Below are 144179 nucleotides of genomic sequence, written 5' to 3'. Positions count from 1 at the left end.
ATTGATATAGTAAGACCAAATTAATAAATAGGATAATATTTCAACACAGCTAACAAATAGAATATCTAATAATTAAAAACAAACTTTTTTAAAAATTTACCAAACACCAATAACATATTTCAAAATACCAGACATCAATTAATATCCAATAATTAAAACTAAAAAATCTGTGGATTAGTCAGGGGTGGAGGGTATGCATGGACTTTCTCCTCTCTCTCATATATATACACACAGTTTAAAACAGAGGTCCCCAAACTCAGTCCTCAAGGGCCGCAACCCGGTCAGCCTTTTAGGATTGCCTCAATGAATATGCATGAAATCTGCATGCACTGCCTCCACTGTATTCAATAGACCTCATGCCTATCTGTTGTGCAAATCCTGAAACCTTGACTGGATTGCGGCCCTTGAGGATCAAGTTTGGGGCCCTCTGCTTTAAAACCCACATTGATTCTCACATTCGTGCTCACTCAGGCCAGCAGGAATGCTCACACACACACGTGCACGCTGACTCACACGCATGCATACAGGGAGGACTTTCTCCAGATGGGGAGGCTGAGGGTTAGGTTGTTCTCCAAGTGGGGTTGGAAGTGTTTTAGGATGAGCTTGTCTATGCGTTGCAGGGGAGAGAGAGGGAGATGGGGGGACATCAGTTGCTCAAGGGTGGGGGTGTTTTGCTTGAGAAGGGGCTGCGGGGTATTTTTCTGGAATAACTGGGGTGCTGCAGTGCTCACCCTTAGCAAAAGGAAGGGCAAAGTAAACGCTGCTGGCAGGCAGGGATGGAGAGGATCCAGGGCTGTTGGAAGGGCAGAAAAACCATTCATCGTGAACTGTTCCAGGCCCAGGGTGGTGGGGGTACCAAGGTGTTTCGTCAGGGAGCACAAATAGGGGGAAAGAGGAGAGGCTGAATGGGGAGAGAGGAAATGGCTGTTGACAGATGAGAAAGGGGCTGTGGAGAGAGGATAGGACGGGATTGAGAGCAAGAGGCAGTGGGGAAGAGGAGGATGGGGAGATAGGAGGAGCTGGGGTAGAGGGAGAGGAGTCTCTCCCCTTTTTCCCTCTGACAACAGCTCCTTCCCCCTGCTCCCAGCCCTCTCATCTTCCCACTCTAGCAAAATCCTCCTCTTTTCCTTTCAGCTCCTATCCTCACCTTATGCCCGCCCCCATGCCCTATCCCCCTTTCTCTCCACATGTGTGCTTTCTTTTCTTCCCTCCTCTCTCTTCAGCATCTTTCCTTCTTCTTTCCCTGCTCCCACCCCCTGCTCCCCTTGCTTCCAGTCCTCCCCATTCTCCATCTGCCTCCGCGACCTTCCACAGGGACCTACCTATGGATGGCAGCAGAACGGCAGTGCAGGGGGGGGGGGGGGGGCTGGTAGTGGCAGACCGGCAGCAGCAATAAAGGTGGCCAGCTCCTGATTCCCACCATCGTGGCACGGCAGCACCGCCACAGCAGCAGCGGCGAGAGGACGATGATGTGCCTGGCTGCCTGGCAGCGGTGGAAGCACACGGAAGAAGGAAATTGCCAGTGGGCGGCAGCAGCAGCAGCAACGTTAGAGAAAGAGGTCGCTGGCTGCAAAAAAGGGCTCACGGGTTCTGCCGCTGCTTTTTTGAACTCGCTCACAGTGGAAGCTGCATCTTTAACGCATAACGTCCGTGACAAGCAAGTTGCAGGAAAGGGGGAGGATTAGAGTGCTTAGCTCTCTTCTAATCAGGCACAAATTGTTTTTTCTCTCTGTTGTTTCCTGCCTGCCACAGGCACACCACCCTTGACCAGATTTTTACAGTGTCCGGTTACACTTGTAACCAGCCACTGTACAATCAATGGAAAAACCAGACTGTCCGGTTCAAAACCGGGTAGTTGGTCACTCTAGTCTGAACATGCAGACCCAGCTGATTGCAATGTGTGACACATTCAAGCATTAGTAGCTGTAACACAAACTCCCTCTGCTACCAACAACCTTCTTAAGTAAAACAAAACCTTGCAAAGAATGCACGCTGAACTTCTAAAGCAAACCTGCTACAGCCTAACACACCAGCTGCCCGACTTAAACAGAAACAACATTACCCATGAAAAGGTCTTCCCTAACCTGGGCAGTCCCAAAAACAGGGTTCCCCAATCCTTGAGCCCAGGTGGCGCACACAGGGTCTCACCAGGCCTCCTACCAAGAAAATGCAAAATCCCTGAAAATATACCCAGAGGGATAGCCCAACCAGCTAGTGAGTAGACTGGATGGAAACCCTCCCAACCCTGGCCAGCATCCACGGGCTGGGTTAGCCTGCTTTTCCTGACTGGGCCTGAAAAAAAAACCAAAGGTTAAGTTCCTGAACTGCCTCCTAACTTTACAAAACCCGTAAAGGACTGCCCACAGACTACCTTTAAGGAGTTGCTAAACACTTTCCAGCGGGACGGCCATTCCAGACCCCTCAATGGGAGGGGACGCATCTGAATGGACTCCTCCCCCTTACAGACCTGACCTGCTCTAACTTGAACATGACTTACCCAGGGTTTACTGGTAACCAAAAACAGCTACCGGTTATATCTGTTTTTCAGTAGCTCAGCTCCTCCATTTTTTTTAATTTAAGAAGGCAGCAATGCAGTGTAGCATACACCGAGGCAGAGGCAAGCAAGTTTGTCAGCCTCTGTGTATGTAATTATAGGGTCTGAAAATTTAAAAACAAAACAAAACAAAACTGATTTACATTGTAACCTGGGCTCTAAGGAAACTTTGCTGGGATGTGGCATGTTTTTTCTCCCAGTTCTCACTGGGTATGTTGCTGCATGTGCAGGCAGCTATGAGAGCAATAAAATTGCAGGAGAATTAACATGTGAGTCATCAAGCCGGAAGTGACCTGGAGGAGGTACTTCCTGGTTTTACAGAGGTCAGAAGAACTTTTTAAAGTTCATAAAAATGGATCTGAGCAATAAAAAAATTAAGATAAAGGAGATTCTAGGTGGGGAAAACCTGCCTGAGCTCCCACTTTGGATTATTAGCCTCAATTGAATTTTGCCAAAATCGATTTTGGGGGAATCCCAGAGCTCTTTTTAAAGTTAGAATGGTGACAGCATAAGCATTAGGGCCAATTTGGAGAGGTTTCTCTTGGCAGTCAAAGGTGGTCTGGGGTCTCAGAATGTGTCAGAAATATCCCAGAGTGACAAAGGTGGGCCTGAAGATCCATATTGGCCAGGTCAGAGATCCCTGACTAAATACATCCTGTGCTCTTGCAGGGGTTTTGTGAAGTGCCTCAGGCTAAGCTCTAGAGATGAGCAGAAATGGAGAAAGAGGACTCTACATATTTTATCTGAATGAAAATCTGAGTGAGAATATCTAAATATATTATTGTGTTATAGGAAGTAGGTTTTAAGGAAAAGAGGAAATCTGAAACACTGGAAAAGGCTATGAATCATTTAAAAATCTTTTCCAAATTATTTGGAAGAGAAAAATGTGGATTCCCAAACAAATTTTCTCAGTGAAAGAGAAAAAAAAAAATCAAACTCTATTTTGTCACTGGAATCCTGAGGAAAGTGTCTGTTTATGCAAATGAGCTGGTGACACCATTTTATGAGCCAGTGTTGGAGGGGAAAGTGTGTGAAGGGGCTAGAGGACTGATACATATGTTTCTCACTGACAAAGAAATTCAGATTCCATCTCAGCCTCAAACTATGTCTCAAAATTCCCAAATTTTCTTTTCTTCAACTTCATACAAAGAGTCAAAAGTATATTAAAACTGGTCCTAAATGCCTCTTAGAACTATTCTTTTTTTTGCTGAGGTCAGCACAGGAGCACTGATCTTCCTGGGTGTCAGTTTGACTAAGTGAGAGAGCAGAAGGCCCCTGGCCAGGTCTTGTCAGAGGCTGCTCTGAAATGCCAGAAATACACAACAGTGGAGCACAGAGAGGAAGGCACACATCTCCAGTATGGTTGTCTGAAGTATATGTGACTGCGTTAGTGTGATATTTGTTTAAAAATAAGGTAAATTCCAGGTAAGGTTCAGGGCAGGCAGTTTGTTAATATTAAATGAACCTGGCTGTAGCGTGGTGAATTTTCATCAGCCATTGATAGCATTATAAGAGTTGACTGGAAATTTGGCAAATGTATTGTGGATAAAGTGAGTGATTTTCCAATCACTATACATACATATGGCTGTATATACCATTGTTATGGCTTGCTTTAAAGAAATATATAATAATAAGTGATCTTGGCTTTCTCTAACAAGGAGAGGGCTACAGCTCTCATAATATAGGAGAATACACATATCTTCTAAAAAGTGTGTTCTCTCCAATTGAACTGATCTAGGAGAACCAGAGTCTGTCACAGGAGAAAGTCTAGTTTTACTGTAGTGGTATGTTGCAGTGAGAAACAGACTGGATATATGAAACTGTAAGCTTGCTTATAGCAAAACTTATAACAGAACCCACTGAGAAAGTTAAAAGAAAAGAAAGGGGTGACAAACAGCAGAGCTGCTTCTAAAGTGAGAGGAACCATGTTGTTGTTTATCTTAGGTGGAAACCGTCTGCCACTGCACCTGGGTGAGAATATAGGCAGAGTACACTGAAGTACAGATAATAGTGCTTTAATATTTATAACATCCCCAGTCTGAAAATACTTGTTGGCATCTTCTCAGATTACCCTCCCATAGAGGGTAAAAGAAAGATTGAAATTTCACTTGGTTAATTTACTGTTTGGGCCATGTGGTCACTGCTGGCCTCTGATGCATCAGAAGCTGAGTCAGTTCGACACTTTTTTGTTCTTCTCTAGGGCTGAGATGAGCTGCTGGTTGAGTCTCAGGATTGGCTACTATGCTTGGTAAATTAGCCTCCTTATACGACAGGCCTAAGCATTTGCAGCACTGCAGCTGTATAGGTTGTGGTGGTTGTACCGAGCAGCACCTCATGCACTCTAGTGCTCCCATAGCCTGGACCCTTCTCAAGATGATTTTTATCCTCCCCCTGGGTTAAAGAAAATGACCACCTCTTCACGAGGTACAGCCTTCCCACTGGCATTGCTGCCGCTGCAATGGTTCCTCTTTTGGGTGATCCCATGCTGCTTTCCGCTCACTACTGGTCTCTGGAGCTTTCCTCTGATCCCGAAGTTGAAGGGTGGCTGCTGTCAGTCTCAGATCGAACTAGCCATCGATGTTCTTTTTTGCAGCACTGCGTAAACAGAATTTGCGAACAATGTTAGTGTGGCAAATGCTTTGTTAGGACTGATGAAGCAAGAGGGTAGGCTATCTAAAAAAGCCGTTTGAGCAACAAAATGGATTAGAAGCCAAAGAAATGTCCAATTTTGAGCTTTATTTGTATGGAGACATTAATTTTGCACATATGCCCGACTCAGGCCGAGTTTCGCCCCTCTCAGGGGCTGCCTCAGGGGCTGTGTATGATCAATCAAAATGTATATGAATGAAAAGCTCTTTAAATCTTTTAAGTTGGTGGTCTTTTTTTTTTTTTGTATTCGGTCAGCCTATACAGGCAACGCAACTATTCAAAAAAAATAAATAAATTTAACAAATAAAAGCAGAACACTGTCTTCGAAAATATAAAGGCTGGATATTGTCTCCGCTCAATTCGTCAAGGACATTGACAAAATTGCGTCAATTGATGATGTCACAGAGCGGTGTACGCTCCACCTCCTCCTGTTCTTTTGGAATGCTGTAGCTCTGCACGAGCAATTTCGGCGGGAACAGCATAAGTGGGAACAATGGCCATTTTTTAAATTTTCACAGCTTTTTCCTCAAAAAAGATGTGAAAGGGTTTCGCTAAGCACCGAAATCTTTCTCATCTCCCTCACAGACCACCTCATCATGGGACTGGACAAAGGACACTCCTTCTTGCTAGTACTCCTCGACATATCGGCAGCTTTCAACACAGTGAACCACTCCATCCTCCTAAATCGTCTAACCGACATTGGGATAACTGGAACTGCCTTTAGATGGTTCGACTCCTTTCTCAGTAGTAGAGGATATAGAGTCAAAATCAACAACAAAGAGTCCACACGCATCAATTCTTCACTAGGAGTACCCAGGGCTCCTCCCTGTCTCTTACCCTCTTCAATATCTACCTCCTTCCCCTCTGCCAGCTGCTAACAAGCTTAAAACTAAAACACTACCTCTACGCTGATGACGTGCAAATCCTGATCCCTATAACGGAATCCCTTACAAAAACACATGGACACTTGCCTCCAAGCCATCAACCTCCTCCTCACCAGCCTAAACCTGGTACTTAACTCTGTCAAAACGGAACTCCTCCTCATATCTCCTGAACACAGCGATACCCCTCAGCCGACCCACCCTAACACTTTAATCACACAAACAAGAGACCTTGGAGTTATAATTGATAATCATCTGAACTTAAAGAAGTTCATCAACCACACAACCAAGGACTGCTTCTTCAAACTACAGGTGCTAAAAAGACTCAAACCACTTCTACACTTCCATGACTTCAGATCTGTCCTCCAGGCCATCATATTCTCCAAGTTAGACTATTGCAATTCCATTCTACTAGGTCTCCCCGCCTCCTGCACCCAACCCCTCCAGATGCTCCAAAACGCAGCCGCTAGAATCCTAACACTAACAGAAGAGATCACATTACGCCCATCCTCAGAGAGCTGCATTGGCTACCAATAAGCTTTAGAATCCTTCACAAATCCCTTACCATCATTCACAAAACCATTCACCATCAGGTCCCCATCGACCTGCAACTTCCACTCAGACTCCACACCACTTCAAGATCCATCAGGGAAGCTTATAAAGGATCCCTGCATGCCCCCTCTACCAAATTCACCCATCTGTCAATCACTAGAGAACGAGCCTTCTCGACAGCGGGACCAGCCATCTGGAATGCTATCCCCCCCCCCCCCCCCCCCCCCCATCTCAGATAGGAACCCTGCTTGTTGACATTCAGAAAAAAACTTAAGACCTGGCTGTTTCAACAAGCCTTCCCCTAACCCAGGCCTGCACCTGCTATGCCACAGACCATTCACTAAGGCCTGCTGCCCAGTGCACGCCATCTTAGACATTATAATTGATTTGTTATAGTTTCTGAGTTACCTTCTTCTTCTGGCTTCTTCATTTTCCCAGTTACACTACCCTTGTTTTATTGTTACTTTTTGCCTCTTTTCTGCCTCTTCTTTTATGTTAAGGTTAATGTTATTAATGTTATTACCCCCGGTTCCCTGTAAACCGATATGATATGATCTGTATCATGAATGTCGGTATAAAAAAGTTCTAAATAAATACATAAATTAAATAAACTCTCGGCACGTAACAACAATTGCAAAATCGCTCTGTCTAATTCGACATTCGGCACAGCCCGCACTTATCCAAGCCCAAAGTTCTCGGATGCCATTTTATGAAACCCAATCCTGGTGTGTTTTTTTTCTGCATTGGTGGGGCCATAAAATACTTTGAAAACTCTTTGGGGCTGGAATCTCTCCTGGCTAGCGGTAGCTTGGCTCTTTTTCTTCCCCAAGGCTAGGCTCCTTTGTTGGTGGGAGGGGAGGTAGAAGTTTATTTGCAAGGCCTTTGTCCTTGGGATAGGGGCACTGTTCCTCAATGTGTGTGCGATATGTGCCAATAACCACACCAGAGTCACTTAGTTAGTGTCCAAAATTATACTTCTTTACTGTTGCAAAGAGTCAGATGAAAAAATAGCACAATTTAAAATGAATCCTCAGCACCACAGGGTTTCTTTGTCTGTTAGTCTCTTTTCTCTATCTGTGCAGGATTCCTTTACACATTGACAAGGGTATCCTCAGTGTTCTTAAGTATTTTACTCACAGTTAGCTGGGTTTCAGTACTCTCTTGGTTCAGACGAATCCCTGAAGGGAGGGATCCAAGTTGGAAGAGCTGCTTGGGTTGTTCCTTCTGATGGGCAGGAAGAGGGGCAGCAAACACTTCCTCCCAAATCACCTTACAAAAAAAAATCTTCTTTCCCAAACTGATATTAACACCAGAAGGTCATGGTATCAGGTCATCACCTCCTCTGTTCTCTCTGAGGGTGTAGAGGAGCAGGTCTTCCCTAACCCGGACAGCCCCAGACACAGGGTTCCCCGTGCCCTAAGCCCAGGTGCTGTACAGGGTTTCACCAAGTTTTCTACAAATTAAAGTCTCTTCAAAACCCCAAAATAGTCCCAGGATGCAGGCCTTCCCCATCAGGGGGATTAAAGGATAGGCAAATCCCTGACCCAACTCCCAGACTCCCAGCAGGGTTTGTTGGATCCTTTGGAGCAGGCCCAAAAATCCATAATAAGAAAAAAAAAACTCCAACCCAACCACTAACTTCAAAATCAACTCACACTGCCCCCCCACAGCTCTTTGTGGAGCGCTGCTATAAAACTTCTCAAGGGACTGGCCATTCCAGCACCCTCAAAGGGAGGGGCTGCATTTGAATGGTTCTCCTCTCTTTCACTAACTTGTACCGCACTAACACTATAGGGAACACCCAGGGCTTATTGGTGACAGAACTTGAGTGCCCGTTACACATTATTTAAAGCTTTGTGCAGTAAAGTCAGTATTTTAAATGTAGTCCTCCATTGTACTGAAAGCCAATGAAGGGACTGCAGAATCGGGGTAATATCATCATTTCGCATTGTACCAGTAAGTATAAGTGCCGCAGAATTCTTGATCATTTGCAATGTTTTATCAGTAACACTAAAGAACTGCAGAGTGGGGAAAAAAAATAATCCATTAAAAACAAAATCCCTCTCTAGTGAATTGTTGAATTCACCAAAATAATCAGAAAAAAATGACCATCATATATTAGATGCATAATTTCAAAATTTCTCTCTCCCAAAATTTCACAATCCCTGTATCATACGATTGTGTAAAGCATCTATGAATGTAATCAATGGTCACATGAGTATTTTCTTTGTATAAATATTTTCAACTTTGCAGATACAAATCTCCAAACTGCACTTTTCTTAGTATAAATAATCCAAAGAACAGGTAAGGCACCTGGCACTGTCTCAGTGTTTTGTGGTCTACCGCTCTGCTTCAGGGGTTTAGAACAGTTGCTCAGCTTGGAGTTTCTGTACAAAAAGGAAACCTCAGTTTCCATATTTAAAGCAAAAAGGGCATGAAATTGTCCACCAATCTCACAACAGAATAGAAAAAATAAATAAATAAATCAGTTATTTTTCTTGTTATACATAATCCACTGGAAAATAATTAGTAACATATTGAACTTGAAAACAACATCAAAGAAACACTCCATGTAGACCACTGTAAACATTACTACACATCAAAAAAGATATAAAGTCTAGGCCACAAAACAAATTAGTATAAAAAGATTGCATGAAAGTTTATGGTATCAATGTAAGCCAATCAATACTTTCACTGAGACCAGTCAGAGATATACTGTTCAAAGTGTAGATCCAAAATGGTTCCATTATTCAAACTTGCCTTTATGAACCCACCTCTAAACAATGAATGGACTTGATCAATTACTGTCCATTTTAATTGATCATGAGTATGCTGATGTGCAAAATTATGTTGAATGATCAGGTCCTGAAATGTATAGGTGCTAATGCAACTTGGATATTCAATCAAACATGTCTAGATCATATATTTAATGTGCCCAATATAAATAAGTGTTGCGTCCGTCGGTGCTAGACGGCTTTGCCCCATTTGCCTCACCTTGTTCACGGCTCCTTCCACATCCCTAGGGAAGATGGCTGCCGCCACGTCTACAAGCCGACCTCTCCGGTGTCCCCAGAATGGCTATGGTGCTGCCTCTCGCCATGCTCCTCCCAAGGGCCTATTAGGGTGCGCGCATGCTACCCACGTCTTTATTCCAGCAATGGCACGACCCTCATGGGCGTTCCCCTCTACTGACATCTCGCCATCTGGGTATATAGCCTTTACTTTGTTGCTAGCTCACTGAGTTAGCAAAGACTGGATCAGACTCGGATTCGTCCTGTCTAAGCTACTCTGCTGCTTCCATGCTGCCACTGGAAGCTCTCTCTCTGCCCTTCGGGGTAACTGCTAACTTGGGTACCCGCTTCTCGGGCGCCCTCTGCTTTATTTCAGGTGCCTTACAGGGATCAGGTACTCACTCCTCGAGGACCTGCTCTCCCTGCCTTGGTGCCTGTACCATCTTCTTCAACCTGGTGGAATTGCATACCTACAGCAACCATCTAGTGAGTAATCTAATTCTCAGTCTATCTCATCCACAGTACTGCCTTGCTGGGAAACCTACACCAGAATTCTCCTATACCAACGGGGTGAGAAGAGTCCCCTCTGCTGAGGGTCCTGAGACTGCTACATCCAGACTACCTCACTACTGCCACCTCTGGTGGTACCCTTCAAGCTTATAAATAAAGAACTAACTCTGTGTTTGTGTGTCTGCGTTTAGCCCAGTAATGTGGCGCCTCACGGGGCTCCTCCCCATGGGTGTGGTAATCTGATACAGTACCCGAAAATCCACTCAAACACCGCTTAATTATAACAATAAGAGGGCAATCGGGGGAGTGAGAGAGAGGAAGGAGAGGGCTGTTTGCCCCTCCCTGAGGATTACCGTGCTTCAGAGACTCTCTGCTTACAATTTTGCTGATGAGAATCAGCTGAGTCGCAGTTGGTGACATCAGAGGGACATGGTTACAGCCAGTTTCATCTGCTGTAACGCAGTGCATCGACACCGCCGGCATGACACCTAAGCTGTGCGCTCCAAAGGAGCGCGCCGCTTGGTCCGGCTTAGTCCGGGTGAGTTTGGGCGTTTGGGTGGAGTATTACGCCTTGGTCTTTCTCATGGGTGGGGAGAAAAAGAAAGGCAAAAATCTTGACATCGTCCCCAGTGCTAGAACATCACACCAGCCCTATGGCCATCATGTTGTAAGGCAGATGGTAGCGCCAAATGAGGACGTGGTGGGAGGTACATCATTAGCCTCACTTAGTCCTGGCGAAGGACCTTCATCTCCTGCAGCCAAACAGGAGCTCATCAACTGAATTGGCAAAGGAACTGGTAGGAATAGCCCCTTTGGAAGTAAGCTTGGTAAAACAAGCAGAAACTCAAGGGGCTGGGAAAGTTATTCTTTCTGTGAACAATATGTTTGAATTACCACCGGTAACAATTGGTAGTAACATGCCTCCAGATAACGTTACCTTAACTGATCTATGGCAAATGATCTCGAAGCTTGATAATAATATTTCCTTAACGAATAAATCTTTGTCAGCTGTGATAAAAGTAAATAGTGATTGATTAAGGATCAAGTGTTAAAAATAACTAATTGTGAAAAGGAGATACTGCCTTAAATATTAAAGTTCAATTGCTGCAAAATTCTGAGAATGTGTTCATGCGTGATAATATGATTATGCATAAAGAATTAGAACGTATGGAAAATTTACTACGATCTAAGAATTTGAGAATAATTAATTTTCCATTGACACTTCTGTTATCTCCAATTGAGATGTTTAAAAAATGTTTGAGAGATATTCTGTTATATAAAGAAGAAGAATTTCCTAGGGTATCTAAACTATATTACTTTACAAATAAAATGTGAAGAATGAAGAAGCGCAAAATGTAAATATTGAGGCTACTCCAAGTTTAGGGATTACAACCTTCTTGGAGGAATCTATAGATATATTAGATAATAAGGCAACTCTGTGTCTTTTCTAGCTGAGCAGGACAAGGATAATATATTCAGGAAGTTTTTTAGAATCAAAGATCTATCCTTTTGCGGACACAAAATCCAAATTTTTCCAGATGTTGCCCGGGCCACCCAGGCAAGGAGAAAATACTTTTTGTCATTAAAAAATCGAGTAGTGGCCTTGGGAGCAACTTTTTTTCTTAAGTTTCTTTGCGTTTGCTAGATAAATTATCAAGGGAAGAAATTTGGTTTTGTAGATCCGGCTCAATTGGAAACTTTTTTGTTGAATAAGGCTCAAGCCGAGAATATAGAGATAGAAGATCATTAAATAAGGGTTTAACTCCTACTCTCTCATTATATGACTATCTAATAAAACCCATAAGGTTAATGGGTATATAGTAGTTAGTGTTTTTAATTATATAAATTTTTCTTTATTCCCCCAGTTATGTAATATGTAAACAATATTGTTTATCCTGATTCAGAATTGTATTGATTGGTTGCCATTGTGATACATATTTCTTAACCTTTCATGATGTTTTCATTGAAGAAAATAATAAAGTATAAATTATAAAAAAAAATATAAGAGGGCAATCATAGTGGAGTATATAGACCATATGCTGTGAGGTGCAATTAGTATAGTGTCCCTGAACAATCTTATAGCCTATATTAAGATGAATGCACTGAAGACTAGATATTGTCCTTTGTCATAAATCACATTTCCATACACATAATGACCTCTGGAATTGGATACCCCTGATCTATGTGCTATAGGCAGAGTTGCCTGAATAACATGTTCTCTAATAACCTTCCCCCCTCATAAATGATATCTGGGGAGGTTCCACATAAATAGAATGCACTGCCAACACCTTCCTATGGTTTATAACGAAAACTGCCACCTTATGTGCCGTATTAGTATATTTCACAACACATACATGTCCTCAGTGTTTAATGACGACTCCAGTAACTGAGTGTGATATGTGTATGCGTATCAAGCTCTATTACAAGCAATCTTCACTGCTCTTGCAAGATAAGCTTGCACAAAAATTCTTCTTTTAGGGTCTTTAGACTGCTGTTTAATGTCAATCAAACTGAAACATATTTGTCTCAATCTGAAAAGTTAACTTACTGGTAGGCCACATTTGAATGCCCTCGGATGAAATTTTGAGAGTGCAAAGGCCAATTTTAAAATGAGCTTGTGTGTGCCTACACACCTATGTCACAAAAAAACCCCAGTAGTGTACTTTTTTTTAATTTTAACAGGTAATTTGTAGGACCTTCATGACCTCAGCTTGCCAATCACACCAAGCTGTATCGACCTCTGGTCCAACTTTATTTTAATTTCATTATTGTGCTCACTCGGAGTCAAACCTCATTTTTTTATATATATTTATTTCAAATTTTACTTAAAAAGTCACGAAAAGTCCACGGGGCAGGGAGACCTTTGTAAAGCAGTATATTTGCCCCTAGTCAGGTGCCAAAAATAACCGGTACTTAGCTTTAATGTCATAGGTGTGTTGGTTAGATATTTCCTCAGATTTCCAAGGTTTGTTGGGCTTTGTTTTGGATTTTTTGACTTGTGTGTGCCTATACATGTGCATATTGGCACAAGAGTGGAAATATGCTGGAATTCTAAATCATGCACACAGTTGCACGAGTATGATTTAAAATACACCTACTGTGCGAAAATATGCTCCTAGTTTTAGGAGGCTACTCAAGCAGACCTACTTTACATATCTTCCATAGGATTTTGCTGGCTTTAAAGCACACATGTAAACAGATTTTAAAACTTGCTCATGTGAGGGACATTCCTAGTTTTTCCAATTAGTCCACCAGTTTGTCCAGTCAATATCAAGTTCTTCCAGACCCCTCTGGTTCTTCATCCTGCGTGCCACTCAGTTGACCTGGACCCTTCACCCTATCCTGTAAACCCTAAAATGCAAGATCTACAGACTTGCTCCTCGTTTTATTATTTATTTATACATTTTTATATACCACAGAATAGGGCAGTAATCTGACCGTCTGAGCAGTTTACATATACAACATACATAATAAAATGACATTACAATCAAAATTAAAATACATGAGGTTAAAAATAAAATATGCTGGTAGAAAGATGATGTCTCTAAAGAAACTGAAAGAATAAATCTATTAGCTAATCTTATAGGCTGATGTAAAAAGATACGTTTTTAGCAGTTTTTTGAATTCTTTTGTGTTTGATGTTAAACAGCTTTTTTTTCACTCAACGCACAATAAAGCTCTGGAATTTGTTGCCAGAGGATGTGGTTAGTGCAGTTAGTGTAGCTGGGTTCAAAAAAGGTTTGGATAAGTTCTTGGAGGAAAAGTCCATTAATGGCTATTAATCAAGTTTACTTAGGGGCGGATTTTAAAACGAGCGCGAATAGCCTACTTTTGTTTGCGCTGGATTTTAGTAGATACGCGCGGAGCCGCGCGTATCCGCTAAAATCCTGGATCGGCGCGCGCAAGGCTATCGATTTCGTATAGCCGGCGCGCGCCGAGCCGCGCAGCCTACCCCCGTTCCCTCCAAGGCCGCTCCGAAATCGGAGCGGCCTCGGAGGGAACTTTCCTTTGCCCTCCCCTCACCTTCCCCTCCCTTCCCCTACCTAACCCACCCGCCCGGCCCTGTCTAAACCCCCCCCTTACCTTTGTCGGGGGATTTACGCCTCCCAGAGGGAGGCGTAAATCCCCGCGCGTCAGCGGGCCTCCTGCGCGCCGGGACGCGACCTGGGGGCGGGTCCGGAGGGCGCGGCCACGCCCCGGGCCCGCCCCCGGAACGCTCCCAACATGCCCCGAAAACGCCGCGCGGTTCGGGCCCGCCCCCGACACGCCCCCCCGACACGCCCCCTCCGAAAACCCCGGGACTTACGCGAGTCCCGGGGCTCTGCGCGCGCCGGTAGGCCTATGTAAAATAGGCTTACCGGCGCGCAGGGCCCTGCTCGCGTAAATCCGCCCGGTTTTGGGCGGATTTACGCGAGCAGGGCTCTGAAAATCCGCCCCTTAGGGAATAGCCACTATTAATTGCATCAGTAGCATGGGATGCAAAGCCATATAAATGTAGGGTTGTAAAGTAGATTATGAATTATTGTGAGAATTTTGTATGTGACTCGGTAAGATATTGGTAACCGGTGAAGATGTTGTAGCGTTGCAGTTATATGATCCCTACGAGATATTGGGGCAGATTTTAAATGGCCTGCGCACGTAAATGTGGCCGGATTTACGCGCGCAGGGTCCTCGTGCACCGGCGTGCCTATTTTGCATAGGCCGCCGGCGCGCGCAGAGCCCCGGGACGTGCGTAAGTCCTGGGGCTTCATAAAAGGGGCGGGGAGGGGGGTGTGTCGGGGGCGTTCCCAAAATGATGCGGCGTTTTGGGGGCGTGCCGCAGCGTTTCGGGGGCGGGCCCAGGGGCGTGGTCGAGATTTACGTCTGCTTTTATTTATTTATTTATTTATTTATTTATTTACGATTTTTATATACCGATGTTCATTTCAAAAAGAGATATCACATCGGTTTACAATAAGGTACAATAGGTAATTCACTATCCCCTAAAAGGGCTTACAATCTAAAATTTTTGTACCTGAGGCTAAGAGATTACAAAAATAAAATCATCAAAATCAAAGTTCTTAACAATTAAGCAAAAGGTATAATAAGGAGCATATTAAACAAATAACACAAATTTAGCAGGCGTAAATCTGCCAACAAAGGTAAGGGGGGGTTTAGATAGGGCCGGGGGGGTGGGTTAGGTAGGGGAAGGGAGGGGAAGGTGGGGGGAGGGCGAAGGAAATTTCCCTCCGAGGCCGCTCCGAAATCGGAGCGGCCTCGGAGGGAACAGGCAGTGCACGCTGGGCTCGGCGCGCGCAGGTTGCACAGAAGGGCCGATCGCCTTTGCCCTTAACTTGTCACAGGGAGCGACCGTCTCTCCCTGTGACAAAGTAAGGGCAAAGGCGATCGGCGCCATTTTGAAACCTCCAGCACCGGCACCGGCACGATTGAAGGGATGGCTCCAGGACCCCCCGCTAGACCACCAGGTACATGTAAAAGGTTTTTGGGGGGTCGGGAGGGTGGGAGAAGCAAAGGGGTAATTTGAAAAGGGTCGGGTGGGGGTTTTTTTTCGGGCCATCGGCGCCTTTTTATCAGTGGTAGCCAAAATGGCGCCGATGGCTCGAGAGCGGGAGATCGCACTGGGGAAACCCCCCTCCCCCCCCACTGGACCACCAGGTAATTTAACATTTTTTTTGGGGGGGGGGTTCGGTGGGGTTTTGTTTATCTGCTCAGGCCTCACTAAAAAATTAACAATGTGAATTGGAATCGGAACGATTCCAATTCACAATCTCTAATGATCCGATTTTTCCCTCCCACCATCCGAACCTGATCCTTAAGACGATCGGGCACACGATTCACATCTCTAATGCACACCTTCGAATATTGAATGTAGTGTCAGGTTTCCTGGGAGCTGCCATGATTCCTACATCCTTACCCATTCGTCGCTTAGAACCCATTTCCCACAAGGAAGATAAAATGATGGCTGGCTCCTTGGTAACATTTGCTTTGGGCTGGGGTTTTAGATAGACAAGTGGGATGGAGGCATGTGGGGCTCAGGGGTAGTACATTGGCCCATTGTGAAAAAAGAAGTATGTTGTTGTATACAGTTTATTTAATGAAAGTATTTCTGGACCACTGAGTATATGCCATATGGATTCATTTCTGTTTGTTAATGCAATATTTATTTCCCCTTTTATAGGTGATGGCAGCTATGGCTGTAAGCCATGGTTGCTAACTCTGCTCCTGTCCCTGTGCACAGCGGCTGAAAGGCATTATATCGAGACACATACCAGCACAATTGGTGTGCTGAAACACTGATTCAGATGTTTGGATCGGTCTGGTGGTGTCCTGCAGTACAGTGTGGAAAAGGTCACAAGCACTGTTATGGCCTACTGCATGCTTCATAACTTTGCTTTGCGCTTTGGGATAGAAGCGGAGGTTGCAGAACATTTGCTGCCATATCCACCTGTAGAATCAGCAGCTGAAGTAGACAACACCATGAGGGGCTTCGAGGCTTTCCAAAGAATCATCATTGATTATTTCTCAAGTATGTTGTTAGCTATAGTTCCAAAATCCCCTTTCCACTTTTGAATATATTGATCCTGTAATATATGTGAAAAAATTGATCTAGTAAATTAATTGATCAGACAGTTTTAGTGGTTAATTATTTAAATATCTTTAATGGAGTCAATCCTGTCTTTTCTATACCGTCACTAAGTTATATACCATCGAACGGTTTACATGTAGAAACATAAATTAATGTAGGTGAATGCGTACTATAGTACATTCTAACAGGTGCCACAAAAGGTTCAGTTACAATATATTGTTAAAGACAATCAATTATTTAGTGAAGTAGGTCATGACCAAGTGTACCTATAAGGTACTGTTCACGGGTAAAATTAATATTCATAGTGTTTACAATTACGTTTATTGTGATATAGAATTCATAGACTGTTATAATGCACATTCTTAGAATAGTGTTGTGTCCGTCGGTTTCCAACGCCCTCTCTTCACCCTCCTTACTTCTTTGGCACCTTCCTCTTCGCCCACAGGAAGATTGGCTGCTGCAGCGTCCTTCTGCCGAAGTCCTCCAGCATCCCCGGACCAGCTAAACGTTGCAACCCATGTTTCCTGGAGGTCTAGGGGCGCGCGCGCGCGCAGCCCCGATTGAAGTACCGGCAATGGCGCGAACCTCTGGGGCGTCCCCCTGAGATGACGTCACCCGCGACGGATATATAATGCAGAGCTTTCCAAACTGTGTGTCGGGACACGTTAGTGTGTCGCCTAGGGATGTGAATCGTTTTAGGACGATTAAAATTATCGTCCGATAATTTTAATATCGTCTTAAACCGTTATGGAACACAATACAATAGAGATTCTAACGATTTATCGTTATAAATCGTTAGAATCGTGAGCCGGCACACTAAAACCCCCTAAAACCCACCCCCGACCCTTTAAATTAAATCCCCCACCCTCCCGAACCCCCCCCAAATGACTTAAATAACCTGCGGGTCCAGCGGCGGTCCGGAACGGCAGCGGTCCGGAACGGGCTCCTGCTCCTGAATCTTGTTGTCTTCAGCCGGCGCCATTTTCCAAAATGGTGCTGAAAAATGGCGGCGGCCATAGACGAACACGATTGGACGGCAGGAGGTCCTTCCGGACCCCCGCTGGACTTTTGGCAAGTCTCGTGGGGGTCAGGAGGCCCCCCACAAGCTGGCCAAAAGTTCCTGGAGGTCCAGCGGGGGTCAGGGAGTGATTTCCCGCCGCGAATCGTTTTTGTACGGAAAATGGCGCCGGCAGGAGATCGACTGCAGGAGGTTGTTCAGCGAGGCGCCGGAACCCTCACTGAACGACCTCCTGCAGTCGATCTCCTGCCGGCGCCATTTTCCGTACGAAAACGATTCGCGGCGGGAAATCGCTCCCTGACCCCCGCTGGACCTCCAGGAACTTTTGGCCAGCTTGTGGGGGGCCTCCTGACCCCCACGAGACTTGCCAAAAGTCCAGCGGGGGTCCGGAAGGACCTCCTGCCGTCCAATCGTGTTCGTCTATGGCCGCCGCCATTTTTCGGCGCCATTTTGGAAAATGGCGCCGGCTGAAGACAACAAGATTCAGGAGCAGGAGCCCATTCCGGACCGCTGCCGTTCCGGACCGCCGCTGGACCCGCAGGTTATTTAAGTCATTTGGGGGGGTTCGGGAGGGTGGGGGATTTAATTTAAAGGGTCGGGGGTGGGTTTTAGGGGGTTTTAATGTGCCGGTTTTGCGATTTTTCGATTTTTCACGATTTTTCACGATTTTTCACGATATTTTACCCCCCCAAACGGCAACAATACGATTCCCTCCCCCTCCCAGCCGAAATCGATCGTTAAGACGATCGAGGACACGATTCACATCCCTAGTGTCGCCTGCAGTGTGCAGGTGTGTCGCGCAAGCCTGGTCAACTCTGATGCGAGTTTGGGCTTTTTTTTTTTTCTAGAGATTCACTTTTTTTTTCAGTTTATGGGTTGCTTATTATTGGGTGATTTTTGCTGTCAATCGCGTTTTTTGGGGGGGGGCTTGGTGGGTGGAACGAGCCCAGCCATCCTTGCATTGACTGCTGCTGCCGATGAGGCCTGGCCATGAAGAGTACTGACTGCAAGCAGCAGTGTCTGATGATCATGGAAGGGAGTGAAGCACTTAACTGGCAACAATCAAAAAGACGAGGTACATGAGTGTGGGGGCCAGACATGTGCTGGGGGGAGAGTGATGAGTGAGTGGTGGGCAAACGTGCTGGGGGGACAGACATGTGCTTGAGGGGGAGAGATATGAGTGTGTGGGGTACAGACATGTGCTGGGGGGAGGAGAGAGATGAGTGTGTGGGGGACAGACAATTTGTTTTATTATTGTTTCTCATAAATTATAACAATAACATGAATCTTGGAATATATATTTTTAATATAAATTTAAGGTTTTAATGAGATAGGTTGTGTCGTGAAACATTTTATTTATGTATATATTTAAGGAAACATACATAAATTGTCGAAATATGTTTCGTTCATTTAACCTTTAACCTCTGGTTTACTAGTAGACTGAATTACTGTGTCCCGAAATTATGTTTGTCTAAAAAGTGTGTCACCAACATGAAAAGTTTGGAAAGCTCTGATATAAGGTCTTAGAATTTGCTAATAGATCGAGTTAGCATGGAACGGACTCGCTAGGGGTTACTCCACCTAAACTACTCTGCCTCCTCGGACTTACCAGGGGTACCCGCTCCTCGGGGGCCTCGCTCTCTCCTTTGTTTTTCAGGTGACAGTCTGAAACCGGTACTCGCTCCTCGAGGGCCCTCGTTCCCAGACTTGCTCCATATTCTCTTCTGCCTTGAAGTTATCACTGCCAACTACATCAGTGAGTTACCATCGCTCGCTCAGACCTTTCCCTGGAATCAAGTACTCGCTCCTCGAGGGCCTATACATTCCAGCTTCTGGGCTTCTATGAGACATTGTGTGAGTGTTACCATCAGGTTCGTTACATGAACTCTGCATACCCTGCCTACTCACTATATTTCAGTTTCTCTATAGCTCAGCCTCCAGGGATCGCTATTCCAGTATCTGGGGGACTACAGCCCAGCTGGGCATTCTGGCTCACTACTGCCACCTCTGGTGGTTCAGTATACTGTCTAATAAAAGAACTAGTGTGTGTCTGTCTCCTAACGCTGAGCCTGACCGGTGGTCCCTCTCAGGATCTTCCCCCGGGGGCGTGGTCATCTGCACTAGTCCAAGGATCCACCCACAACTCTCCTAAATAACAACAGAATAGTGCTGTGTGCTGGTGTTCTTCTGCCTATTCCTGTATATTTCTCCATTCTCTTTATAAAATACTTGTTTAAAAAGCCATGTTTTTAGACTTTTCTTAAAGGTTTTGAGATCTCTTTGTAATCTGATCTCTAGAGGCATTGTGTTCCAGAGTGTGGGGCCTGCTAAAGATAAGGCCCTTTCTCTCACTTGGGTTAGTCTTGCTGTCTTTACTGAAGGAATGGTTAAGAGTGCTTTATTTGCTGATCGAAGGTTTCTGTGTAGGACGTGTACTCGTAATGCTGTGTTTAGCCAGTCCGCTTTTTCATCATGTATTAGTTTATGTATAGTACATAATACTTTGTATTTTATTCTGTGTTCTATGGGTAGCCAATGTAATTCGGCTAGAGTTTCAGTTATATGGTCCCTCCTTCTTTTTCCAGTTTGTACTCTAGCTGCTGTGTTTTGTAGTATTTGAAGTGGTCTTAAGGTTGTATTTGGGAGTCCTAGTAAAAGTGCATTGCAGTAGTCAGTGCTGGAAAAGACTAGTGTCTGAAGTACTATTCTGAAATGATCTGGTGTTAGTAGTGGTTTTAGCCTTCTCAGGATCATGAGTTTTGCATAGCCTTCTTTTACTTTAGCGATATGTGCTGTTTTAGATTGATTTCTCTCCCTTTCCTTCTCTCCTCCCAGTTCTTTTACCTTGTTATTTGTAACTGCTTCCTTCTACACAAATAGGTTATTGAATTGTTCACTGTACACCCCTGTTATATGTAAACCGGCATGATGTGTTTGCAACATGAATGCCGGTATATAAAAATTTTAAATAAATAAATAAATAAATAAATTTCTGGGTCCATTATTATTCCAAGGTTCCATGCTTTTTCAGCTAGTTCTATTTTCTGGTTGTTTTTGAGTATTATTGGAGTTTGAATGATTTCAATATTTTTCCGTTCTAAGTGTAGAAATTCTGTTTTTTCAATGTTAATCACAAGTTCCATTTGGTTTAGTAGTTGCTTTATTATGTCTAGGAACATGTTAGCTGGGTTTAACATTTTCTCTAATGTGTCCTCGATTGGTAGGATTAGTTGAATATCGTCTGCATAAATGTAATGTATGATTCCTAGTCCTGCTAGCAGATGGCATAAAGGCAGCATGTATATGTTAAAGAGGGTTGCGGACAGGGCTGATCCCTGTCATACTCCTGTTTTGAGATTGACTTTTTCTGATAATACATTGTTGATTTGAACTTGAAAGAACCTATTATTTAGATATGAACTGAACCAGTTTATTGTTTTGCTGATTTTTTCTAGTCTTTTTAGTAGTATTTTATGGTTTACTGTGAGGTCTTCTGAGCATGATCTAGGATGTCCGTCTAGCATTATTAGAATGTAATGTTTACCAATATCAAAACCTCTGTTAGTGAGAGAAGTCGTGTTTCCGTGCTGTAGTGCTTTCAAAATCCATGTTGAGATGGATACAGTATGTTATTATTATCTAGGTGTTCAGCTAGCTGTTTCCGTACTGTTTTTTTTTTATTAGTTTAGCTAGTAAGGGAAGATTTGCGACTGGGCGGTAATTGTTCAGGATCCGTGTTTTTTTTCTTTATGATTTTCTTTATCACTGTTTTTTTTCTTTATGATTGGTTTTATAATTGCCCCTTTCAGTATATCTGGCATAGTTCTTTCTTCTAGGGATAGGTTTATGATCTTAGCTAATGTAGGGGAGACTGTGTTAGCTGTTTTCTTAAGTTCAAATGTTGGTATTGAGTCGATTTTGTGTGGAGCTGGGTTTAGGTTTTTTAGCATGTATTCCACTTCTATTTCGGATATCTCAATAATTGATGGCCATTGTTTAACATCTCTTTTTTGCATTTTAATTTCTTGATTGGTAGTGTATCTGTGATCCCTTATGTCCTTAACATCCTTGCAAGTGTGAGCATCCTTGCACAAGCTAACAGCAACTCCCATCACTGGCATGCGTCCCTCCCTTCGCCCTGTGGCCAACTCCCATCGCTGGCCAGCAAAAATCTAAACCTTTTTGTGTTTTATTTCAGGAGCTGTAATTGAAGGCTGATGGATGGACCAGGAACCCAACATTTCGTTGATGTGTTTTTGTCCATTTTATTTCTAATTGTACAAATAAATTCACCTGAATTTCTATAATGGACTATGCTCTTAGGATTAATGTACATGTGATTTGTAGGTCCATTCCCTTACCCTGTCATAAGCCCCCAGCATTGCCATCCTTCTCCTTGCGGCCTCTCACCATGCATGAGAACCAGTAGTTTGATGGAACACTTGATGAAACATATCACCCAGGCCATAGTACTAAATAACAAAATTAAATTTAAAATAATCAACTTTATTACCCAAAAAACAACTTGAGATATAAACAATGCAATGTTAATTAAAATTGATTGTAGTATGTGAAACTTGTTTTGATAGCTAGATAACTGATTTATGTTTCTTGATGGCCTAAAGTGGTATTTATGTCTGCTCAGTGTTATCCAGTTGTATTTTGAATGGTATACCAAGGAAACTTAATAATTAAAGTAATAAAAAAAATAAATAAAAAAGGTGCGCAAGTCAGGTGCATTTGCAGGATGTCCAAGATTTGGGCGTGTGTGGACAAAGGTCCATAGTGGATGCTCAAGCCCTGGGCACCGGCAAGACGCGGGGCTTGGGCGTCCATCTCGCAGTTATGTCCAGGCTTTAGGTATCCTTGTGATGTATGCTCAAATCCTGGGCATGATGCGGAAAATGGACGTTCAATGGGTGAGGTCTTCTGTGCATGATCTAGGATGTCCGTCTTCCGAGGCCACACCCAGACGTCCATTTCGTGTGGGGCCTGCGGAAAAATGCCACGGGGCAAACTTTCTGAGGCAGATGTTAGGTTGTTCACAGAGCTCATTGTAGCAGATAAGCACCACCTACATTTTCGCCTTGGGCGCTGGCGGGACCAGGAATGGGCCCATCAGGCCTGGTTGGTGCTCAGGGTGACAATGCTCAGGCCTCCTTCCCAGGGGAGGTAATTTGGGCGGGTGCTGTAATATTATTAGAGCCATTCCCTTTCAGTTTTTTTAATGATGTTTTATGCATGAACCCTCACATAAGCTACTGTGAGAGAGGCCTGCAGATTTTTAGATGTTAGTCTGGGTTTTTTTTGTGATTTATGGATGACTAGCCGTTAAGCCCATTAAAACGGGCGAGATTCCATCGGTCAGACCGGCACGGTTAGACCTGCTCTGTTCTCCACAACTTCCCTTTTCCTTCCATCCCCTCTCATCTTTCCTTTCCTTCCCCTCATCTACAACCCCTTCCCTCTCCCAGCCCTCCTCCACTCTTTTTTCTCTGCTCCAGAACTTCTTACCCTTCTCACTTGTTCAGTCATATCCTCTTCCCTTTTCCTTCTCCCCTCTCCCTCAGCCCTCCTCCACTCCCTCTTTTTCTCTACTCCACTTTACCCTTCCCACTTACTCACATCCTCTTCCTACCATCCCTTTTCATCTTCCCTTTCCTTCCCCTCCCACCTCCTCAACCCCTTCCCTATCCCTCAGCTCTCCTCCACTCCCTTTTTCTGTACTCCACAACTTTACCCTCCCCACTTACTCACATCCTCTTCCTTCCCCTCCCACCTCCTCCACACCCCCTTCCCTCTCCCTTAGCCCTCCTCCACTCCCTTTTTCTGTACTCCACAACTTTACCCTCCCCACTTACTCACATCCTCTTCTTTCCCCTCCCACCTCCTCCACAACCCCGTCCCTCTCCCTCAGCCCTCCTCCACTCCCTCTTCTTCTCTTATCCGGGACGTGCGTCTCAACACCGGGGGTCTCTCACGCGCGCCTCTACACCGGGCTCGTTGCTGGCCCGCCCGACGCTCGGTGATGAGGCACGCGCGCGAGACTCCCGGAGACCTCCCATTTCTGTCTGTGCTGCCGCTGCTTCTCCCCGCATGAGAAAGAGAGAACCCTGGAGACCTTCTGTACTGCCGCCGTCGCCGCTGCTCCTCCCCGCCACTTCCCAGCACCATGTTGCTGCCCTCTGACCGACGTGCTCTTGCGCATGCGCAGTAGAGCTGCTCTCTACTGCGCATTTGTGGCACGTCGGTCAAGCCTCATTTATCTAGTAGATTTTCTGGTTAGCTCTTGGGATGATCTTGACAGGATGACCACTTGTTTTGTTACATTCACATTTTTCAAATTGTGGATTGTCTCACAGTACGATGGATGGGACCTGAAGTACCTATAAATAGTTTTGTAGTCATGACCAGGCAGATGAGCATCAATGACTATTTTTGGCAGCTCAATTAAATAAGGGTATCAATTTTAAAAGTGTTAAATATATTACTTTGTATTTAGAAAGTTTTCTGTGTTCTATATACAATACAGTAAAACATTACTTGATGGAGCATGTCTAGTAAAAGACATCCATTGAAAAGAAAAAATAGGAAATATTCAAAACGTTGTTTTACAATAGTGCTATTGGATTTCCTGGGCATAAAAACATACGAAATCCCATACTGAGACAATCCAGCACTCTTTGTACAATAGTAGAGAATTCAAGTACCAATGCTTCTTTTCTAATTGTACCTGCCAGGTGGAGGCATTGAAATAGAGAGGCTCAGAAGCTCAGGTGTGAGGAGCGCGAGTGGTTCTAGCCCTCTGCACGCGGCCCACCAGATGGTGAGTATATTTGGATTCAAAGTGAATACAGTGTTCAACCAAAAAAAAAGCTTAGGCCAGTCGACTAATTAATACCAATGCATATGTGTTGAACACTACTTCATTCCCAAATATCATGTCTCATTTGTGTACATTAAAAAGTTTTACTGGATGCATAGATTTCTCTGAAAAATCAACACATGTGCAACAAGTTATACAGGGATGCCAGTAAGGTAGGGCAAAACTGCGCTTGTTGATCACGTTGCATGTGATGACGCCTTTTACTTAATTTATTTTTTAATGTAAAGTGCAGTGAACACCAATGTTAACTGTCCATGCAAGTAATGGTTAGCTAGACAATGAGTTTATCTCTATCTGTAGTGCATAATTGATAAATCTTGACCATTAAATCCCCAATGACCTGCCTTTACTACCACTGCCTCTCCGTATTATGTTTGTTACACTTTGATAGTTATCATTTCAAATACCAGCAGCACATCTGAGGATGAAGAGGAGGGTGGACGGCTGGCAGGTCCACCGCCATCACCACCAGCACCTCCCATGCCACAGCCTCTATCACCACTGCAGGAAGCATCACCACCTCAGGAGGCAGAAGGTGTTCCTCTTTCTCCCATTCCCGTGTCTGTGGAGGTCATCGTCATTGAAGACAACGATGGGCTCTCTGGAGAACCAGCATCCATCATTCAACGGTTCCAGGAAGCACATGCAGCACCTGAGGAAGGGCCATAGGAGAAAGGCATATCTTCTCCCATCATGGCATGCTCAGATGCTATGCTGGCTCTGCAGGTCCATTTCAGCCAGAGTCTGGACTCCATGACAGGGCTCAAGGAACAGATGGTGGCCAACTTGGCGGACCTGAGGCATGGCCAGGAGCAAGTGATTGAGCTGCTCCAAGTAATCGCTGGAGCTAAATCGCTCATGGCTATGGCCCAGGCCCCACCAAGCTGGCCATCTTCACCCCATTGATGACGCTCCTCCTTGTCTCCCAGGGACCCCAACCTGGCCCCCCCACCCCGCTTCTGTTAATGAAAAAATTGTACATAGTTATTTCATTTAAAAAAATTATATTTATTGTCAGTCAATAATGAGTGTATTTGGGTGAGTGAAAGCCTACTACAATTGAAGGTGATGATGTTTCTGATCCCAGTGGGGGGTGGAGATGTCGAAGGAAAGAAGAGGATGATACCAGAGGAGAGACATGATTATGATGTTGGATGAAGAGGTAAGGGAAATGGTAATGATGCCACGTGGCGTTGGGGACTGCGAAGATGAGCGAAAGTGTTGATGGGGAAGTTGGTATTATACCACAATGTAGTGGGCCCTGTTGCAGGTGTGCTACGAAATTTAAATGTAGGCGAAGCAGTGCTGTACAGTATTTATTTTTGCTCTTGGCCAAGGCGATCCCCCAGGCCCCATTTACCTGGTCCAATGTGTATGCACCAGTGAGGCTTTGATCCAGGCCTTGGGCGTGGAACTCCACCACGACCTTGCCCTTGTACAGAGCAAGGCCGATGTCTGGCCTTTGTCCAAACCATAGCCCATAAAGAAGAGACATAACGCATAGCTCACACAAAACTAAAATCTTTTATTAAGCCAACATAAGAAAATGTATTCTCTGAGAGACCGCACCACACTGGCAACATCCTTTACGGTGCTGATTTGTTTGTCCAGCAGATGGGACATTGTTGCCACTGCCTCGGTGTTTTCAGTACGAATGTTAAATCGAGTACCTTGTGCACAGACTCCTACCCATGATGCTTAACTCTTGACATCGTGCCGGAGCAGAAGTCACTGCCCATCCCCTACATGGATAAGACTGCCTCTCCCAGGGCATCCAGAACCATTGTTGTCTCATCTCCCGGAGTTTCAGGAATAATCTGCAACAAATCAAGTGTGATCGGTACCTCGGGTTGGGTCTCCTCGACAAGCAGGCTTGGTTGGCAGGGAGACACTTCCGTTGAAGTAGGAAAGGTGAAGTCCGATGATGGGGGAAACTGTGTTTCTCCTTCAAATGCCATCAGCTACATTGTTGACTCCTTGATCTGTGGAGACAGATAGATTAAAACAAGCTGAAGTTCTTTTATATAATTCTCAACGGTTAAATACACAAGCGCCCACAAGAAAAACATCATACGAAAATATGGAAGCACATTCAAAAGTCATACCTTCACTCGGTCCAGTGTCGCACCTGTATGGTGCACCCACAGCATCCATGACTTCCGGGCGAAGAGTGCTCAGGACTAGCTCTCTATGGGGGTCAAATCAATATCGCATGGTGGCTCACCACCAGCCCTGTGTGCCGATGTCTCAATTTTGGCTGCCTTTTCTTTCATATCCCTTCGTGTGTCGCACCAGTGGTGCCAGATTTGTTTGACATCTCTGATTTTTACTGACAAGGAGCTCACGTGCACAGCTGTCCTCTCCCAATCCTTTACTTGGTAGACGAGAAAGCCTTCGATCAGAAGAGCACTGTATAATTTTCACACACGATTCAACAAAGTAGTTCCTTCTCGGCATCCGAGAAGCGTGCATCATGTGATCGCTTTTTGAGCACTTGGCAACCACTGGGTCCTGCCTGCTCGTTCTGACCTCCAGCAGCCCTCTCCTTCTGCACAAAGGGTCGCTTTTAAGCCATGGCAATCTAATTCTCTGTCTGTCGGAACTGTGAACAAAGAAAACCATTACATACATCAGAATGTTGTCAATCCCAAATTATTGCAATTAAAGGTAACATGTATGAATATCTACTGTCCACAAAGTGATATCCAGGCAGTTAATGGAAAAGCAACAAGAGTAGGGCACATGGGAGAGCATTACGAGATAGCACAAGAATAATGTCCAGGCGAGGAGCAGGATCGTATAGGCCCATTACGAACACCTGATTTGTGCTCCTTACATGGATGTGCAGATCTCGAGTGCCGGGGTACAGGCCTATCCCTGCATGGACATCCAGGACTCGGGCGTCCGAGAACAAGCCGGGTACTCTAATGGGCCTGTACCCAGCACCCCGAGTCCTGGATGTCCATGCGAGGAGCAGGACCTGGGCGCTTGTAACGCGCCCTGTACCCGGGTGCTCAAGTCTTGGAGGTTCCTGCGTGGACATCCAGGACTCGGGGCGCCCGGGTACAGGAGCCCGGGTCCCGCTCCTCACCTGGATGTCCAAGAATTGTGCGTCTATGCTGTTCGCCTAAGAAAAAAACATTACCTCTTGAAATTGAAGCTCAGTCGATCTGCCAGCAATAGTGAATCGAATATGAATCCCACGCACCAGTTCACAGTAGAGATCCAATCGAAGAAGTGTCCAACTCCTTGCAGAGAATTATATATAATCCCCAAGCAGGATTTTGGCGCGAAGCATTTCACATCGTGACATCACGTTGGGGGAAAAAATGAAAAATTTTGAAATAATAATAAAAATTTTCAGCTAACATCTCTCTCATATTGCATAAACCACATGCCCTTTTGACAGATATGCCCCTTTGACTGACTTTCAGCGCATGAGCGATGCTATACGGACTTTCTATGCTGTAAAATGGGTAGGGCTAAGTGCACTCTTTTTTTGACCATCACGTGTGTTTTGGGCACCCTTTTCATTTGTGTTTCATTTAAATACAGCATTGAGCGACCAGGAGAGGAGTCTGTGTGCGCGTTGAAACTGCGGGAGCCAAGTTTGGACGCACTGTTTTAGCGCATCCATATTGCAAAGGCCTTTATGTGGGTTCCTTGCCCCATCTCTAAACCCACAACCTTCTCTCTATGGAGGTACCCTGCCCAATGTCCCTTTCCCTCACTTCCTCCTCTGCATATCCAAACCCCTCTCCAACACCTGCCCAGTTCTTGGATTGTGGGTTTAAAGATGGGGCAAGGAACCCACATAAAGGCCTTTGCAATATGGATGCGCTAAAACAGTGCGTCCAAACTTGGCTCCCGCAGTTTCAACGCGCACACAGACTCCTCTCCTGGTCGCTCAATGCTGTATTTAAATGAAACACAAATGAAAAGGGTGCTCAAAACACACGTGATGGTCAAAAAAAGAGTGCACTTAGCCCTACCCATTTTACAGCATAGAAAGTCCGAATAGCATAGCTCATGCGCCGAAAGTCAGTCAAAGGGGCATATCTGTCAAAAGGGCATGTGGTTTATGCAATATGAGAGAGATGTTAGCTGAAAATTTTTATTATTATTTCAAAATTTTTCATTTTTCCCCCAACGTGATGTCACGATGTGAAATGCTTCGCGCCAAAATCCTGCTTGGGGATTATATATAATTCTCTGCAAGGAGTTGGACAGTTCTTCGATTGGATCTCTACTGTGAACTGGTGCGTGGGATTCATATTCGATTCACTATTGCTGGCAGATCGACTGAGCTTCAATTTCAAGAGGTAATGTTTTTTTTCTTAGGCGAACAGCATAGACGCACAATTCTTGGACATCCAGGTGAGGAGCGGGATACGGGTTCCTGTACCATTCCCAGCAGTAGAGCCCTAATCCCCTCTTCCTGGCCATCTGAGGGTACAGGTTCCCCCTCTCTCCAGCACCAGCACCAGATCCCACTCTTCCAGTCTTCTCTCTACCCAGCACTAAGTCTCTCTCTGACACACAGGCCCACACTCTTCTGCTGTTGCTTCCATCCTCCATCCCCAGCAGCTGCATCACATGAAGTTCTTGTGCTGGCTGTCAGTCCTTACCCTTTAGCAGCCACCTTCCCCCCCCCCCCCCCCCCCTGCTCCAGGTAGCTCCACTCTTTCTTTGTCCAGAGTGGGCCCCTTGCTCCTTTCCTCAGTCAGGTGCGCTGCATGCACATGGACACTGCTGCTTGCAAGTTATCTTTTGCAGATATAAACTTGCTCTCTATTACAGTCACCACCAGCAAAGGGGCATCCCTTGACTCTCCCTTCCTAAAACTAACTTGCTTTCACTAGCATTAGATGGTAGCCTGTTACTCTAACCACTAGGCTATTCCTAATGGTTAGAGTAGCAGGGTTCAAATCCCATTGCTGCTCCTTATGATCTTGGGCAAGCCACTTCACTTTGCCTCAGGTACAAACTTAAGATTCAAACCCTCTGGGATAGGTAAATACCTACAGTACTTGAATGCAATCTGCACTGATGTGCCAAAAAGCATAAATAAATTCACTCCACTGTCCCCTGAGCTTTCCCACATAGCCCTGCTGCCTCTTGGCCCTTCCTACACACTGCTGCAGTCTGCCTGCCCTGATGTCAGAAAGGCAGGGGCACCGGACGCAAGGTCAGTGACAGAGAAAACGAGGACTGTCCGGCCAAAAATCGGACACCTAGACACTCTCCTCGCTTCCGTCACTGAGGCTACTGATCGCCCTGTAGGCTAGTCCGCCCCTGAGTGGGTATGATCGCTGTCTTTCTCTCTCTCTCCGCTTGTCTCTGCCTCATTTCCTTGCTCTCACAGGAAGTTCTCCGGATTGTGCTGCCTGCCTCCGGCGGCGCGGCAGCCTGCAGGGGGAGGGCGTGCTCTGTGTTGCTTTCTTTCGTCAGCCCGAGCGTTCTCTCTCTCTTTTCTCTTACTGAGAATGTGTGGGAAGGGGGGAGGGACGGTGGCCGCTCCCCGATCACGAAGTGGGGATCCGCCGCTCGCTACCACTGCTCGAGAGGAGCCGCTCAGTTCCTGCCTCAGTTCGGGAATGCATTTCTAGTTTTCTTGATAGGCAGGACGATGGATTGGCAGATTACTCGCGATCTCTTGGACCTTGCCCTCCCTTGCCCGTGAGTTCAATGAAAACCGCTCTAAAGCTGATCTCTGGTTCCCTGTTTGGAAATGTTGTGCATCCCCTCCCCCTGCAGGTCTGTGCTGTGCTAGCCAGCAAATCCTCTAGCCTAAGGAGAGGAATTCAGCTACGCCGGGATTCTTTCGGGCTTTGTCTTTCTGTGTGATTTTCTTCTCTCTGTACAAAGGTAGGTTTTTGCTGAAACAGGTCTGATATTGCTGCGTGGAAGCAAGATGATCTCTGGCCAGTCTTCCATTCCATTTCAGCACAAACAGAACTTGGTTTATTCTACTTGTTCATCACCTGTTCTCTGCTTTTTTAGTCTAAAAACGGCGTTATTAGATATAAAAATGGCATTAGATTTGCTAATCTGCATTTTAAGATTTAATGTTCCTGTGGTTCCTGACTAAAACTACCTTTTTATCCTAAACTAGCAGACACCAGTAGCTTACAGTGAGCTTTTTTTTTCCAGCACATCTCCCACACAAAGTTCACTTATGCCTTGTAAAAAATATTTAAATAATCTATCTATTTACACTCCAGTTATGTGTCATCATTTTTCCTTAAACATTCACAGAACTGAGGTATAAACAGAGGTTTGAGGATTGTGAACTATCCAGATTTAATATAATCTTTGTTACAATACAGTTCTTGTAGCAGGGAACTCTGAAAATATATTTTAAGATTAATTTTTTTTGTGTGTTAATGATGAATTAAAAAATGAGTAGACTAATCTTCTTCAAAGTTAACTTTTGCCTGCTACCTCTCTCCCCCCTCCCCCCCCCATCCCATATCCATAATAATGAAAGAAACTGAGAAAGGAAGGTTATAGAGATGCACTTTTAACAGCTCCTTTTCGCATTATTTATTTTTTTTATTTTTATTTTTAATTTTTATAGACCGAAGTTCTTGTAGAAACTACAAATCACTCTTCAGTTGTGCATAAATACATAATGAATTATGGATTGAAGTGAGTGAGCTGGGTATCTCTGTAAGCAAGATGAGTGATGAGGATAAGTCCAAATCCTGCTACACTTACAGAGGGTGCAGCACATGCAAGCTACGCTGCCCAGTATCTTCCTGACAGGCTTTATCAAATCTGATTCTGAAGGATTCAACTCTTCTGTGTAAGAAGATGACTCACTTTTCATGCCCATTTGCCCCTTCCATCTTTGGCTTGTCTGTTGACACTATCAACTGGGAGCCCATTGTTATGGGAATCTAGGCAGTGACTCTTGGAAACTGAGCTGATTTCACCAACCTGTTTAACATAAGACATGATGATAAACTAACTTCAGGCACTGTCAATGTGAGTTGAATCTGGACTGTTTTTCCTAATGATAAAAAGTTCTGTATCCCTCTGCTAATCCACTGAACCAGCCCTTGTACCTACAAAAGAAGAAAAACAAATCAGTTTAAACTGGTATTTTAAGCCTATAGCAGGACGGTGACAATATAAAATCTTGAAAGAATCGGCATTTGTGATTGAATAGTTCAGGCTGTTTTTCACAGTATATTATCATGTTGATTCTTACTTTTTAAAGCTTTAACATCGGTTTGAGGGTTCTCAGCCTTATGTTGGGTTTGACTTGTCCTGGCATTAAAGAGCAAGAGGTGAAAAGAATGACAAGCCCTGTTCAAGCTTCTTTACTTGCAAGACTGCACAATTTCCTTGAATACAGGTGCTGCTGCACTCGCTTAATTGTACATGATTATGTGATATTTTGTGAGTTGAATATTTAAAGAAAGTAAGAATAATATCAATATGGAATTTTGAAATTAGTATTAAGGGTGTTCAGAACTTACTAATTAATGATTTAGAAACCAAAAGTAAAAGGTTTCTGGAACTATCATGTTCTTCTTATCAGATTTAAATCTTTCTTTTTCCATGCACAAGTTAGTTGTGCACATATTGATGGCACAAAGGGATAGCATCTAGTCATTTTTGGTGTGCAACTCGGACATTTTTCATTCAGTATGTTAGCCCTATATTTTAAACTCTGATCCTGTTAGCATTTTAGGAGCTGAAGTTCTTTGTGTTCAGTTTTCCAAAACAAGCACAATTTTTGCATGTTTAAAAATGGAAACTGCAGCAGCAAGCCTGACAAGCTATTAATAATAATTTAAAATCTCTGGCACTTTTGCTGTTCATAAGGAACACAACAGATGCCATTATGGGAAAAGGAGATGATGGCTAAGAGTCTGAAGCATTGTTCTAGGAATTATTCAGTAAACTTGAGTAAGATATGGCATAAAAGAAGATGAAGATTTCACTTGAAATTCTTAGTCCTGGATAGAAATTAAATCATGTCCCAAACTACATTAAGTATCACATTCTGGCGGTCGTTTGTCTACCCAATTATAACTCTGTGTTGAATGCTTAAGACTCTAGCTTTTTATCAGGTCGATACAGTAAAGTGTGCTCCGTCGGAGCACACTGTCAGCCTGCTCTGGATGCGTGTTTTCCCTTACCCCTTATTCAGTAAGGGGAGGAAAACACGCGGCCCACCCGCGGCACCTAATAGCGCCCTCAACATGCAAATGCATGTTGATGGCCCTATTAGGTATGCGCTCGGGATACAGTAAGTAAAATGTGCAGCCAAGCCGCACATTTTACTCTAAGAAATTAGCGCCGACCCAAAGGTTGGCGCTAATTTCTTCCGGCGCCAGGAAAGTGCACAGAAAAGCAGTAAAAACTGCTTTTCTGTGCACCCTCTGACTCAATATCATGGTGATATTAAGTCGGAGGTCCCCAAAAGTAAAAAAAAGTAAATAAATAAATAAATAAATTTGAATTCGGCCCGCGGCTGTCGGGCCGAAAACCGGACGCTCAATTTTGCCGGCGTCCGGTTTCCGAGCCCGTGGCTGTCAGCGGGCTCGAGAACCGACGCCGGCAAAATTGAGCGTCGGCTGTCAAACCCGCTGACAGCTGCCGCTCCTGACAAAAAGGAGGCGCTAGGGACGCGCCAGTGTCCCTAGCGCCTCCTTTTCCCTGTTTTTCCCGCGTCACCTCATTTAAATACTGAATCGCCCGCACCGGCGAGGGGCCGGTGCGCGCGCCGGGAGAGCGGGCGTTCGTCCACTCTCCCGCGGTCTTACAGTATCGACCTATATGTGAGTAGACAGGAAATGGCGCAGATGAATACACCATGCCCTTGATACAGCGTGGCTTCCAGGTACTAAAGTCTGCTAGCCTGTGAGGGCTTGTAACACTGGAAATTTATATGCCACATAATAGAGCTCTAAATGGCTTACAAAGCAAAATGTTAACAATTGACACACTCTCATTTATTAATGTAATGCTACATGAGCTCTGCAATTACAATAGAAAGGTCTTGATGTACTCTCTATCTGCTCTGTCCGTTTGTTGGAATTAAGAGAGAGGAGGACCTTTCCAGTTGCTGGTCCCCTTTTCTGGAACTTTCTGCCAGTGGAATTGTGACTTGTAGAATGCACACAGACTCTGCAAAAGCTTTCTTTGCTCTATTGGAAACCAGTGAAGCTCCTTCAGAACCGGAGAAATGTGCTTCCTCCTGCTTAACCTTGATTTTAAATGGGCAGCCAAATTCTGTAGGATTCGGAAGGGCATGCAAAGCATTTTTTTTGGAAGCCCAAGTAAAAGCACATTACAATAATCAAGAGTTGGAAATACTGAAGCCTGCACAACCCACCTACTTTCATAGGCATCCTACAATGGTTTTAAAGGCGTCAACAAGTGTAATTTGTAATAACCAGATCTTACATTAGCCTTAAAGTGAACAGAAATCCTTTAATTCGAATCCAAAATTATGCTAAAGCTTTTTGCACGTAACCCAGTTGGGGGTAACCTGGTTTTCTCAAAGCAGATGACAAAGGAACACTTAATTGATCATCCCTCTGCAAAATCATAATTTCAGTTCTCTTTAGGCTTAGGGCCAGCCTATTATTTATTAGCCATTGCTTCTTTGCAGTCAGGCAAATTGAAATGAAACCAAATGTCTCAGTCCATGTAGATTTCACTGGTAGAAAAAACTGGATATCAGCAGAGAGCCTATATCCCACACAGAGCCCGGCTAAGAGCTTACAAAGTGGGGCCATATGGATGTTAAACATTGTAGAGGATAATGCCAAGCTCTGCAGGACACCAGTCTCCAGAGGCTACCAAGACGAATGGCTGGTAAACAGTGTTACTTGATGTGATCTCTTAGATTAAAAAAAAGCCGAGAACCAGTCCAAGTCAGTGCCACCAATACTACATTCCCTTAAGCAATTTAATTAAATATCATGACTAGTAGTATCAAAAGCTGCTGTAATATCTAGAAATACCAAGACAAAACTTTAACCATGGACAAAGGCATATGGCAGCACATCTAATCCACGACAGTAGAAGCAGCTCAGTGTTTAGAGACTTTCTTAACCCAAATTGGAATTCATCTAAAACCTGGTGTTCCTGAATGAAATTAATAAGTTGTCGGAAAACAATGGACTCAGTCATTTTTGAAAAAAAAAAATAGTGATGAAATAAGCCTAAAATTCATCATCTCATTGGAATCCAGCTCTGTTGTTACGCTTGGACTCCGGACAGGAGTCGTGCACACCACCCAGCAGGGTGGCTCCAGGTGGAGAGAGACAGGAAGCTCGAACAGAGTCAGGTACCAGGCTGGGTCAGGGCAGGCAGCAAGAATCAGAGTCTGGGTTCAGGCTGGGTCAGGGCAGGCGGCAAGTGGCAGTGTCAAGTACAGGCTGGGTCAGGGCAGGCGGCAGTCAGCAGTGTCTGGGTCCAGGCTGGGTCAGGGCACAGTAAGCAGGGCAGGGCAGGTCAGAAGGCCCGTAGGCCACACACACACACACACGGAGGGCCCGTAGGCCACACACCAATAGCGGGGCAAGGCAGGTCAGAAGGCCCGTAGGCCACACACACACACACGGAAGGCCCGTAGGCCACACACCAATAGCGGGGCAAGGCAGGTCAGAAGGCCCGTAGGCCACACACACACACACGGAAGGCCCGTAGGCCACACACCAATAGCGGGGCAAGGCAGGTCAGAAGGCCCGTAGGCCACACACACACACACGGAAGGCCCGTAGGCCACACACCAATAGCGGGGCAAGGCAGGTCAGAAGGCCCGTAGGCCACACACACACACACGGAAGGCCCGTAGGCCACACACCAATAGCGGGGCAAAGCAGGTCAGAAGGCCCGTAGGCCACACACACACACACGGAAGGCCCGTAGGCCAGGTATGGAGATCAAGGAAGAAGGCCAAAAGGCCGCACAAGGCAAGGCAAGGAAAGGAAAGGCCCGAAGGCCACGCAAGGCAAGACAAGGCAAGGATAGGCCCGAAGGCCACGCAAGGCAAGGCAAGGATAGGCCCGAAGGCCGCGCAAGGCAAGGCAAGGATAGGCCCGAAGGCCACGCAAGGCAAGGCAAGGCAAGGATAGGCCCGAAGGCCGCGCAAGGCAAGGCAAGGATAGGCCCGAAGGCCACGCAAGGCAGGCTAGAGCAGGGAGCCCAGGTGAGCTCGATGCCGAAGCACCGAGGCAACTGTCAGGCAGGGTTAAGAGGGCACACCCAGAGCATAGAGTGGACATAGGAGATGGACTGGGCCTGTCAGGAAAGTCAGCACTAGAGGGACCCCTGGTGGTGAGGCGGTAGCACAGCAGCCACAGCCGTAACAGTACCCCCCCCTCAAGGCCTCCCCCTCCTCCTGGATCCCATCTGTGCAGGAGGTAGTCAAGAATAACGGGAGACCACTCCGGGGGTGATGCGGCAGGTTCAACTCCTTTCCGAGGCAAAAAGGCAGTCCATAACCCCTCCTGGGACAAGGCGGCAGGGTGAGACCCCTCCTGGGGTAGCAGAGGCGGTGCAGATTTCCATAACCCCTCCTGGGGTGACAAGGGGAACACAAACCCCACCTGGGGCAGAGAAATAGTCCGTAACCCTTCTTGAGGCGATAGTAGGACCGGTCCGGACCCTTCCAAGGTCGGCATTAAGACCGGTACAGGCCCCTCCAGGGGCGGCAGCTGGGCCAGTACAGCAGGCTCGGATCCTACTCGGGCAATTGTAGCAGGCTCGGACCCCTCTCGGGGCGTTGTAGCAGGCTCGGACCCCTCTCGGGGCGATGAAGCAGGCTCGGACCCCTCTCGGGGCATTGTAGCAGGCTCGGACCCCTCTCGGGGCGTTGTAGCAGGCTCGGACCCCTCTCGGGGCGATGAAGCAGGCTCGAACCTCTCTCGGGGCGATGAAGCAGGCTCGGACCCCTCTCGGGGCATTGTAGCAGGCTCGGACCCCTCTCGGGGCATTGTAGCAGGCTCGGACCCCTCTCGGGGCGTTGTAGCAGGCTCGGACCCCTCTCGGGGCGATGAAGCAGGCTCGGACCCCTCTCGGGGCATTGTAGCAGGTTCGGACCCCTCTCGGGGCGTTGTAGCAGGCTCGGACCCCTCTCGGGGCGATGAAGCAGGCTCGGACCCCTCTCGGGGCATTGTAGCAGGCTCGGACCCCTCTCGGGGCGTTGTAGCAGGCTCGGACCCCTCTCGGGGCGATGAAGCAGGCTTGGACCCCTCTCGGGGCGTTGTAGCAGGCTCGGACCCCTCTCGGGGCGATGAAGCAGGCTCGGACCCCTCTCGAGGCATTGTAGCAGGCTCGGACCCCTCTCGGGGCGTTGTAGCAGGCTCGGACCCCTCTCGGGGCGATGAAGCAGGCTCGGACCCCTCTCGGGGCGTCAGCAGGACCGGTATGGACCCCTCCAGGGGTGGCAGCAGGACCGGTATGGACCCCTCCCGGGGTGGCAGCAGGGCCAGTTCAGCAGACTCCGATGGCTGACTCAGGAAGTCTGTCAGTAGGACTGGTTCGGACCCCTCTGAAGACGGCAGCAGGGCCGGTTCGGCAGGCTCAGATGGCAGAGGTAGAAAGTCTGTCAGCAGGGCTGGTGCGGACCCCTCCGAGGACGGCAGCAGGGCCGGTTCAGCAGACTCAGGCTCTTCTCGGGGTAGTGCAGCAGGTTCAGATGGCAGAGTAGCATGGTTAAAGGTGGTGTGCATGGAAGACACAGATTGTACTGCCGTGGGCTTGATACCTCGAGCCAAAGTCTGATGCTCCTGATTTTGTTTCTGGAGGAGCAGTTTAGAGAAGGCACAGGCAGTTCTAGGACGTCTAGGGAAGGTGCTCGTTAGTGTCCACTTGGCAGCTGTGGGAAGCTGAGCCCTGCTAGAGTTAATCAGCGCTCTCCGTTGTAGAGAAACCTGTTTCCCGAGGCTCTAGCACTGGTCTCACAGAAGCCTTCTTGGCCAGGTAAGTCCTGGGTTTTTCTACCCACAAACTGCCAGCAAAAATGTCTGTTTTAGTCGAGCCAGAAACAGAAAACTGGTTAGGAGAGCTGATAGCTTTTTCTAATTGCACAGCTGGTCCTAGAGCAGAACAACAGGGGCAGGGTTTGCCTGGAGGTAACAAACACGGGAGACAGGAGCATTTCCACCACCCTGGTTTAGGAGCCAGACAGTTCAAACACTCCTGATAGACAGAGACATTTTTCTTGTTGCAGTTATTGCATGACCAGTGTTCCTGACCAACAAGTTCACAGGCAAGACAGTTCTGATAGCTTGGATAATTCAAAGTCTGACAGGAATGGCAGGTATAAAACTTTAAAGAAGGAGGCATCTTGAATAGTGAAAAGATGACTCACCGGCAGGACACAGACCTATCTCTTCCCCTGGAAAATGTGATGGCTTCGGCATACTGTTACGCTTGGACTCCGGACAGGAGTCGTGCACACCACCCAGCAGGGTGGCTCCAGGTGGAGAGAGACAGGAAGCTCGAACAGAGTCAGGTACCAGGCTGGGTCAGGGCAGGCAGCAAGAATCAGAGTCTGGGTTCAGGCTGGGTCAGGGCAGGCGGCAAGTGGCAGTGTCAAGTACAGGCTGGGTCAGGGCAGGCGGCAGTCAGCAGTGTCTGGGTCCAGGCTGGGTCAGGGCACAGTAAGCAGGGCAGGGCAGGTCAGAAGGCCCGTAGGCCACACACACACACACACGGAGGGCCCGTAGGCCACACACCAATAGCGGGGCAAGGCAGGTCAGAAGGCCCGTAGGCCACACACACACACACGGAAGGCCCGTAGGCCACACACCAATAGCGGGGCAAGGCAGGTCAGAAGGCCCGTAGGCCACACACACACACACGGAAGGCCCGTAGGCCACACACCAATAGCGGGGCAAGGCAGGTCAGAAGGCCCGTAGGCCACACACACACACACGGAAGGCCCGTAGGCCACACACCAATAGCGGGGCAAGGCAGGTCAGAAGGCCCGTAGGCCACACACACACACACGGAAGGCCCGTAGGCCAGGTATGGAGATCAAGGAAGAAGGCCAAAAGGCCGCACAAGGCAAGGCAAGGAAAGGAAAGGCCCGAAGGCCACGCAAGGCAAGACAAGGCAAGGATAGGCCCGAAGGCCACGCAAGGCAAGGCAAGGCAAGGATAGGCCCGAAGGCCGCGCAAGGCAAGGCAAGGATAGGCCCGAAGGCCACGCAAGGCAAGGCAAGGCAAGGATAGGCCCGAAGGCCGCGCAAGGCAAGGCAAGGATAGGCCCGAAGGCCACGCAAGGCAGGCTAGAGCAGGGAGCCCAGGTGAGCTCGATGCCGAAGCACCGAGGCAACTGTCAGGCAGGGTTAAGAGGGCACACCCAGAGCATAGAGTGGACATAGGAGATGGACTGGGCCTGTCAGGAAAGTCAGCACTAGAGGGACCCCTGGTGGTGAGGCGGTAGCACAGCAGCCACAGCCGTAACATTTGTTGTCTTTAACAGAGGGCGAATGGTTGCACGCTCCATAGAAGTGGGCAAGTAACCTTCCGTAAATGCAAGATTCACAATTGTTTTGTTTGTGATAATAGGTACAGTCATATCCTTCACACTCTTCAGTATACTACTGTGGCATGGATTCAGTGAATAATTAGAAGGATTCATAGATATGATGATATTTGTGACCTCTATCTTAGACACTGGTTGAAAAAATTGGTTGGACAGAGTCAGATGTGCTTTGGAACAAGACAGAGCTGGATGGAAAAGAGGCACAAATCTCTGAAACCTTAGTCATGAAATGCTTTGTAAATAGCTCACAGCATATCAAATGTGGCATATCACAATGAATATGGACACCCATGTTGGTGGGGGTGGGGTGAACAGAACGAAAAAACTCATGTGGATTGTGATTCGCAAGCTGCAGCCGTTTTGAAAAATAGCCTTTTTTTTAGCATCATAGTAATATAATAATGAAAGCACAAAAGGGACCATCTAATCTGCCCAGCAAACTTCTTATGGTAGTATCTGCCATGCTGTGCAGGTTACCCTCATGTTTCTCTTAAGGGTAGCAACTGCCGCTCTGTGTAGTTATTCCCATGTCTTATGATAATCCATAAAAAAATTATTGCTAGCAACATTTTTACTGGATGATGAGCTGCCTTGAAAATTCAGTCAGTGTTGACGTGTTTTGTTTATGGACTTGGCCTTAAAAGCAGTCCCGTGCTTTTTCATTTATATCTGTGAATCAGTACTTCAGATTAAAAGTCAGGACCCTTATTGGTGGTCATATGAATCCAGATCCTCTTCCACCCCCTCCCCCCATCACAGTCAGAGCAGAGAGTAATGATGTAGTTGCTTAAAAGTATCAAGGCTTTATTGGTTAAGGGTAGTAATCCCTTGCCTTATGTTATAGGTAGTAATAGCTGCTCCGTGCAGGTTACCCTCATGCTTATCAGTTCCCCAGTCTGGGCCCTCGTTGGTTCTTCTTTTCTTCCTGCCGTTCAAGGGGAGAGCAATGTAGCAGTTGCATCAAGGTTTATTGGTTAAGGATAGTAACCGCTGCACCAGCACCCTTTTCTTCATGTCCATCCTCTAGCCTTTAGGGATCCACAGTGTTTATCCCATGCTGCTTTGAATTCTTTGACTGTTTTCAGCTTCACCACATCGTCCAGAAGGGCATTCCAGGCATCCACCACCCTCTCCTTTAAGAAATATTTTCTGGTGTTAGTTCTGAGTCGTCCCCCATGAAGTTTCATTTCATGATCCCTAGTTCTACTGATTTCTTTACGATGGAAAAGGTTTGAAGTTTGTGTATCATTAAAACCTTTCAGGTATCTAAAGGTCTGTATCATATCTCCCCTGCATCTCCTCTCTTCCAAGGTGTACATAGATCCTTCAGCCTCTCCTCTTAAGTCATCTGATATTGACTCCAAATCATTTTGTTGCCCTTCTCTGGACCGTCTCCATCCTGTCTTTCTTTTTTGACATACAGGGTCTAGTACTGAACACAGTACTCCAGATGAGACCTCCCCAAAAACCTGTACCAAGGGCATTATCGCCTCCTATTCCTTACTGGTTATTCTCTCTCTATGCGGCCTATCATCCTTCTGGCTTTAGCAGTTTGCTTTGTCACATTGCTTTGCCCCCTTCAGATTGCCAGACGCTATCACTCCAAGATCCCTCTCTTGGTCCTTGCACATCAGTCTTCCCGCCCCTCCCCCCCCATCACATACAGCTCTCTTGGATTACTGCACCCCAGATGCATGACTCTGCACTTCTTGGCATTGAATCCAGCTGTCAACCTCTCTTCAAGCTTTCTTAAATCAATTTTCATTTTCCGTACTCCTTCAGGTGTGTCCACTCTGTTGCAGATCTTAGTATCATCCACAAATAGACAAACTTTATTTTCTATCCCTTTATACAATGTCGCTTACAAAGATATTGAATAGAGCCGGTCCCAATACCGATCCTTGTGGCACTCCACTTAACACCATTTTCTCTTCAGATTAGGTTCCTTTTACCATAATCTGCTGTCTCCTGTCTTCGATCAGTTTGGAATCCATTCCACCACCTTGGTGCCGATTCCCAAGCTTCTCATTTTATTCACAAGCCTCTTATACGGGACCATATCAAAAGCTTTGCTGAAATCTAAGTAAATCACATCGAGCGCTCTTCCTCAATCCAATTCCCTAGTCACCCAATCAAAAATATCAATCAGGTTTGTCTCACAGGACTTTCCACTGGTGAATCCATGCTGCCTTGGATCCAGAAACTTAACTGATTGTAGATAATTCACTATCCTTTCCTTCAGCAGAGTCTCCATTCATTTTCTCACCTCTAAGGTGAGGCTAACCAGCCTGTAGTTTCCAGCCTCCTCTCTATCACTCTTGCGAAGTGGGACACAACCGCTCTTGTCCAGTCTTACAGCACCACTCTTGTTTCTAGTGATCTATTGAATAGGTCTTTCAGTGGACCCATTAGGACACCTCTGAGCTCCCATAGTATCCTGGCATGTACTTCATCCAGCCCCATGGCCTTGGCCACTTTGTTTTCCTAGGTCTTCCCATACATTCTATTCTGTGAAAGGAGTTGTATCTACTCCATTTCCATTTTCAGTCCTATCAACCAGCAATGCTGCTCCTTGTCTTTTTTAGTGAACACAGAACTGAAGTGTTTGTTTAATATTTCTGCCATTTCTTTGTCTGTCTCTACACCTCGCTCGTTGTCACCTTTCGATTTCACTATACCACTTTGGGCCTTCTTCCTTTTTCTGATATATCTGAAAAATGTTTTGTCACGTCGCTTGACTTCTTTGGCAATCCTTTCTTCTGCTTCACCTTTTGCTTTCCTGATTTTTCTTTTTCTCCCTCAGTTTTACCAGGTATTCTTCCCAGTGTTTCTCTTTTGGGATCTTTTACACTTCCTGAACACTGTTCTTTTTGCCTTTTATTTTTTCAGCCACTGTGTGTTTAGCCCCAATACCAATACACAGGAGAACCAAAAATAGCCAATACTGGCATCAGCAGCATGGGATCTTATTAGTTTTTAGGTACTTGCCTGGTTCTTGTAGCCTGGTTTGGACTCTGCTGGAAACAGGATGCTGGGCTTGATGGACCCTTGGTCTGACCCAGTATGGCAATTTCTTATGTTCTTATGTATTGGTGGAAGGAAAGAGAACAGTTACACAGAGTGCAGTGTCTAACTGCTCTCCAAACTCCATCAGAGAGCTAACTATTACATCTCCTAGTACTGAGACACCTACATTGGCTACCAGTCACTGCGAGAATAGCATACAAAACTCTTACGCTAATCCACAAAGCCGTACACAACCAAAATATGCAATGGTTCACAGAACACCTGAGCTTTCACAACACAAGTAGACCCACAAGACAACAACATAGAGCAACACTACTCACTCCATCACCTAAACAATTTAAACTATGCTCCACCAAAGCTTGGGCCCTATCATTAGCGGGGCCTACACTATGGAACACCCCACCATCCTCCCTTCGGCAAGAATCTTGTTCCAAAAAATGTAAACAAAACTTGAAAACCCACCTCTTCAAGCAGGCATACACCTAACACCTCACTCTGACTCGTATGACTTTCTGATTTTATTCTTGTAAATACTTATACTGTTATTAGTATCCTTCGTACCATTTTATTGTTATTATGCACTTTATTTTAATTTTATGTAATTTTATGCATATTGTTCTCTGTTTCACTGTAAAGCTCTTTTAGCTGCATTTTGTTTATTGTGAACCGATGAGATGTTCCCAACGTTCATCGGTATATAAAAGCTTCTAAATAAATAAATTATACAGTATTCTTGCTATAGGCCCCATACCCCTCTGTTCCCCCCCATTATGCGTTACCCAGACCTCTTATAATTTGTCATTTACCATGCACAGAAAGGGCACTGATTCCTACTCCTAAGCCAGTATAGCGTTCCCTTCTGACCACAAATGTCCCAGCTCTGGTTCTGCATTTCACCTCTGCGCCCAGGCAAAATGCTTCATGCTCTCTGTTAACCGTAGTCAGGTTGGCACACACTGGTTTTTCTTTTGTACATGTTCCTTCTCTGCTGTTTGTCAGTGTCTCTGTAAAGATGCAGCTCTCCCTTTAGCTGGGGCTTTGGACCCATGCGCATCTTGCCTGACCTTTGGTGCTTGTTGCCAGGCAGATTTATACATTTCTTTCTTGACCCTTGGTCACAACTGGAGGATGACCTAGGGTCATCAGCATGAGGGGAAGCAGCAAAGTCAGCAGGGAGGATGGTGTTATCAGTTAGACTGCGGAGTTAGCAATCTGTTGTAGGAGCTGCTAGGAATTAGCAATCTGTTAGGGTTTGCTCCTCCCAAGGGGAGGAGTTAGCAATCCTGTTGAGCTTTGCTCCCCCAGAGGGGAGGAGCTAGCAATCTGTTAGCGACTCTGCTAGGGTTAGCAATCTGTTAGCAAACTGTTATGAGGAGAGTCAGCAACCATATAAGATCTGTTCTTCCAGAGAGGAGGAGTTAGTATCTGTTATGGATCTCCGCACAGAGTGGCAACCTGATATACGAGAGTTCCCTTGAAGGGAGATGTTGGCCATCTGTATGGTTCCTGCTAAGAATTAGCAATTGGTTATAATACAGTTCCTGAGGAAGGAGATGTTAGCAACAGTTGAGGTAGCAGTTTGTTGTACTCAGCTCTTGAAGTGCGAGAGATGAGCACTCTAATGTAGAATGGTGAATCCTTGGGCTGATGGCAGATGACAACGCCCTCAGGAGGATATCATGAGAGGGACCACTGACTAGGCTGGAGTATGGAGAAAGACACAGATAGTTCTTTATTAGACAGGTAGTAGAACTACCAGAGGTTGCAGTAGTGAGTTGATGTGCCCGGCATGGCTGAAGTCCTTCAAATCATGGAACTGCTATCTCCGGGTTTGCTGAGCTGTAGAGAGAGACTCATAGTGAGTAGACAGGTGTGCTGGATACATAACCAGAAGTAGATGATACACTCACATAGATTAATAAGAAGGCTCAGTAGCTGGAGAGAGTTAGGCCCTCAAGGAGCGAGTACCTGGTTCCAGGGACAGCTCTGAGAGAGCGATGGTAACTCACAGTTATCTATCTCTGTAATGGTTTCTAGGCAATAGGAAATAGTTAGTATATTCAGGAACAGGAGCCTCTAGGTGAGAACTGGTTCCTATATGCAAACTGAAATAACTCACAATATCTGTATATGAAATAGCTTCTGAAATAAAAGAGAGTCTTTGGAGGGTTTTAGGAACATGGGCCCTCGAGGAGCGAGTACCGGTTCCTATCTGCAATCTGTAATAATAACTCACGATCTCCGTACCTGCGACAGCATCTTAGACAGAAGAGAATCTTCAGACTTCTAGGAACATGGGCTCTCGAGGAGCGAGTACCGGTTTCTATATGCAACTGGAATAGAAACTCACAATGTTCACGTCTGCGATCACTTCCAGGCAATAGGGAGTCTTCTGAGCGTTCAGGGACATAGGCCCTCGAGGAGCAAGTACCGGATCCCGTCTTAGCAATCTGAAAACAAGAGGAGAGAGCGGGGCCCGCGAGGAGCGGGTAGCCCTGGTAAGTTCGAAGAGGCAGAGCAGTGGAGAATGAAGTGAGTCGAGATGATCCCTGCAATCAATCCCTTGCTATCTCAATTCGTAAGCGTAAGCAAAGACCTTTTATGTTGGAAGCGGATGACATCACTACGGGGGGACGCCTCTGAGGTTTGCGCCCTTGCTGATACAAACTTCGGAGCACGCACGCGCACCCTACGGCATCAGGAACATGGCGGATCCGCAGCATCAGGCCAGCCCGGGGACTTGGGAAGAAACAGCGAGGAGAAGCCGCGGCAGCAACTGTCCATCAGACCCGTAGGGAGTCGCCTCAGAGGTAGAGAGGGTGGAGCGAGGGCAAGAGCAGGCATGAACGCAACAGATGGGCAAGGAGACAGCAGAGACCAGTGACAACGATGCAGAGCAGCACGGAATAGCGGTTAACAATAACAGAGAAGAAAGGGCACAAAAAGGCAGAAAGAAAAGAAGTCAATACTATCCATCTCTCCTAGACCTAAATCCCAAATCTATTGCCACATCAGCATACTGGAGGCCAGAGGTCTGACAAATCCATGTCGGAGGGGCAGGCAACAAAGGATTAATAAACCCAGAGAACACAAAGACAATAAAATGAATTGCAAAATATAGCAGGTAACTTATCAAATGTATATAAAAGTAATAGTAAAAATAAATGCTAAATAATGAGCAAAGACATATCCAGGAAAAACTGGTAATGATGGAATGCAATATAAATGAGTAATAATTAAAAAAAAAAAGGAAAATCTAAATAAGGGAATAAGCAAGTAACATAAAAAATGGCAAAATAATATATAAGCTAAACATGTTAAATTATCAGATACAGTACAAGTTAACTAATACATGGTGCAGTACTTAAAACTAAATAAACTAAATGGAAGGGCGGTAGCAATAATAATAGAGATGTGAAGAGGTATATAATAAACTAGCAATGTGAAACCATAAAGCAGCTAAAAGCAAAAACAAGGCAAGAACTCAGATAGTATGAGAATGGGTGACATGCCCATCTGGCAATGGGGGAATTAGTGGATGATGAGAATAAGCCTGGCCAGATAGCATGAAACTAGTCTCTGCCACAGGGGAGGATGGAGGTGGCGATGGGATGTCTTCAAGGAGTAATGGAGGAAAAGGCTCTACAACTGGGAGGAAACACTGAGCAGCAGTAAAATGTTTATTATGGTAAAAAAATAATTACCAATCACAATATGTGTGTCTGGGAAGGAAAAATGCATAAGATCTCTCCTTGCCTATGTAACATGCTGTCCCAGGACACCCAACTCATCAGGGGTGTATATATATAAGAACATAAGAAATTGCCATGCTGGGTCAGACCAAGGGTCCATCAGGCCCAGCATCCTGTTTCCAACAAAGCCCATTTCCAACAAATGCCACTTGTCATTATGTGTTCACCGTGAAGCTTGCTGCACTTACTGCCTACGTAACGAAAGTGCCACGTGTAGTTATTTGAGTGCCTCTCCACTCTGTAATGAAGAATTGGCTTTGGTCCTTTTTTCTAAGCAGCTCCCACTGTGCACAGCTTGCTACTCATATTTTAGGTATCTGGAACAATTAAATTCAGGTGTGGCATATACTCCCCCCACCCACTGGTGGTGCAATGCAAAAACAAGAACAAAACCCCTATGTAAAAAATCTATTGTGGATCTCTCTAAAAAGAAAAGTTACTATCTGAATATTGGATAGACATCCAGAGAGAATGCGCTGTTGACCATGAACACAGAGATGCGTGGACCAATAAAACTGCATTAATTTACTCTGTATCATTAATGTGAAAATCTAAATAATGGCACCTGCAAGTAGATACGTAACTAGATAGTAACTAGGTATATCATAACAATATTTCATTATGACAATCATTTATTACATGTCAGATAAAAGTATATTGCCTCATAAAACAAAGGAAAACAGTATCTAAATAAGGCCAGCCCCATAGAACAAGAAAAACATGAAGACAGAACATCAGGCATAAAGTGTGCTCACGTCAGTCCATAAAATGAAGGGTGCAAGATGTCTTCTGTGGCAAAGGATGGGATGATTTCTGAGATCAATAACAAATGATGTATACAGTTTCACAGTATGCCGCTTCACTGACATCGAAGCATAGCCTCATAACTCTTATTAAATTAGATGTGTCAATGTGTCCTTATTGTAAGGAATAGTATTTTGTTCTAAGGTTACATCGTTATGGCTTTACTTTTATTTTATTCATTGTACATTGTTTTTGTTTTATTGTTTTATTGTATCACCCACCTGAGTTCTTTGTAAACCGGCATGATGTGCTGCACGAATGTCGGTAAATAAAAGTTAATAAATAAATAAATAAATGTGTGTGTTACAGATTAAGGCCTTAATCTAAAAGTAAAACAGTTCAAATTAACTAATAAGAAAATTCCATAATGTCAATAACTCCCTGCATCTAATAATCTCTATGTACACTGTTACTAATTTGAATAATATTCCCACTTTACTATAAGGTAACATACAATATTCAAAACCACAAACAACCCAGGTGCACAGACATTGCATAGAGGCATATATTTCACTGAACTGACTACATAAATTCATTCATTGCAGTCTTCTCATCAAACTCTGTTATTTTCATTTGTAATGACGCACAAACTACACATAAAGACAGACGACAATTAACAAAAATTTGAGCTCAAAAAGTAGACCAAAAAAGATTATTTGGATCTATTCAAAATGAAATAGATTTGTTGCCTTTGTAACAGCTCATTTTTTAAATTTGGCCCACTGTTGTTCCACCTGGCCCATTTTTCTCCCAGTCTTCTAGTTCTTCCTCCGGGTACATCCCCATTTTGTCAAAGTCTGTATTTTTTAAATTCAGTTATTGGGTCTTTGTGTGATGGCATGTGCTGCAATATAGATCTTATTGGTTCTTATACTGTTGAAATGCTTCTGTGGTTTGTTCCTGCCACCAGCGCCTTTCCAACTGGTCTAACAGCATAGAGTAATAAGTTGTGAAGAATACCAACAAGCCCTTTTACTGGACTTAACCAAGCAGGTCTTACTAGGGGCAATTTTACCCATAGCTCGTACCAGGGTATCATCGCAATTTTCCACTGCTGCTGTAGTTGGAGACATCAAAATCAGCAAAGGGAACTGTGCCAGCCTGGGCTTGGAAGCCCCTTCCTCCTGTCCCAGGTCTGGTGACAGGGCTGCCCCTATTTTACTTCAACAGTGAAAGCGGAGAGGGCAAAGTCTTAGACTCATCTTGCCAGGGCTTGATTGCTGGAGCTCCTACAACATTGGTGAAATAATTTTCATTCTTTCCTCTTTTCCTGTAGTTTCTTTATGTATGATATGCTCTCACAGCACTGCACTAACTTGTCTTGTTAGCTCAGTTTGATTCTTTACTTTGAGTTTCAATCAAAAGGTTTTATTAAAGGATTCATCATTGACCTGAAGAGTGGATTTGCTGTTTCATTATCTTCACTCAGTTGAAGAATACAAAAGTAAAATCCAAGTCTGGAAAATGTTTTAGTTAAGGCCAAGCTAATACTGAGTGTATGAATGCAGTTGAAATGTCTTATAAGAACATAAGAATTGCCATACTGGATCAGACTGAGGGTCCGTCATCAGCCATCACTTGTCCAAGCTGAACAGTCTTAATCTCTTTAGCCTTTCTTCATAAGGGAGCCGTTTCATACCCTTTATCATTTTGGTCACAATTATATGTACCTTTTCTAGTACAACTATATCTTTTTTGAGATGTGGTGACTAGAACTGCACACAGTCTTCCAGATGCGGTCTCACCATGGAGCGATACAAAGGTATTATGACATTCTCCGTTCTAATTTCCATTCCTTTTCTAATAATTCCTAATATTTTGTTTGCTTTTTGACCACCACCATACACTGAGCTATGGATTTCAAATTATGATGCCTAGATCTTTTTCCTGGACAGTAACTCCTAATATGGAACCTAACATCATGTAGCTACAGTGTGGATTACTTTTCCCTTTGTGCATCCCTTTGCACTTGTCCACATTAAATTTCTTCTACCATTTGAATGCCTATTCTGTCAGTTTTTTGTGAGGTTCTCCTAAAATTTTTCACAATCTACTTCTAACAACTCATAATAATTTTGTTTTCTTAGCATCCAGTCAGATGAATCCAGAACAAGTGGGTTTATGCACTCCTACCAGCAGTTAAAGATGGAGCAAGCTGATGTCACAGTATATATATCCCTGCAGTGACCTCAGCCTGCTAGTATTCTCCGTCTCCAGCAGATGGTGGATATGCATCTCCTCACTGGAGATTGCTTCTCTTTTAAGTAGGAGAATTAAGGAAAGAAAATTACCACCCCACTCTCTTGCGGTGAGACCAATTGGTCTCTCTTGCAGTTGAGAATTCCTGAGGAGATTTCCATGGTTCCTCAATGGTGTGCCTTTGTCTGGTATCTGGCTTTGCCGGCGTGAACTTAGCTGCTTTTGCATCTGAAAGGCGGTGGGTGCTGGAAGCCGAGCATGGTGGTGAAGGAAGTGGTGAAGACCAGAACTGTGAAGGACTTCAAAGGGGCGTGGGATAAACACTGTGGATCCATCAAGTCTAGAGGACGTGAATGAAGAGTGGGTGGCTCACGGGAATGAAGGCTACTGCCTGGAGATTATACCCTTATTCAATAAACATACACACAGTTAATGCGACTCCAACATTGCTCTAAGCTTCAACGGCAAGAGGAAGTGTGGAAAAAAAGGATTTGCATTCACAAAAAGCGGGGAGTAGCTTGCTTGTTACAGCGGTTATTACCCCAAACTAAATAAGCCAGATACTTTACTTTCAATGCATATCCAACACAGCTCTCTGCATCTACAGCAGGGGAGGAAGTCTGATACTTCACGCATATCCAACATAGCTCTCTGCTTCTACGGCAGGGGAGAAAGTCTGATACTTCACTTTCAACACACATCCAGCACAGCTCTCTGCTTCAACAGCAGGGGGAACATAGAAAGGTGGATCTATATACAGACAATAACCAACAAGGACTGAGTTACATAGTCTGGGTAAACAAAGGCATGGGTGTAGCTTGCTTATTGCGGCGGTTACTACCCCTAACTATGGTAGATATTCATTTGGATGCAGTTCCAACACTGCTCTCTACATTAATGGTGCGGGTGGAAGGGAAATAGAACCAAAAGGTTACTAAGAGCCAAGAGTAACAGAAGTATGAGAGAAAAAAAAAAAGTGCATAGCTTGCTGGGCAGACTGGATGGGCCATTTGGTCTTCTTCTGCCGTCATTTCTATGTTTCTATAAATGCCCTCTCTCCCTGCAATTGGAGACCGTCTCTGTGCTTAGCCAGGTAAGACTGAGCTCCAGTAAGTTTTCTAAAAAAAAAAAGTGTATATGTATGTATATGTGTATGTATATATACATACAGAGGCTTAGAGGGATAGTTTTTACTGTTCAGGCTTCCTCCCGTCCGGTCTCTTGAGCTCGGCGCACCACAGTTCCGACATTCGTCCCACTCTGCGGGATATCGAGGGATGTGGGCAGTCTGGTGGGTTGAACAACCTCTGTTGGCTAGACCCTGCTCGTAGGCTTTTCACTGCGCACAGTGTGGTAGGCCAGAACGGATTTTCTGAGGCTGCCCTCTACTGAGTTGTTGGTTCAGTGTTTGCATCTCACTATGCGTCCAGTTGTGCACCTAGTTTTTGAGCACACAGTAAAGCCTTGAATTTTGAGCACCCATGTTCAGCACTGCCTAGTGGCTGCACGCTTACATCAGCACACAAGTGGCATTGTGTGCTTAAGTTTTTTTGTGAGCTTTCATTCTGGCCTCCTATGTGTGCACGCTTAAGTCTTGGGCGCATAATTGAGTGACTAGGTGTGTGCATGCAGAAGTGCTGGGCACATAATATGGATGCACACCTCAGGCCGTCGCTCAGCACATTGTCGGCCATTATGGCGCCAGTGCCTAAGAAGCCTAAGCGCCTTTCTCTTTGCTCTGCTTGTCATATTCGGGCATCTCAGCCAGGAGTGCATGCTGAATTGTGCCAATGCTGTTTAGAGGCTCAAGGGGACTTGTCTTCCTCTGATTTCGCTAAGCCAGGTTCTTTCTAGCTGGATGTTGTACTGGGTAAAGATCTCGCATGTTGGGCACCTGATTTTGGTTCCTCCCTAATTGGTTCTGCTGCAGAGGACTGTAGCTCAGTCAGTACTCATCAGGTACCTCCCAGTTTACTTTTTCCTGGGTAGAATTTTTCAAGGGGTTACAATCCTTTCTTCAGGCTCAGTTCTTGGCCCTGTCCAATGCTCTTAGAGCAGAAGCATAGGTAGGACCCTTGCTTGGACCTTCTGTTATGTGCTGGGGTACCCCCTGAGTGACAGTGGCTCCTCTGTCTGGGGATCCGGACATCACGGATAACGACACCTATCCTGCCTCTCTTGAGGATGGGGAAATTCCCACTGGATTGGAACCGTGCAGAACTATGTTGTGGTTCTTTCACAGGGATGAACTTCCAGTTCTGATTTTCCAGACATTGTCCATGCTTGGAGTTCCTGGGACGGATTCCATTTCTGAGCCAAAGAGAAATCCTATTTTTGTCTCCTTGCATAAAGTCTCTTGTTTTTTCGCAAGCTGGAGGCCATTCAGGAATTGATTGATCTTGAATGGGGTACCCCAGAGGCTAATTTCAAAGGGGGTCGGTTACTGGAAGGTCTCTACCCTCTGGATCCTGTAGTGAGGGACTGTTTACCCTTTCCGAAGGTGGATGCACTGGTGTGTGCAGTCTCCAAATGGACCACTATTCTCATGGAAGGAGGAGCAGCCTTCAAGGATGCTCATGATAGAAAGATTGAAATTATCCTTAAGCAAGTGTTCAAAGCTGTGGCAATGTTCTTGCAGATCACTTCTTGTTGTTCCTTGGTGGCTTGCTCTTGTTTCCTTCTCTCCCAAGAGGTTGATGACTCTGGGGTGAATCCCAGGTCAGTTATGGAACCAGCTGCTCTCTTTATGGCTGATGCGGGCTGTGATTTAGTCCACACTTCAACCAGAGCGGTGGCTTTGATTGTGGCGGCCAGGCACCAGTTATGGTTGAGAAATTGGTTGGCTGATGCGACCTCTAAGGCTAACCTCACCAAACTGTTCACTCTTGTTTGGTAGTGAGTTGGAAAAACTGGCCAGTAAGTGGGGTGAATCTCCAGTTCCTCGTTTGCCGGAAGATAAGAGACAGGTGCAGCACTCCTTTCTCATGAGAGGTTGTACTAGAGGAAATGTCTCTTGTCCTCTTATATGGGATAAGAGCCTATAAATCAAAGAATGAGCCTAGAAATTGGTAAGAGGGAAAGAAAGACACTAGAGATTTTTACCCACCTTATCCTAGCTATTGTGGGGTTTTTTTTGTTTGTTTTCATGGCATACACACTAAAGATTAATTCACCCAACAATTTCACCTCTCCCCCCAAATGTTTTAAGTCCCAAAATTATCTAGCAAGCAATACTCACCAATCTTCTTCATCCACTAGCAAAATCTTCTTCTATCAGGACTGAGGGTTACTGAGCTGTTCCCCTGCAATATATCTTGTACTTCAAAGGCAAAGTAGTATTAGCAAACCCCTTTCGATGATGCACCCTTCAACTGTTTACCAGTGTGATCCTTTGCTATAGTTCCCGTATATGTCTTAAGGAATAGAATTTAAAAAATCCTAAACTTTTCTTAAAAAGAAACAGACTAATAGAGTTGAACGAGGGTCAGTTCTTAGTGACTTTCCACACTGGCAATATTCACAGACCCTAGGAAGGATGAAGTCCCAGCCATGTCAACATGATATCTATCAACTTACTGAAATGACATTTCTACCAGGTTCTGGAGGTAGCACCTGTCCTGCTTCAGAGCCAGAAGATTGTTACAGTGATACCTGAGCTAAGGCTGTGTGTGGAGGGGTGGGAGGCTTAAGAATATTGTGGAGTGAGGGGGAAACTTAGGTAGTTCTCAAATTAAGGTTGATTATGCAGTAGCCCTAGACAAAACAGGATCCCATTATTATTCCCTTTTCATCCAGTCAGACAAGACTAGACAAGTGGGTTATGCTCATCGACCAGCTAATGGAGACAGATCAGTAGACTTGCTAATGTCACTCCTTATATGCATCTGTGCTGATACCGGCCTGCCAGTATTTTTTGTCTTCAGCAGATGGTAGGTGAGCATCAATTGCTGTGAACTATGGCCTAGTAGGCTGAACAGGAAAAAGAACGAAGCTTGGCACCTGAGGTGAAAGCCTATAGCTCCTGCCTTCAGTTGAGCAGGGGTTCCTAGGGGGTTATATTTGGAAAAAAATAAAACAGAGAAAGACAACTAAGGAAAAAGCTTGCGCTCCCTCCCTTAGAGCTTTTTCGGACCCAGGGGGCTTCCAGGAGGATCAGGGTCTGTATTTCTCTCTTCCCCCTTCTTTCCCCTTCTTTCCCCCACCTCCTCCTCCCTCCCTCTGTCCTCTATGTTGTTCCTCTGACTTAGAGCTCCTATTCTTTAAGGTTGGGCTCTGTTAAGTGGAAATGGCAATAAAGTCTGAGAGTTTGCAGGCAGAAGTTCTTGTTTTAGCAAGGAAGGCTGTTCTAAGAAAGGTACATTTTGGCAGAGGACTGGAGCCAGCAGTATGGTGAGTTGCAAAAGTTTTTGACTGGGACTGTGTGCACCGGTATTTCTGAATGGAGGGGCCAAGCAGGGTGCGGGAAGAAATCCACGCTTTGCTCTGCTTGCAGCTTATGGATAGCTCAGCTGGGGGGAAGGTCAAGGATGTGCCACGAGTGCTCTAAAGCACAAGGTGAGCTGTGGAGCGCTAAGTTTGCTGTGGTGGAGGGGTTCTGGGGATAGAGCGGCAGACTGTGAGAGTGTTCCTGCTGGCTGTCCAATGTTCCAGGAGGCTCCAGCGGCCATTTTACCACCACAGGGCCGGCCGCCCCCCCCTCCCTTTTTGCCCAGAAACTTAGTTTTACATCCCATGGTTTCTTATGGGACTTCTGCTACAGCTCCCTGCTCATTTGATGTGGCTGCCTTGCTTTGGGCAGCTGTTTCATAGGAATTCTTTAAAGTTTTACAAACCTTCTATATGGGGAAAGGAACCTTTTAGGGTATTTGTTCTGCCCTGATGGTACCTTTAGATTCTTCAGTTCCCTTGGGAAGGAAGTGGGCCAGGAGGACAGACATGTGAGGGAAAATTATTATTACCCATAAGAACTAAAAACACACACATAACAAAAAGAAAAACCAAAACAGCAAACAATAACATAATCCAACATACATCAAAATCTGGAAGCCCTTACATCAGCTAACTCAGACGATTATGAAGCCCTTGAATGTAACACTTTGTTTATTCCTTTTATTGTCATCATAATTATTGCTATTGTAATCCTCATTTTCATTATCACTCCGGTTGGGTGGCTATTATTCATCATGCTAAGTTGTATATCCGGTTGCACATTGTACATGGTGCGTGGATAGTTGTATGTTTGCACTGTAAGTATACACATGTGAGATGTTTTTCTTAGTTTTAAAATGCTTAATAAACCTTACATTACAAAAAAAAAAAAAGCTGGAAGCCCAGAGGAGAAGGAAGAAGCTACTGAGCTAAAAAACTTATCCCAGCCCTGTAGATTTCACAGCAAAGGTCAAAGAGTTATTAACAGTTCACAAAGACATTTGAAAGATTGCTATTGTTTTTACAGTCAGGTAGGTTCGTGCTCTTCATCTGAAACTGGTGCTGACATTTGTCAGATTGGTCAGCTCAGTGTGTATATCTTTCCCACCTTTAATGGAAGTATGGTAGAATTTTGTTGGTGCACTCGAGATCCCAAAATTTAAATGAGTTCTCTACTAATTGTGTTGCCCTCTGGTATCTGGCACAAAAACATGTTCATTTTTGAAAGCAGCAGTGCTTTCTGGAGGTGTATTCCAAAAGAGCTGTAAGAGTTGCTTGAATCTAAAAAAAAATGTTCTTTTTCTTTCCTTTTGAATTTCATGTGCCATTTTGAAGCCTGCTTTTCTTTTCCTAATGATTCTGGCTAAGTTTTGGGGATGTCCTACATCTTCTTCAGTTCCCACAATGTCACTAGATTTCTATTCTTGCTGGTTAGCCAGTGCTCCTTAAAGCAGGAGGAGGGATACAGAGAGACTGACAAAAGTGTGAAAATCTGAGAGGTGGCCTCAAAAATTAGTCTTTAAAAGTTAATTTTTTTTTTACCAATTCTGAAAAACATGGGAAGGAAGGAAAGAATTGGTGGAACTGTGTAGCCAGAGGGGTGCACTATGAGTCACTTGAATTTGAGCACAATTGAAGCCATCTGTGGCATTGCTGCTTTAGTGAGAACTGATGTGCGGTGTCGGGGGTTGGGAGATTAAAATGTAGAGCCCAGACCTAGATTTCTTCCCCTTCTTCCCTACTCCCTTTGCGTCCTTGATTTAAGTCCCTTGCCTTCCTTGTACTCATAGGATGAGAAGCATAAGAGCCTGGTACCTTGGTACAGCATGGTTTACACTAATCATATTTTATTGCACACTGCATTTTAATCTATTTGGTGATCATACCGTGAGCGTTTCTCTTTTGTTGGTTTAATTTTATTTACCTTTCTCTGCATAGCAGCCTGTCACTCCCCTCCCCCAGGCAAGGACTCTCACTGACGTCCCACTGAGGTATGCCCAGACCTGATAGACAGGAATCAGAACTCAGATATGCAGCACCACAGCCCTGGCCATAAGACTAGCCCACAGTTTTTCATTTTAAACAACACATTATCGTCCTTATAATGAGACAATTAAGAGAAACAGACAATGCCTTCCAGTGACTGACACTTCCAAGCATTTTATAAAAATAGTCTCCTGTCAACCCGCAATTTTGTCAGCTCACAATTTTCTGTTATATAATGTGGTAAATAATTCTATTGGAGGCATTTCAGCTTGCTTAAGTTGAAATACTGGATTTGGATTTTAGATGTATTTATTTCCGTTTGCTATTTTGTCTTTTCCTTGGAGAAGCACAAGGCAGAATCCAAAGAAAGAAGTTCTCTCTGGCTCCACAGAGCCTATCGGAGGAGCTCTGTGGAGCCAGGTCATGGAGCTGCAGGTCACGGCTAGGTTCGGGTAGGTGTCACACACAATAACCTAAGAAAACAATTTTTAGGAAGTAATTTTGTGGCATTTCCTGATTATTTTAACTCTGTACATCAGTGGAGAGGACAGCGAGTCACTAAGTGTTCTGCTTTTATTATGTGCTGTGTTTGTGCATCTTCTCGCTAGGCATGCTTCCTCTCCTATGAAATCAGTGTACACTGTGTATAGCTACCTATGTAGTTTTGCATCATTTAATTCCTAGTTGATAGGTTTTATTTATTTTATTTATTTATTGTTTTTGTTATACCGAGTTTCATGATAGGCATCACATCAACCCGGTTTACAAATAACAAGGAGTGTAAAGCATAACGTAACGTAAAAAACAATATTTTCAATAAGAACCTTGAACTTTAAATACAGTGAATCAGAAAAAGGGAGAGGGAAAGTTACAAAAAACAAGGAAAATAAACTTGGGATGGAAGGGGAGAAATTGAACAGCACAATATTTACATTTCAGCCTATTGATACATTAGAATAGCAAGTGAAAAATGAAACGGTACATAGGTAATCAAATGAATAAATATGACAGTTGTGAATGGTAATAGTATGATAAATATTCAGCAGGAATTAGTGAGAGAGGGTTTGAGGTTGGTTGATTCGTGTTTACATTCCATTATTGCATACGAGTTAGTGCTAGTGAGGAGGTTTTATTCAAGGCTTGGAAAGGTTTTGTATGTTCCCCTTCCCCATCACATGTACAGTAATCTGCATCTCCAGCATATTCTAGAGGTTGTAATATCTTTTATTGGACTAACAATAAATGTGTCTAAACATAGATATTATTATGCATGAACTTCTGATTTCCTTCTCCCCCTTTCTTCAGATGTATCATGCAGAAAGTAACTATAAATGTTTGAAGCATGAGCATTAAAAATCATTAAAGTGTTCCTCTTTATGGTATTAAATCAGATCTGCTTAGTTTTATTTTGTTTGTGAAATGTGAAAGATTATGAATGTTTAATAATGTAAGCCGCACAGATCAACAGGTTTGGATGTTGCGGATTATAAATGTAACAAATAAATAGTTCTTCCCCCTCTCAATCTCTGTTCAGTGAAAGATTACGTATAGAGTCCAGCCTGGCTTCTTCCGGTCATTATCATCCCAGCATTTAATGATTGTACTACACACAGCCTATTGGAAAAACTAGCTTTTAAACAGAATGTTATCTCCACTTTACCAAAGTACTTATCAAGTAATCTTTTACAGAGCAAATGAAAAGTGCCTCACAAATGGAGGAAGGCCAGGCTTCTAGGCCGAACTCCCATCCACTTCTTTAGTCAACCTGGTAGGTTTGGCATAAAAAAAAAAAAAAAAAAGCTAGCTCAGGCCACTCCAAAAATACAGCTGTCAGGTCATCTGTAAACATTGGAAAACGCCACACAGCTGTCTGTTTTTACAGACGCCTAAGAATGTGCTTTTTCCACAAGCAGCTAAAGATGAATCTGAGCCTTGTATTCTAAATCCCACTTCCTTCACTAATTCACCATGCAGAGAAATACAAACTACATGAGAACGTTCAGGAGTTCCTCATAAGTTATAGGGTACAAAATGATTTCATCGGCCAGGCGAGTACTGTAACTTAAATTCCCAACTCAGATGTACTATAGGGGGTTAACAATATTTTCAGCTAAACAAGTTAGTCTTCGCGTTTCTGATTTAAGACCAGCCTGTCTTTTGGTACTGCATCTTGCTGAGTTTCCAAACCTGCCGAATGAGCTAGAGCATCTAAACATAATTTGGGAGAACCAGCTCCATGTCATTGAGTAGGTGCAATTTTTCCATAAAGCGTACTATCCATTGAGGAAGTTTGACGTTCTGTAGCTTCCTTTGTCAAGATAATTTGGAAGCCACCAAAGCAGAGAGCATTGGGTTTTAGTGGCCAACTGTTTTTTTCCTGATATCCACAGTTCAATTTGCAACTAATTCTTTATGAAACTTTACAATTCTTATATGTATATTACACCTGTTGTTTAAGGCTGTCGAAGTAGTGCGTAAAACATAGAGCCACAACAGTTAAAGTGCACCTTAAACATGAACAATTCTGCATGTAGAGAGCACAGAAAGACATGGAAGTTAAATTTTAAAAAAACCCAATAATAATATATAAGAAAATGAAGAGACAAATGGGCACAGCGCGAGACGGGAGTTTGACTCTTTGCTACCAGCACTCGCTATCAAGTTCTACTCCCAGCTTAGCTCACTATGGCCCTGATTTACTTTGGCTTTTTCCCATTATGGGGAAGAAGCTTAGTATATCGGACTCTATGATAGGAATGGTCAAATGTTGTTATGCTGGGGCCACATTACAAGTTATCGACTGCAACAAGGGCTGAGGGGGGAGGCCCATCCCCTTTAAGCTCTGGGGGAGGGTCAGACCCTCCCTTGAAGCTCTGGGAGGGGAGGGGAGGGGATGTTCCCTCCCTTGGAGCTTCTTCAACCAAACTCTCAGCACTTGCAGGCAGTTCAGCATCCAGCAGGCTTAAACACTATCATTCTGGCACCTGAGGAGCCCCTTCAGTCATGGATCCCAGCGTCTATCAAAATCAGCAAGATCTTCAACTCACGAGGCACATGTTTTCCCGGCTAGTGGAGTACTTCACCTCAGTCACAAATGCAGAACACAGACAGACTCTCACGAAATAAGATTAAAAAGGCCATAAAGTATAAAGCAGAAAGGGGCAGATAAAAAAAACAAAACTGGCAATCCCTATAAGTCCGTGCAGTGATGCAAAAATAGAAATATCACCATCCCTCATAAAAGAAAATCAAGATATACTAATAAAAAATATTTCAAAACAGGCGAAGAACAGAACATATAATAATTAAGAAGAATAAGGATAAAAAAAAGTTGAAGCATTTCCCAAAAATCAAATTAAATATTTCAAAACATCAGACATATCAAGCACCCAATAATTAAAACTAATAAGGATAAACATTTCCCCCTCCATACCTATGAACGTTTGATTTCCAGTCATCCAGAGATTATAATGGGAAGGTGGAGGGAACACACATTTTCTCCTTTCTCTCTCATATACCACACACACCTTTTCTCATTACCCTCTTCCACTTCCTCACCTTTCAGGCAATTATTCACCCTCATACTCTGTCCCCACACTCCCTTCCCTCTGTCGTTCACCCCTCACTCTCTTGTCATAGAAACATAGAAATGGTGACAGAAAAGGACCAAGTGGTCCATCCAGTCTACCAGCAAGTTTATGGTGACAAACCAAAATACCCTATGCACCAAAGAATCTCTAATGGACACGTCCTCTGCAAACCAATTCCAACTCATGAAAAATGTCCAATGAATTCCTCTAAAATATTTATTTTTTTATTTTTTTAAAGGGCTGAATGGTCTCTAATTAATGAGAAACACTTGATACAATGAATTTACTATAAAAAAGTTTTGAAGGAGGAAGTGGAATGTTTCATAAACTTTCAATGCATTACTGGCTTGTAATGCTATGATTACTTTTTAATCATGAACTTTCCACCTCCAACCTTAAGAATATTTTTTGTGTGAATGAAATGTGCGCTGTGAATTTTAAAATCATATATGATAATTTGTTAGAGTGTGAGATGATCTTATTTATATTCAGAAATGCTATTCTGTTTAATGTCCATGCCACCAACGCAATACCGACTTATAGCCTGTGCAATTTGTAATCCACCCGACAAGGCCTTGTTTCTGACCGTGACAGGTCTTTCCTCAGGGGATGTCCACTATATTAATGAATATTCGGAATTACTTATCTTAAGTTGAAGTTTTCTACTGTGGCGTCTTTTTGAACCGTCATCAGACTGTGGTTTCCCAAGAATCCAGCGTTGTATAAAGCTACTGCTGGCGCCTTTCTGGACCGATGTTAACTTCCTTGAAGGTATTCTTCCCCAACACTCTTAAGTTACGATCAAAAATTTTTTTCATCAAAATATCTGAGCAATTATGCTTCACATTGTTCCATCATCTTTACTGGCGTGTATCTTCCGCTCTCCAAACGCTCACTGCTGTTTCGAACAGGCCTTGTCGGGTGGATTACAAATTGCACAGGCTATAAGTCGGTATTGCGTTGGTGGCATGGACATTAAACAGAATAGCATTTCTGAATATAAATAAGATCATCTCACACTCTAAAAAATTATCATATATGATTTTAAAATTCACAGCGCACATTTCATTCACACAAAAAAGATTCTTAAGGTTGGAGGTGGAAAGTTCATGATTAAAAAGTAATCATAGCATTACAAGCCAGTAATGCATTGAAAGTGGAGGCTACATTTTGTACATGGGGAGGGGGAGGTGAGGAGGAAACAGTGTGGGGAGTTTTTTTGTTTTTAACTTCTTTTTGGAGGGGGCCTCAGCACATAGCATGCTAATGATTGAGTTCATTAGCATGTCATGTACTTATTTAGCTTATGAAGTTTACGTTTTAGCTTTTTACACATGAAGTTAGCATGAGGCACATTTAAAACTAATCGGAGAAAGTTCTTTTTCACTCAACACACAACTAAACTATGGAATTTGTTGCCAGAGGACATGGTTAGTTCAGTTAGTATAGCTGTGTTTAAAAAAGGATTGGATAAGTTCTTGGAGAAGAAGTCCATTACCTGCTATTAATTAAGTTGACTTAGATAATAACCACCGCTATTACTAGCAACGGTAACATGGAATAGACTTAGTTTTTGGGTACTTGCCAGGTTCTTATGGCCTGGATTGGCCACTGTTGGAAACAGGATGCTGAGCTTGATGGACCCTTGGTCTGACCCAGTATGGCATGTTAAGAACATAAGAACATAAGAAATTGCCATGCTGGGTCAGACCAAGGGTCCATCAAGCCCAGCATCCTGTTTCCAACAGAGGCCAAACCAGGCCACAAGAACCTGGCAATTACCCAAACACTGAGAAGATCCCATGTTACTGATGCAATTAATAGCAGTGGCTATTCCCTAAGTAAATTTGATTAATAGCCGTTAATGGACTTCTCCTCGAAGAACTTATCCAAACCTTTTTTGAACCCAGCTACACTAACTGCACTAACCACCTCCTCTGGCAACAAATTCCAGAGCTCTTATGTTCTTTTTTAAAACAATGGTTAATAGGTGTGCTATCAAAACCTTATCTGAGTGTATCGGCCCCACTGTAACTCAGTAGTAATTCTGTACACATGAATGAGTTCAAGACTTGAATTTATTCTTTGGGGAGGGGGCGGGCTTACTTTAAATTGCTGCTTTAACGTGTGTCCAGGGCCAGCTGTAGGACAAATGGCATCTTGGGTGAAAATTGGTTCCCTACTGGCTCTTTAGCATAATGGACAATGCTAGTGGTGCCTAGGGTGCCCCTAAGCTTGAGGCACCCTGGGCGATTGTCCAGTGCGCCCTACTCAAAGGCAGATACATGGGGGCAGATTTTAAAAGACTTAAGCGCGTAGGGGGGTTATGCGCGCCGGGCCTATTTTCAAAAGGCCCGGCGGCGCACATAAAGCCCCAGGACGCGTGTAAGTCCCGGGGCTTGAAAAAATGGGCGGGGGCATGGCCAGAGGCCTCTGCAGGGCCGCTGGGCTGGGAGATCGCGCACCGGCAGTTGGCGGGCACGTGCAAGTTTCGCCTGCCTCTCGCAGGCATAACTTCTACAACAAAGGTATGGTGGGGTTTCTTTAGGGCTGGGGGGCAGGACAGGTAGGGGGAAGGTGGGGGAGGGAACGGGGAAGCCAGCTGGTCTCCCCAAGGGCTTGGCGCGCGCAAGTTGCACTAGTGTGCACCTCTTGCGCGCCGACCCCTGATTTTATAACATGCACGCGGCTGCGGGCGTATGTTATAAAATCAGGCGTACATTTGTGCGCACCGAGTAGCGCGCACAAATGTAGGCCATGCGCATAGGTTTTAAAATCTGCCCCATATTGCATATGTCTGTGCTCTAAGATGATATCCTTTCTCCCTGTGCTTCATACTCGTGCGCGTGTGCACACTCGCACGCACACACTTCATCTTAAAGCAGAAAAGTCAAACGTGGCCCAGAAAACGTACATTTACTGTTTTAAATAACCAGCCCAGTGATTCATAGAACAGCTGGCCCAGCTGTAGATGTGTCACTGTTCCAGTGATGAATTGGAAGCAAACCAGCAGCATAAACTAGGATTCTGTGTTGGTGTTAGCTGTAAACAATATATAAAACCTTGAACAAACAACCTGGGTCTTCTTTCTGAGTCCCCTGTTGCCTTTTCTTTTAAAGCAGTGTGAGAAAGAGAGTGCATCAGTCCACATTCAGGTCAGCCGATGCTTTGAGCCAGAGTTGGCTAGCCAGGCTCCACAGAGTTTTTAAATGCTTTGCTCCCACCTTCTTTCAAATCAATTTTAAGACAGAGGTGCACAGCTCTGGTGCTGGAGGGCCACTATCAGGCTTGGTTTTCAGGATATCAACTTTGAGTTCCATATTCAGATGCAATGCAGCTCGCAAAGTTAGGGCCATATTTGACTTTTCTGATTCAAGATGGTGTGTGTGTGTGTGCATTCAAGCATGCGTGAGTATGAAGTACAGAGAGAAAGGCTATCACCTTGGAGCACAGCTAACCTCTGGGTAGCTTTTTGGCCTGACCAGACTTCTGGCTAAGTCATCCAGCTAACTTAGGCCTAGATTCATCATTCCCCACGGAATGATGAGCACCACGATAAAGGGGCCGGGGGGGGGGGGGGGGTGAAGAAAGGGTCGGAAGGACGCTAGCATGAAGCCGGCCGCATCACGGTGCTGTGGTTTCGCCTGCCGCGGTACGGCCGTGCCGCACACCATCGTGCACATAGCGCCACCGTAAAAGGTGGTGCTATTTCCTGCGCAACTGCTGGTGATAATGTTCAAAACATTATCGCCGGCAGTGGTGCTGCCAGCCTATTATCCAAAACCTCTCCCTAACTCCTCCCAAAACTCCACCCTTTCCCCTAATTTTAATGTTAGTGCCGTGATAAGCCCATTATTGTTTGCGTTAGGGCGTTATCACACGTGATAATGGTCTATTGCAGCTTGGAAAATAACCCCGTTAGACAGCTAACTCAATTTCTCCCAGTTACACCCCCAGAGAATGCCTAACTTATCCAGCTAAATTCTAGCCACCTAACTTATTAGCTGGCTAGAATTTAGCTGGGTATGTGTCCAAATATTCATTTAACTAGCTAACCTTTCATTTCCTACTTAATTTAACAAAAACTGTTTTCTTCTAAAATGGGACCATTGTAGAGAGGCAAGCCTCTAGCTGACATTTTACCCCACTTGTACAAAGGCTGTTATCCTCCTTACTGCACGTTAAAGAGTTGTTGACATTGACACCACCACCTTCATGTAGTCAGCGTCTCTTGCTGTGATTAATATTTTGGCCACGTCTAAAGAAGCGACCTATGTGGTCTTGAAGGCTGAGTGATGTACAGCATCATCTTTGGAGAAGTCTTATACTGGGCCAATGAAAGCATTGCAGCCTGCAAAGAATCCAAATAGTTTGATAACATTACTTTCAAACCTAAATTCATTCTTCCTGGACAAATCGCTTTATTTCTCCTCTTTTTTTGTGTTTTATCAGGTGCTTCACTTACTGTTGATAAACGTGTTGTGCGTTATTTCTCTGCCTGTCATGTTCTGCCATGACCAGACATGCCCGTTTCCCTCTGTGGCATGTAATTTAGCAATCCTGCAATTGGTAGTCCCGGTAATTGCAAACAGATGGCCCAGCTCTTTCTATGAAACATCTTATCGGTGGGAATAACAAAAGAAGGCTTCTTCCAAGTGCTGAGCGATTTTCTTCTGATCAGGGGGTGGGTTGATTGGACAAAACTGTAATGGCAGCCAAAAAGATGTTCCGAGTGTAGAATAGTTTGAAAATCTGCATAATTTGAACTACTGTCTATACAAAGGCATTGCCAATAAAAGCGGACCTAGGAATTTATGCAAAGCAATGAGTAGCAATTGAAAGCTTTGCTTCCTTGCAGTCAGCTGATGGGGGATATGATAGAGGTCTATAAAATCTGGAATAGAATTGAGTAAATTTAAATTGGATGCTCTATAAAGTTAGTAAGCAACACATTTAAAACCAGAGAGAACTTTTTCACTCGGTGCACAGTTACGCTGTGGAATTCATTGTCAGAGGATGTGGTAAAGACAGTTAGTGTAGTTGGGTTTAAAAAAGATTTGGACAAGTTCTAGAGGGAGAAATCCATAAACTGTTATTAACTGGATAGAACTGGGAAAAACCACTATTTATCCTTGGGTTCTATCTACTCTTTGGGATCCTGCCTGTCTCTGTGACCTAGATTGGAAACAGGATACTGAGCTTGATGGACCCTTGGTCTGACCAGTATGGCAATTTTTATGTTCGTAAGTGCAATGGTCTTATTCCCTGTGCCTAATTGTAAACCTTATGCTAGAAGGGCACATCATAATGAAGAGCCTCTTTTACAAAACCATGCTTTGAATGTTCTCTGCAAGCCATTAATGTGCTTCTGATTGCTGTCTTGTAAAGATTTTTTTCCATAGACACAGAATGTGGAAAGCTCCTTTTAAATAAGGCCCAGTTGAAAAAGCTTTTTTTTAGGAAAGGTGTCGTGCAGCAGTTAGAAGCTTTGAGGTTAGCCCTTATTTGAAGCAGCATGAGACAACTTCCAGCACTAATAGGATGGTGCCAGTGGAAAATGAAATAACCCCATTGTGCTTCAAGCTGGGCCAATTGCAGCTGTGATTGGTAACTTACTCTGCTTCATGGGGGCATTTAACTGCTTCATATCAGTGAGGAGAAATAATCCAGGTCTCTAATTAGCAGACTGTGTCCTGAGTTAGGAGCCCCAGATTTAGCTCTGCAATTTTGGACAAGTCATTTGATCTTCAGTTCTGTTAAAAACAAGATATTTGTCCTAAACCAGGCTTTCCTGGTTACATTTCTTCTCATATAAAATATGTTGTAAGTCATTATTGAGCAGCACTCAGTGCTTCTTTCTTCAAGTGGAACATTTCCACTCCGTGTTAGAAACTAGCACCAGCAGCATGAGCAATGCTAGACAATTGCCAGGGGAAAAGAGAACTGTTCACTTTTATTAAAGTAATTTTGTTATTTTTATTGATGGCCCTTTTCCCTAGCAAGTGTTTGTTTAAGCTGGGTTTCATTTAAGCAGACTTCAGTCCAGAGAGCACAGATTAATTCCCTGCTTCTGTAGTTATGTTTATAATACTATATGGCACACCTTCAGGGCATAATTTAAATGATGGTTGCCAGCATGGATTTCTTGCATAAATGGCATAGGAAAAAATCAAGTCAGTCACTTAAGTGATATCTGCATTGCCATGTTTTGCACTGCAGGTTCAAACAAAATCAGAAACCTAGCTACACATTCATATTTTGAAGTCTGTGTTCCAGCAAAGTTTCTGAGGGGAAACTAGGAAAACATCAGTATTATTTACACTTAATTTCGTTTTGGTCAGAAAATTCTTTATTTTGTTATGTGTCTAGCTCAGGCAGTTTCACTGCTGATTTTTTTTTTTTTCTGGGTTTTTTTTAAGCATGGGCGTCTCCAGGAACCTTTCTTCCCAAGCTTCTGTGAATTTTTTTTCTTCCGTTTTCTGTGCCTTCTTCCAATTTGATTGACTTTCTTGTACTAGCCTGCTGGTATGGCAATAGGACCCCACCCAGACAATGTGAATGCTACCTCTGCAGCGTTTCCAGCTATACTTGACCCTGAAGCTCTAGATCTGGGAATTGAATGGGAGGTTCCTGCTTGGTAGCAACATAGCCCTGGCAAAAAAATTGTTACAAATCAAAAAGTCATAAAAATGTCGGGTGGTTCCAGCAAGGATGGTAAGCATTTGTGTTCTCCACACTCTACACGCTTTTTTTCTCACAGGACAAAAAAAAGTGCCTGTAGACATGATCTTCCTTTGCCTTAAAACAGCACTTCAACACACCTGGCTCCGTAATCTTTGATGGAGCATGTTGGTCACTATGAGTTTGTAGTGCTGTACGCTAGCTTTTCAAACAAAACAAAAACTGCTCACTACTGCTTTCCGGGGACGCTTGTATGCCAGGATGTGACCATTCCTTTTCTTTGGTGGCACGTGAGATCCCTGCTAGATCTGAGAGGGGAGTGTGCATGCTGTTGGTTAAAAGATGGAAAACAGAGAGTAAGGCTAAATGGTTGTTTTTTCAATGGCGAAAGGTGAATAATAGAGTACCCAGGGATCTGTACTAGGATCGCTGCTTTTTAACATTTTCATGAATGACCTAGAGGTTGGAACAACAAGTGAGGTGATCAAATTTGCTGATGACACAAAGTTATTCAAAGTTGTTAAATCACAAGAGGATTGTAAGAAATTGCAAGAGGATCTTGCAAGACTGGGAAACTTGGCATCCAAATGTCATCTGCCATTTGGATGCAAGGTTCAACATTAAGAGTCACCACCCAGAAAAAGGATCTCGGCATCATCGTGGATAATATCTTCAAATCCTCTGATCTGTGTGTGGCAGCAGCCAAGAAACAAATAACATAAGAACATAAGAAATGCCATACTGGGTCAGACCAAGGATCCATCAAGTCCAGCATCCTGTTTCCAACAGTGGCCAATCCAAATCACATGTATCTGGCAAGTACCCAAACATTAGATAGATAGATCACAAGCTACTATTGCTTATTAATTACCATAATAGCAGTTTATGGATTTAACCTCTAGGAACTTATCCAAACCTTTTTTAAACCCACTAATACTAACTGCTGAAACTACATCCCCTGCCAGAGTTTAACTATGCACTGAGTGAAAAATAATTTTCTTCGATTTGTTTTAAATGAGCTACTTGCTAACTTCATCGAGTGTCCCCTGGTCCTTTATTATCTGAGAGAGTAAATAACCGATTTGCATTATAGACTTTTATCATATCCCCCCTCGGTCGTCTCTTCTCCAAACTGAACAGCCCTAACTCCTTTAGCCTTTCCTCATAGGGCAGCTGTTCCATGCCCCATATCATTTTGGTCACCCTTCTCTGCACTTTCTCTAGTGCTGCTATATCCTTTTTGAGATGCAGGGACCAGAATTGCACACAGTATTCAAGGGGTGGTCTCACCATAGTGCGATACAGAGTCATTATGACATCCTCTGTTTTATTTTCCATTCTCTTCCTAATAATTTATAACATTCTGTTTGCTTTTTTGATTGCCACAACACACTGGGCTGACGATTTCAATGTCTTATGCACTATGACACCTAGATCTCTTTCCTGTGTGGTAACTCCTAAGATAGAACCGAACATTGTGTAACTACAGCAAGAGTTATTTTTCCCTATATGCATCACTTTGCACTTGTCCACGTTAAACTTCATCTGTCATTTGGAAGCCCAATCTTCCAGTCTCACAAGGCTCCTGCAATTCATCACAATCGGCTTGAGATTTAACTACTCTGCATAATTTTGTGTTGTTCACAAATTTGATCATCTCACTCATTGTACCCCTTTCTAGATCATTTATAAATATATTAAAAAGCACCAGTCCAAGTACAGATCCCTGAGGCACTCCACTGTTTACCTTTTCCCACTGTGAAAACTGGTCATTTAATCCTGCTCTCTGTTTCCTGTCTTTTAACCAACTTGCAATCCACAAAAGAACATTGCCTTCTGTCCCATGACTTTTTAGTTTTCTTAGAAGCCTCTCATGCGGGACTTTGTCGAATGCCTTCTGGAAATCCAAATATATCACATCTACTGGTTCACTTTGTCCACATGTTTATTCACCCCTTCAAAAAAAATGTAGGAGATTTGTGAGGCAAGACTTCCCTTGGGTAAATCCATGCTGGCTGTGTCCCATCAAACCATGTCTAAATGTTTTGTGATTTTATTCTTTATAACAGTTTCCATGACTTTTCCCAGCATTGAAGTCAGGCTCACTGGTCTATAGTTTCCCAGATCACCCCTGGATCCCTTTTTAAATATAGGGGATACATTGGCCATCTTCCAATCTTCAGGTACATCGGATGATTTTAATGATAGGTTACAAATTGTTATTAAAAGTTCTGAAATTTCATTTTTTACTTCTTTCAGAATCTTGGGGTGTATACCATCTGGTCCAGGTGATTTACTACTCTTCAATTTGTCAGTCAGGCTTACCACATCTTCCAGGTTCACCGTAATTTGGTTCAGTTCATCAGAATCATCACCTATGAAAACCTTCTTCAGAATGGGTATCTCTCCAACATCATCTTCGGTAAGCACTGAAGCAAAGAAATTGTTTAATCTTTCCGTGATGTCCTTATCTTCTCTAAGTGCCCCTTTAACCCCTTGATCATCCAATGGTCCACCTGACTCCCTTGCAGGCTTTCTGCTTTGGATATATTTCAAAAAGTTTTTATTGTGAGTTTTTGCCTCTATGGCCAACTTCTTTTCAAATTTTCTCTTAGCATGTCTTATCAATGTCCTGTATTTAACTTGCCAATGCTTATGCTTTATCCTATTTTCTTCTGAAGGGTCCTTCTTTCAATTTTTGAATGAAGATCTTTTTGCTAAAATAGCCTCTTTCACCTCCCCTTTTAACCATGCTGGTAACTTTTGCTTTCCTTCCACCTTTATTAATGCATGGAATACATCTGGCCTGTGCTTCTAGGATGGTCTTTTTTAACAATGGAGAATAAAATAGAGAATATCATAATGCCTCTGTATTGCTCCATGGTGCAGTTCTGGTCACCACATCTCAAAAAAGATGTAGCTGAATTAGAAAAGGTAAAGCGAAGGATGACCAAAATGACAAAAGGATGGAATGATTCCCATATGAAAAAAGGCTAAAGAGGTTAGGGCTCTATAAAATAATGAGTAGAGTGGAACAGGTAAATGCGAATCAGTTGTTTACTCTTTCAAAAGTTCAAAGACTTGGGGACATTCAATGAACTTACTAGGTGATACATTTAAGACAAATAGGAGAAAATATTTTTTTACTCACGGCATAATTAAACTGTGGAATTTGTTGCTGAAGGATGTGATTAAAGCTTTTAGTTTAGCTGGATTTAAAAAAAGGTTTAGACAAGTTCCTGGAAGAAAAGTCCATAAACCATTATTAAGGTGGACTTGGAGAAAGGCATTGCTTATTCCTGGAATCTATCTACCTTATGGGATTCTGCCAGGTACTTGTGACCTGGATTGGCCACTGTTGGAAACATTATAATGGGCTTGGACCTTTGGGTGACCCAGTATGACTAATCTTATGCTCTTAAGGGCATTCTGCATTCTTGGTGCATGCTAACCCCAGGGGTGTAGAGGTAAATAACTGGTTTTTTTCCAGGTTACATTTTCTTTTCTTCATCGTAGACACCATTTTCTTTTTCCAAAGGAGAATTCTTATGCAAAAGAAACGAAGGCTTTTGGAATGAGAATTTTAAAATGGTCTTTTCCAAGTAGAGTTTTCCCATTTATGGTAAAATGCTGGTTTTGGATTACTTTTTCCGTAGTCCATTAGAAATTGTCTGAAGCTGAGGAAACTAGTCTAACCACAATATTTGTATGAGTTGCACATCATTAGAAGGCAGAAGAACCTTGGGATTTGAGTTAAGGTGATGTGGTGCACTCAGGAATCCTGTGGGTTAATCACATGGCAGCTATCTGGAAGGAGAAGGTTTTTGTGGTGTTTTACTTTCTTTGTTTCTTTTATTCAGCGGTTGAATGAAAAATCGTAAGCCTAGACTGGCTCTGTAACTTGGCCACATACTGGGCATGCAGGTTCCAGTTACTCGGAGGGGGAGCTCGGACATGAAATGGGGTACGGCACTGGTGCTGCAGGAGGCAGAGGAGGAAACACAGCTGTTGCTATCCCAGGGGTCCCCTTTGCACTTGAGGAGGTTCAGTCTGGTTGGAGATTTACCCCTCCTTCCCTCTTCCAGGGAGGGGAGAGATCCTGTGCTGTTCAGACTTACATGGGAAAACATTTTAGTATGGATAAAAATTTCAAAAAATACAAAAGGCTTGAAGCTTTTTGTATTATCTTCTTTCCCCGACAGCCTACATAGTGTTAACATTCAGACTTGAAAACAGAATACCTGTGGCTTATTAACAAACTATATTCTTGGAGTTTCAGTAAAATGTAGAGAAGCACTAAATTGTTGCCTAGAGACAGTGTATAATATTCATCTGTAATGTGAACATAATCTTTCAATGTAATGATTAACCAGTTTTTCTGTGCTTAAAAATATCTTTTATGCAGTGAACTTAATTATCATTTACCCAACATTTATATGAATGACATTGCCACTTTAAGCAGTACTCCAGTGGCTTACAAGTTGACTTATCAGGTACCTTTTAAACATCTCATTCTGCAAATTAGTGCAACCTAGAGTTACATTAGCATTTCATAAATTCACAAAATCATCTGAAAAATTGTTTTGCCTTTCTTAAAACCCTTTCTAAAAATGCAGTACTTGTCCATTGACCTATGCTTGTGATGCTTTTAATATCTTTGGAGACTAGAATTGTTTGAAAACTTCCCCTTAAGAAAGCAATTGCTCACGTTTAACACAGTGGAAAAATGTTCATGATTTCTTACAGTCTTTGCTGTATTAAACATTGGTAATAGCTCATAATCTTGCTTGTTCAGCAAGTCTGTTCTTTCGTTCTTTCAGTTTTTCTTCATGTGTTTCCCAGATGGCAGGAGCTCTGCAGTTCTAATATGCATTTTTCATTACACTTTAGGTCCTGCCGTCATCTTGCTGACTCAGAGCCTGGAAACCCAAGGTGGAGGGTGGTAAATATGGAAAGTACATGGTGAAAGAAATGATCAAGCCATCCAATAAGAAAGAATGAGGCATGATGCCATACTGTTCCCTTTCAAATAAAGATTGACTTCAGCTCAAATCTGCTTTCTGAACACTTGCAGGACCTCGGCAGTAGCAGATTTCTTTCTCTTTTTTTCAGGTTCTATTTCTTTAAAGGTATTTTTTTTAATCTATAGACATTTTGAGACATTGAGCTATTGTTTTTGAAAAATGGAACTTTCATGACATTTTTTGTTTGTGTTTCTGTGGTTTTTCATTTTTTGTTGTTTGACAAATTGTCAAGCACTTAGTTGATATTGGCAAGATGATGCATGGATATTGGTCACCGAAATTGGAGACAAGTCTTGAGTGGTATTATAAAATCATCAGGATGCTAAAGGAAAGTTGTTACTTGAAATATGCAACAGAAATGTAATGAATAGGAAAAGAATGATTTTTTTGTAAAGACTCTAACTTGTGCCAGAATGTCTGGCACATTATGATAAAATAGATGCATTTGAGGTCAAAGACTTTTGAAGGTTCTAAGAATGCCTAGAAGAGGCCTCTTTCTCCAAGCCAGGACCCGTTGGCTGTTGGTGGGTCTTGCTTTATTTTTCAGTTTGTTGTTGTTAATGTATCTCTTAGAGTGCACACCTCAGACAGATGGCAATGCACCCCTTCCTGGCCATATAGGGGAGAGCTATGGAAAGGAGTACTACCAAGCTCTCCTGCAGGAACAGGAGGAACATTACCAAACTCGAGCCACAAGCCTGAAGCGCCAGATTGCCCAGCTAAAGCTAGAACTGCAGGAGATGAACGATAAGCTGAAATTTATCCAGGAAAAGAAGAGCCCAGGTGTGAATATCATGGCCTACCAAGGCACCAAAGATCAAACTCCTAATCTTTTAACATTCCTCCACTCCCAGATAGACAAGGCTGAGGTGGGCATGGGAGCAAAGGTGCCCAGTGAGTATGGTGTGGTCCCTTTTGAAGGCTTTACCTCCATGAAGGTGTTCCAGCTGGAGATGGGACTCACGCGTCACCCTGAGGAGAAGCCTGCTAGGAAAGATAAACGAGATGAGTTGGTAGAAGCAATTGAAGCTGGTCTAGATGTTGTGAATAGTCCAGATGAAGAAGATGAAGGGCAAGAGGGTGATGATGCCAGAGGAGACAAACAGATGTATAGTGAAAATGATTTCATAGAAGGTATGATAAAACTGAGATTGCTATTTTTAATTATATTTTCTAATCACTCATTGCACATGACTTCCTTAAATATCTACCACTTTAAGTGTATTTTGAATTACATGGAAATCCATCTTCTACATTATTTTATTTTCTGAAGCCAACAGAGATGAAAAAAATAGTAGTGATAAGTGACTTGCAGCCCTGCGCGCCGGTGAGCCTATTTTACATAGGCTCACCGGCGCGCGCAGAGCCCCAGGACTTGCGAAAGTCCCGGGGTTCTCCGAGGGGGGCATGTCAGGTGGCGGGCCCGGTCGTCGCGGCGTTTAGGGGGCGTGTCGGCAGCGTTTGGGGGCGGGTACGGGGGCGTGGCTACGGTCCGGGGGCGTGGCTATGGTCCAGGGGCGTGGCCGCGCCCTCCGTACCCGCCCCCAGGTCGCGTCCCGGCGCGCAACAGGCCCGCTGGTGCGCGGGGATTTACGTCTCCCTCCGGGAGGCATAAATCCCCGGAGAAAGGTAAGGGGGAGGGTGTAGACAGGTGTAGACAGGGCCGGGCGGGTGGGTTAGGTAGAGGAAGGGAGGGGAAGGTGAGGGGAGGGCATTAGAGGATTCCCTCGGAGGCCGCTCCGATTTCGGAGCGGCCTCCGAGGGATACGGGGGTAGGCTGCGCGGCTCGGCGCGTGCCGGCTATACAGAATTCATAGCCTTGCGCGCGCCGATCCAGGATTTTAGTGGATACGCGTGGCTCCGCGCGTATCTACTAAAATCCAGCGTACTTTTGCTGGCACCTGATGCGCCAGCAAAAGTACACCTATTCACGTTTTTTGAAAATCTACCCCTATATATCTTACATATTGTATTTGTGTTTACCTTTACTTTTCCCCCGCTTTGCTTTTCTAAACCAAGCATTCTGTGCCAATAGCAAAAATCCTGGCTCCTCGGTTCAGACTTTATTACGCAGTTGCAAAGAAAGCAGAGTTGCTTACTTGTGTTTGAGGACAGCAGGATGTCAGTCTGTTCCAGGCTCCATTGGATGATTTCACTCATGTGTGAGGACTGCCAACCTGCTTGTCCTTAGAGAAAGCTTGTGGTGATAGAGCCCAAACTCTTGAAGTCAATTGTTTGCTGCAGGTACTTTAAGCCATAAAGTTCATTTGTGTGTATAATGCATACCAGGATAAACATACTCCACATAAGTCAAAGGTTCACAAACTGGGAGTCTGGATCCACTAGCAGGTCCCAAAGTATTAGCAGGTTGTAGGCCATGAAAAACCACACTGTTGCAGCTACTCAGACAAGAAAATCGTAAGCACAGAGCAGTATGGGGCGGATTTTAAATGCCCTGCGCGCCGGCGCGCCTATTTTGCATAGGCCGCCGGCGCGTGCAGAGCCCCGGGACGCGCGTAAGTCCCGGGGTTTTTTAAAAGGGGTGGGAGGGGGCGTGTCGGGGGGGGGGGGGGGGGGGGCGTTGCAGAATGGTTTTGGGGGCGTGACGTGGGCGTGGTTTCGGCCCGGGGGCGTTCCAGGGGCGTGGCCGCGGCCTCCGGACCAGCCCCCAGGACCAGAACACGGAGCGGGGCAGCCGGCCGGCACGCGCAGATTTACGTCTGCTTTTCACAGGCGTAAATCGTGGAATAAAGGTAAGAGGGGGGTTTAGATAGGGCCGGGGGGGTGGGTTAGGTAGGGGAAGGGAGGGGAAGGTGGGGGGAGGGCGAAGGAAAGTTCCCTCTGAGGCCGCTCCGAAATTGGAGCGGCCTCGGAGGGAACAGGCAGCGCGCGCTGGGCTCGGCGCGCGCAGGTTGCACAAATGTACATAGACTATAATATCAGAAACAAAGTGCAAGGCAGACCTCCACCCTTGAGGGGTAGAAGACTTATATGGCTGGGGAATTCCCTCATCCACCCTCCCACACACTATATGAAACTTATGACTAATTTTTTAATTTACTGCAAAAATGAATCACAATAGTGAGATAATATACAGTATATACAAAAAAAATAAATCTCACCAGTTTGAGCAGAGTTTTTCAGAAAAAAAGTATTATTGTGAAAATGTGACCCTCATATCCTGGCACATGGACTGATGACTTGTGCCCGAATCTGTGCTCTTAAAGGATTATAATCATCAGTCACTGGTGATGTAAAGCTGCACACATGGTCATTTTTTTTGAAATAGTTTTTATATATGCAAATAAAACTTGATTCAAAGTTTATTTAGAACCTGACATCAAATTATTGAGAAAGGGCATCAAAACCTGGCTTTTCAAACAAGCCTTCCAAGAACTATTAAATTAATGTTTTAAGAATACTGGAGATATATCAAGGTAATGTATACGTAAATTAAATAAATTTATTATCTCTGCACTCACTATCCTGCCTCTCTAATAACATAATTAGTTAGTATTTTAGTCTATTTAATTATATTATAAAACCATGTATTTACTTCCTTTTCTTTTTGGAAATGCAAATATTATTAAATGAATATTTGTTACCTATTGTAAACCGGTTTGATATGTTCTCATGAAAAATTCAGTATATAAAAAATTATAAATAAATACTCCCAATGACAGTTCCAAATTCAAGAATGTGATCAGGGATTCAAAATAGTCCTCTCAAACAAAAATGCACACCCCTTTCAATGTAAGCAGTGATTACTTATCTCAACAGTTGAATGTTTGCTGTTGGCATTAGTTCAGGAATGAGCTCAGCATGAGAATGATCAAAACACCAACACGGCACTGCAGTTTTTCGTGAAATTGTTCTTCGTCAGGGGTGTTCCGGTGTTAAATAGCCATTCTTTGCGCTGTCCTGGCATAGAAATTATCCTTTTACACCACAGAAGAACTGGTGGTTTTCTCTCAATGCATTGTGAGAGGAACACCTTTATCACATTTAAGAGGAAGATTTTGCTTGCACAATTTGGTTTTGCATAGTTTTTCCAGTTTGAGGTTGCAAGAAGTTTGGCAAAAATGTGCTGTTTCCAACTTAATCGAGCAAATTTTGACTTTTAAGATTTATGCCCTATTTCTGCTATGCTTTTGCCCAAACTTTAAACGTGCCCCTAAGTGTCATGGCTATGATGTATCATGTGTGCCGATTAAAAAAAAAAAAAAATCTTTGGAAACAGGCTGTTCTGAATTTCAGTGCACAGAGCTTAGGAAACTCTGCCAATTTCAAGCAGAACCAATTTTCCAAGTTTTCATCTTGCTGGGAGTCCTGAAAGATTGTAGCATAGCTTTTGATTTTGTTGACAAACTGCAATTTCAGACTGAATAGTGTTGTATATTATTTTGAATGATAAATTTGCATTAAGGGAATGTATTTATTTTAATAATTTTTATATACTGACTTTTCATGCGAGCATATCAAATCGGTTTACAGTAGTTAGCAAATATTCATTTAAAAATATTTGCATGTCCAAAAGAAGGAAGGAAGTAGATCCATAGATCTGATGGACTGTGGTTAAGAGCAGCCATATCTAAACAATCCCTTGTAGATACCAATATGAGTAGGGTATCTGGTACTTTGATCTGTTTTGATGTCTCTTAGAGTTGAATTTAAGATTATTTTAAATGTTACCATTTATTTATTGAATATATGTAATTAAATGTTTTATAAGGTAATTTTGTGATATTGCGCCTAAGTTACACCAATTTTCAAAGTGGACTTCTGCGCATAAGTCCTTTTTGAAAATTATTGCACCAAATTTGTGTGCATAGACTTAAACTTGGGCATGCATTTGGTGTACACAAATTTATCTGAAAAGTATGCATACAGGCCAAACTTCTCTCCAGCTCCCCCCTCCCCCCCCCCCCAGTATCCCTTCTGTTCAATTAGGTCAATTTTTAAAGCGTTGCTGGCGCAAAAACAGCCACATGTGCGAGTATGTGGGCCTCGCGTGATCACCGGCTTATAAGCAATGGCTTATAACTAGCGGGGCAACAGCGGAGGGGCTTCACTGCCTGTGCCTCCGCCTGCTCTCTTTGCCATCTGAGAATCTACAGTTCTACTGCTGTTGTACCTGGGCAAGCTCTGTGTCATTCACCACCTACACCCACGTTCCAGAGCCGGGCTGGTTCTTCCAGCCACCATGGTGAGGCTGGAGGTGCCGCATGATGAAGTCCTTTTGGACTTTTTTTTTTGTAAGTACATTAACCACTCTTTTCCTCTCAGGTCTGCTCTTAATTATGGAAATATCCACTATTAATGGTAATGGTAAATATGGCTTGCTCACCCCGTTATCTAACAAACCTGAGTCTGATAGCCAAGATTCTGTGATTAGAAAGCAATCGAGTTTATTATTGTTAATCAAGTGATGGGTGTCTTTTTCCTAACTGATTGTGCATTACAGTAAAGAAATGAGATAGAGAAAAGCAGAGCTGTAGCAGCTGTTAAAGCAGGCATAACTGTAACCAAATTATTTCTTTGTGCTTTAATAAATCTATTTTGAGGTTTGTTAGATAATGGGTGAGCAAGCCATATTTACCATTACCATTAATAGTGGATATTTCCATAATTAAGAGATTTCTAAAATATTGATACTAAGCCAGGAAAGGTTTTCTTCTGAGTACCAGAGACTCATAGCTTTGGGAGATGGTACTGATAGATGTGCTTGGGTTAGTGAGTGTAAAGGGCAGATGGAAGTATCCATAATGAGAGATTTCTTGAAGTAGGTTAGGTTGGTGTCATACCTTTAAGTGTTTTGTAAGATAGGACTAGAAGCTTGAATTTTGTGCAATAATGGATCAGGAGCCAGGGCAGGCACTTCAGGACGGGGATAATGTGATCAAATTTCTCTTCATTATGATGCGGCAAATTATTTTGTATAAGTTGTAGGCAATGAGTCAGGGAGTTGGGGAGTCCAGTGTAGAGGGTGTTATACAATAGTCTAGATCAGGGGTGAGCAAACTTTTTGAGCGTCGGACCCCCTTCCTTCCATACAATTTGTTGGGCCCCAAAGTTGAGTTACATCATGTATTTAATATATATTCAGATGTGCAAATACATACATACATCCCCTCAGAGGGAACTTTCCATTCACTCCCCCGCACCTTCCCCTCCCTTCCCCTACCTAACCCCCCCCCCCCCCCCCCCCCCGGCCCTATCTAAACCCCCTCCCTACCTTTATCTTAAAAGTTACTACTGCCTCCGGGCAGTAGTAACTTACGTGCGCTGGTGCGGCAGGCCCCGACACAGGCCGCTGTGTCGGAGCACTCGGCCATATATTTATATGTGTATATATAAACACACACACACATATATATATATATACACTCGGCCATATATTTATATGTGTATATATAAACACACACACACACACATATATATATATATACATATATATATGTGTGTGTGTGTGTGTATGTCAAAGTCTCTCACCAAGCAATCAGCTGTTGAACCATTTGCCAAATAGCACTCAATCATGCTACCAGCCAGAAGCTCAAAATTCCAGTTTTGATTCTCTTCAGGTTACTGATAGGAGCAATCAGATACACACAAATAGAGGCAGATACCGCACCCCACAGTAACAGTAGCACAAACTCTTTCCACTGCCAGATATATTATGAACTAATGCAAAACACTACAAAAACAACATTCAAAATCTATACAGCAAACTTATCATAATGTAATAGTACTAACACCAATAACCCTACCTGTGAAAAAGCAGCACTGTAAATGTTACACTGAGTCCCAGAATACCAATGCACCACCTACTGGGGAAACAAAACAAACCCACTTGCTATAGAGCCCTACACAGACCCTACACACTAGCAAAATCTTTCACCATGGTCACATGCACAGAGCAGAGAAAGACCTTCACCGAATACAAAAACTGAAATGGAAACCCCAAGAAGCCAGACTCTGTCTACAGTATAACAATTGAAAAACAGAACCACCATTTCTCATAAAACAATAAAATCAAGAAACATAAAGCATCAATTATAATAGTAGAATCATACTAACAAAAGAATAACTATTTCAAAACTACTGACAAATAGAACATCTATTAACATTTTTTTAAATTTCCCAAGCACCAATAAAATATTTCAAAACAGCACACATATCAAATACCACCCAATAATTAAAACTAATGAGGATTTTGAAAAAGCCCCTGCTGTCCATTCCTGGGAACTTAATTTCCAGTCACCCTGAGATTGTAGATGATTAGGGGGCTAGAAGGACACCCAAACTTTATCTTCTCTCACTCACACACACTCGCGTGTTCATTCCCTCCTGAACCCCAACATCCTATAATAAACGCTCTTGAAAGCCTTACCGCATAACTTCTACTCTGCATGAACGCATAACCCCTCCTCCCCTTCTCTACCCTCCCTTTTCCCTGTCCCCCACCCTACTCGTAACCTCCCTTTTCCCTGTCCCCCACCCTACTCATAACCAAGTCATATTGTACATATTGTATATAGGCTATATGCCATATTTGCCATTTCTATATACCCACATCTAATATTTAATATTAATTTTATTCATATGTTACAATGTTCCTTATATTTATTGTTTAATCAACTGTTCTCTTGTTACAATGTAAAATAGGGCAGTTCCGGCTCTATTCAACCTGTTTTCTGGAAACCGATGTGATATCTCGATCGAATGTCGGTATACAAAAGAAATAAATAAATAAATAAATAAATTCTCTCTCACACATGCACACACACATACATGCTCTCATATATACCCACACACTCTCGTACACAGGCTCTAAGTCCCTCTCCCCACCCTCATGCACAGAAAAGATCTTACTTCCCCAGATTCCCTCATACACACATAGGGAACAAAAGTACGTGGGATTTTATAAGATACGCGTAGCCGCGTGTATCTTATAAAATCCAGGGTCTGCGCGTGCAAGGGGCTGCACATTTGTGCACCTTGCGCGCGCCGAGCCCTGCGTGCGCTGCCCGTTCCCTCCGAGGCCGCTCTGAAATCGGAGCGGCCTCAGAGGGAACTTTCCATTCACTCCCCCGCACCTTCCCCTCCCTTCCCCTACCTAACACCCCCCCCCCCCCCGGCCCTATCTAAACCCCCTCCCTACCTTTATCTTAAAAGTTACTACTGCCTCCGGGCAGTAGTAACTTACGTGCGCTGGCGCGGCAGGCCCCGACACAGGCCGCTGTGTCGGAGCACTCGGCCACACCCCCGGACCGCCCACACGCCCCCAAACACGCCCCCGATCCTAAATTTACTAGAGATGAGTGTCTAAATTTAAGCTCCTAGTTTCATTAGGATCTTAAATTTGGGATCCTAAAAAGTAAGTGGCTGTGGTGGCAAAATTAATATGGGAAAACAAAGTTAGGAGTTTAGCACTGATTTTCAGAACTAGGCACCTAATTTAGGAGCCTAATTCTAGCAATTAAATAGCATGCCTAACTTTTATGACCCTAAATGTATGTGAATTTTCAGCTGAAAAGTTAGGCACCTGAAAATAGGTGCCCAAGTTAATTTAAAGGCCTACATTTAGGAGTTCAGCTTTTTCTGAATATCTACCCCATAACTGAAAAATTTAGAAATCTTTACTCAACATGATATATTTACCCATTTAAAAATGCATTGCAATAATTTCACAGAATCTTATTAAAACCTGACATCCAGCCACAGATACCACAGGCTTTGCTGCCTTTGCAGTTTCCTCAGGTTCTTTCCTGCCTGCCTGAGAAACAGGAGTCAACTGTGAGTATTGAACTGGATCCTCCTGCATGAGAAACCAACGTTTTGCTAAGTCAGAGAGAGTTGGTAGACATTCCTACTGCAGACTAGTTGGATATTACCATGGTACTAGATGTAATTTTAAAATTACATTAGTTTTCCTAGAATGTCATGCACTTTTGCAGGAGTGGCCAATTTTAGTCCTTGAGAGCCACAAATAGGCCAGGTTTTCAGGATGTCCACGACGAATATGCATGAGATAGATCTACAGGCATTGCCTCCATTGTTTGCAAATTTATCTCATGCATATTCGTCGTGGACATCCTGAAAACGCGGCTAGTGAGTGGCTCTGGAGCGCTGGAGTTGACCATCCCTGCATTATTGTAATAATGGACTTTACCTAAAGCTGTGAAATTCTACAAAGCTGACTATTTTTGTTGGTTGTGTTAAAATGTTAATTGCAAAGGGACAGATATACAACAGCAGGGGTGGCCAACTCTGGTCCTCAAGAGCCACGATCAGGCCAGCCCTTTCGGGATCTCCACAATGAATATGCATGAGATAGATGTACTTCATCTACAATAGCAGCAGTATATGCAAATCTACCCCAAGCATAATCATTGTGGAGATCCTGAAAGCCAGGCCTGTTTATGACTCTGAAGGTCCGGAGTTAGTCACCTCTGTTCAAAAGGGTTTTTCCTATAATGTGTCTGTGGGAAAAATGTTTAGTGCATCTGGGCCCAGTGCTTGGTAAGCCACTTTCTGCCGCCGTGGGAGCTGAAGTTTATTGTGCCTGGGAGAGAGGCAACAGCTTGATTTATATTCTTTTGAGTTCCTGTGCCAGATCCTATTTCCTGGATTTCAGCCATTAGGTTTGGACAGCAGAATATCAGTTTTACTGTCATTTCTACAATTTCTGCTCGAGCCCAGTGAGGAAAGTTACAGACGTGTCTTTCCATTTCTCATACTTTCATTTTCTTGTGCTTTCATACAGCTGCGGCCACAGATCAATTGTACTTTCATTTGCTGATGTTTCTTATAATTACATGGGTTACCCTAGGGTAGATCAGCATTTTGTGATAGTTTTATCTTTTTTAAAGTGAAAATTTGTTGTTTCTGTGGCTGAAGCATTTTTAAGATACTACCAAAAATACTGCCAAATCTGTGCCTTTTATTATGGCTTTACACCATGGTTTTGCAGTTCTCCTACTCAAAGTCTGCTCTTTAATTTTGTGCTACACACACACACACACGCACGCATGTATATATATTTCAAGAGAGTAAGAGAGAGGTGTGTTTTTTTTTTTTTTACCCTTAGATCCAGAATGGGAGAAAAGTCACAATAAATCAGGCTCGCGTCATATCACCTGCATGGAGCCCTGATAACAGAGCATTGCAGTGCTCTGACTTAGCCACTCTCACTGAAATGAAGTAGGAAGTGCTCCCAAAAATATTAAACACTACTGTTGCCTCAGGAATGGAGTAAAATGTCAGACCAGCGAAGGGGAGCACTCTATAGAGTGTCATTCCCAAGTGAATTACAGTAGCAAAAGACCCTTTTTCTTTGCTAACAACTCTACGTGAAATGCTAGTGACATATTTGTGTTTGGGTCGATCTATGTCTCTTAGATTCTCGAAGGTATGACCAGATGAAGTTAAACACGTAGTACGGTAGCAAGGAAGCTGGACTTTTGTTGTGTTTTGTACCTATGATGTAAATATTATCTCCAGCCATTAGTCTTCCAGTTGAGAGCACTGTTTGACAGTCAGTCGTGCTGCAGCGGCTCTAAGGCTGCCTGTAAGCAACATCTGCAGGCCTTAAGACCCTGAATAATTGGCCTGTGTTAATTAGACTTCTGTCTCTGTGCACTCGCTGCCTTTGATTCTGCAGAGGCACTGCAGGAAGGGAAGCCCCCCGTCCCGTGTATCTTGGAAGGAGTGTGATTCAGTTCTAGGAGCAGCACAGCATGTTCTAAAGGCTGGAAAACCACATTTGCTGTTATCTTGCTTACAAAAGGTTTCTTTGTCAATCTTTATGAGATTCTTTTAAAGTTATGAAATCTCTTTATAAAATATCAACGGACGGCATGTTGGAGCATGATTAGATTTCGGAGCTGGGGATTTACAGAATGTTGAAATGAGGGGGAGCACCTGTTAGCTAAGATTGGCATGGGAATGCTCAGCATGGCTCTCTTGGAAATGAACATCCAGCATCACCTCCTGTCAGGCGTTTTGCGGCATTGGTTCACCGCAGAATTGCCACATTCCCAAAGCCAGGTTACCAAATGTTTTGTGACTGTGGCCCAGGTTGAAGGACTGGTGCCTTGTTGCAGAATTGATCAGTTCCTTTGGGGTCATGGGAAGTGGGAAGGGCTCTACCCTGCCCGCTGCCCTCACCCCTGCCAAGGATCTTGTCCTCCGCCACGGGTTTTCTCTCTTCACCTCTGCCACCAACCTATTCTTCCTCAGTTGGGGAAGGCTGTTGGAGCTGGACCAGCAGAAAGCATGTAAGAGCTGAGGGGGGACTGAGGCAGTCGGTGTGTGATCACCAGCCCTAGCTGCTCCTGGCTTCCAGTGGTGGCAGGTGGGATCCTGTAACCGTGTTCAGGCCCCGTCGTTACTGTATGCTGCTGCTGCTACTCCTTCCACCAGGCTAGGGTCTGACGCCCAACTCCATGGGAGGAAGGAGGGTATTGGTACTGGAAGAGAGAAGGTCTGCCGTCCTTCTTTACTTTCTTTTCCTTCTCTCTCTCTCTCCCTCCATCCCTGTGCTCTCCTTCCACGATCCCATGTTCCTCCATTACCCATGATCTCTTCTTCCCATTTCCAATTCTTCCTCCTCTCCCCATTCCTGTCTACTCTCTTATTCCCTCCCCTGCACTAATCTCAAAGATCCCTTCTTCTCCACAACAAACCCCCCCCCCCCCCCCCAAATATATTATCTAGACACTGAAAGAGGCCAGAAAATCTACTACTTTCTCATGCAAAATTGCTTTTAGATGATTCAGTATATAAAAGCATATGCATTTCTGTAAATATATTGCGGATTAACAGAGCTGCCACATAAAACTAGGTGTTCTGTGAGCACCCTGTATAGAACAAGGCTGTCAAACTGAAATCCCGGAGGGCAGCAAACCCTCAGCTTTTCACGATATCCCTATCGACCGTGCATGAGATATATTTGCATTCTCTGCCTCCGGTCAGTGCAAATATATCTCACGCATACTCATGAGGGATTTGGGTAAGTAAGTCTGTGGCACTGCTCTCTGGGCTGGAAAGGAGAGGACTGGAACCTAATGTGTGAATGCAATTCGTATATATCCAGTTTGAGGGCCGTCTCCCTGCAGCTCGTTTGTTTATTCTCGCTGGCCCTCTGAAACATCTTGTCTGAGTAGGAACTAGAAGGACTCTGAACAAACACAGGGCTCTTATCCCAGCTCTTTCATTAACTGACACCTCAGGCAAGACTTTTAACTTCCCTGTGCCTCATTGTGTGCAACGCTCTCTCTCTCTCTCTCATATTGATGCAATATTCCTCCCCTCCCCCCCATCCCAATTGTCTCGTTTATCCATTCTTGGCATTAGGGTAAAAAAAGAACATGAAAAGGGTTTTCAAGTTGTTTTTGCCAGACCCCTCACATCACTCATACATAGAAATATTTCTTCTCCTCTGGCTTTTTCTAACCCCTTTATCGTTTGCCCATGTTTGAAAACAATGTGACTCTTCTGGCCCCAGACGTGACTACAGATGTGTTTGTGATTGTAATTCGTATTTGGGAACTTTATTTTTATTCTTTAAATAGACAACACATAACTACAGAGGGTTATTAAAGGGACGCGGGAATGACTGGCATGGACTACACCGTAGTGATCAGTACAGACATGCAGCTTCCAGCAAAAGAGGCTCAGCTGCTGCTCAGATGGCTGAACCAGTCTTATCGCTCCAGTTTTTGCATTTATTTGCCATCCGCAACGCGGAGGAAAATGAAAGAGCAGAAAGTGGAAGAGGTAGCAGAAAACAGCAAGCTCCTCTGGTCTTGTTCAATGCTCAGAAAATTAATTCGATTTCATTTCTAATTTGCAACTTGTACAGCACTTCAGTCTTCTTTGCATGCTGTGGTACAGCATGAAAGACCTACAGATTGAGGAATTAGAATAGGTTGATCCTTCTGAGTTTCACTAGCATTCTGTAAACGCACGTCGGCCATCACAGCATGGCACAGATGATGCTAACTCGTCTTGGGTTTTTCATCAGCATAATAATAAGTTAAAAAAAGAATAACATCACTTAAAAGATACAAAAAGATAAGACATGGTTAGTGTTTTTTGAAAACTTCTGGTTTGGATTATTCTGAACCTAAGGGCTATCCCTTTAATGTTAATCACCGTAATATATGCTTATAATGTCCTGTATTTAGAAGCATTTAGTGCATCTATCTGGGGACTTTATTATGTGATTTTTCAGAATATGCAAAGCCTTAATTTTTTAAGCAAAAAATGAGTATGTTTTAAACCTTTTGGTGAAGTTAACCCTGTTAATATACAGGGATGGCTGAAAGCAGTTTGTAATGTTTGTGTTCGGTGGGGATGAATGGCCATCTTTAGTTTGTTTCTCAGTTTTTCAGGATTTAACCAATAGAAAGTCAAATTATAGACTTGTTAGTTGTTCCATTCATTTTTTCCATGCTTTGAATCTTTAGCAACCTCTTGTAGATATTTATTTTAATCATTAAAATAAATCATCAGAGTACTGGAAAATTCCCTTTAGATCAGAATAAAATATCTTCCTGTTTTTGCTAAAGGGAGACCATTGTGTGTCAATCAGGTTTACTACAAGAGGCTAAGAATAAAGTGTCAAATTGTGCCTGCTGTCACTTTCCTGCACAAAAAAAGCTATTTTCATATCCTCTTCCATCATTCAGAAATGTAAATACTTAAAGGCTAGTATTCAGTAAGCCAAGCATAGAAATTTGTGATGATTCACCCGCATAGTAACACTGCTTGGCTTGCATTTACAGAATGCTTCATGCAAACAAGAACGGAAACCCCGTCATATTCCTTCATGGATGTTTTCCATATAATGTGTATTAATGAGATGCTGCCGCTATGCTCCCCATGAGTCCCAGAAAAGTCTCAGTTAGCTGACAAGTGCTTTGATATATGGTGCACATTCAGTAAATCCCTAGTGGCTCAGTGTAGAAAGGAGAGACATCTCACGCACTCCTAAACATCAAGTCGCCATTGGAGATGTTTCTGGCACAGGAAACATTTAAACTACAAAATGTACATAACACTGTTCTAAAAATACTCTTCAAGGGGGAGGCAAAACACAGTTCAAACTGTGCAAGAACAGCCAACCTGAAAAAATTGAAAATACTTTGAACTCAAAGGGCCATCACACGTAGAACTCGTGATCCAACATACTTGTGAACAAATTTACGGGCCGATGCAGTAAAAAATGCGGGAGAACGGGCGAGCGCTCGCTTTCCCAATGCACGAACAGGACACTCTCCTGTGCGCGCGATACAGTAAAAAACATTATTTAAATTAGGACCGGCGCTAAAAAGAGGCACTAGGGACACTAGCGCGTCCCTAGCGCCTCTTTTCGGACAGGAGTGGCAGCTGTCAGTGGGTTTGACAGCCGACACTCAATTTTGCCGGCGTCGGTTCTCGAGCCCGCTGACAGCCATGGGTTCAGAAACCAGACGCCGGCAAAATTGGGCGTCCGGTTTTCGAGCCGCGGGCCTATTTCAAATTTGTTTTTTTTTTTTACTTTTTTAAACTTTCGGGACCTCCGGCTTAATATCACCATGATATTAAGTTGGAGGGTGCACAGAAAAGCAGTTTCTGTGCACTTTCCCGGTGCCCGGAGAATAAGGGGTAAAGCTAGCGCATCCAAAACACGCGTCCAAATGCCGGCTAACAGTACGCTCCATCGGAGCGCACTGTACTGTATCGGCCCATTAGTTGGTATAATCATCAGTCTAATAAGAGTCCTAAATTCAAAGTCTCTCGTACTGTCTTTATTTCAATGTCTCTCTCTATTTTTTTATTTTTCAATGTACATAAAATCACAAGGATCAAATAGATATTGTAAGGAATTCACTACTTATCTTTGCAATTGGAGAATAAAGTCCGACCCCGCCATGGGTCTGTGTTTTGAGGATTCTGCCTCAGAGGGAGAATCTTCAGTATTTGTCAGGGCTTAATATGTAGCAAGAAAGGAAGAGGAACTGTGGAGGGGGTGAGATAGGCGGGGGCCAGGTATGAGCTGTGCAAAGGGGCGAGACCAGGGCCAGATGTGAACACAAAGACACAGGTACACATACCCAAATCAAAGCCATGTGGCTACCCTTGTCTCAGGGTAAGCAGCTCTGCTTCCTCCATTGGCCTGGGGGGGTGGCCATTGTAATCCATGCAACTACTGGGTCTGTTCTGTTTCCTCAGGTGGGTTAGAACTGTTATACACTGCCTGCTCTGCTCTGCTTTCGTGGGTCCCAGAAAAAAGGTGGCAGAATGCTGTTCTGCCAGAAATAAAGCTTTTGGTAATGGACACAAAAGGAGTTGAATTAGCACAAGTTTGAAAGTTGTGAGCAGTAAAGCCATTTGTCAAGAACAAGGCTGAAGCCTTAACAATTGGCTTTTAAACTTGTGCTAATTCACAACTTTTTTGTGTCTGTTCTTTGCTCTGTAGTATCTTTTCAGTATCACCCTTTCCCCTCCTGTTCCCTGCAATAAAGGAGGAGAAGTGGCTGTTCTCTGTGTGAGCAGAGTTGCTTACCTATAACAGGTGTTCTCCTAGGACAGCAGGATGTTAGTCCTCACACATGAGTGAACTAATCAGATGGAGCCCGGTATGGAACTTTGATCTCAAAGAATCTAGAACTTTCCGCATGCCCTACTGAGCATGTGCAGCTGTAGTCATCACCTTGCTCCCTAGGCAGAGTCTCTCAGTCCATAATACAGCTAATACAAGAAGAAATCAACTCCCAGGGGAGGCGAGAGGGTTTTGAGAGGACTAACATCCTGCTGTCCTAGGAGAACATTTGTTACAGGTAAGCAACTCTGCTTTCTCCTAGGACAAGCAAAGATGGTAGTCCTCATACATGGGTGAATCCCTAGCTCTAGGCTATCTGAGCAGGACAAAGCGGGAAACTGCACAGTGCTGGAGCACTACCTCCTTCCTTTGCCTGAAAGGCAACCAATCCACCAGGGGTGCAGGCTGGAGAAGAGTTGGGTTCCTCAAAGAAAGCCATAGAAAAGACTTAGACACAAACCCTCATGCGTAGCAGGGATGCCTGAGGCAGAGGCGTGATGTGAGTGCAAGCAGAAGCAAACTCCACATCATGGAAGACAGTACAAGCAGGGTTCCTGATAAGCAAACCCCAACAAGAACAGTGGATCTAGATCCTCCTGGATACAGGAAGGCCCCAAGAGCTATAAACAAGAGAGACTCTTGGACGAAAACCGCACAGTTTCCTTCGGTGTGAAAAAACAACCGAAAAACAAACCAGGGCCTGAGAGCCCTCCAGAAAGAAACGGTCATCCACTGACATCCAAAGGATCAGATGTATCTGGAAAAGAGAGTGCCCAAGTTTGGCTGGCAGGCATAATAGGCTGAAGAAACCCAAGCAACGCTTGGAAGAACAAGCGGCAAACCACAACAGGGCCTGGGACAGACACTGTGTGCCAAAGCATCAGACCTAGCTGACCATGCAGGACAGCAGTAAGGATTTCAGGGGATGAAGGGCAATCCCTGAAATAGACCCCTAGCCCAGAACTCCCAAGCAGGGAGATGAGAAAGGCCTGGAGCTCACTCAAGAGCACCTGCTTGTTCTAGGAGAACTTCAGGCTCAGCTCCTCTTCATGCAGGTTGCCTGGAGGAGAAAGGCTGGAGCAGAGTATCCCTGCCGTTCTGTCTCTTAAGCCTGCAAAGAAGTGCTGGAACCGTGTTCCACCTCATTCCCCCCCATATTAAGCCCTGTTATTTGTCCAATTTGCATTCCTCACTCAGCCATCTCTCAAATAACAAAATGTGCTTTTCTGCCAGATGGAAGGGAACATGTCAAGTAATAATTTGTGATGGACATCAAAACAGAAAACTCACACAACAGTTCTTTCATGTTGCCAATCTCATTAGGTGACCGAATGCCATTCCACTTCATTTTTTAAAACTTTACAGGTACATTTTCATCATTTATCATCCCTACTGCCCATATGTGTGGAGCCTTTACATGCGTACTCACAAGTGACCTGGGGGGGGTGGGGGGAGAGAGAGAGAGAGAGAGAGACTCTGTTAGAGAGACAATCTGACACTCCATATATCTCCCCACTGTAAGAGTGGGACTTTCAACTCAGGGTGGTTTTGGGGAGGCGGGCGATAGTACAAGGGTCTGCAGATCCTTGCGCCCTAGCCAGACCAATGTAACACCGCTTCCCCCAAAACCCTCCCTGAGTTGAAAGTGCCCCTCTTACAGTGGGAGATATATGGAGTGTCAGATTATCTGTCTGTCTGTCTGTCTTTCTCTCTCTTCCCCTCCCTTGCAAAGTTTGGGAATTGCACGTAAGGCTTGGCCCCTCCCCAGAATGTCCATGCTCCGCCCCTTTTCTGCTTTCTTATTCTTGATGCGCGCACAGATACGTACGCACATACTTCCTGGCTTTTAGAATTTGCATTGCTCGCACACGGCCCACATACATGTGTATGGGCCCATTTTTGCACGAGCAACACTTTTAAAATCTACCTATTTACAGCATGTAATGTAAAGACCCAGTATTGTTTGCGGAAATTCACATGTGCTTGAGAGTCACCACCACATAACTGCACAAGGTAAAGCTGCAGTAAGTACAGGTAATCGCTGTTATTTTTTCCAAATAATTGGTGAAGAATATGTTTTTCTTTAATTTAAGTTAAATTTTAAGAAAAAAAGAATAGTAAAGTAAATTTGGAACAAACTATTGAAGCTATGACAGTTGCCACCTGAGAGAAGATCCAAGCTGTATGCTGATAAACTTTAACGGTCTGTAACCAATTAAAAGGCTCAGGTTTATTGTTGTAATTACTGTGTAACTATGGGGAATAACAGATTCTGATAACTGCACCTTCTGTCTGCTCATCCTGAGGCCTTTCCCCTATCTTGTTATAGAGATGTTAGTAAACTCATTCTTCAGGTATAAATAATGTTCTTTGTTTTTTTTTATAATTTTCTCCTTTAGGTTATTATCGCACTGAGAGAGACAAAGGCACCCAATATGAGCTCTTCTACAAAAAAGCAGACCGCATGGACTTCAGACACGTTACACTTTTCAGGCCTTTTGGGCCGCTCATGAAAGTGAAGAGCGAAACTCTTGATATCTCCAAATCCATTGTCAATATCATTGTCCCACTCTCGGGGAGGACCGAGGCGTTTTCCCAATTTATGCAGAATTTCAGGTAGGTAAGCAGGGAAGGAAATAAGCTGTCTTCTTAAAGGGCCCAGCTTTACAGGAAAACATAAGACTCGTAGAATATAAATTAGCCAAGCGATGACATCATGCACCCTGAGGGTATGATGTATTACTATTTCCTCTTTTTGGTTGGGAATGGTCAAGCTCATGCATACTCTTGAGTTCCCATCCCAGCTGGAACTGCTGCTGTGTTTAGGTGGGAAAGTGAAGTTTCAGAGCTCGGTTATAGCGCAAACATTCACAGCAATCCTCTGGCTTCAGGGTATGGACCGTGGCACCTTCTGGAGCCTGATGCGAGGACACCCTTAGCACCTCCAGAAGGTGTTGCTGTTAAATTAACACCTGTGTTTCTCTTTTTTTGGAGGGTCAGCAAGTATTGCCTCAGCAGCACCCAAAAGAAAAGAGGGCTTGGGATAAAAGACTGGGCTTTATGAACCTCTGTCTGCAGCATTATTGGCACATCAGCTCTTCAAAATTTCAGTAGTTACTTGAGATATTCCCGTTCTCACTTCCTCCACCCAGAGGTGTATCTCAGCTAAAGCCATTTCTTCATAGCAATGCATACTCCTTCCTTTTTTCTTGGCACACTAACTCTCTCCCGGCTTCATCAATCCTGGAGAGTATGGAAAATTCAGTCCATAAAAATGTAAAAGAAAATTCAGTCCATAAAAAAGTAAAACATTCTAATCCTCCTCAGCATTTACAAAGTGTTTGTTTCCTAAATGAGCTGCCTGTTTTGTTGTCACCTATTCAGCCTCCCCCTCCCAACTTGCTGCATAGCGTACAAGTTCACTGTGCTGCGCAGAACTCGCCCTGCTAATTACTTGCATCCTTGAAAGCTTCAAAAGTCAGATCTGTTTCCAAATCCCTTCATGCCCACAAAGTTTGGTTCACTTACCTCTAGCCATCTCAGAGTTCTAAGGTGGGGAGGTACACAAACCGCAGCACACGCAGACATCCAGTATGACCTGCTAAACCTGTGTTAGGCTAGAACTGAGCCTTAAAACCAGTGCGGCCTGTAGTTTCTCTCCGTAAAGGGCAACTTTAAAAGCCATTTCTGTAGGCGAAAAGCACTGCTTTACCCACAAAAATGGACTTTTATAAAATTGCCCAGCTAATATGCAAGTAAACATACATGCATATGACCTGTGCTATACATGTAAGTTTACCCAAACTCTGCAGGGGCCTTCCTAGAGAGTTGGACTTGCATGCATTCTCTTGGATTTTCAACAGTACGTGCGTAAATTTTTATAAAAATTCCCTGCACACGAATAAGCAGGTGTCATTGCACATAGAAAGATTTGGTGGGATAATTTTCAAAGCTAATTTACACGTTTTTGCTGACTTTCATAAATAGGCTGTTACAGAATTATCCCCTAAATGGCTGGCAAGACTTCCCAAGGATTAACTTTGCAGCCTATATTTCAGATTTGCAGTACCATAAACTGAGCCCGGGTTTTTTGTGAATTATGTTGAAAAAGAATTCCATCTAAAATAGCCGTGCCTCCTGTTTTTCTCTAGGTTTTTCTCCTGTTGTTCTTTTGATAATCATTGTTAATGAGTAGGAAGAGGTATATTAAAGCCAGTAAAATGAATATATTTTCTGTTTACAAAAGTTAATGCTCGCGAATGGAAAAACGTATGCAATTTAATTTCAAAATAGCCTCCTTAAGAGAGTTGTCTGGTTACAGAAGCTGTGGTATTGGCTGTGTTCTTTTTCTTATAGGGATGTATGTATTCATGAGGATAAGAAGATCCACCTCACAGTTGTATATTTTGGAGAAGAGGGTCTTTCAGAAGTCAGGAACATATTAAAAGACATAGCCAGGTATATTTATTTATTTAGTACATTTATATACCGTTTCACCAATACATGAATGACCGAAACTGTTTACAATAATTTTTCTAAAATAAAAAAGTAAATGAAATTAAAATGACATAAATTAAATAAAATAAAATTAAAATAAAATATAAAAAAATAAAAAGTACAATTAACATCATGATCAATATCAACAAAATATAATATGATAGAATAACTTTAACCATTATCTTACAAATAAGAGATAGAAATAACAAATAATAATTGAAACCTAATTAACTGTGGCAACACATGATTAACTTTCATACCTAGATTAATCGAAGCTAAGTAAAATCTAGGTTCCCAAATACTTCTTTGAAGAAATTAGTTTTTAGAGCTTTTTTAAATTCTTTCCTATTGTAAATTTGTCTTAAGGGATCAGGTAGCGCATTCCACATTATAGGTCCGGCAACGGAAAAGGCCCTTTGTCTTGTCATGTTTAAAGCAGCCTTTTTTACTGTAGGGACTTCCAGTATATTAGTTAAATCCCAGCTGAGGAAGCTACAATCCAGTTCACATTTTCATTCTTGTAAACACTGGCTAAGGGCCTTTAATGTTTAGGCCAGTCTAAAGAGAAAATATTATCAAGGGCTCAATTCCCTAAACTTTATTTCTCATAGATGCAGAATGGGAGAAAAAGCCGTAGTGAAATAGGCCCAAAGTGACACAAATGTGCACGCGGGAGGTTCATGCAGATGTTTTAGGTTTGCTCTCACAGCATTATCAAGAAAGTATGTATGAGAGAGGTCTGAATTCTTTCTAACTTGTGGCAGCCTTTAACACGGTAGATGTAGTAGTAGCTAAAGATGGGACCTACGGTATGTGGTTTCAAAAGCTATCAAAGTCAGAAACGAGTCAATTTTTCCCCAAAACTGTTGTGGCTGCTGGAAACTGCACTAAGCCATGTGTGACGGTAGAAAGGCATGTTGGGTATTGATCTGCGGTTGAACACATATGTGCCCTGATTTAATTTTTTTTTCCTAGATTCCAATTTTCGATTTTACCGTTTAGGAGAGGCCAGAGGAAAAGATACATGTCTTTGCTCTTTCAGAAGAACCAAAAGTTATTGATTCATTTTACAGAGTAACTTCTGTTAAACAGAATCCATGAAACCTTGCATTTCATATGATCTTGTCAGATGAAATATCTTTATGTGTTGAAAAGAAATTCTTAGAAATTCCCAAGAAATTTGGTTAATAAAAGCTGATTTCTTAGTCCGTATAATATAGCTAACACTTTTTTGACTCTTAATAGACCAAGAATGACTCATATTGAGGCAGATTTTCAAAAGCCTACACGTGTACATCGGGTTACGCACACCAGGCCTATTTTAGAAAGGCCCGGCGAAGCGCAAATGTTCCGGGGCTTCGAAAAAGGGGAGGGGGTAGGACCAGAGGCCATTTGCCACTGTGTCGGAGGATCACATGCTGGCAGCCTGCAGGCATGGGCAACTTGCGCCTGCCCAGCCTGGTGCAACAAGTAAAATAAAGGTTGGGGGAGGTTTAGGATAGGGCTAGGGGGCGGGAGAGTTAGGGGAAGGGGAAGGGAAGTTAGGTTAGGGGGTTAGGAAGTTCCCTCTGAGGCAGCTCCGAAATTGGAGTGGCCTGGGAGGGAAGGGAGGAAGGCCGCGGGCGTCAGCGAGCGCAAATTGCACAATTGTGCACCCCCTTGTGTGCGTTGACCCCTGATTTTATAACATGCCCGCACCTGTGCAGGCAAGTTATAAAATCGGACGTCCGTGTGCACGCACGCGCAACCTTTTAAAATCTACCCCATTAGGTTTGGAGATGTGACTGTTTTCCTGGCACAAACTCTAAGAGATGGAAGATATATGGTGATGCTTGTGCGAAGCAGGTGTTACAATGGCCCTTAAACACAAATAAAGTATCTAACATAAAAACTTGTGGGTGATATTCAGCGCTATTTAGCCAGATGAGTTAGGACTTATCCAGCTGAATATCGAACCGTGCTGAATGGCCACCAGTTAGCCGGCTTAAGTGGTGAGCAGAGTGAGGGCATTCCAGAGAGCAGCCAGTTTAGCTGGATAAGTTATCCGGCTGATTTAGATTTTCAGAGTCAGTCTGACTAAATCTGGTAGGCCCATAGGGCTGTTCTAAAGTTAGCCAGATAAATTTATCTGGCTAACTTTAAGATAGCTGGATATATTCAGCAATGTGGCTGTGCCACTGTATTTATGGACTAAATAAGCCGGATAACTTTATACAGCTCCCTAGCTGAGCTGCACAGCAGCTGAATGCGGACCCTCATTGTGCTTCAGAACTTCTGGAACAACATCGCCAAATTGTAGATTGCTGCATGTTTTTTTTCTGTCCCTTTGTGTGTATGTAATATGTGCATGTATTTTGTAGTGAAACAGACTTTCATAATTACACATTGATCTCCCTGAATGAAGAGTTCAGTCGTGGATGGGGACTTGAAGTGGGTGCCCGGGCCTGGGAGAAAGGCGAGGTCTTGCTGTTTTTCTGTGACGTCGATATTTATTTCACGGCCAAGTTCCTCCACAGCTGCCGTTTAAACACCGAGCCTGGTAAGTTAGTGATGACTGCTGCTATGTCAGGTGACAAGGGGAAGGGCATAGCCTAGTGGTGACAGGAATGGGTTGAGAGGCAGGAGACCTGTGTTCAAGTCCATTTTCTGCCACAGATGCTTGCTCTGCTCTTGGGCCAGTCACTCTTATTTTTTGCCCATTGCCTGGCTTATATCAGTTTGTATTGTAAACATTTCATGGCAGGCATTCATTTGACTTGTGTAGAATGTGTTGAATAAACTGATTCACAGGGCCTTGTCATATGACCTGTTTTAGAGCAGTGTTTCTCAGGCCAGTCTTAGAGTATCCCCTAGCCCTAGTGGTCCTCAGCCTTTCAGGACTGCTGTACTCTTTTCAAGAGTTTGAGATGTCTCATATACCCCCATGACGACAAAAGTTAAATTCATAAAAAATGCTATATTCACATTACATTGGTCCTCCTTTTCAATTGGTATTTAAGTGCCAAATAGCAAGCGTATACACACTACAAATAGACACCACACCCACAGACACTCCTCCACACACTGAAGCTGCTGTATTCAAACCGAGTTTAGCAGAAAACGGCATCGGCAATGGTGGAGTCGGCAGTGCTGAAGTGACTGGAGGGGGCCCCCTTTCTCTTTGCCGTCCCTCGATGTGGCCGAAGGCGTGCACGCTGTTCAACGCGTGCACTTTGTCTGCCTTTAGAAAAGGTGTTCCCGGATGGGGGAGGAGAGTAGCATTGCATAGATTGCGTTGTCAGCTCTATGTGACGTTCTGTTCCATGGGGAGAGTAATCGCAGAAAAAGGAGGTGCAAAAGTCCAGCATTCTTTCTCTTTGACACGAGGCACAAAGTCCCTGCGATTGGGAGATGCTCCAGGTGATCCTGGAGGTGGGGAGGGAGTGCAGGTTGGTGCTGGCAATGGAGCATCGATGATAATAAGGTTGGTTCTTCCTGCGCTGTGGCAGGTGGTTGTGTCTCTTGCAGTTTGGGCTCTTCTCTCATGCAGCAGGAGATTAGTTGGTGTACTCCCTAACAGGTTTCCAGATATTCCCAAGGGTACACGTATCCCTGGTTGACAGCCACTGCCATAGTCTGAATATACTTGAGCTACATTTAAATGCAAAAAAAAAAAAAAAAGCCGGTACATACATATTTTGTCTCCTGCATATTCGTTGTGTCATGGAAACCAGGCTGGCTACGGAATCAGCACTCCAAGACCAATCTGTGAAACACTGCTTTAGAGCACTATATAAATAGTGAAATAAATCAAGATTATGTAGTGCCAGGGAACCCAGGGCCATAATCCTGAGAAAAATGCTGTGAGGCTGTAACGCATAGGGGTAGAAGTGAATCGTTTTTTTACTCTTTCGGATAATAGAAAGACTAGGGGGCAATCCATGAAGTTAGCATGTGGCACATTTAAAACTAATCTGAGAAAGTTCTTTTTCACTCAACGCACAATTAAACTCTGGAATTTGTTGCCAGAAGATGTGGTTAGTGCAGTTAGTATAGCTGTGTTTAAAAAAGGATTGGATAAGTTCTTGGACGAGAAGTCCATTACCTGCTATTAATTAAGTTGACTTAGATAATAACCACCGCTATTACTAGCAACAGTAACATGGAATAGACTTAGTTTTTGAGTACTTGCCAGGTTCTTATGGCCTGGATTGGCCACTGTTGGAAACAGGATGCTGGGCTTGATGGACCCTTGGTCTGACCCAGTATGGCATGTTCTTATGTTTGCACATGTATCAATGAGGCCATCTCAGAATTCAGAAGTCGTTGCCCATCCTCTAGCAGGGGAAGCATATGAAAACAACTCTGAAGTTCCCTGGGCACTTGGAATGGGATCTGTCCCTGCATAAAAGTTCACAATTCTCTAGCAAGAAAGTAAAAATGAGAACCAGCTCAAACCCAGCCATGAGTTTATTGCAGATGTTGCACTGTAATTTGGAATTTCAGGTACTTCAGCGATGTTTGCCAACACTGAGTCCACCTTAGGTTGTGAGAAGTATTGTAATGACATGCCAGTGGCCCAACAGACACAACTGCACAAACATTTGGAAACCTTTGAAGGTGCTAGGCTTGTGGGCTAATAATTCTAAAGTTGAGCATCAGTCTTCATTGTACAAAATCTGGCACACAATATTTCATGGTGCCTGTGGAGCTCAGGCAGATGTCAGTCACAACTGTGTCAGCACTAACTTGACACAGTGTGCTAACCTCGTCTATTGGCACTGTCCTCTCCGTACTTCAAGAAAGAGGAAATGGAAGTCTGATGCATCAAATCAAGGCAGTATGCATCATCCTGAGCAGTGGGGGACCTTTTGTGTGTCATTCATCTGACTTTAGGAAATTCAAATTTATAATTACATAATAGAAGTACTATTGTGCAGTATCAAGTTGTACAATACTAATCTATAGGCTTTGGATTACCTATTTATTTAAAATATGCATGTCATTAAAATAATAAGACCTAAGTTCATATGGGAGTTGTACTCTCCAATTTTATGTGCCATTAGTTTAATGAAAGCAATGAACCATGCCAGACTAGGAATTCAATAGAGAAAAAGTACAGGTGCTGTAGAATGTGTCAACATGATTAGCCCCAGAGCGGATGCACACCTCCTGTTTTCTAGGAGATCAGAAATGGGGATATAAAATACAATCACTGTATTTACCAGTTCAGCATAAGCTCTGAAACAATGTATACTGTATATGCTGACCAAGTACACTCTCTGGTAGATATAAAGCTAAACTCACACATGGTGTGAAATAGTCTCCTTGACATGCATGGCCAGCCCTGTTTATAGCAGTAAAGTACATGTGTCCAAAATAACTAATAAAATCAATTATCCCCTGCAGGCTAACTCTGTCAAGCATTACTAGTCAGGAAATACACAGGGCTATAAATAAACAGACATTGACATGACTTGCCTTTTGTTCACAGGAAAACCAAAACCCCCAAAAAATGCATATTTATCACGTACGACAGTTTGTATTGAGAATAATCTCTGATGAGTGTCTTCTCTTCTAGTCATTTAAAGAGATAACAAATTGACCAAATTGAAAAGCCCCTACTTGATTGTGCACAGTGCTAAAATATAGCACTTCCTAAACTGAAAAAAAGCAGACTTTTGAAATAAAAGAATATTTTCTGCATAATTCCTGGTTTTTGTTGAGTGCACAATTGCCTTCTGACTCATGGTTCTATAAATAGCTGATTAGGTTGATGGAAGGCCATTGAATTGAGCCCTCCAGTTTTGCTTTCTTCTAATTACTTAGCAGCTATCACTACCTGATAATCTTGAAGAAGGCAACTCTCTCTCACTAAACAAACAAACAAATACCCTGTGAATCTGTAGCCAATTAGTACCTGCATTAAAACAAGCATTTGTCCCAGACCTCAAATTTAAGGATCTGTATACTAAGCCCAAGCTATATGTAGCATGCATGGTAAATGTGTTTACGATAAATCCAGCATTTTTTTTCCTAAGGCCCTACCACAGGACACAGCCAGATCTCTTACCATATATGTGTGTTGAAAGGTAACTAACCTGCATATGCAAAATATTTAATAGCATGGGAATGACCTAATTAGTCATAACCATGTTAGTTGTGTAGTCCACATAGCTGCAGTTTTATATTTGTCATGACATTTTTAGTATATGAACGTCAAGTACAGCGCCGGGACTGTAGTTAACAAAGGGAGCATGGTGTGTCAGGGAGGAATGTGGGGGGTTGTGCCTTGGACCTTTTGTACGAGTTAGCTAGGGAGAAAACATACAAACTTACAGAGTCATTTATCAAATTGCTATAAGGCGTTTTTGCATGCGTTAAACCCTTTTAACGCATGTGAAAATGCCTTAACGCATGCGAAAACGCCTTTAACACCTGCGAAAGCACCATAACGCATGGTGCGATGCAAATTAGAAAAAAGGGTGGAGTTTGAGGCGTGATTTGTGACCGAGTGCGCTGGGTTCACAATTTTGCGAAGCCGTATCGCACAGCTTTAACGCATATTTTAACTACACCTTTTTCATTTGCGTAAAGCCGTGGCTGTCAGGGCCCTTCTACAGCCACGGAGGGGGGGGAGGAGAGAGAGAGAGAGAAAGCCTAGCCATAATGCCCTCATCCTAGGTAGGTATTTATACCTCTATATGAGGCCCACCTTGTAACCCAAGGTGAGGTGTAGGTATTAGTGTAGGGGTTAGGGGCCACTTTGACATTCAAAATGAGACGAAGAACAGAAAGGTGCTCCCTTGTGAAGATAACTATCTTATTATTTTTATTGAAGTTTTTATTGTATTTATTTCCGCTTTCTAAACTGTTTTTATACTATTTTATGATGTAAACCGTTAAGATAGAACCTTGTGTTCTGGGTAACGGTATATAAAAACTGCACAATTAAATAAATACATAAATACATAAATAAATGACCATTTATGCAATGTTCTCTCAGCCTAGCTTGATGTTACCCAGGTAGAGAGTCCATCAAGCTAGGTTGAGAGAACATTGCACAAATCTCATCTTTGGGTGAGTTTACTCACTCTGAAGGTCATCAAATCTTCACAAGAGAGCACTGTTCTGTTCGTACGTCTCAATTTGAATGTCAAAGTGGTCCCTAATACCTAAACTTCACCTCGAGTTACTAGGTGGGCGTCCTATAGAGCTATAAATACTTACCTAGGATGGGGGCATTATGGCTAGTCTCTCTCTTGCTCTCCCCTTCCCCCCCCCCCCCAGTGGTTGGATGTAGGAAATACAACAATTCTGGCACTTATCGCATAGTGCGAAAAAATTATCACAATTTGCAGTAACTTAGTGCTTCGCATGGGTATTAGCGCAAATTGCAATAAACTGCCTATTACCATAAAACACACCCCTTTTCCTATCGCATGCGATATTTAGTGCATTTTCATAAATCCAGGCCTTAGATTGTAAGCCCTCTGGGAATAGGGAAATACCTACAGTACCTGAATGTAATCCACTTTGAAGCACTGAAAAAAGTGCAAAAAGCAGAATATAAATAAAAATAAATATATTGATAATATTGCAACTTTAACAGGGCTCTTTGAGCATGCATGTGGTCTGCATAACATTAATGTAGTACAGATCCACACCAACTGCACGGGTAGTGAATAGGAAAAAACTGGCACAGATGATTTTGGTGCATATTTTCCTGCATAGGCCCCATTGTGATTAGCTGAAGTTGTTTGAGTCAGTAATTTAACCTAAAATAATAGCTCCACTATCATACCCAACAATCTGATTTTCCTCCAAAATGTGTCTTTTCCTAAAAAGTAAATAAATAAAATAAATATTATTTATATATATATATATATATATATATATATATATATATATATATAGATAGATAGATAGATAGATAGTGTTAGCCATAATTTTCATTGCCAAAATGTTCTTCAAAAATTTTAGCATTTGAGTAAAGTATCATTTTCTCTTAAAAATAGTAGGTCTATGTTTTCTTAGCTGAGCTAGAAGGCCCCTTATTCTGTTTGTTTCTTGGTTAAAAATTGTGCCTGTAGTGGCTTGATTTATGTGTACAGTTTAAACCCCCTCTGAATCATTGTCTTAAAAAGATCCGATCCAGAAAATCCTTCATCCAAGCAAGCCATTATGCAGTTTAATGGCTCTTTTGTGTACTGTTGGTAGCATTTAGAAATTCTTTTTAAAGATGGATGTCCAAATCTGGGGTTTGAAGGGTGACCAGGGAAGGAGCAAAACTTCTCTTGCTATGCTACACATCATGAGGAAAATAGCTTTGCATTAAAACTGTGGTCTTATTTGTAAGCACTGGGCATGATGAAATAGCTACAGACAAGGGAAAAGGGCAGATCCAGCTCATCCACATTTGGGGTCAGAAAGGACATTTTTTTTTTTAAATCACTTTTATATAACTGGCTACAGATACATAATCGGGTTGGCAGGGGGGTATTCGCCTTCCCCCTTGATTATTGGATGATCAAAAGAAGGTTGGATTAGATGGAACTCCTGGTTTTCTTTCTGTTTAACCAGCTATGAAACTGCTAGTGTAAGGGCCTGTCAGAAATGATCGGGAAAAAAAACCCAAGTATGCGTGTACTTTTACTCTCCTCCGCCTCCTGTCACTGGGAATGTTCCTTTCCTCAGTGGCTGAAAGCATGTGCACTGTTACACAGCCTGCGTACTTTCCCTAGTGGATAGATCCAGCATATGCACTTCTCCCAGCTGGTAAAAGTATTTGGAGCATGACTGATAGGTTATAGAGCGAGAGAGAGATTAGTGGCATCACCTGTGTGTGTGGCTGGTGGAGGGGGAAATATTTCAATATTTGAACTTGGTTGACTTGTGTGAGCCAACTTGAGAAGCTTCCTCAGCTGTTGATAATTCATCCGTTCTCTTGTAGGCCTTTGTAAATAAGAGAGGTTTTTATTATAAATGGTATAATATCCCCATACCTATACAAATGTGTTACTTACATACACAGATTAGAAAATCTTTTATGCTTAGAAAGGTTCCCTGACTTAGATAAATAGATTGTTCTTCTGTTTTTGTAGGCAAAAAAGTGTTTTATCCAGTGGTGTTCAGCCTTTATAACCCTGCTATTGTTTATGCCAATCAGGATGTGCCGCCACCTGTAGAACAGCAACTGGTAAGGAATAAAATTATAGACTCTTTTGCTATTCTGGAGCAGGCATCAACTTTGTAAAACTCTTTTTAAATCCATGCCCTTCAGTAGCCTGATTAAACTACTGCAGGTGGACCTTTTTGCAGTCAGAAGACCTTTGCTTGCATTTGCAGTTTTCCTATACCCATACCCTCTTGACTTTGAGAGGCCAGTATTAAAAAACAAAACAAAACATAAAAGTGGTTAATTTATCCAGCTAAAGTTAGCCAGGTAAGTTATCTTGCATATTCAATTGGATAAATGTTGAATAAAGTTATTTGGCTACCTTTAGCTGGACAACTTTTAACCTAACCTACAGTTGTTTGGCATATATCAAATTGTATTAAACATTAGTTATCCAGCTAAAGGTAGCCAGATAGGATTAACAGGCTATATTCAAAGATCATATAACCGGATAAGTGGTATAATCTGAGAGCAAGCAGGATGGCATTCCTCACACATGGGTAACATAATCCAATGGCACCTGGTACGGAAAACTTATGTCAAAGTTTCTAGAAATTTGACTGAGCCTCACTGAGCATGCTCTGGCATGAAATATACCACACATCCACACAGGGTCTCCTCAGTCTCTTCTTTTCCATAGAGCCTGGTATCTCACGGTGAAGCTTAGTCTCTCAAAAATGTTTCTCCTTCTGAAGTATTTTGACACTTATGCTGTTTTTTGCAAGTTTTTCAATCATTGGGATTGCACGGTCAATGTGGGGTTCCCCTCAATTCTCCTCTTTATTGTTTCAGTCAGATTTTTCAACGTTTCGGTATGTTTCCTTTTGCAGTCGATCCACTGGGGAGGGTGGCGATGTGCTCATTGCCCGCCGGACCATTGACTTCCACCACCATTGATTTCAACATTGCGTCCCTTTTCCTTCGTGATGACATGTCATCAGCAGGGTTCCAAGTGATGCCCTCAGTGCATGGGTCCTCATGATAGATGTGTACTCTTCCTGGGGGCATCGCATGACATTCGAAGTTGCATGTACTGCTCATAGATGACCCCCAAAAGGATGCCAGGTCCAATTAGAGAAGATGGATCAGCTCTTTGGGCTCCTGAAGACTAATCCATTGGCATCGGAGGCATCAAAATTGAGAGATCTCGGAGTCACACCAATGGCCATCAAGCCATTAACATTGACAGGGCCATCGGCTCCATAGGCATTGAGGGCTTTCAGGGATGCTGGAGAAGGGCCATTGCCCACCTCTTCCAGGTCGAATACATCAGGTTTGTCGTCTTCGGCCTTGGCATTGGGAAAGGACCGATCTGAACATCAAGGAAAACCAAAAAAACATCAGCATCGGTACCAGTCCATGCACAATGCTGGGCACAGAGATTCTGTAGCCTCAGTTGTGATACCCCCAAAGTGGACTCCGTGGTGAGGAGCGCCAGTCCTCCACAGTTCCCAGGGGTTTGCCACAGCCTCCACCAGTCCTGATGTCTCCTACTGATCCTCCTTTAAATTCCAAAGAGGATCTGGTCACACCTCCTGGATCCCTGTCCATCTTTGTGTTGGCAACCATTGAGGAGGAGCTAGAGAGGTGAGTGCAGCAGGCCACGGAGAAGGCACAGCAGGGTCTTGGCATCTGTGTACTGATGGAACCACACCCGGCACTGGCCCTCCTTGAGTCTCTGCTTGAATCTCTGCACATGCTCATCGAAATGCTACCGATACCTTCACCGGTGTCTGTGCCTAGGGTGGCACTGACGCCCATCGGGGCATTGAAGCCGCCACCAACTGGTCCAGTGGTCATTCCCGATTCCTCAGAAGAGGAAGCTCCCTCAGGGACAATCCCAGAGTCCGGGACCAACCAGCCAGCCAAATTTGTTCTCATACCACTGGCTAAGCACCTTGGGATCCATCCTTAGTTGATGACAGTGAGGATGATGATCCCTATGACCCCTGGGGGGAGACTCCTCAGATGTTTCAGATCCCAACAGCAAAAGGAAGCCTCCCCAGAAGACTTCTCCTTCACAGACTTTGTCAGGTGAATGGCGGAAGCCATCCCATTTATGTTACAGACAGAGTAGGATATGCGGGCCCAAGATACTGGATATTCTTCAGTCCATGGAGCCCCCTAAATAGATCGTGGCAGTCCCAGTGCATGAGATCAATATGAAGTTGCTGATGAGGATGTAGGAAAAACCCCTCTCTGTGTCTCCCATGATTAGGAAGGCAGATGCGATATATCTCATCCAGAAGGCTCCTGGATTTGGTAAGAGACAGATGCCACACCAATTGGTCATGGTCGAATTGGCTCGCAGGAAGGCCAAGCGCCTTCAGACCCATTCCTCGGTGCCACCAAGGAAGGATTAGAGGGCCATAAATAACCTTGGGAGGAAAGTGTATCAGGGACCTATGCTCATTGCCCGCAGAGTGGCCTACAGCTCTTTATGGGCCAGTAAATACGGGACATCCTAAAGCAGGTCAGGAGGTGGCCAAGCAGCTGCCTCGACAGCAACAAAGGTCTAGAGTGCAAAAAATACAGGATCTACGATGTTTTCAAGGTAGCATCGAGACGCTCTGCTGCAGGGATCGGCACCCATAGACTTGCCTGACTTTAGGCCTCAGATCTCTATCAGGAAGTGCAGGAATGACTCGCTGACGTGCCGTGCACAAGAGAGAATTTCTTCAAAGATAAGGTGAAGGACGCAGTGGGCGAAATTCGTAACCACCATATGATATTCCAACAGCTCTCTGCTGGTACTTGTACATGTCCTTCTCATCCAGGAAGCCGTCAAGAATTGTCCCCAGGAAGTCTTTCTTCCACCTGAGAAGACACTATTCTTCACCACTTTGGTCCTGTCAGCAGCAACACGCCCCTCGTAGCTGTCAAAGGCAACAGAGGGCCCCAAAGATCCTGCCAGCATCTCAGTCAATTCTAGGAACGAGGTTTTGACTGGATCAAAGAGAACATAGCCAAGACCATTGTACCTGGATCTTCTGGTCGGGGGCAGGCTGCAGTTCTTTGCGAACAAGTGGCCCAATATAACCTTGGACCAGTAGGTCCTCGCCATCATTTGCAGAGGGTACAAATTAAACTTCCAAAATAACCCACCAAATTGCTCTCCGAGTCCATTATGGGGACCGGTAGCACATCAGAAGGTACTTCTGTCGGAGCTCTCCTCCCTTTTAATGGCCAGAGCGGTCAAGCCCTTTCTACCAGGGCAGAGAGGGTGGGGATTTTACTCTTGATACTTCCTGATTCCATAGAAAATGGGGGAACTTCATCCTATCCTAGACTCTCTCTCTCTCACTCGTACATACCCTCACTCACTCACTAGCATCCTCTCTCTCACACACACACACACACATACCTCATTCACAAAGGTGCTCCCTCTCTCGCTCTCATTCTTTCATTCTTTCATTCACACATAGGCTCCTTCTCTTACTCAAACACACACACACTCACTCTCTCACACTCCCACTGGCTTCCTCTCTATAACACACATACACAGCTTTACACCTTCACTGCTAACAGACACTATGTGTCTCTCTCACTCACACACCCTCACTGCTCTTTCTTTCTCCCTCACACATATACACTTCCTCTCTCTTATACACAGCACATTAATTCTCAGTCCCATACAAATGCATAGTCTCTCTTGGTCTCTCATTCTAGACTTCTCTCCTCTGTTTTCTTTCGGCCAGAATGGCTCCCTCCACAGCTCTCTTGAGCCTCTTCTCTCCTTCTTCAGCCTCAGGCGGGAATAGGCTTTGCCCCTGGTTCTCTTGGGCCTTTTTCCCCTGCCTCTTCAGCTATGGTTGGGATGGCTCCATCCACAGCTCATGGCCCTTTCTTCTTTGATTCATTGGTCAAGAATGGGGTAGGCTGTGCTCACGACCTCACTGCCTGGGCCTTTCTCTCCTGCTTGTTGGCTGCAGCTGCACTGGCCTTTCTTCCCTGGGTCTTTGGCCACCAGGACAGGAGTTTGTGCTGGCAATTTTTAGTACCTCCTAAGAGTTGGTGCTTTAGGCGACCACCTAGATTGCCTAATGGACTCACTGGCCCTGGTCTCCTGTACGTGTATCCTCCAGTTTTTCTGGATGCAAAGACTTTCTTGAAGCTCAGGGCTATGATTCTCATAACCCCTCCCCCCACACACACACACACTGACCGAAGGGGGAGGGTTCTTATGACCAGAGGGGGGAATGGGGACGTCCCCAGATCTCATCACCAGGGATCAATGCAGGTTTTGACATCCCAACATTCAGGCCCTGTCGCTCTCAGCTTGGAAGTTGAGAGTTTGATTTTACCACCCCTCAGTTTCTTGGATGATGTGTCTCATGTCCTCAAGGCTTCTAGAAAGCCTTCCACCAGGAAGTCCTACGGACTGAAGTGGAAGAGGTTTTCCATGTGGTGTGAGCAAAAGAACATAAGAACATGCCATGCTGGGTCAGACCAAGGGTCCATCAAGCCCAGCATCCTGTTTCCAACAGTGGACAATCCAGGCCATAAGAACCTGGTATGTACCCAAAAACTAAGTCTATTCCATGTTACTGTTGCTAGACCTTTTCTTCTACTCAAAACAAAAAATGCTTGACTACCTTCTGCACCTTTCTGAAGCTGGTCTCAAGACCAACTCAGGGTTCATTTGAGTGTGATTGGCACATATCACTATGGTTTAAAGAGTTGAACATTTTATGTAGGGTCTGTTTCAGTTAAAGCTTCCCCTATAGCCTCCCACTGTGTCCTGGGACCTCAAAGTGGTTTTAGATCAGCTGATGAAAGCTGAACTGCTATGCTCCCGTGACCTGAAGAACCTGACCTGGATGATAGTGTTTTTGGTGGCAGTCACTTCAGTGCACAGAATCAACAAGCTCAGGCCTTAGTGACTTACCCACCTTACACTAAATTTTTTCATGATAGGTCTTGCTCAGGCATTCTGTTCCTGCCTAAAGTGGTGTCAGACATTCACCTTAACAAGTCCATTATTCTGCCATCATTTTTTCCCAGGCCGCATTCACACCAAGACGAACAAGCCCTGCACAATTTGGACTGCATGAGAGCCTTGGCCTTCTGATTGGAATAGACCGAAGCCCATAGACAGTCCACCTAGTATTTTGTTTCTTATGACCAGAATAGGCTGAGAATCACTGTTGCCAAGCAGATACTTTCTAATAGACTAGCAGACTGCATCTCCTTCTGTTATGCCTGCCGAATTGCATTTTGGGGTCGTGTCAAGGCTCACTCTGTTCAAGCCATGGCAGTGTCGATGGCTCACGTGTAAGCAATCCTCATGGAGGAGATCTACAGAGCTGTGACGTGGAGTTCCATCCACTCATTCATATCACATTACTGTTTGGATAGGAATGGCTGATGAAACAACAAGTTTGGTCAATCTGTCCTTTGGAACTTGTTTGAGGTTTAGAACCCAACTGTGTTCCCACCTAGGGCCCATTATTTCTGTTACAGGCTTCTCCCCTCTTGTTCCCACCAAAATGTTGTTGTTGCTGTTGTGCCCGTTGGCACCTGTTTTATTTGTCCCCTGTTCTGTTGGGAGGGCCACCTGTAGCTAAGGATTCACCTATGTGTGAGGAATGCCATCCTGCTTGTCCTCAAAGAAAGCAGACTTGCTTACCTGTAACATATGTTCTTTGAGGACAGCAGGATGTGAGTCCTCATGAGACCCGCCCACCTCCTAGTGGAGTTGGATCTCCACTTTATGGGTTTTGTTCTTTATTATTTTATTCTTAATAGTATGTTATAATTCTGAGCAGATCCTGTGTAAAGACATGGTATATTGCCCAGAGAAGCTCAGTCAAAGTTCTAGAAACTTTGACATTAGTTTTCGGTGCCAGGCTCCATCTAATCTCATTCAAAAAAAGACTCAAAACCTGGTTGTTCATCCAAGCATTCCCTGACTCGGTAGAACAGTAGAGCCTCCTTTCACCATTGAATCAGGGAGTCTTCTCACCAGAATTAAACAACACCACTGACATTGATGTTTAAATCAGCCTTTTTTCCAACAAATGTCATAGTATTCATGTGGCACGGTGTCCCTCCCTCAGAAACCGGGCCAGTTACCTTTAGTTAAGAGCCGGCTAGCCGGCGAAAGTTGTTTCTCCCCATTTATTTTTCACCCTGTTAACAGTGTTACTGGATCCAAGTTTTTAGGCTTCCTTGTTTAATGTAATGCCTTGTTTGCGCAAATTGCTATGGTTTAATGTAAACCGAATTGATTTGTAACTTGTTACAAGAATATCGATATATAAGAGTCCTAAATAAATAAATAAATAAATCTCCTGATGTCACCCATATCTAAGGATTGACGTTCTGCTGTCCTCAGAGAACATCTGTTACAGCTAGGCAACTCTGCTATATCATTAAAAAAAAAGTGGCCTAGTAGCCTCATTTCCCAATCCCCACCTAATATTTCAAAAACGGGGCCTGGTCCTGGGTCTGCTAGGTAGCTAGACCTCCTGGGGGTTAGCTAGGTAGCCAAAAAATCTTGTTTAGCTAACTCCCAATATTGGAGATAGCCGGATAAAGTTCCCAGCTAACTCATCTTCACCCTGCAATGCCCCCAGTGCCTGTCACTTGTTTGGCTAATTTTTAGCTAGATATTGAGTTATCAGCTAAAAGTTAGCTAGATTAGTGCCAGCAATAATAAAAAGTTGGCATTTAGCATATAGCTTGTGAATTATCTAGCTAAATGCCTTTGAATTTTGGTCTCAGAGTTTTCCTCTACTCAGTCCTCTATCACCAGAAGAACCTGTCACTACATTAACCATTTAATTTCCTGGGATTCATGGCTACTTCTTAAAACAGTGATTCTCAAACTCCGTTTTTTAGGCACCTTTATGAAGTCTGATTATGATGGGTAACTAAAATATGAAAATTAGTGTGATCTCAGAACAAATGTATGTAAATATATCTCATGAATATTCATTGTAGATATCCCATTAAAAAAAGGCTCTTTTGAAGGTTTCACAAAGCAAATTTGGGAGCCATTGCTCTTACGAGATCCCAGTATATCCTGCTGCTTTAACCTATACTGTTCACATAGCTGTTAGTGGTTTGATTAACTAGGATCATGTGAAGAAAGTCTATTTGAAGAAATTATTTTAATGTTCTCAAAATAGACTTTCGCCAGCATATAAGCCTAGTCTTCCAGACCTGTTGGGGAAACAATGTAGCAGTGCTTCTGAAAACCAGCTCTTAGAAACACCACTCCCCGCCCTCCCGATGTCTGATTTTCAGTATAACTTGAATATGCAAAACATCCTAATTATTAGAACAGATGTGTACAGACACGTTATTAATATTCATTGTGGGTATCCTGTGAATGCTTGAGGACAGGAGTTCAGAACCTCTGCAGTAAAGTAAAATTGACATCCATTGGAAAATAAGATTTGTCTTGAGGCACCTAAGTAATGCACATTTTAAATTGCCATTAGGTATGGACAAAAGTTGGATGGATTTGGATTTGCTTCTTTTACAAGCAAAATGTATTTTCTTCAATCTATGGAAACTTTCTCTATATTTTCTCCTTTATTTTACTCTTTGCTTAGTTCACTTCTTTCTCTCAGCCCTGTCTGTACCTCACCATCCTGGTTTCTTTTTCTTTCTCGTCCATTTTACTTTTCTCACCATCTTCTCCCTAGCCCTACTGTCTTCCTATCCCATCCCTTCACATCCTTGTCTTCTCCTCTCTATATCCCTCTTTCTTTCACTCTGACTTGGTTCGTCTTTCCCTTCCATGCTTAGTATAGTCTTAATTTTTTCCTCTCCCTCTGTGTCTTTGCTCCCATGCCCCATTCTGTCTTTTATTCCCCTCTTCTTCTTCTTCCCTGAGTCTTTGATCCAATGCTTACTCCTGTCCCAGTTGTGGGTCTGTACTGGGTTTCCAGCTGGGTTAACAGGATGGACACTGCTGTGATGGCATCAGACCTTCCACTGCTTATTTCATACACTGCTTATTTCATACACGCTTTTCCAGCAAAGAGAGGTACAAAGGACTCATGCAGCAGTACAGTCTGAGTATACAGTAGCTTGGTGGGGGTAGTTGTTTCCAGGGAGGGAAGCACACATTCTAAAGTTCACATAAGCAATAACTATTTTTATGGTATAGGTGTTAGCAAAAAAAAAAAAAAAAGCAAGAGAGAAAATATTTGACGTAGATATACATATACAGTTTACCCGCTGTCTCTTCTGTGGTAACAGCAGGAAGAGCAATGGCCTAGAAACTGGTAGAGTCATTATCTTTAAACAGCTGCATACTGAAAACCCATATTCTTTGGCCGATACCGATCCATGCCAGCAAGGGCGCTTCACTCTCAAGATGCAAATTTTTTGAGGGTACCATCTGTCTAGTCCTGTACATTGGTATGAACACGTACTAGAGCATTTCATAGGTGGCCCCAATACTTTGGAATGCTGTGTCCTGCGAATTACATAGCCCTTCTGATGTGATGTTTTTTTTTAGAAAACAACTGAAGGCTTTTCTTTCGAAGCATGTTTTTAATATTTAAGAAGTAAACTTGTGGTGTTCCTTTGTTTAATTTATTGCTGAAGATTGTGAATGTTTTTTGTTATCTGCAGTGAATATTGTATAGAGCCGCAGAATATAATTGATGCTAAATAAATGGAATGCCAGCAGTCCAACGCTTGTGCTCCAGCAGTGGAGTAGGCTTTGTACTAGGGGTACCAGATTTCCATAACTTCTACTTCCAGCAGTGGCTTGGGTTCTGTTCCAGGGAGCTAAATGTCTTTCGTGTGTGTTTCAACCATGGAGTAAGCTCTGATTCCCCAAGGCCCTGTACTTAAGTATGCATTTGATCGCACCATGTTCACCTCCCAACCGCACCTGATTGAACTAGAGCATTTGTTTGGTTCAGATTTAATTAATCTAAATTGGCTGGCTCAGAGAAGCTCAGATTTCTAGGGCAGCCTTCTACTCTTCCCTGCTTTAAAGCAGTTTTGTTTCTTTCATGGCCCCAGCTTGTGCTGGCACGGCTGCATAATGAGAGGTTCTAACTGGCCTCTAGTGCAAGGTGTAGAATTATCCCAAACAAAAATACAACTCAGAGGCAGCATTCAGAAAACACTATCGCTTGCTGAGTTGGAACAAGATGAACTAGAAGCCTCAGCACATTCCATTGTTAGTCTAAACCAGAAGGGATTACTTTGAGGCTCAACTTTAAAGAAAAGCTTTCAGACTATAAACACTGGACCCAAAACAGCTCTGCTGAGGCGTTCTGACTATAATATTGTAGTGGTAAAAAAGGATGCACCGCGGCTGCAGACAACTAAATATAGTTTTCTTTCAAAAAGGAAAAGGGAAATGTGACTCGCTGAGAGAGGCCTCAGTTTATGACTATAACTGGGACGTTATGATTCATGTGTTCCTTTTTGTCATTCAGATGCGTTAGTGATAAATGCGTCATTGCAAGTTAGCGACTGAAGTCTGCCCTGAGATCGTGCACTTTTCCGACATGCTTGCAAAAGCAGTGAGATGATGGAGCCCTAATTATTAATTTCTCCCTTGCAGGGGTTTTTGTGTGGCTTTTGTCTTTAGCTCTTATTCTGTGTGCTATTTCCTGCTTCAACAGAGCATCAAAGAGTCTTCCGTATATCAGTATAAACATTAAATCCTCACAACCTGTATGGAAGAAAGAGGTTGAATGTCAAGCTTCTGGTTTTAGATCTGACTTAAACTTATGTTTGTTTATTTACTTTTGGATTTAGCTCATGCCTTTTCATTGACAGCTCAAGGTGAGTTAACATTTGGGTACATTAGGTGTTACCCTGTTACCAGAAGGCTTACAGTCTAAGGGCCTGATTTACAAAAGTTCTTCTCCCCTTCTGTGTGTGTAGGTAAAAGGTAAAATCAGGCCCTAAGTTTGAACCCAAGGCAACAGAGAGTAAAGTGACTTGCCTACGATCACAAGGCTGATATGTCAGTAGGATTTGAACCCTGCCTTCCCTGGCCTGAATCCCTAAGCTACTCTAGGCTCTTGCCTGCCAAAATTACTGATGGCTTGCATTTTATCTACAGGTCAGGGATAAAAGAAGAAAAAGAAAGCAGTAGGTGCAAGAAAGTTAATAAAACAATCAGTATTCATAGGTTTTATATATATATATATATATACACACACACACATATTGCCTTGTAAAGGTCTTCACATTATTTTGTACATTTTGCTGTCTAAGAAATACAAATCAAAATGCATTATAGGAGTTTGTTTTGCTGATCTATACAACATTCTCTACATTTTCATCTTGAAAGAGCAATTATGGAAATATTCCAAAAATAATTAAGAATAAAAAACCAAAGAGTCTTGATTACATAAGTCTTCACACCCTTTGACTCATTACTTTGTGGAAACCCCTTTTGCAACAATAACGGCCATGAGTCATGGAGGATATGTGCTCACCAACATTTTGCACAGTGGGCTTGTGCTGTTTTTGTCTGTTCTATACAGAAGAGCTCAATCTCTTTCAAGTTGACTGGGGATCAATTGCAGTCTTCAGGTCTTGTCACAGATTTTTTAATGGCTTCAGGCCTTGGCTTTGACTGGGCCACGTTCTTCTGCTTAGCCTCCACTGTTGCTTTTGCTTTGTGCTAAGGATTATTGTCCTGCTGAAAGGCAAAACGTCTCTCCAATCCCAGGTCTGTGGCACACTAGAACAGGTTTTCCTTCAGGATCTGCCTGTTCTTTGCAACGTCCATCTTTCCCTCAATTTTCACAAGCCTCACTGTCCCTGCTAATGCAAAGCATCTCCATGATGTAATGCTGCCAGCACCAAGTCTTACTGAGGGGATGGTGTTAGCATGGTCAGTGAATCAATCGTTTATTTATTGTACACTGTTCCAGAGAAGAGATCAAAGCATGTTACAGGGTAACAACATAAGGTCTACACTAAAAGCAACTAACAATGTAACAGTAAACAGTGAAAAATGAAAACAGTACACTTCAAAAAGCATCAATTACGGTGGAATAAAGAGCAGATACACTCGTTCCGATGTAGAATTGTAATGTGCAGAGAAGGGAGAAAACTGTTGGCAAAGAATCTTACTAGCGACCCTGCTGAGAAAACCAATTGAGAGGTACTCCTATGAGATATACAGCAGTAGGTCTAGGTAAGTTGAGGAGCCATTTAGAGGGAGAGCTGTCAAGGGGCAGCAGAGCACAAGGGACTAAAACAGGGGCAGGGTGATGTTAAGATGGGGGAGTATCTTATAATAAGCTATAAGAAGTAAAAGAGCAATGGGCAAACTAAAAGAAAATATTGTAAGGGCGGCAAACCTTTTTGTTAAGGAAGTAAATAAAGGTACAGTGCCTTCTAAAAACTCATCACACCCTTGGACATTTTTCAAAGCTAACACAGCACATCACCTCTGCAGTAAAGCATGGCGGGGTGGCAGCAGTTTATTGTAGGGATGTTTTAGCAGCAGCAGGACAGGAAGGCTTGTAAAGACTGAGGGCAAGATGGATGACAACTTATGAAAAAAGAATCAAGAAAGCCAAGGAGAGAGCAAGGCAGATATTTGCTCTAGGAGTGATTGCATCTCTGTGTTACTATGTAAGGCATTTTTATAACGTAAGGATCTGTGGAATATGTTCTTCCAGATTCCTTTGCTCCATTTCATGATTAACAGAAGGGTTGAAAAAGACGATTTCACACTTCACCTTGCAGAGTGTGATTCTGTCACATTACAAGAGAAGGAACAGACAAATATGAGTCCTTGAGTCTTCCACTGTGTGATTAATGCCAAGATGCCTCTTATTGTCTAACTGGTGCACAACTTGGAACGCGTAAAGCTCTGCTCATTTTCATTCCTGGTAACTGTTCTAAACCTGCAGGTCCACAAGAAAGACTCGGGCTTTTGGCGAGACTTTGGGTTTGGGATGACCTGCCAGTTTCGGACAGATTTCTTGGCAATAGGTAAGTGGTACTGCATAAAGGTCCTTTTTTTATTACAGGCGAGAAGAGGAGAGCAGTACCCACCCTCTACAGGGAATGAGATATTTCACAAGCTCTCTCTTTGGCTCAGGTAGACTTTAAGTTGCATTATCCCATCAAGAAAGCTGAACTCTAAATATTGGTATAGTGACAGTTGGGCAAATCCTGATGACACTGGCGGGGAAATGCTGGCAGGGCAAGTGCATATACATCAATTTGTAAGCCAAACATAAAATTTGAGTACAGGCGATGCTTATTTTACGTATGTGCACCTATATTTAGGGTGCTGCTTTCTAATTTTATGGATAACTTCCTGTATAAAGATGGAGTAAAAGTCTGTCCTATGTATTTATATTTTAGCCAGGAAATTAAGAGAAGCAACTGGAGGCGAGCCATGTATGTCTGCAGGTTAAAAAGAGAATACAAAAATGGGAAAGCATGAAGTAAAAAGTTTGAAAGGAAAATCTAAAACATGTTCTGTTGCTTTTAGGAAGCAGCATTGCTTTTGTCTACCAATATCCACGCCAATAAGAAGAAAGACATTTGTGAAAATGTGAGGTCTGAGTTAGATTAAGTTAAGAAATGCAGGAAAATACAGATTTAAAGTCATTCAAGATAAAGTAATATGAGAGCAGAAGTCCTCCTATTTATCATAACTTTGTTTTGTGTAGTGGTTGTATATAGTTAGTCTTTTCTTCTATCCTTGATGTTTGTTTTCCTTTGAATAGGTGACCTTTCCCATGATTGTGTCCCATTTAGTAAAGAAGCCTTTACTCTGTATACATTGAGGCTGATTTTTTGTATTGTTTATTTTAGATCAGTACAAGGGTAGGCAGATCTGGTTTTCGGGATCCTGTAAATAGGCTTGGCTTTTAGGGAAACCAAAACTATAAAAAAAATTAGCTGGGTTCTTAGACCAAATATGCGCAGGGCCGGTGCAAGAGTATTAGGCGCCCTAGGCAAACCTTCCTCCTTGTACCCCTGTGAGATCTCCATCATGAGTGTATTGAATAAAGGAGTGGGGGGGGGGGGACACACAGTTCCCCAGGTTGGTCCTCAAAGTCCCAGACCTCTCTCACTCTTAAATATATCTCACAAGGACTCTTGGGGACACCGGGGTTCATCTGATGGCGGGGGTCGTGGGGGGATGTCTTGGAGAGGATTTACCTCCTTGGCCCTGGTGCTAAGGTGAGTAATTCAGTCTCGTCTTATCTTACATTCTAGCTGGCTCACATTTTTCAGTATACTCGCAGTAGAGGACGTCTTCTGGTAGAAAAGGCACACTGGAATAAAGTGCAGAGTCCAAGGGTGGTGTTCAAATGAAAAAACTTTATTGTAACTTAAAAAGGATGCTGCAGAATAAGGCAGCAAGAATCACAAGTAAGATGGAAATCATGACATCTACTCTTTCTCTATCTCTTGGAACTTAACCAGTGTCCACTTCAAAAAATGCCTTCCCCTTGGATGGTATAGGATAGTCTCTTACAAGTTCCAGCATTAAACAAGACAAAGAAGACTCAAGCCCCCAAAATAGATAACTCATCCAGCGGGAGTACCCCTCTCTCAGCAATTGGTCCAAAAACTCATCACTTCTTCAATTCTCTCCAAAATCTTCCAATCCTTTTCACACTCCTACAAATCCTCCAGACATAGCCCAGCTCTCACCTCTTGCTGTTTACTGGGCACAGAGGTGAAAGGCAGGAACTCAGCCCTTCAAGATTAGGGATTTTCCCTTTTTTCAGGAACTGGTCAAAAGTCAAAACAGCAAAACTCCAAAAACGGACTCCTCGTGAGATCCAATGATAATTTCAGGCTCCTCCAAAGACACTCTCCACGCTTCTTCCTTTGAGATCAAGGACCGATCTCAGCTCCTCAAAAACGCCTCCACTGCTTGATCAGTCTGCCAGGGATGCAGAAAGACTGAGCAATTTATACCACGAAAAGGTGGGGTAAAAACGGGGAGGACCCCAAAAATGCAAAAACCCTTAACATCGCTAAAAGAAAACAAATACATAAATAAAAGGGAAAAATAATAGTGGTGGGAAAAGCCTGGCCACACCCCTGAATAAATAAAACACACTCAATTAAAAACTACATGAAAAAGCATTCGGTTGTCTGAAGTAAAAATATCACATTGTGCATATTATATTTACATTTACTTTTGTGATGTCAACCATAAAACCCTTTAATAAAGACACTCAGAACCTTTACAGCAAACCTGCCATACCTAAACAGCACTAACTGCCAGGACTCAAGCAGCAACAAGCCTATCTATGAAATGGCAGCACTGCAAATATTCCAGTAGATTCTAAAACACCAATATACTTTTTATTGAGTAAACAGAACAAGCTGGGCTGCTACAGATCTCTATGCAGAAGCCACAAACTAGCAGAATCCCTCACCTCAGTCACATACAGAACATAGACAGATACTCACTAAATGCGGAATAAGTGGCCACAAATTAGAAATAGAAACATGAAGACAAAAACTGAAATGGAAACAGCAAGAAGTCAGACTCTACAAGTAGGGCAGCAAAGCAGAACTAAATCATTACTAATACTCACCACGACTGCCCCCTGTCAAAGGCGGCTCTGGTAAAGCACTCTTTCCTATGCACTGATCTAGCAGAGTGGAGGGATCAATACAATGCTGGTCCTCCTGCCGTCGCCCCATAATTATTGTATTCTTGGCAACCGCCTAATTTGTCTAGTGCTCGTACCAACTCTGGACATGTGCAAATATATCTGACAACTATTCATTGTAAATACCCAGAAGAACTAGATCTGTTTGCATTTTTGAGGACCCAAGTTGCCTATTGTGAGCTAGTGTCTGATCCTCTCTGTGTTTTCCTGCTCAGGAAAGATTCAGTGATCAGATAACATACACTGTCAGGTCACATTAAATGCAACTCAGTATTTCGCTAGTCAAATAAACCTGGGAGACAATGAAAACAATGGTTAAGTTGATATTTCCAAGAAATACCCTTGGGACCAGATAAATATGTTTTTTATGAATACAACAGACTGCTCTTAATTCTGCAGAGCATAATATTGCTTGACAAGCTAGTGCTGTGAGCATAAGTGCCTCCATTGTGCCGAATTTCTGAGCCACATAAATGACTCACTGTCTAGATCATTTTGTTCCTCGCTGTATCTTTTATGACAGGATGGCAGATATGACGCGATTCTAATCTGTTTTTTTTTTACCATGAAACATTAAAACTATGTTTCCAAGGGTTCACTTATTTTCACTTTAAGAAGTATTTTTGCTGCCCTCTTGAGGTTGCAAACTAGAGCTCCACACAGTTATTTATATCCAGCTTACCAAGGCTTCAGAAATGACTTTATTGCATTGGTTTGGATGGTTATAAAGACATTTATTTATCTACAGATGTTTTAGATGTGTGACAAAAAAGCAAAATCATAAAGAGAGGCCTAATTAGGTCTGAAAAGCTCCCATTCAACATCTTAGAACAGTTCTTCTGTTCCACTATAAAGTATCACAGCTAACAAAGTCCATAACATCGTTAATTGAATTAATTGTTTTAATAAACACATTCTTCAGAAATCCATTCACTGAAGGTGAGATAAGATGCATCCTCTTCAGTTCTTCAGCCAATTTTCACATTTTTTTTATATGTATTTACATGATTTGAATCCTGAAATACTGAGCAGGTTGGAGAAGATTTTGGGAGTGGAACAGGCAGCAAGAGGGATAACTTAAGGAAGGAGGAAGATCTGTCTTGCCACTACAATGCAAAATGTAAAAAAAAAGAAATGAGCACTTAATCTAACTGACATTGTCTCTGTAAATCTCAAGTTCCTTTTTTATATCAGATTTTGTAATGATTGTGATACCTGTCATTAGACCAATGCAAGAATTATCAAAAGATGTATTTCTTTAAAAATCTTTCTAAACTGCTTTCCCGAACTTGAAAGATCACCCAAGGTGGTGTATAAGTATTAAAAACAGATATAAACAACAAATATACAAAGCAAAAACTGAAAAAAAAATACAGAAAAGCACAAGTTTGACCCCCAGCACAGTCATCAGCTACCCACCAAAACATTACTCCATGCCTACGTAATAATGAAGGGGCACCCATACACAGGAGCCTGAGACTGCCATCCTTCTCAGTGCTACCTCTTCTCAGCAAGAGAAAAAAGCCATGCTTTGACTTTCTTGCATAATGGCAGATAATTCAGTTCCTGCCTAATCTCAAGAGGAAGTTGATTGCACAAAGTAGGGACTACTATAGAACGGGTCCTTTTCCTAATATGTGCATGAATTTAAAGCAAGGACTCTTGAATCAACTATAGTCAACATGATGGTGCGTTACAATTCAATTTATTGAATAAAGAGGATTATTATGCCTCATCACCTGAAATGTCAGGGCCAAGATCTTAAACTAAGCTTGAGCAGTAATTGGCAGACAATGAAGAGAATTAAGCTTTCCTACCAAGGAGGTTCAAGCTAAGATAGGACACGCTAAAATAGCCCTTGCCACTAAATTCTGGACTACCTGATGCCTCTGGGTGAGCCACGTGAGAGAGTCCCACCCATAGGCTATTACAATAGTCTAGATGAGAAACTACCAACAAATGGATAACCAGCTTAAAAGAATTTATGTCCAAAAAGGGACACAGTTGGCTAACTGTACCTTCAGAAAAGTAGTCCGAACCACTCTAGCAACATGTGTCTCTAAACTAAACAAAGTCCAAGTAAACCCCCTGACTCTTCACCATTCAGTAGACATGATGCCATTTGACTCAATGGAACTACATCCAGCCCAGCATGCTGAATGTTAGAATCTCCTTTAGTTCACTTAGAGAATAGCCACTGACATTAGCAATGGTAACATGGAATAGACTTAGTTTTTGGGTGCTTGCCAGGTTCTTATGGCCTGGATTGGCCACTGTTGGAAACAGGATGCTGGGCTTGATGGACCCTTGGTCTGACCCAGTATGGCATTTTCTTATGTTCTTATGTTCTTAACCTACTCTGCACTAGCCAGTCTGCAATGATAGATAAATTACCAGTAAGCTGAGATAATTCTTGTGTCATTTTTCTGCAAAGGCAGGAAAAGCGGGATATCATTGGCATACACATAGCCTTGCAGCCCTAAGAAATGGAACAACATCCCCAAAGGCTTCACAAAAGAGATTACAAAGCAATGGGGATAAAGGTGACCCCTGGTAGACACCACAGCTATTAGAAAGAATAGGTGAACACGACCTCTTAACATATACAGAAGATAATGCTGTACATGGGCTTTGGAGACTACAGATACTCCCATCTTCAGATGTCCTCTGTATTAGTATTTTCATGTGAGGCCCAACAAGGTGACATCAGCATGAAGGTGGGCTCTTCCTCTCCTCAGAGCATTGTCCTGTAGGCATGCTTTGGCACTTTCCTCTTGGGACACAAAAAAATACTTAAAATGTGTGTCTGTTTTTACAGTACTATATATTACTGCGTTCTAGGTAATGGTCAATTGGATGGTGGGGGGGAAGGTAGTGGGCCCTGGAGCTTTGAATTCCTTTGCAATTTTGATGGGACCCGGGAGGGGCAGGACCAGGACCGGAACTGGCCTCAGGGCTTACATTTTAAAATATGATGGAGAGTGTATTTGGTGGGGGTGGGGAAGGGTTCTGCAGGATCAGCCCAACGGGGCTGAGAATTTGGACCACAGGTGGGGAGACCTGTTAGGGGCAGTAGGACCGCAAGTGTGTTTTGTTTTGTTTTTTTAATACTCTCTATATAATCAGTTAAGTCTAACGTTATCCAGGAACATGTTGCTGGATGACTTTAGGCTCGCTCTCTGGCCCATCTAGAGTGTTATGCCCCTCACGTCTGATCTGATGTGACTCCGGCATAGCCTCCGGCAGCATGTTGTTCCAAGGTCCTGGGATACAACTTCCTCCAACTCTGGACTGCCTTTACCAGAACTTCCTGTGACACTGGCTAATGATGGAACATCCTCCAGGAGCATATAAGGAAGTCTCTTGCAATCAGCCAGTGCCCCAGCAACAGGTCGCCTAATGTCCTTGTGGTCCAGTGTATGGCTATTCTTGTCTTGTTCCTACTTTGTACTTTGTTCTATGTTCCTTGTCATGATTCCTTGCGCCTCTGTACTCAGTCTTTTGTCCAGTTCCTTACCTGTTTGCTCTTGTTCTGGTTCCTGCTTGTTCCTTTCCTTGCTTGTCCTCTTGGTTCTGTCTGTCTTGGTCTGTTCTGTTTGTCTCAGACTGACTTCCTAGATCCTGACCCTGGCCTGGCCTTCATCCATCTGCTGCCTGCCCTGACTTCTGACTTGTTACCTGTTCTGCTGCCTGCCCTAACCTCTGGCTTGTTACCTGTTCTGCTGCCTGCCTCGACCCACACTTACCTAGACTCTTCACTGGACCCACCTAAGCCCTGGCTCAACCTCCAGGGAACTGGGCTAGTATAGGCAAAGCTCCAGTCGGTCCCAACCGCAGGGTTTCTCCGCCAGCTGACGGGGTGGACCTAGTGGGCTTGCTTACTAGGCAGCATCAACCACCCCTTGGCATCAGGGGTCCACTTCTCCAATAGGCGTTACATAGAGTTAGGCCAAAAACTTTCAAGCTAACTCTTAATATTGGAGTTAGCCAGATAAGTTATTTGCCCCTCCCTGTAACACCCCCCAACACTCCTCCCTTCTACTTCGGCTAAATCTTAGCTGAATAAAGACTTAGCTGGCTGATTTTTAGCTGGATAACAAAAAGGGAATTTTCAAAACCAGCCATTTAGACAGATGTCTCACAAGATATTCATCTAAATGGCTTTGAATATTGACCTCTTTAATCTTAGAAAGCTACTTTTTCTATAGGCTGAGAAAGAGACATTTATTCAGTTTTAAGGAGAAGATCTTGAATTATTAATTTCCTGTTTGGCTTCAATAATGCCTGTGCTAGGAGTCCTCGCCATTCCTCTGGATACATTTTAATTGATATTCTTGGACAGATGGACTCTCTTTTTTCAGGACTGCTAATGCGATGTCCAGGGGCTCATTACATTTTAGTTCTGGAAGTTAAAAAATGCTATTTATCCAAATGTATAATAATGCTCTTGTTTTTGGTAATCAAAATTATTAGACCAAAAGAAAAAAGAAAAAACACATTTTGGAATCAAAAGCTTTCATGCTGATTTTGTAGGGGGTTCTTTTTTCACAGAACTACTTCAACAAAAAGTGAAGCCAGTCACCTGTTCGATTAATTAAATATTTTTAAAAAATTGCATCATATCTCATATATAACATCAAGGCTAAACAAATACAGGTATGCTCATAAGTTTACATACTTCTGGCAGAATTTATAATATGTGTAGTATCATTTTAAGAAAACATGAGTGATCAGACAAAACATGTCTGTTTTTAATGTGTTTCAAATTAAACTATTGTGCATCACAGAATAGCATAATAAAACAATAATAAAATAGTCCTGTTCAAAAGTTTGCATACCCTTAGTTCTTAATATCGTGTATTGCCCTCTTGCATCAATGACAGCTTGCAGTTGTTATTTTCTCATGTGGTAAAGCTGCCCATTCCTCTTGGCAAAAAGGCTCCAGATCCTGTAAATGTTTTAGTTGTCCTGCATGAACTGCATGTTAGAATTCTCCCCAAAATGGCTCAATGATGTTAAGGTCAGGAAACTGTGATGGCCACTCCAGAACCTTCACTTTCTTCTGCTGCAGCCACTGAAGGGTCAACTTGGCTTTATGTTTCAGATCATTGTCATGTTGGAAAGTCCAAGTGTGCCCCAGGCACAGTTTCCTGGCAGAGAAATTAAAATTTTCCTCTAGTATTTTCTGATAAGATGCTGCATTCATCCTCACCCCCCCACCCCCAAACAGCAGAGATCCACCTCCATGCTTCATAGTAGGGATGGTGTGCTTCTCTTCATAGACCTTGTTGATTCTCTCCAATCATAGCATTTATAGTTGTGACCATAAAGTTCATTTTTGGTCTCATCACTCCAAATTATTTTGTTTCAGACGTTTTGAGGCTTCTCTAAGTGCTGTTTGGAGTATTGTAAGCAGGCTGTTTTGTGGCATTGATACAGCAATGGCTTTTTTTTTCTGGCAGCTCTACCATGCAACCCATTTTGTTCAAGTATCTCCTTATTGTACATGCTGAAATGCCCACATCTTTCAGAGAAGCCTGTATTTCAGTAGAAATTGCTTGTGGGTTTTTCGTTGTATCCTGACAAATTTTCCTGGCAGTTGTGTCAAATCTTTCTTGGCCTACCTGACCGTGGCTTGATATTAACAGAACCCATAATTTTCCACTTCTTGATCAGAGTTTGAACAGTACTGATTAGCATTTTCAAATCTTTGATATCTTTTTATATCCTTTTCCTGATTTATAAAGTTGAACTACTTTTGCTCACACATCTATTGACAGTTCTTTTGCTTTCCCCATGCCTCACTAACTACCAAAGTCAGTGCAGGATACAATGGTTTCTCAAGAGCTAAGAAACTCATTAAGGGGTAGATTTTAAAAGGCCTACGCACACCGGGCCTATTTTAGAAAGGCCCGGCCACGCACGTAGGTCCCGGGGCCAAAGAAAAGGGGCAGGGCGGTCCGGGGCAGGGCTCGAGGCCCCAGGCACAGCAGCCATATGCCTCTGTGCCGGAGGATCGCATGCCGGCAGGCTGCCGGCGCATGCAACCTGCGCCTGCTTCAAGCAGGTGCAAGAAGTAAGTTAAAACTTTTTTGGGGGGCTAGATTACGGCTGGGGATGGGAAGATTAGGGGAAGGGGTAGGAAGGTTAGATTAGGGGGTAGGGAAGTTCCCTCCCCGGCCAATCCTAAATTGGAGCGGCCTCGGAGGGAACAGGGGAAGGCCACAGGCATCGGCGTGCGCAAGTTGCATAATTGTGCACCCCCATGCTTACATCAACCCCCAATTTTATAACATGCACACACCGGCGCGCGCATGTTATAAAATCGAGCATCTATGTGTGCGCGCTGGGTAGCGGGTGCATATGGATGCCCGCGCACAACTTTATAAAATCTACCCCTACTTGTACAGCATATCCTTGTACAGCATATTTACTTGTACAGCATATCCTTGGTTTCCCTTATCCCTCTACCCCTCCTTCCCAGCTCTCCCAATATATTCCTTTTACACCCCTTACCCCCTCCCCCTCTCCCCCCCCCCTCTCTAGTTACTTTACTCAATTTCTATGTAAAGCCCTGTTGGCTATTTTTGTTCTATGGAAACCGATGTGATGTCTTCCAAACGAATGTCGGTATATAAGTTAAATAAATAAATAAATAAATAAATAAATAACTGTTTATACACAGACACTAACAAGTACATTTTCAGAACCCGGTGCGTGGAAATCCCAGGAGATACGCGCATATTTTCAAAATAGTCCGGCCATGCGCATATCTCCAGGTACGCTCGGAAGTGCTGGGCATTAAAAAAAAAGGGGCAGGGGCCGACCAGGACAGCGCCATTTTGCACTGTCCCAGTGAAGCGTGTGCCAGCCACCGGCTGGCACGAGCAACTTACTTAAGCTGTTGTGCAGAAGTAAGTAACAAAACAAAAAAAAATCAGATTAGTTAGATGGGGATTAGAGGTCAGGGCAGAGAGGGAAAAAGGGAGGAAGGATAGGTAGGGGGATAAGGAAGTTCCCTTCCAATCTGCTCCTTTATCGGCGCAGACTGGAAGGGAGCTGGGCAAAGGCCTAATCGCGTCGCCACACGTTTCTGATAAAATACCCCCCCTTGCGCGCGCGAGTCAGAACCCGTGAACATATGTGCGCACTGATATAAAATCGGGCTCGCTTGTGCATGCAGGTATCGGATTTTATACCATGCGCGCGGTGACACATGCATGTTGTAAAGTTGGCGCATTTATGTGTGTGTGCTGGGAACCGCGCACGCATGGATGCCCGCGCGGCCCTTTAAAAATGTACCCCTAATTACAATCAGAGAAGACACTGGTGTGCATACCTACCCTTCATTTCCATCTCAAGCTGTGCGTGTATATTATCAGCTCAAACATTCAAGGATATCCAAACTTTTGAACAGTACCATTTTATTATTTCCTTTATTGCTATGGTTTGTTTACTGAAACACATTAAAAATAACTGATCACTCAAGTTTTCTTAAAATGCTACACATCTTACAAATACTGCCAGGGCTATGTAAACTTATGATTACAACTGTTTATATACAGTATATAGGTGAAAAACAAATTATAGTGTATGGAAATTGCAAATTCTTAAACTGGTATCATATGTTTTCTTTTTTTTCTTTCTTTTTTTTTTTTTTTAATAGAAGAAAATCACTTTTAAAAAAGATTAACTGCAGCTTTGGGATGCCTTGGTTTGGAATTGCCTTATGGGGCAATTTTGAAACTGGATGCGGGGCATGCAGGCCCAAGGGACATTATCCTCGTGCAGGGTTTCCCTTTGAAAATACGTCCATCGATCAAACATTGACCCCATTTCAGGGTTTTGAAGCAGGTGCATAGGTACAGAACAAAAGTACCATGCTATGAGCAACATGGGTACTTATACCTGCTGGGGAAGGGGATGTTACTTTTCAGCAGGGTTTTTACATCACTCTGACCATCATTCACAGGATCCATTATTGTCTTGTAAATTTCAGCAAGTTTGTTTTAAACTTTTTATATTATTACTCTGCTTTTATATTGATAACCTAGGATTCTAGGTTCCAGCAGCTGTTAAAGGTGTGTCTGATTAAAGTGTGACTAGATTGCAAATTCTGAGTAGTTTTATAGAGCAGGGCCTGTCTCTTGTGCGTATGTTGAATAGTGCTATAGAAGTAATGGATACCAGATTTCTTGCATGCTCATGCACTTTTTTCTTGCCATGTTATTGTAGATGGATTTGATTTGGAAGTGAAAGGCTGGGGAGGAGAGGATGTTCATCTTTATAGAAAGTACTTGCGCAGTGACCTGATTGTGATTCGCACACCGGTTCCTGGCCTGTTCCATCTCTGGCATGAGAAGCACTGTGCAGATGAATTGACCCCTGAGCAGTACCGTATGTGCATCCAGTCTAAAGCCATGAATGAGGCCTCTCACTCACACCTGGGAATGCTGGTCTTCAGGGAGGAGATTGAAGCTCACCTCCGTAAACAGGCATATAGGACGAACAGTGAGGTAGATGGCTAACTGACAAGAATCCACAAAATGGAATCTGATTACCTTAAAACTTATCATGGAACCATCATCATCATCATGCAGCCTTAACTCATCTTAATGCACTGCCTCTCAGCACAGAAGAAAAGCTACAACTCTGCTTCAACCACTATGCATACATGCATCTCTCAGGTTGTGCATCTGCTTTGGAAAGGAACAGAGAAGAGATTTTACCATGGGTTTGGTTGGGAGAAATTGGAAAAATGTGCCAGTGCAGCCCTCGTTATATTTTCATAGCAAAACCATGACTTGCATCAACGTGATTCACATTGATCTTGTCATTCCAGGAGTCTGTTTATGCTAACAGAGGCATAGTGAATCAGATTTACCATGGATTTTTCCAGTAGCATCCAATAGTAGAAATCCTTTAATAAATCTGACTTGTTACTGTCTATAAAGGTGTCTAAATAGAGAAACAAACAGTTGGTTAAGAAAATAAAACTTGCCCTTTTCTGATGGATTTTTTTCAGTTTGTTGTTCATTCTATTGTCATTTCTTCAAAGAAGAAAAAGAACAAAGCAAGCGTGTGCAGTCACAGCAGGTTAATTCATGAGTAGGTGATAAATTTGTAAAACATAGCAGTCTTGGAGAAACTAAATAATAAATATATATGGGGTAGATATTCAAAGCATGTTCAGTGCTATTTAGCTGGATAAGCAGGACTTATGCGCCAACATTTAGTGGCCACCGCTTAGCCATATAAGTCCCTTATACAGCTAAAAGGTGCATGCATAAAAAGTGGACTGGTACTGGGCAGATAGGGGATGGAGCGAGTTAGCTGTAAGTTATAGGGCTAACTACCGATACTCGCATTTAGCTGGATAAGATTAGTCGCCCCATAGAGCAGGCTTAAACTTAGCCGGGTAGATTTATCCAGCGAAGTGCACAGATATATGCATATATTCAGCGGCTTTGCCAAGCGCTGAATATACATCGTAACTTAGCTAGATTAGTTCTAACTGGCTAAGTTACTTACACAGCCAGTTTTGAATATCTACCCCATATAGATAGATAGAGAGATCTGCAGTCTCTCTCTGTCTCTCAATGTTAAGAATGAATTAACAGTCTTTCGGCCCCATTTTATGTCAACAAGAATAATCATGAAACTGTATTGCAACCTACAGATGAATGCAGCTATTGTTTCAGTAGCAGTAAAGCTGTACATTAACGTTGTTGGTAGCTTGACAAGTTTGTTAGTTTCACAGTGTTAGGAGACCACACCATTCCCCATATCGAACAATGGCTGTAAAGGGAAAGGCAAGGGAGTAAGAAAATGACAGTGAAATAAACATGTTTAACTATCATTAAGTACCGATACACAATTTTCTCTGCTTGCTTAACTTGCGGATATCTCTTTGTGTCTTCACACAGAAGTTGGTAGGAGCACTGTTTGTGAATGCCCCTTTGCTTTTCAGGTGAATGTGGCGAGGGCTGCCACCTTTGTGAGAGAAACTTTGGGCCCCAATTATCCGGGAAATGGAGTAAAGCAGCAGTGACACTTACAAAATAAAATTTAAAAAAACAAAATTTAAATCACTTTCCTCACCCTCAAAAGTAGCTTTCTGAATTTCTTTTACAGTTGTCATTTTAGAGCACTTAGCATTCTGATTAGTCACACTAGGATCTGTGCTTCTTTCTCTGTTTCTGCCTTCATAATATGCCTTGACCCCCCACCTCCTCTCAGACTTCGCTCTCAGCCAGCAGGAGCTCGCATGCCTTCTCAGGGGAAGGAGAAGAGCGACTTTAATGAGGAAGAATTTGAAAAGTGCAGAGGCAGCCATGTTGAAAATGGGCCCTCTTTTGAAAAGTGTTTTCTCTCCTAATTTATTGAAATGTGGATAGTGTCAGAATTGTCCAGATTGCATCATCATTGGGCAGATGGTCACTGTGTGCCTTACTCACTGTTTGACAAGAATAGAACAAGTATGTGGTACTCCTGCTTTAAGATTCCACAATATTATTTACATAGTTCTTAGCCAAATATAATGGCTATTTTGGTACAGTTTGTTTTCTATGCATGATGTTTTAAGATATTTCATTGCTGAATAAGAGAGTTGTGCAAGAGAATAATGTACACAGATCTATTCACAGATGTCCTAAGTAATTAGCTGTGCGGTGTATTGTGATGTACACGGTAGAAGAGAATGCAAGAGTTGTAAAAGGGAACAGCTGCATCCTTCCTACCCCCAAGGCCTTAATCTGCCACTGACCTTATCAGGCTCCTACCACCATCTCTTCCCAGCAGCAGTGCTCCTCTTTTTGGAGCTCTCTGCTTCATGTGCTCTCTTGCCTCTCCATCCCATGAAGCCGGCTTCCTCCTCCTCCTCCTTATTTACTCCTTGCTCTGTTCAGGGTAATGACCATAGACATGATTTTACTGCATTTCTGTTCTAGCAATTTTGTGAAAGGAAAAGGGCATTTTTTTTGCTATTATGTTTTTCATGCTACTTTTTGTGACTTTTATCCTCCTTGTATATCTCTCTCCACTCCCTTCCTCTGTGTTTCTGCTCTTCTTTCTACCCTCCCTCCTTGTCACGCTTCTCTCTGCCCTTTTCCCTGTGTATACCTGCACTTTTTTCTTCCAACCCTTCCTGTCTCCTCCTTCTCTCATGTCTCTCTCCTTCTCTACCCCTGTGTCTGCGCTTCTCCCCCTCCCTTCTCTCCCCGTGTCTCTCTGCTCTTTCCCCTCGCTTTGGTTTCTCTCTGCCTGTCTCTATCCCCTCCTTTGTGTTGCTCCCTCATCCACTGTAGGTCTCTCTCTCTCTCCTCGTCTTTTTCATTTCCTGTGTTTCGGCTCTTCTTTTTCCCTCCGTCCTGTTCCTGTAACTCTGCTCTTCTTTCTTACTCACTCGTTATGTGATTCCCTGCTCTTCCTTTCCCCTATGTGTCTGCTTTTCTCTTTCCGCTCCCTCCTGGTATATTTCTGGTTTTCTCTCTCTTTCCCTCCCTCCCTCCTTGCCCTGATGTCTCTTCTATTTTCTGCCCTCTCCTTCCAGTATGTCTCTGTTCTTTTCTATCCCACCCCCTTACCTTTATCTCTCTCAGGTTCTCCACTTGCCTTTCTGTTCTGGTTTGTAGGACTAAGTAGCTTTCAGCCATTTTTTTTTTTTTTTTTAAGAGGCAGCAAGACAGATTGTCATTCTGGCTGTGGAAATGTAAGAGTTTGAGGGAGGAGGGATATTACTAAATAGAAAAGACCATAGAGCAGAACCTTTACTAAGTCCAGTAACTTTATTTAAAAAAAAATCTAGTGTGTGCTCGCTAGGCATTACCATCTAAGACGTAGATCGTAAAACCGAAGCACAACAACAAAGTGCAAAATTTATACAATTATCAAGAATAGGAGGCCTGATTAATTCCTGTACTGTCTTTCAAGAGCTTTGGGGGAGGAATGTATCTGCTGCTATTTTCTTCCCCTCAGGTCCTGATCAAACTAGTCGAGTCGTCCTTTGATCGCACATGTCAACCACACTTCCCAGTGACTTGTCAAACTGATGATGCCTGCTGCAACACAAAGGTGTCTGACTTTGTTTACAGCTTGGTTTTTTTTCACACAGATTGTTAAAGAATTTCTCTTAACCCCTATTGTGTTTAGTCTATATTATCTACCCAGCAATTGGAGGCCAGCTCTGCTTTGTTTTTGGGATGAGATCATACCAGCCTGCTTGCTGAATCATTTCATTACCATGTGCATAGAATCAGGGTAAGAGAGGTTGGCAGGGCGTGGGGGGAGAGACTTAGCAGGTATATGGTGGACAGTCCCTTCCAATTTTTCTGGCTGGTTCTTTCAGTGAAATGTCCCTAAATGGGTTTGTTTTGTGCATACCTTGAAAGGAATGAACCTTATTCATATGCCAGGATATGTTAGAAATGATCTCAAGCTCTCAAATTTACTACTAATGCCCTTCTTAGTACTTGTATTGTGCCAAAAAGAGCCTCCATCTGGTTTGGCAGATGGATATGGCATGGGCCATCCATTGCTCCTACCATGTGACAGGGGCCGACCAATGGCATCGATAGCCCCTGTCACATGGTAAGTGCCACTGGCACCATTTTGTTTACTGGCAGCTGACGGCCCGAGAGTGGGAGATTGCTCCCGGGACCCCCGGTGGATCACCAGGGATTTTAGGCAAGTTTTGGGGGGACGGGAGGGTGGGTGATTGTAAATAATTAAATGTGAAGGATCGGGATGTTTTGGGGGGTTTTTCGGATTGGGACAGCCGAAAAAAAAAAGCGGTCAGAACCGTGGGAAACAAAATTTCCCGCAGTTCTACCATCCACACCTCAATGTCCCTTGGCACCATGCTTGTCACCCCCAAGGCCAGAGCCCAGTCCTCTGGATCTCTTAATCCCACCAAGCCTCCTGGCGCCTATGCCTAAGGCCATGCCCGGAGTTCCATGCCTCACCTCTCCAGGTGGCCTTGAGGAGCTCGAATGACCATATGACCTCTGGGGCCGAGATACTACTGACGCCTCATTGGTGAATTCTGATGACCTTCCATCAGATCCTTCCCCTTCGGAGGAGCGGCAGTGTTCCCCTCCGGAGGATTTAACCTTTGTTGGGTTCGTCCAGGTGATGACCAAAGCTATCCCCTTCCAGCTCATGACTGAAGAGGATGCCCACCATAAAATGCTTGAAATCCTCCAATTTGTTGATGCCCCGAAGGAAGTCGTAGCACCAGTCTTATTACATGAGATCTTCTGAGAACTGCTTCTCCAATTATCAGAAAACCCCCTCGGTTGCCCCAGTCAATCGGATGGCCAATGGGGTGTACCTGGTGCAGTAGGCTGTAGGCTGTAGGCTTCGAAAAGGTGGTGGTTGAATCGGCACTCAAGAAGGCGAAGGGGTCTAAAACTCATGCATCAGCCTCCCCCCCACCCCGGGTAAAGACAACCGGGCATGGGACTCAACCGCTGGAAGTGAGTCCAGGAGGTGCAGACAGTCTGCCCAGCAGCCCCAGGAGGCCCTCATAGTCCTTGTCCAATGGAGCCTTGAATGTGGTAAGTACAAGGTGTGTGCTACCTACGATGTCTTTGAGACAGCAGGGCGCATGGCGGTGGCGGGTATCTCTGCCCATTGTCTAGCCTGTCTTCAGGCCTCAGACTTTTGTCCTGAGGTCCAGGATTGGCTAGCGGATTTATCTTTGCACTGGGATAACCTTTTTGGTGACAAGGTCAAGGAGGCAGTGGCACAATTGAAGAAAAATCACCATGAGACCCTCCAGCACCTGTCCACCAGGCCCTCGGTCTCACCGGCCTCTTCCAAGAGGTCGCTCCACCTGGGGCTGAGGAGGCCTTTCTACAGGCCTAGAAATTACTTCCCTCTGGCCCCACGCACCAGGCTACAACAGGTAGGCACCAGGGGAAGATCCCGCCAGCGGTGGGGCTCGCACCCACAGCCAGCCCCCAGGGCTAGTCCCACTACAAGATTTTGACTGGCAAAAAGGGAGTATATGCCAACCATCTCTTCTGGTGCCAGGGAACCCCTCCTCCCCCCCGGTTGGGGGCTGGCTCAACTTTTTTGCGGACCAGAGTTCTACCATGATGTCTGACTGCTGGGTCCTGTCCGTCATCAGGCGAGATTATTGGCTGAATCTCATGGATACTCCACCGGATACTCCCCTGAGGCTGCAGTAGGGTCTGGTCCTGCAACCAGAACTGCTTCAAAGGGAACTCTCTGCCCTTCTTCAGGCCAGGGCGGTGGAACCAGTCCCTCAGGGGCATCAGGGTCAGGGTTTTTATTCCCGTTACTTTCTGATTCCAAAGAAAACGAGAGGCCTTCAACCCATTCTGGATTTGCGAACCTTGAACAGTTCATAAAAAAGGAAAAGTTCAAGATGATATCCTTGGGCACCATAATTCCCCTACTGAACCAAGGGGACTGGATTTGCTCCCTCAATTCGGGTCCTGGAGCATCTAGGGTTCTTAATCAACTACCCGAAGTCAAACCTCCATTCCTCTTTTCAGCTGGCTTTCATTGGGGTTGTCCTGGATGCATCACAGGCCAAGGTCTTGTTGCCTCACAACAGAGAGTATGGCAAGGGAAATCCAGGTGAGCAGACTGGTTTTGGTGCGGCACATGTTACAGCTCTTGAGTCACATGACCACAGCCGTGCATGTCACTCCCTTCGCCTGTCTTCATATGCAATGTTCCCAGTTGTCCCTGCACTCCCAATGGTGACAGGCCACTCAGGGCCTTCAGGTCCGTATTCAGGTGTCTCCACTACTCAAGACCTCCCTTTCTTGGTGAATGTCTCACCTCAACCTGGAATGCGGTGTTTCAGGTGCCCTCGCTTCAGGTTGTACTGGCCACCGACGCGTTCCATCTGGGGTAGGGAGCCTACGTTGAAGGCCTCCGTACCCAGGGCTATGGACCACATGGGAATCACAGTGCCAGATAAACTTCCTGGAATTGAGGACGATGTGGTATGCTCTATGGACCTTCCGAGACCACTTGGCCCACAAGGTCATCCTTGTTTAGATGGACAACGAAGTGGCCATGTGGTATATCAACAATCAGGTAGTACCAGGTCCTTCCTCCTGTGTCAGGAGGCAGTGAAAATCTGGAGCTGGGCACTTGCGCGGGGGATGCTTCTCTGAGCAGTGTACCTCGCAGGCACTCAGAACACCCTGGCGGACCGGCTGAACCACACCTTCCAACCTCTTGAGTGGTCTCTGAAACAGAAGGTGGCGGATCGGCTCTTCCGTCTCTGGGAGACCCCAGACGTGGATCTGTTTGCCTCCCCCAGCAATGCGAAGGTGCCCCGATACTGCTCTCAGATCAGGTGACGTGCCACCCACGGACGCCTTTGCGATCCATTGGGGGATGGGCTTCCTGTACGCCTATCCACCTCTTCCACTGGTGTTGAAGACCCTCCTGAACTGCCAAGACTGGGGATCCATTATCCTTATTGCCCCACATTGACCACGACAGGTATGGTTCCCACTTCTGCTGCAACTGGCCAAGAGGAACCCGATCCCTCTGGGGACGGCTTCGGACCTCCTCTCCCAGGATCAGGGCAGACTGTGCCATCCCAACCTCCGTGCCCTGTCCCTCAAGGCATGGATGTTGAGAGGTTGATCCTGCAACCCCTGGCTCTGTCAGAGGACGTGACCAGAGTCCTGGTGGCTTCCAGGGAGCCATCCACTCGGAAGTCTTATGCATTAAAGTAGAAAAGGTTCACCATTTGGTGCAAGCAGAAGGGTCTCGATCCCTTCTCTTGCCCTATCCAACACCTCCTGAACTATCTTCTGCATCTCTCAGAAGCGGGTCTTAAAACTAATTCTGTACAGATGCACCTCAGTGCCATAGGGGCGACCATCAAGAAGTAGAAGGTTCACCCATCTCGATGCAACCTATCGGGATAGCAGGTCCTGCGCACCCTTTTTCAGCTGTGAACCCCAACTCTTCCATTGGGGGCCCCTGTTTATTTTTTGTTCAGGCTGTCCTGAGGTCACCACCTCTATTGTTGTGCCCATAGGCACCTGTTTTGGTGTCTGTTGGTTCACTTGAGTCGGGTCTGGCCTGGAGCTAGAGATTCACCCATGTGTGAGGACCATCATCCTGCTTGTCCTAGCAGATAGTTCAGTTGCTTACCTGTAATAGGTGTTCTCCTAGGACAGCAGGATGTTAGTCTTCACGAAACCCGCCCGCCGCCCCATGGAGTTGGCTTCTCTTGTTTTTATCATAGCTACTTACACGACTGAAGAGAGACTCTGTGGACACGTGGATAGTGGCATGCTGGGCATGCTCAGTGTGCCAGCCAAAGTTTCTAGAAACTTTGACAGACGTTTTCTGTGCTGGGCTCCATCTGATGATGTCCCCCATGTGTGAGGACTAACATCCTGCTGTCCTAGGAGAACACCTGTTATAGGTAAACAACTGTGCTTTCCTTTCCACAAAATCTGCATTTTATCCATTTTATCTGTTTTTTCTGGGCTGGCTGAAAACCATCTTGTCCATAGTCCACTATCCTGTGCTGCAATTATCAATCTCTCATATATAAATTGAGTTCACCTCTCCTTAACCACTGCTGTGTCAAATCTTGGTTCACATGGGGTTTCTGAAGGAGCTCTGTACTTCCTGCTAAATTTGTGCTTCTATTAGAAAAACCTTTAGAGTGAAAAAATGTCATGCATTCAAAGAAAAAGATTTCACTCTTCTCTTAACAGTTATATCCCACTGTTTGATTAACCTTCCAAGAGTTTCATTGTTTGACCTTCATATACTTACATTTGCACTGGGCCTGCACAATTTGATTGTATGACTTATGTCCTTTTTTGATGCTCTTGTAGTTATAAACATTGGTCATAGGTTATAAATGCATACTATGCTAGCTTCTTAATTTAAGAAATTTTCATTGCAATTAAAAAAAAAAAACATGAATTTTTGATTGCTACTTCTTATTCATAAAGGGGTAGATTTTCAGAACTTACGCGCGCACATCCATGTGCAGACACAAAAGGTAAGACAAAAGTCGAGGGGGGGGGGGTTAGAGTAGGGGTAGGGGGGGAAAGGTTAGGGGAAGGAGTGGGAAGGTCAGGCTAGGGGGAAGGGAAGTTCCCTCACAGGATGATCCGATTTCGTAGCGGCCTGGAAGGGAACGGGAGAAGGCAGCCCAGCTTGGCGCGCGCAAGATTTTCAATTGTGCACCCTTTTATTTATTTATTTATTTATTTAAAGCTTTTCTGTACCGGCATTCATGATACAATCATATCATATGCTGGTTTACAAATAAGAGGGGGGTGCAATAACTTTGTTCTTTTTAACTAATGCAGAGGAAGCAAAAGTTACATTATAACAAGGTTGTTGAAACTGGGGGAGGAAGAAGACAAGAATAGTCAAGAATAAATATAAATCTATACAGAGGTAGATTATTTACATTGTGCAGTAATGTCTCTTTATGGATATTATTTACATTGTGCAGTAAGGTCTCTCAATGGATATTATGCATGCCGACCCCTGAACTTATAACGTGCGCACGTTATAAAACCGGGCGTATATGTGTGCGCGCCGGATAGTGTGCGCACATGTACGGGGTGCGCACTTCTTTTAAAATCTACCGCGTTATGCGATCCTGGTGCAAATTCAAGTACGTGAAAGTCATACAACTCTTGGAAGATAATCAAACACTGGGCTATAACTGTTAAGAGACTAGTGAGATCTTTATCTTTGAATATTTGTGCTTTTGCCAATTATTTTTCCTTGTTTCCTGGTCTAATTCTTTAAAGATATTTTTTCTATTCTTTTGCTAATTCTGTAGCCTCTTTCCCTTCGTGTGTTGGTGAATTTTCCATAATTCCCTTGATTTGCTGGAACGATTGTCCAAGGTTAAGGACTGTGACTGATGACGTTTTCTCACTTTCATATTTCAACATTATTATTTGAGTCAGTTGGTGCCATTAATTATGCCTAAAGTCCTATTATGGGAATACTATATGTGTAATCATTTTCTAAAAGATGCATACCACCTTCAGCTCTAGGGATGTATAATCTTGGCATACACTGATTCTTATAGATTTCCTCATGAGTATGGAGAAACTTTCTTATTTTTACATACAATTCTTCAAGATATTTATGAGGCCAGTCTATAATTCCAAAGCTGTGTGATAGTGCAGAAATTGCAAACTGATTAGTAGCTTGCATCTCATTCCATGCTGTTAAGGCAGTTTTCAGTGTCAGCTTCAGCTTCCCATAGTACTTTTTACTGATCTTTTTCTCAGTACTTTATGCCAAAGTTTTCTACCTTCCTCTGCTCCCAGATATTTATATATTCCTTCCTGCTCCAGTTCCTTTATCTTCAGTCAAGGAAATGTTTTCAGTTTTGCTTAAAGTTTCTTTAAAAAAAAAAAGTCACCTTAACATATTTGTCCAGGCCAAATGTCATCATCCTGATATCATCTGAAAAACTCTTCACTACACGGAGTTATGTTAAATGAGCTGTAGAGCTTTGAGTCATCTACAAACAGTAGGAGAGATGTCATTGTTAGTGGATTGGTAGCTCTAGGATTGAGGCTAATTCTATAATCCAAGGAGTTATTGAGAGTACTCAGCGGATTTGATGCAGTGCAGCTCAACAACAGAACTGAGGGCTAGATTCATCAAAATATTGCATGAGATAAGAAGAGGGGGCGTGTTTTTGGTAATAGCCTAGTTATCGTAATGTGTGTTATCTTAGCGCTTCACATAGGTGAGATTTAGGTAGTAGTGTAGGGGTTAGGGGCCACTTTGACATGCAGAGTGAGACGTACAAACAGAACAGTACACTCTTGGGAAGATTTGATGCCCTTCAGAGTGAGAAAACTCACACAACGATGAGATTTGTACAATGTTCTCTGAACCTAGCTTGATGTTACCCAGGTAGAGAGTCCATCAAGCTAGGTTGAGAGAACATTGTACAAATCTCATCGTTGTGTGAGTTTCCTCACTCTGAAGGACATCAAATCTTCACAAGAGAGTACTGTTCCGTTCGTATGTCTCACTCTGCATGTAAAAGTGGCCCCTAACCCCTAAGTCACTACGTAAACCTCATCTCTCTCTCTCTCTCTCAGGCCCGTCCCCATCCTCAAAATGCCCAAAACACAATTTGCAAAATAATTGCAATTTGCATTATGGGCATATCACATTACATCGCACAGCTTAACGCCAATGAAAAAGGTGTAGTTATTTTCAGCATTAAAATTGTGCAAGGTTATGGCTTTGCAAAGTGCGAAGCCAGTCTACTTTTACAAAAATCCCACCCCTGACTCCTCCCCTTTTAAAAATTAGCACCGCACCATGCGTTATGGTGCTTTTCGCATGCGTTATGGAGTTCACATGTGAAAACGCCTTAACGCATGTGAAAACGCCATAACGCAAGTTGGAAAATGACCCCCTGAGTTAGCTTAATAATTTTTACTGGAGCATAGGCTCTATCTTCAACCTTCTTAACAAAGGGAAAGGTTGTCCCCTCTTTCCAGCCCAGGGTAAAAATGCAGTGAGGTCTACATGTTTTACAATAACCCTTGAGCTAGTTTATAATACAAATTAGGCAAACCTTCATCTATTCTGCATTTTATATTTTTAGTTTTCAAAGTTGCTTTCTATTAAAGGTAGGCATCATATACTGTCATGAAATGTAAACATCAATGTATGATGACTGTGTGTCAATAAAATACATTTTTTAAATTAACTAGACTTGGCTGTTCCATTGTGCAGCAGATTCTTACTTAAGTGCTTTTTTGAAGCCAGAAATGACCAGATAGGCTTATTTAGTTTTATGGAATATTAATTAATTTATGGAGTAGTGGTTACTCAGTCTTTACCTTGAAGCACAAAATGATTTCAAGTAAGAAACAAACTTAAAATACTAAAGGCTAATTGTTCTTTACTCTCTTAAGGGTCTATGTTCTAAAAAGCAAGCTAAAATCAGCCATGCCAATATTAGCATGCTTTTTTCACATACATAATAAAATGGGTTTTATTTCTATTTTTATTTAATACCCCACCCTTTCAGTTTTGCAAGGCTGCCCAAAGTGGCTGGCAATAAAAATATGCAAATTAGAAAATATAAATAGCAAGCATATACTTGCAAAGTTAACATATATATAATACACAATAATAAATGCAACATTGTAATCATAACCAACAATTATTCCCTCCCTTCCAAAATTCACCAACCAGCCTCCCTCTGTTACTGAGGAACAGGGCATTTATATTTCTCATCTACAACAGCTTAGGCTTAAGGTGAATTACAGCTAAAAATAAATACAAACCATAAGTCTCTTCCCCTACTCCAACCCATCTAAATAAATAAATAATCAATCTAAGCAAATTGTAATTCATTTTCCTTCTAAGTGTTTTGTAAAATATCAGAATGTGACTTACACCTTTTTTGAATCCACGCAGTTAGATATTTTTCCTGGATTTGAAGGTGGCCAACCCAATGGCCTCCTTTTCAAACTCGTGGACTAGATTGCTGCCCACAAGGGGTGGAGCCATTCACAGAAGGCAGGGCCAAGCAAGATGATATTGCCGCAATGACAGCAGGTTTTGTCAGTATGGATGGGGTGCTGAGCAGGGAAGCTATGAAGAAGTTACTGCCCTGTTCCTCTCACAGTGATGGCTCAGATCTTTTCTCCTTCCAATGACTGCAGCCTCATTTTTATTAAAGATAAAAAAAAAAGCACTTTAACTCTGCAGATTCTACAGTTGAAATAGTTTCATGCTCTACATGGATCAGAAAAAAAAATGCCTGATGTACCAGACAATGATATGCAGAGCACATGCTCAAAGGGCCAACATTAAAGAGACTGCAGTCTGTAGAGCACATATGATCTGCATATCCTTCAGGTTCCACCACACTAACTGGTCCAAAGTTAAAGAGCCAATTTAACCTGGGGATCTCTTCTACCCTCTCCTCCCAACAGAAAAATATACCTCAACCTCCATTAAACAAAGATCCAGCCAGCACATTTCAATTGCAAAATACTAGGGAACGGTGTAGTATAGAGAGAAATTCTGAGCACAAAGTATAAGCAGAATCAGGTGTTATCATATCTGATGATTTTAATGTGATATAACAGATAGATAAGTTCAGGGCAAATCGGAAGGTTGCTTGAGTCCATGGGATGTGGAATAGCGAGTAGGAAAGAGGTGATAGTGCATCTGTGTATGTCTTGCTGAGACCTCACTTTCATGCTTTGAGCATATTGAACACCGTTATGATGGTTTTACCGATATGACAGTATAAAATTAATAAACCTTAAACCTCGTTTGCCTGTGTGCAATCCATGAGACCGTGCCTTCAGAAGGATGTATGTACCAAATAGGATCGGTTTAGAGGGCAGCTACTAAAATGGTCAGCGGTCTTCATAGTAAAGTATATGGGGACAGAGTTAAAAATCTAATCATTGTATAATATGGAAGAAAAGATAGAAAGGGGAAATATAATATACTTTTAAATACCTCCAAGGTATAAATGCACAGTAAGCAGACCTCTTTCAACAGGGGGGAGAGAGAGAGAGAGAGAGAGAGAGAGAGAGAGAGAGAGAGAGAGACTTACTATAGTGTCTATGCCCTAGACAGGTATTTTAATCCCTATGGGAGGGCCACCTACTAACTCGGGGTGGGGATTAGGTATGAGCGTCAGGGGTTGGGGGCCACTTTCACATTCCACAATAGACCTACGGAAAGAACAGTGGTCTCTAGTGAAGATTTGCTGGCCGTCGGAGTGAGGAAACTCACTCCAAGAAGAGATTTGGGCTACATTCTCTCCACCTAGCTTGTTGTTGCACAGGTAGAGTGTCCAGCAAGCTAGGTGGAGAGAACGTTGGCCAAATCTCCTCTTGGAGTGAGTTTCCTCACTCCGACGGCCAGCAAATCTTCACTAGAGACCACTGTTCTTTCCGTAGCTCGCTCTCTCTCTCTCTCTCTCTCTCCCCCCCCCCCCCCCCCCCCCGAGCCTGATTGGAAAATGAGGCCCTTAGTGCTGTTTTAGTATGGCAGGTTTGCTATATAGATTCTGAGTACCTTTTTCAAGGGTTTTGTGTAACTTTTCAAAGTGCTTGATAATGTATCACTGTTTCTGAAATGACAACATAATTTGATATTTTTTTCTATAGTGAATAGTAAGGGAAAAATCCCAGTTGAGCCCAACTAACCATGTCAGAGTATACTTTCAACCAATAGCTGTTTGAAATTCTTTTAATTGACAAATTTAGGTATTTCTTGTTTTTTGTTAGTTTTTGCAGTCTGTGACACATTCATCGGACACTGTCACATGATTTCTGAAATATATCTGTGTGTATGTACACACATTTATATATATATATATATATATATGTGTGTGTGTGTGTGTGTGTGTATATAACAAAACACAAAATGAATCAATATTGCATATACAAAAGTACATAAAAGCAATTTTTAATGTACCCTTATATTAACAGTATTTATAATAAAGAACAAAAAATTATTTGTATTTAATTCAGAATAATGTTCTATGAAATTCAACAGTGCAAATAACAATTCATAGAAATTATCCACTTTATAAAAACAGCACCATGAGTGCTGCTGTACTTCACATCATCCAATTTTCATTATTACTTATTCAAATAGATCTTCTCAGATTCAAAAAGTTATTTTAGGGAATTGGCATATTTTACAACTTCATTCTTTGTTACAAGCCATTCCAATTTTTGCCTGTACTAGAGGACCTAATCTGCGTGATAAATTAGTTTAAATTTATACGAAACAGCCATATACTAGGGCTAATGCAGGACAGTATAGGTGTGGACCCTGCATGGTATGTATAAACGTGTTGCAAATTAACCTGTTTCAACATCCATTTTTGAATATTCAATTTAAATTAAAAGCAAGCTATACATGCAATACAGCTCAAGTAATCTATGCCATTATGTGTCCTTTAATCTTTATATTGGTCAAACTAAATTACCTATTAAAACTTGCATCATACAACACAAAAACTGTACTGGAATCTCCACTTATCAAACACTAGTTGTTGGAATTTAATCATAATCATCGTAATCTTGAAAAACTGCAATTTTTTGTGATCCAGCAACTTCATCTTGGTAGAGGTGGTAATATTTCACTTAAGCTTCAACGTCGTGAGCAAGAGTATATTTACAAATGGCAAACGCATCCATTTGGGCTAAATACAATTATTGAAAGGGAAGCTTTCTTTTAATATAACCAGTTTGCCATTTTACCTGCAGGCTTTTTGGTTCATTTATTTTGCGGATTAATTACCACTGCTAAGAGGGTGGGTTTGTTTTTTTTTTTTGGATGAATGGGATCTACCAATCAGCTTGTATTTTGGTTAATTGTATTTAAAATGTTTTAATTATCTGATAAATTAACCCAATAATTTATGTCACTTTTTTTTTGTTTTATTTAAAAAGACCTCTGGGAATAGGTTCTTTTAGATATCGTGAGAAATCCAGTCACCCTGGTTGGTAACAAGTGTTTTACTAAGGTGAGCTGATCTTTGATCATGAGTTTTGTTAGCTTTTGCCTGAATTCCTTAAACGTTTTAGCTGTGTTTTGGGTTTAGACAAATGTTTTATATAATTTTAGATTGCAATTTTAATGAAATATTAGATGACTCTAAACTTCTATATTTCCCTTTGATTCAATGGCTTTGTGAATGTGGTTTGTTTAAAATATTGTTCATTTATACCATGGAATTTGCTTGTAATTCTTACTTTAGGTTTTATGTTTAATAGTGGCATAATAAGAGAAAATGTCCCCCTGAGGAAGCCGATAGCGGCAAATCAATCGGGCCCTTGTCTGGGTTGAAAACCATTTGGTTCTGTTTAAGAAGAAAGATTATTCCAACGATTGCCAAGCTATTGGATGTGTTCAAGACGGGGTTGAAAATTGTATGTTTCTGTTGTTCAAGAAGAAAGCATTAATTTGATGATTGCCACGTTATTGGATTTGTTCAAGACAGAGTTGAAAGCCATTTGGGTTTGTTGTCTAAGAAGAAAGTATTATCATAACAGCTGCCACACTTTTGGATTGAATAGTATTGAAACGAAAGTATTAAGGGCCGGATTTTAAATGCCCTGCGTGCGTAAATCCAGCCGGATTTACGCACGCGCGTATCTTATAAAATCCAGTATCTTATAAAATCCAGCGTACATTTGTTCGCGCCTGGTGCGCGAACAAAAGTACGCGCTCGCGCAAAATTATAAAATCTACCCCTAAGTGTATAAGTAACAATGTGTGAGCAACTGCTTTGAAGAGCTTGATGCAGTATATCGACAAGTAAGAAGACTCATGGTGCTGTTTTTATTAAGTGGATAATTTCTATGAATTTTTATTTGCACCGTTAAATTTCATACAAAATTATTTTGAATTAAATACAAATAATTTTTTGTTCTTCATTATAAGTACTGTTTGTGTAAGGGTAAATTAAAAATTGCTTTTATGTACTTTTGCATATACAATATTGTTCCTTTTTGTGTTTTGTTATATATGTAATTGTTAAAAAGATTTTTAAATGTTCCTATCTGACATTTTTTGTTGTACCTTACATATATATACAACAGTATTGTTCTGGAAAGGGTTATGGTGGGGACATAATGATTGTTGGGTTTAATCTCAAGGGGGCCTATGGGCCTGAAAGTTAATTGGAAGGGGAGGCACAAGGCTGAAGGTTCCCCTACGTAGTGATTCTCAAAAACCTGTCCTGGGGGACACCCACCCCCCCCCCCCAGCAGGTGAGGTTGTCAGGATATCCGCAATGGATAAAGCTTGTGTGGGAGAAGGCTGGGGGCTGCCTCAGACCATGTGAATGCAATGCTGGCTCACAGGCCCTGTGTGCTGATTTTATTTTAGGTTTCTGCAGCTGCTGCACCAAGATCTACAGCAAATTCAGTTCAAGGACTGTAGGAGGGAGGGGAGATAGAAATGGGGAGAGGGGAGATTTCCATTGGACCAGGGGGTTAAGGGGGAAGCCAGAGAAGGAACTGCTGCTGGGCAGGTGGTTGTGGGGAACAGGGGCTACTGGTGATGGGCAGGGGGGAGAGGGGGCTGCTGCTGGGCAGAGGGTTGAAGGAGAAAGAGCTGCCACAGCTGCGCAAGGGGCTGGGAGAGAGAGGGGTTCCTGGACAGTGGGTGGGGGAGCGGAACTGCTAGGCAATGGATGAGTGGTAGAGAGGGGGAAGCTGCTGGATAAGGGAGGGTGTGAGAAAGAGGAGAAGAAATGCTGCTGGACAAGGAATGAAAGGGAGAAAAAGGATGAGATAGGGCAAGAAGTGGAAGGGGGAGAAAGCTTGGGATCTGAGGCAAGAAGATGATGGGAGAGAAAGAGGGATGCTGGACAAGGGGGGGGGGGGGGGGAGAGAAGGAAAATGATGATGGCCAGGAGAGGAGATAAAGAGGGGGTGTTTTACTTGATCTGCTACAACCAGAGGATAAAGCTGTGCCTTCACTGTCAAAGAAGAGAGCACTGTGCCAAGGTAGCCACTGATAAGAGAAGGGGGGTTCTGAATATTTGCCCCAGATGCTGAAAAATCTGGTCCTAGCTATGGCCATAGTTGTTTTTTTAATCACCCGGGGTGAGTAAGCGAAATCCGAACACTACCAACGGCAGATGGTGTTATAAAGCAGCTGTGTGTTCCACTGGCATCAGCTGATGGCTTAATTTTTATCTTAGGGATTTTTTGCAGTTGCCTGCATTGGAAAGATCAAACGACATTGCATGAAAGAACATGGGTCGGGTGGGGGAGGGTGATTGTCAGCTATTCCAGCAATTTAAATGCCCCCTGGTACATTATATGGTGATCTCTTGATATAAAATAAGATGTTCTGAGCTTCTGTCTAAGCTGTGTCCTTTTCCAAGTTTTGATCCTTACGATGTTGCCGAGGGCTACAATTATCCATGTGGTGGCGCCCGTGAGCTTTAGTACTTGATGGATGAGCGTTCCTTGACTTTAAATTCCTGCCCACATAAGAATTCTCTAGGTAAAACAAACTCTCAGAAAAATCGAGGAATGTGCCGCTCTGGAAACTAATCCTTTCTAATATTTTAAACAGATTTTTGGACCGGCAAAGCAATGATAATGTTACTGTGAGGGTTCAAGCTTGAAGGACTCTAAAAGAGACAGTACCCTACCCTGTACTAATCATTTTGATACGTTACTGTGACTTACAAAAAAACATGTAAAACAACTAGAGCTGATATTGTGCTGCATATGAAGTTAATTAGATGCGAAAATATAGGGTGGTATTTTACCACCCAGCACCATAGCTACTGCAAGATAACTATTGCATGGTAAATATTATATACCATGCCATATTTTAACCAAAGCGGACCCACAAATTATTGTAGGAAATCCCACCCCCCTGCAGCATAATATAAAAGCCAGGTCTTCACAGCCACTTGCTGACAGTGTCGTGAGGAGAAGTGAGTGGAGAACCACTGAACCTAGATATGGAGGATAGTTTTCTGCTAGGAGAGAGAGAGGGAGAGGAGAGGAGAGGAGAATTCAAATTCTTAGTGTGCTGTTCCTTGTTAGACTATTCCTTTACTGGGTCCTTTCCATTTCGCCATATTTTGCCACCTGGGGTACTTGAGAATATGAAAGTGTGTTTATGTGGAGCTAAGTATTGAGGAATGTTAGACTGTTTTATTTTTCAAACTTGGAGAGTGGTTTTGGTGGGCATGGAAAGGGACAAATTTGGGAATTTTGCCAAAGGAAATGTATTGGGACTAGAACTGATGCTAAATTGTCACACCTTATACCTGTTGACTGTGGGGGTGCTAAGTATGGTGTGTGAAGGGGGCTGACTGTGTGTGGAGGGGGTTTGAGGGGCGAGAGAGGAGATGGCAAGAAGGGGGTCCCCTCCGCATCCTGAACCAATGAATGCAGAAGTGGCAACACAGGCAGTGAATATCCCAGGGACACCCCAACCCAAGAAGAGGATCCTCAACACCTGATTATGCGCTGAAGAGAATGAGCACCTTGAACAGATCCTGGAACACTACCTTGTGCTCATTGTGAAAGAGTTCAAACTGTTGCGTCCGTCGGTGCTAGACGGCTTTGCCTCACCTTATTCTTGGCTCCTTCCGCTTACCTAGGAAAGATGGCTATGGCCGTGTCTACAAGCCGACCTCTCCGGCGTCCTCGGAACGGCTATGGTGCAGCCTCCCGCCATGCTCCTCCCAGGTACCTACTAGGGTGCACGCGTCACCCACGTCTTTATTCCAACCTTGGCACGAACCTCGGGGGTGTTCCCACTTGCTGACATCACGTCATCCAGGTATATAATCTATTCTAATTTGCTAGCTCATTGAGTTAGCAAGGACTCGAATCTGTTCCTGTCTACGCTACTCTGCTGCTTCCGTGCTGCCGCTGGAACTCTCTCTCTGCCCTACGGGGTAACTGCTAACCTGGGTACCCGCTGCTCAGTGGCCCTCTGCTATATTTCAGGTGCCTTACAGGGAACAGGTACTCGCTCCTCGAGGGCCTGCTTTCCCTGCCTCGGTGCCTGTACCTTCTTCTACAACCTGGTGGAATCGCATACTTACAGCAAACACCTAGGGGTACATTTTTAAAAAAAAGCATGAGCTCATACTTTTGTTCGCGCACCAGGCACAAAAAAAAGTATGCCGATTTCAATAGATACACGCGTAGCCACGTGTATCTTTTAAAATTTGGGGTCGGCGCACGCAAGGGGGTGCACATTTGTGCACCTTGCATGCGCCGAGCCCTGCGCGCGCTGCCCGTTCCCTCCAAGGCCTCTCCAAAATCAGAGTGGCCTCAGAGGGAACTTTCCTTCTGCCTCCCCCCACCTTCCCCTCCCTTCCCCTCCCTTCCCCTACCTAACCCACCCCCCCAGCCCTATCTAAACCCCCCTACCTTTATCGCAAAAGTTACGCCTGCTCAAGGCAGGCATAACTTGCGTGCGCCGGTGGCCCGCTGGCGCGCCATCACCCAACCTGGGGCCTGGTCCGGAGGCCTCGGCCACACCATGGAACGCCCCCAGGCCAGCACCACGCCCCCCGGAATGCCCCAAACGTCGTGCCGCCCCCCAGACACACACCCCTAGCAAAGCCCCGGGACTTACACGCATCCCGGGGCTTGCGTGCGCCACCGAGCCTATGCAAAATAGGCTCGGCGCGCGCAGGTTTTTTTTTTAAGGGTTACGCGTGTAACTTATGTGCGTAACCCTTTTAAAATCCACCCCCTAGTGAGTACTCTAACTCTGTCTATCTCATCCACAGTACTACCTTGCTGGGAAACTTGCTGCGGAGACCAACGGGGTGAGAAGGGCTCCCTCTGCCGAGGTCCCTGAGACTGCAACTACCAGACTGCCTCACTACTGCCACCTCTGGAGGTACTCTTCAAGCTGTATAATAAAGAACTAACTGTGTTTATGCGTTCTGAGTCTAGCCAAGTACTGTGGCTCCTCACGGGGCTCCTCTCCATGGGCATGGTCATCTGCCACAGTACCCAAGGATCCACCCAAACACCACTCAACTGTAACACAACGAGCGCCACAGTGATAAAGGCAGCTGCATAACTAGTTACCTAAAGGATCCAGGGCTCAAGCCAATGGGACCAGCCTATAAGGCCCCTCTTGGAGATTTTGACAATTTTCAACAATAAGAATCAGTTCTCTCTCTCCCCAAGAAGGATCCTGGAAAAATCCTGACATTGTCCCCCCCCCCCCCCCCCCCCCCCCCCCACTCCCCTGCCGGTACAGCACTCCCTCCTTGAGCAATGGCAGTGCTCTGGCACAGTATTACCCATCTTTCACCCCACACTTCCCTCACCCTCTGCCCAGCACAGATATCCTCTCTGCCCTGCTTTTTGCCCCTGTCTACAATACCCAACATCCCCCTTTCTCTTACTCTGTAGCTTTTCCCCTTTCTTGCCCAGCAGCATCCCCCTCTTTTTCTTACCTCCTCTGCTCCTCTCTGCAGGCTGATCCTTCCCCTGCCACCACAGACAAGCATCCTTCCTGCAGAGCGTTCCTGAGTCTCTTGCTTACAGACGATGTATGAAAGGGTGTGGGAGGGCAGTGCCCCCTTAAGCAAGGAGTGCTGTGCAACTGGACAGGTCACACACCCCAAAAGCTGGCTCTGTCTACCATTAAGATGCCAAGTCGCTTAGTCTCACAAGTTCCTTCTGCAGTGCCCCACAAACCATTGCAGTTTAAACAACTTTCAATAATCGTGTGTCATCTGCAAATTTGATTCCCTCACTCATTCTCTTTTTTTTTTCAGTTCTTTTATGAATATGTTAAATAACACAAGTCCCAGTATTGATTCCTGTGGTACTACACTAATGACCTTTCTCTGTTTGGAAAACCTACCCTCTGTTTCTTGTCTTTTAAGCAATTACTAACCCACAATAGGACACTGCCTCTTATCCTTGACCTTTTACTTTCCCAAGGAGTCTTTCATGGGGAAATTTATCAAATGCCTTCTGAAAATCCAATATACTATACTATCTGGCTCACCTTTATCAACATGTTTATTAATACTCTCAAAAATATTTAAAAGATTGATAAGGCTTTCTTTTGCTAAAACCGTGTTAATTCTTCCCCATTAAGCTATGTCTAGCTATATGGCCAGGGATTTTGTTTTTAAGAATAACTTCTACCATTTT

At 43.6% G+C, this 144179-nt stretch overlaps 1 protein-coding gene and 1 long non-coding RNA gene across 7 annotated transcripts; one reads left to right on the top strand and one right to left on the bottom strand.

Moving 5' to 3' along the window:
* Window positions 1–26158: 26158 nt before the first annotated feature.
* Window positions 26159–30263, bottom strand: LOC115095570. Its single transcript, XR_003857820.1, has 3 exons — window positions 30129–30263; window positions 26753–27249; window positions 26159–26629 (listed from the first exon to the last, which is right to left on the bottom strand). It is a non-coding gene; the product is annotated as an uncharacterized LOC115095570 (long non-coding RNA).
* On the top strand, window positions 30025–123528 carry CSGALNACT2 (chondroitin sulfate N-acetylgalactosaminyltransferase 2). Of its 6 annotated transcripts, XM_029609474.1 has the most exons (9): window positions 69510–69601; window positions 70043–70130; window positions 70528–71795; window positions 88650–88866; window positions 90607–90708; window positions 93108–93286; window positions 99831–99925; window positions 111763–111844; window positions 122740–123528. In XM_029609474.1, the coding sequence occupies exons 3-9, from the start codon at window positions 71138–71140 to the stop codon at window positions 123030–123032; spliced, it is 1626 nt and encodes a 541-aa protein (XP_029465334.1). In that variant the 5' UTR covers window positions 69510–69601; window positions 70043–70130; window positions 70528–71137; the 3' UTR covers window positions 123033–123528. The 6 variants fall into 6 exon arrangements, 5 of the variants coding, with proteins under 5 accessions (XP_029465335.1, XP_029465333.1, XP_029465331.1 ...); XM_029609473.1 differs by lacking the exons at window positions 69510–69601; window positions 70043–70130 and adding an exon at window positions 30028–30326; XM_029609471.1 differs by lacking the exons at window positions 69510–69601; window positions 70043–70130 and adding an exon at window positions 30028–30515.
* Window positions 123529–144179: the final 20651 nt, after the last annotated feature.

The sequence above is a fragment of the Rhinatrema bivittatum genome, chromosome 7 (assembly GCF_901001135.1).
Source record: "Rhinatrema bivittatum chromosome 7, aRhiBiv1.1, whole genome shotgun sequence".
NCBI classification, from domain to species: domain Eukaryota; kingdom Metazoa; phylum Chordata; class Amphibia; order Gymnophiona; family Rhinatrematidae; genus Rhinatrema; species Rhinatrema bivittatum.
Note: the sequence above shows the minus strand (reverse complement) of the source record. Positions and strands in the feature narration are given on the sequence as shown.

Bases quoted from the DNA above. Each gene is read 5' to 3' on its own strand.
- CSGALNACT2 (XM_029609473.1), top strand. From the start codon at position 71,138: ATGCCTAGAAGAGGCCTCTTTCTCCAAGCCAGGACCCGTTGGCTGTTG. The intron at 90,709-93,107 runs GTATATTTATTT...TGTATTTTGTAG, and splicing joins ATATTAAAAGACATAGCCAG to TGAAACAGACTTTCATAATT. The intron at 93,287-99,830 runs GTAAGTTAGTGA...CTGTTTTTGTAG, and splicing joins CCGTTTAAACACCGAGCCTG to GCAAAAAAGTGTTTTATCCA.